This window comes from Dermochelys coriacea, chromosome 2 (genome assembly GCF_009764565.3).
Source record: "Dermochelys coriacea isolate rDerCor1 chromosome 2, rDerCor1.pri.v4, whole genome shotgun sequence".
Lineage (NCBI taxonomy): Eukaryota > Metazoa > Chordata > Testudines > Dermochelyidae > Dermochelys > Dermochelys coriacea.
Window position 1 is genome coordinate 83,881,896 of NC_050069.1, and position 126,463 is coordinate 84,008,358.

A 126,463-nucleotide genomic window follows, 5' to 3' on the forward strand; every position below is an offset into this window, starting at 1 on the left:
AATTTTCAAAAGCACCAAGTGACTTAAGAGTCTAAATCCTATTGATTTTCAGTGGGTAAGTCAGCAACTACACCAGTTAGAATTTTCAGCTGCCTAAGTCAGCTGGGCGTTTTTGAAAATGTTACATAATAGCTTGCTTGGTTTCCCTCTTTTGGAAATATGCCATGTACCTGTAATTATTATTTATTCCTCATGTTCTTATATATCTACTTTGCCTTCCATTTAGTAAGGCTTAATTAAAAAACAGGTAATATTTCCACTCAATGGAAGTGTAGGTCTTTCTGAAGAAGAGCAGATCTGGAAGCAGAACAAATCAGCTGCCCTATCTGTCCATTCTTAATGTATCCAAGAGATGGAGATAGGTAGGAAAAAGTTCTGAAACTGAGTGTACTTACAGAACAAGACAAGACTTTGGTCTCCTCATAAATTTCATTTTTCATTACAGCTCCTTATAACCAGAAAACACTGGCCACGTTGTAAATTGGGTTTCCAGTTGTAAATAGTTTATAAAGGGTTAATACATGATCCATAGCTATTTTAATAAATGCTAAATAAATTCTTATAGATTGTTATAGATTTTAAAATGTCAATAGATTGCTTATAATCCTAGCTCGTAAACATGCATAATACTTTCTATAAATGTGTTTATAAGCATCTAACACATACTGATGTCTGCAAGATTGTAACATCTTTTACCATTTATGAACCCTTTACAAACCAGTTATAAATGAAATTGTAAAGTGTGATCAAAATCATAAGGAGGCAGTAGGGCAAACATGTGGTTCAACCTGAGTAGATTGGAAGAAGGAAGACAGGAACCCTATCCAATATATTTGGATGGGTACATCCTATCCCAAGCAGAGGAAGTAACAAAATTTTCCTAAGGCAGTGTCAGTGATGTTACAGTACCTCAGGTTAAAACTATATACAAACCATTTTACTGCCAGGTAAGCTAAATGTAGGGAGGTTTACTGAATAAATTAAATAAGCAATTGTGATTACCTGTGATATTAAAGATAGATAAGGTTGTGTCAACTAAACTGGAATGTCCTGGTTTATTTTTTTCAGCAGTTTGGAGGAGTATGAAAGTAAAAGTGTGACATCTCTCTGACACTAGGGATACATTTCCCTCATACAAGAGCTAAACATGTATGTAGAAAGAAAAAGAATAGGAATATATCTATGTCATACTGGGGAATAGAGTTTTAACAAACACACAAAGCAACTAGGTGACATCTTTATCAGCCCTCATAAACCTTGATTGAACACACAGTGATAAGGCCTGTTTAAACTGTCATCCTCATGATAACATAGACAGAGTCAGCTTGGGTCTTAGCAACGACCTGGGTAAGAGAGGCCTTTCCAAAAGTGCAGGCACCCTTAGGTAATGTATAGCCTGTAAACAGTTCAAAGCTTCTGCAGCTGGTTTATTTGTGCGATTGTGGGTGGGTGGGTGGGGGTGGATGAGTGTATATGCACAATTTCTTGTGGCACCAGCTTTAAGGGCATTTTCTTCAGAGCTAATCTGTTTTTGGCGATGGTGAATAGTCTGGGATGGATGGGTGCTTTGAGCCGGGATGACCTTTAGCACTTAGATCTGCAAATACAGAGAACTTGGTATGAGTGGTTTTAAAGGATTTAAGAGAAGCTCTGGTTTTCTACCAACATCATAAATGAGGTGAGTAACACACGGCACTTAGAAGTGAATGGACTTGTGGGGCCAAAGTCTCCGTTGCAGTCAGTGGAGATATAACAATTTGCAACAGTTGAGCTTCTAGCCCGGAATATTTGGAATGATGAAATGCCTTAATAGTTGTAGTTTTCTTCAGCATTTTTTCTTGGACAGTTTTCAAACATCTTCTAGAAATGCCATGGCAAAATACGTGGCTAGTAAGTAAAATTTTAATTCTTTATCCATTCTTTTTCTTTTCTTTATTTGCTGCTTTTGACCAGTTTTGAACTTTTATCCTTTCCTCAAATGTTTTCCCTTCACTCTCATGCCCACAGTGACACCCACAGGCTGAGTTTCACAGAAGTTTCACAGGCACCTTAGAGACTAAAAAAAAATTTTTTTTTCCACCAAATGCATCCGATGAAGTGAGCTGTAGCTCACGAAAGCTTATGCTCTAATAAATTTGTTAGTCTCTAAGGTGCCACAAGTACTCCTTTTCTTTTTGCGAATACAGACTAACACGGCTGCTATTCTGAAACCTGAGAAAAGTTACTATAATGCTCTAGCTGCACTTTGCAATGAGTCACCATAAACCAGACACAAAGTGCTGGCCTACTGTCAGCCAGGATGGGAGATGAGATGGCACAAAGGGTCAGGTTTTTACCTCTGAAGATTTATTTTGACTAAGATCAGAAAGGAGTATGTGGCCTCATTCTAGTGTACAGCACACAGCAACATCTACCACACAAATGAAAACAATGTTGAGATGCTCAGTACTAAAATAGTGTACTGCTGCAGGACAAGAAGGGACTATCAGAGGAGAGCAAACTGAGAACGCTCTCACACCTACCTGTCAACATTCTGCATGGTGTTAGCCAGGGTTATGAGTAGAGCTGACTAATTATATAATTTATTAGATTTGTAGAAATGTTGAAAAGGATGCCTGTGTTCCCTTGACGGAACTAAAAAATCCATCCCAAGTGTAGCAGTAGAGTTTACGATAACCCGTCACTGATAAAGCAGGCAATTCAACTCTATTTTCAAATTCCTGGGGAAACAAGGATGAAGTGCACAGCACTCTCTGAAAGTCATCAGATTTGGCTATTTCAAACCAATTTGGGGGCGTGTATTCCGAAGCTGCTGGCTTGGCATTCATTCTCTGAGAGAGCTCACAGCTCTTTTAAATTTATACCTGTGAAACCCCAGCTTGAGCACCTCTGCTGGTCACTCCAGTGGCAGTATGATGCAAGGAATGAGGTGATCTCTCAGGTAGGTAGGTCTTTGGCCTTTTAGGGCTTTAGAAGTCAAAACCAAAACTTAAACTAGAAGTGCTCTGGCAGCAAAATCCAGTACAAAATTGCACATGGCCATCTATGGATTTTTGGTAAAGTATCCAATGTTTCTGTTAGAGCTTCCGAATTGTTCACACAAGTTCCTAATGGGTCAAAGTCACATAATGCCACACTGAACACCTGTATGTGACCAAATCCTTCAGAAGAAACTCAAAGTTTCCGACGCTCAAGACCACAGATACAATCAAACCAAAATATTTACAGCTCCCAAGACTTGAACAGCTCTAGTCTAAGCTAAAATGTGGGTCTTAGTTACTGCATGGGTCACACAAACTGAGGGTCTGAGCTGAATCTTTTCATTGACTTCAATGAGCTTTGGATCAGGCCCTGGAACTTTACAAACTGTGGAAGATTTTTAAAGGCACAGGCCTTAGGCACCTAAATCCCTTTGAAAGTCAATGGCAGTTAAGCACTTAACTGCCATTTGTGCCTTTGAAAACGTCCATCAGCCACAAATTTATAAGGACTAAATACATTTACTATCTCTTTCCCAGCCCTATGGGTGAACATCATTATTTGTTTCCTTTAATTCATTAATGAACGAAGCAGCCATCTTTGCCAACAACCCTTTACCATCATTTGTCCACAGGAATTTCTCAGTGCTTTGCCACTTTGTATAATAACTTGCTGTAGTGGAAAATAATAATCCACCAAATTACACTATTTTCTTACCTCAGTGTTTAACTCAGCTATTAAAACCTTCTCAAACTAGTTATTCCTACACAATTCTTAGAGGAGCATTCTTGTATCGTTACTAAATTCAATTTCACACTTAGCTAATTTCCCCCCTCCCCCCAATTTGCTAAAAATCTGCAAGAATAAGTGAATTTAATGTCCACCAAATGGAGAACCTATAAAAGGAAATCCTCTACTGGGCCTGATCCAATACTCCCTGAAGTCAATGGGAGTCTTTCCACTGACATTTGATTGAACCCTTTTATCCACAGAACACAACAGCACTGGCAGCAGCAAGTACAAGCTTCCCTATAAAGCTCTGTGAATACAGCTCATCCTTCCTTTGGAATGAGAGGACAGTAGTTAACTCTCTATGTCCATTCAGTTGTTGGAGACTCTGCTGAGATCAGTGCCAACTGTGGCAGTAGTTTCTGTGACAGGGAATTCTTTTATTTAGGAAGGGGCCAGAGACCACTAAGCTCATTTCATATATGCCCATTAACAGCTGCCAAGATGGTTGCAAATTTCAATAATTATTGACAATGTTTATTCTAGTTGTAGACTCTAATATGGCACTCTCACCTCCCATACACTAACAGATCTATTCTCCCTTCCCTCCGGTGATGTATTATTTTGATGAGTCTCCCCCAAGGTCTCACAGGAAATCTGTGGAAGAGCCAAGAACAGAATCCAGATCTCCTGGGTCCCAGTCCAGTGGTATTATCCCAAAACCATCCTTCCTTGGGCTTGATAAGAAATGGTGACTTTGATGGGAAAGGCTGCATATCCCAAGTTAGCTAAGGAAAAAAAATGTGACTTATGTGGCTATTCACACTTGGATTTAAACTAGTACAAATGAAAACAGAATTTGTCCTATTTTCCATAAAATGTCCTTAAGAAAAAAAAGAGGGTTAGTTTGATTTTATTTTGAATGCAGCATGTTGGCTTGAAAGAGTGCAGTAAAGACTTAAGACATGCAAAGCATATGAAATTGGGGAAAACAATTGGATCGTGTCCTCACTCATTGTGGGATAAAGTAAAAAGCGAATGTATCCTGTCCATGAACATGCAAGATACCTTTGCTGATTCTTTTATACGGAGGCATTTTAGGCAACTTTGCATTATTTCCCACACCTAGCTGCACTAATATTCTTTCTGGAAGAGGGGGGAGAGATTATTATATTCATGGAAAACTTTTACTTACACAGGACTTTCCTTGGTTTCAGAGTAGCAGCCGTGTTAGTCTGTATTCGCAAAAAGAAAAGGAGTACTTGTGGCACCTTAGAGACTAACAAATTTATTAGAGCATAAGCTTTCGTGAGCTACAGCTCACTTCAGGACTTTCCTTAGAGCTGAAAAAAGTTACCCAGTGCGCTCCCAGCCAGACTCCCTAGTGAAGTGAAAAATTCTTCCATCTGATAAGAAACTTGTCTTGGGGCAGGGTTTGCTTTTGTTCCTAACAAAGAAACCACTCTCCTTTGCAGTGGTGAGGTTTCACTCCCTGAGTTTGCTTTGATTTCGACAGCTCTACCCAGCAGAGACCCACTGTAATCCCTGATGGCCGATATTCACAGCACATAAGGAGTGCCATCAGCCCACGTTCTCCCAAATCTGATCTGTGTGCTGTCCCCATACCTTGCTGCATAAGACGACTGGATGTTCCACCTTTAGAACTTTATTAAAATAAAAACTAATTGCATAGGTAAGTTATCCCTGAATAATGTTACCAGGGGACATCTGAATTCTCCAGGTTGGAAATTTCACCAAGAATCTAATTAAGGGTCATTAGGAACCTCCATTTTCCACATAAAGTCTAGCTCACCGATTTCTGTAGGTGCCTCTGATGTATCTGAAATGAAGTTAAGTCTCCAGCTCTGTACTGCACAGCAGGATAAGCCATACCTGCCAGGGCACCCCTCAGACATTTTCTCTTTTCTGGTGTTTAAAAAAAAAAAAGTTTCCCCTTACACTTGAATGGCAAGATTTTCTCCTGCTACACCCCCATATATGCTTCATTTCTAGTCAGGGGATAAGCAATACGATAATGTGCACACTTGGGTTGGGCATCTTGTCATTACTCCAGTGAAGTCTTTGTTTTGTCTTAATTTAGTACTTAAGAAGGAGCCAATCTGTTTGATTATTAGGATTGGTGGGTAGAGCCAGACTGACTGCTCTGGAGAAGGAAGTCCCCTGGAGATATACACCGTTCTCATTGCCCTGCTAGCGGGCTTAAACCCTGACCTAGAGGAAACCCCTGTGGGGGGAAAGAGTTTGGTATCTTTGATCCATCTGCCAATCCACTGCTAACTGGGACAGTGGTTTTGTGATGTAGAAATCTGTCAGCTGGAAACTGGACTGAGTCCACCAAACTTACCAAAGCTAAATAATAATCTCCTTTTGTTAACTTCCCCACACCCAACAGCGTTTCTCCCACTGTTTATTAGATCACCTTCTGGAAGCGTGACAATCCCCTGCAAAATAAAGCTATGACGCAAACTGTTGATTAAGCTTATGGGGAGCTACAGCTCCATGTTCCATCCAGATTTTGTCATTTGGCTCATTCTGTCGGGGTCCACAGTATTTCATTTTTGTTCCTTGCAGATATATTTCTAATATATCTAAAATATCTATCTATCTATTAAAATTCATTTTCACGCCCTTTGCACTGGAGGGATGTCACTACAGAACAGGTGATAGACCTCATTCTCTCTCCCATCATTGCTAATGCTGGTACTGTTTCACCTGCACTAGAATAAGAGAAGAATTTCAGAAAGACTTAAGTGCAGATAAACCCCCTTTGCAGTATGCTCTCACCTGCACAGGGTCACTGCACACCATTCCAATAGGGACATGTAACTACACATGTTGCACCTGCACATTTGCAGCCAGTTTTCCCAGATAAGTCCTGCAATGCTTTCCCCCACCTTTCAGTGACCACTCTGCCTACTAATCACCTGCCCTCTTCAATCTCATGGCATATTGAATTCAGCTGGTCCAAGGCCACTGAGGTGATTTCAGGTCTGCCCATTATCCTCCCATCCCATTATACTAGAACACCTATCTATCATAAGTACTTATATGGCCTCACAATCTTTAATGCATCTATTCTCCTAACTTCCCTGTGAGGAAGGGAAATGTGATTTTACCCATTTTACAGGAAGGTAAGATAGGAAATATAAAATTTAAGTGACTTGCCCAAGGTCAGACAGCAAACCTATGGTTATCAGGGAATTGAACCCAGATCTCCTAAGTCCTGAGACCTTCCTTCACCTCCTGATAGCAGCTGATGCAGATTTTGGGTGATCTCCACTAGTTCCCCACCTAAGTCAAATATGCGATCAATGACATGTTAAGAGGAATAAAACTAAAATATTATGGAGGGGGTTGGGGTTTTTTGCATTAAAAGTTTTATTAAAATATACGTTTTTATATTTACAGCATACTTTTCTTTAAAATAGGATGTTTTAAATGATGGCAGCTATAATTTATCAATATTTTTATTTTAGAGGTATAATTTTTAAATTTGACTTGTGTGTTCTCCTGCATTCTATATTTAAAAACAAAAAAGAGAAACAGAGAGAACATTAATATAACATTTAAAGAGAGTCAGGAAAATAAATGCATTTATATTTACCCTTACTGCAGCTCATAATCTAAGCACTGCCAGAACAGACAGCTGCGGCAGCATAGGAGCTAGCAAACAGAGCTGTAAACGGGAATTTGAGTGGGAGCTTGCAAGGGGAGTTTGTATTGTGGTGCTTGTTTGGGGTTTGTTTTTGCTGGGGGGGTGGTCTTTTTGGTGTGGCTTATGTTTCCCAGATTAACAGGACTTAGGTGGGAAGGCTATGATGGATACGGAGGCAGCTGTGGGAGTGATTCCTGTAGTGGAAGACACAATGAGGATGACTGGATGTGGAAGCTGTGGTATGTACGTGATCCTGGAAGAGGGACCTGGTAAGAGTTTTTTCTGCATGAAGTGCCATCTGATAGAGCTGATGGAGGAAAAGATCCGAGGTTTGCAGATGCAGGAGGAAAGTCTGGTTGAGTTTAGGAAGGGGTTTGATGGAGCAAAGACATGAGGTATCTGAAGGGAAAAGCTCAGACTTACAGATGGAAGCAGCGCTGGGGAATTTTGAGGGGAGACTAGGTGACGAAAGTAGTCAGTGGAAGCATGTGACTAAAAGAACCAGGCAGAGGAAAAGACGGGCTAGTGAAGGAGAAATAGAGCTTAGGAACAGGTTTGCAGAGTTGGAAAATGAAGAAGGGGCTCAGCAGGTAGTTGCTGAAGGTGGAAGGGCAAGGAAGAAGAGAAGAGAGGCTAGTCCTATAGGAAAAGGGGAAGAGTCAAGGGAGACCACACCAAATATGAGCCCCAGGAGGATACAGGATGGGTTGAAGAGGATTATAAGGGAAAATAGGAATGGAAAGAACTTGCAGCTAGAGGGAACAGGGGAGAGACTGGAGAATAGCACCGTTACCAGGAAAAGGCAGGTCTGTGTGATCGGGGACTCTTTATTGAGAAGAATAGACAGGCCTGTAACTAGAGCTGATCCAGAGAATAGAAGGGTGTGCTGTCTTCCAGGTGCTAAGATACGGGATGTAGACCTGAGGTTGAAAAGGATCCTAAAGGGAGCGGGAAAGAATCCCCTAATTATCCTTCATGTGGGAACAAATGACAAGGCTAGATTCTCGCTGGAAAGTATTAAGGGAGACTATGCTAGGCTGGGGAAGACACTTAAGGAAATCGAGGCTCAGGTGATCTTTAGTGGGATCCTGCCTGTTCCTAGAGGAGGGCAACAAAGGTGTGACAAGATTATGACTGCCAACAGAGCTTAGGCAGTGGTGCTATAAGGAGGGCTTTGGAATATATCGCCACTGGGAGGCATTCATGGACAGAGGACAGTTCTCTCGGGATGGACTTCATCTGAGTAGGGAAGGAAATAGACTTCTAGGATGGAGGCTGGCATAACTGATAGAGAGCTTTAAACTAGGAATTTGGGGGAGATGGTTGGGAGATGTCCAGGTAAACTCCATGCCAGATTTTAGCATTGAGAGGAAAGAAGATGAAGTAAGAAAGGATACAGCCATGGGTAGGAGAATGTGTATAAGGAGCAAGGGCAGTGTGGATACTAGTCTAATAGGTTATACTGACTGTAGAATGACTGTGCCTAATAGGGTACAAAATGTGAGCGAGGCCAAACAGCAAAAATTAAAATGTTTGTACACCAATGCGAGGAGCCTAGGTAACAAAATGGAGGAATTAGAGCTACTGGTGCAGGAAGTGAAACCAGATATTATAGGGATAACAGAAACATGGTGGAATAGTAGTCATGACTGGACTACAGGTATTGAAGGGTATGTGCTGTTTAGGAAAGACAGAAATAAAGGTAAAGGTGGTGGAGTAGCATTGTATATCAATGATGAGGTAGAATGTAAAGAAATAAGAAGCTATGCAATGGATAAGACAGAGTCCGTCTGGGCAAAAATTACATTGGGGAAGATAACTAGTAGAGCCTCTCCTATGATAGTGCTTGGGGTGTGCTATAGACCTCCGGGATCTAATTTGGATATGGATAGAGCCCTTTTTAATGTTTTTAATAAAGTAAATACTAATGGAAACTGCGTGATCATGGGAGACTAACTTCCCAGATATAGACTGGAGGACCAGTTCTAGTAATAATAATAGGGCTCAGATTTTCCTAGATGCGATAGCTGATGGATTCCTTCATCAAGTAGTTGCTGAACCGGCTAGAGGGGATGCCATTTTAGATTTAATTTTGGTGAGTAGCGAGGACCTCATAAAAGAAATGGTTGTAGGGGATAATCTTGGTTCAAGTGATCATGAGCTAATTCAGTTCAAACTGAACGGAAGGATTAACAAAAATAAATCTGCAACTAGAGTTTTTGATTTCAAAAGGGCTGACTTTCAAAAATTAAGGAAATTAGTTAGGGAAGTGGATTGGACTGAAGAATTTATGGATCTAAAGGTAGAGGAGGCCTGGGATTATTTTAAATCAAAGCTGCAGAAGCTATCGGAAGCCTGTATCCCAAGAAAGGGGAAAAAATTCATAGGCAGGAGTTGTAGCTTGCTCATCCAGCTTGGTCATCTTAGAGAGGTGATTAAGAAGAAGCAGAAAGCATACAGGGAGTGGAAGATGGGAGGGATCAGCAAGGAAAGCTACCTTATTGAGGTCAGAACATGTAGGGATAAAGTGAGACAGGATAAAAGTCGAGTAGAGTTGGACCTTGCAAAGGAAATTAAAACCAATAGTAAAAGGTTCTATAGCCATATAAATAAGAAGAAAACTAAGAAAGAAGAAGTGGGGCCACTAAACACTGAGGATGGAGTGGAGGTTAAAGATAATCTAGGCATGGCCCAATATCTAAACAAATACTTTGCCTCAGTCTTTAATAAGGCTAAAGAGGATCTTAGGGATAATGGAAGGATGACAAATGGGAATGGATATGGAGGTAGATATTACCATATCTGAGTTAGAAGCGAAACTCAAACAGCTTAATGGGACTAAATCGGAGGGCCCAGATAACCTTCATCCAAGAATATTAAAGGAATTGGCACCTGAAATGGCAAGCCCATTAGCAAGAATTTTTAATGAATCTGTAAACTTGGGAGTTGTACCGAATGATTGGAGAATTGCTAATATAGTTTCTCTTTTTAAGAAAGGAAAAAAAGTGATCCGGGTAATTACAGGCCAGTTAGTTTGACATCTGTAGTATGCAAGGTCCTGGAAAAAATTTTGAAGGAGAAATTAGTTAAAGACATTGAAGTCAATGGTAAATGGGACAAAATACAACATGGTTTTACACAAGGTAGATCGTTCCAAACCAACCTGATCTCCTTCTTTGAAAAAGTAACAGATTTTTTAGATAAAGGAAACGCAGTGGATCTAATTTACCTAGATTTCAGTAAGGCATTTGATACCGTGCCACATGGGGAATTATTAGTTAAATTGGAGAAGATGGGGATCAATATGAACATCAAAAGGTGGATAAGGAATTGGTTAAAGGGGAGACTGCAACGGGTCTACTGAAAGGCGAACTGTCAGGCTGGAGGGAGGTTACCAGTGGAGTTCCTCAGGGATCAGTTTTGGGGCCAATCTTTTTATTTCTGACCTTGGCACAAAAAGTGGGAGTGCGCTAATAAAGTTTGCAGATGATACAAAGCTGGGAGGTATTGCCAATTCAGAGAAGGATCGGGATATTATACAGGAGGATCTGGATGACCTTGTAAACTAGAGTAATAGTAATAGGATGAAATTTAATAGTGAGAAGTGTAAGGTTATGCATTTAGGGATAAATAAGAATTTTAGTTATAAGTTGGGGATGCATCAATTAAAAGTAACGGAAGAGGAGAAGGACCTTGGAGTATTGGTTGATCATAGGATGACTATGAGCTGCCAATGTGATATGGCTGTGAAAAAAGCTAATGAGGTTTTGGGATGCATCAGGAGAGGCATTTCCAGTAGGGATAAGGAGGTTTTAGTACCATTATACAAGGCACTGGTGAGACCTCATCTGGAATACTGTGTGCAGTTCTGGTCTCCCATGTTTAAAAAGGATGAATTCAAACTGGAGCAGGTACAGAGAAGGTCTACTAGGATGATCCGAGGAATGGAAAACTTGTCTTATGAAAGAAGACTTAAGGAGCTTGGCTTGTTTAGCCTAACTAAAACAAGGTTGAGGGGAGATATGATCGCTCTCTATAAATAGATCAGAGGGATAAATACAGGAGAGGGAGAGGAATTATTTAAGCTCAGCACCAATGTGGACACAAGAACAAATGGGTATAAACTGGCCACCAGGAAGTTTAGACTTGAAATTAGACGAAGGTTTCTAACCATCAGAGGAGTGAAGTTTTGGAATAGCCTTCCAAGGGAAGCAGTGGGGGCAAAAGATCTATCTGGCTTTAAGATTCTACTCGATAAGTTTATGGAGGAGATGGTAAGATGGGATAGTGTGACTTTGGTAATTAATTGATCTTTAAATACTCAGGGTAAATAGGCCTAATCCCCTGAAATGGGATATTGGATGGATGGGATCTGAGTTACCCAGGAAAGAATTTTCTGTAGTATCTGGTTGGTGAATCTTGCCGATATGCTCAGGGTTTAGCTGATCGCCTTATTTGGGGTCGGGAAGGTATTTTCCTCCAGGGCAGATTGGAGAGGGCCTGGAGGTTTTTCACCTTCCTCTGTAGCATGGGGCACGGGTCACTTGAGGGAGGATTCTCTGCTCCTTGAAGTCTTTAAACCACGATTTGAGGACTTCAACAGCTCAGACATAGGTGAGGTTTTTCGTAGGAGTGAGTGGGTGAGATTCTGTGGCCTGCGTTGTGCAGGAGGTCGGACTAGATGATCAGAATGGTCCCTTCTGACCTTAGGCACCTTGAAAAGAAAAAAACAGAACAAAGAATATCAGTATAAATTACACATTCAGGGTCTAAGCCAAAACCCACTGATGTTAGTGAAAACACTCCCATCTACTTCTATGGGAGATAGACCTGGCTCTTGGTCACTATGCAGCCTATCCTCCCGCAAACAAAACTCGAACTATCAAATTAGTCTGAGCTACCATTTCTCTCCCCCTATCTCCAAGAGAACCTATATAAACCCCAGAGGGACCACAGCCAACAGGAGGTCTGTGGTGGGGAGAACATGATATGGCAGATCTCTTGCCCCTAGCCTGAAAAATGTCCATCTCAGGATCTTGGAGAAGAAATGGGAAGAGAGAAAATAGTTAATACATCTTGAAAAAACAGAAAAAATTCACTATCAGACATCCAAAGAGTTACGCAAAAATGTTACAAACAATTAGCTTCCCTCCATCCACATGGGCCAGTGCTCATTACAGTAGACCCTTAGTATAAAGAGAAGAAAGAGCAGCATCCTCTTCCCTATCTGCCATGCCACCTGGCTGGAGCATGAGAGCCTAGCTTCTCAGAACACATCAGTGATTGATTTTATTACAGCTGGACTGAACCAAGAGAAATATGGAACAAGTACTTCAGTTTCCTGTGCAATGGATTGGGCAAATTCCATGGGGGAATACTTTTCATTAGTTCTGTAGAGTGGATACTTCCAACCAGTGCAAGGCCGTGCTAGCAACACTTAGCCAAGCCCTTTGTGTTTGGAATAGCACATTGTCTAAATAGGAAAATGGATCAGAGATGTTTTTATTTTAGTTGTCACATCACAGAGAGGTGAGAGAAAGGGAAGAGTGATGGTTTTATTGTGCCAAGGAGCCAGCACACAGTTTAGCATGCACATTAAGAAATGCACTCAGTATAATTGCTATTTATTTTATACAGCTTTCATACAGACTATCACAAAACACCTTACAATCATTGGCAGTGTAAGGATTATGAAAGCTTAGTAGAGAGACTATTACAGGGAAAGCAGTTTCAAATGTACTTCCATACAAAGAGCCAGCACACTACACTGTGAAAGGGGTAGAGGCCAAATCCCACCACCCTTAACCATGCAAACAATGCTTGCTCACACAAATAGTCCCACTGAACTAAATGGGATTACTCTAAGAACTACTCACGTAAGTCACGTTTGCAAGACTGGGGCCAGCATTCACTTCTATACAATGCAACCCTTTCATAGTAAAATTCCTCAGGTTATCACCAAGAGAATGTCGTTATAAGAGGAGGTACAGTGGGAAGTGGGAACTGCAGCCAGCCTATGGAAAGCCAGTCATTCCTACCTGATCCTCTTCACGTCCCTCTGGGAGCAGCTGTAGCAAAATTCAGGGGGATCTAGGTTTAGCCCTCCCTCAGGGGGCAGCATTAACTTCTCTTCTACATACCACTGCCATTGAGATGGAGGGGGCGATGACAATCGTCATATTCTCAGGGGACTAAAAGTAAAATGAGTTCATAGTGGAGAGAAATCTCACTATATGCAATTCAGGAATTTCACATTTCACTATATGCAGTTTTAGAGTGAACTAATATGTAGAAAGAGGGTCCTACTCGCCTATACCAAGACACCTGGTCAGTCACACTCTGAGGCAGCTGGAAGCCGAAGATGCAAGGAAATGACTGAGAGGGAAGGAGTGAAAGGATCTGCTACCCACAGTGAACAGGTTGACAGAAGGAGGCAGAAATTGAGGAGTCTGGAGAAGGAGTTTAGAAGAACTGAAATGGGAGGATAGAGAGAAGGCGAGGAAGAGAAAAGAAAATGGTGTAGTTCCCAGAGTTCTGAAGATCAGGAGGCCCTCTCTCAACTCACTGCACACAAAGAAGAATCTCAAGTAGATGCCTGTGCCAAACTGAAAACCTCTCACAATTAAACAGACTCAAGCACCTTTTTTGAAATGACTTTGGTGTAAATTTTGGGAAATTCTCCTGGTAGCCTTGTCATCTGGTCTACTTGACTTCTTTCCATGGGTTAGAGTGGTGCAAATGATAAGAGCATTCACTTGAAACAGCTGTCTCCAGGTGCCTTGCACACCCAAAAAGACAGAGAATTTGGACATTCCTTCCACTGACTAGGCTGATATGGTTCAAAGCATGTTTAACCATTAGTGGTGTCACTATAGAATTAGAGGGGTAGAGGGAAATATTAATCAAGTCTAAGCCTCTATGAAGTTTTGGGATACTTTAGAACATACAGGACACAAATGCAGGAGAAGCAGAAATCAAATGTTCCCTTCTCCTATCTACTGGACAGTTTTGTTTGAATCTTATCTGCTCCAACTTCTTGCTTCTGAAAAAAAATGTGCTAGACTAAATGAATATTTTAAGCTACAACTAAAGGTAAACACTCCATTGGAACTTTGCCCTAATCAATAGTAACAATGTGCATGTCACATGGGAGTCAGAGGATAGACTATGGCTGCTTACTAGTCAGCAAATAAGTTAATTATACTTGCTCCTGCTTGGAGAACGGGACAAGTGAAGGTCCAGTCCACCCATATTAATGCTATCATCATTACCTTCATACTTTGATGGCTTTGTGATTATGACACAAAGATCTAAGGTTCTTGTCACAGTGGAGTAATGTTACTGACCCCTGGTGGAAGAAACACATTAGTACAGTCCAAATGTGTGCAATTTCCACCTAGAAAATAGGTTCAGGTTTTAATTCAAGTTCACGGTTATCTCTTGCAGAATATTCGGCTTTTATTAAAAAAGGAAATCCTCCAAAACAGGCAATTTCTGCACACAATGCTGTGATGTCCAAGGAGATGTTACATCCTCATAAGTGAATTTTCCCAGTCTTGGACAGATTAGCACAAATTAAATGTCACACTAATCTGTGCATGAAAGAAGCAGCAAATTAAGTTTAAATGAATTCACATCACTAAGAAGTAGTTGCATTAAGTATGCAGTGGTAGAACAGTGAAAATTTTTGTAGCAATTCTGAACTGTTACTTTCTCAGTTGGCATTGCTCTTGATTTTTAAAGTACCATAAAACAATTTCAGAGTGGTAGCCATGTTAGTTTGTATCAGCAAAAAGAATGAGGAGTACTTGTGGCATCTTAGAGACTAAAATTTATTTGAGCATAAGCTTTGTGGGCTAAAACTCACTTCATTGGATGAATGTAGTGGAAAATACAGCAGGAAGGTAGATATAGATATAGACACACACACACACACACACACACACACACACACACACACACACACCATGAAAAAATGGGTGTTGCCATACACACTATAATGAGAGTGATCAATTAAGGTGAGCTATTATCAGCAGGAGAAAAAAAACTTTTGTAGTGATAATCAGGATGGCCCATTTCCAACAGTTGACAAGAAGGTGAGAGTAATGGGGGAGGGGGGAGGAAATAAGCACGGGGAAATAGTTTTACTTTGTGTAATGACCCATCCACCCCCAGTCTTTATTCAAGCCTAAGTTAATGGTATCAAGTTTGCAAATTAATTCCAATTCAGCAGTCTCTTGCTGGAGTCTGTTTTTGAAGTTTTTTTGTTGTAATATTGCGACTTTTAGGTCTGTAATTGAGTGACCAGGGAGATTGAAGTGTTCTCCGACTGGTTTTTGAATGTTATAATTCTTGACGTCTGATTTGTGTCCATTTATTCTTTTACATAGTGACTGTCCAGTTTGGCCAATGTACATGGTAGAGGGACATTGCTGGCACATGGCAGATATCACACTGGTAGATGTGCAGGTGAACGAGCCTCTGATGATGTGGCTGGTGTGATTAGGTCCTATGATGGTGTCCCCTGAATAGATATGTGGACACAGTTGGCAATGGGCTTTGTTGCAAGGATGGGTTCCTGGTTAGTGTTTTTGTTGTGTGGTTGCTGGTGAGTACTTGCTTCAGGTTGGGGGGCTGTCTGTAAACAAGGACTGACCTGTCTCCCAAGATCTGTGAGAGTGATGGGTCGTCCTTCAGGATAGGTTGTAGATCCTTGATGATGCATTGGAGAGGTTTTAGTTGGGGTGAAGGTGATGGCTAGTGGCGTTCTGTTACTTTTTTTTGTTGGGCCTGTCCTGTAGAAGGTGACTTCTGGGTACTCTTCTGGCTCTGTCAATCGGTTTCTTCACTTCAGCAGATGGGTATTGTACTTGTAAGAACATTTCAGTAAACGACAGTGGTTTCAGAACTTAAAAAAAAACCTGCTTTTCTAAAAATTAAGAACAAATTTAGGATTAAAGACAGATTTTTTTCAAAGCCACTTGGAACCTTTGGACACATACTGCATTTAAATCCCCTGCAGAGCTTTGAAAATCTCATCCAAAATCTTTTAACATTAGCAAAACTACAAAGATGCTTTATTCTTAGAACAAACAATCCCTAAGTCTAAGCTACCTCATTGGCTTGAACAGAGTGTGATGACAAGATTTGTTTCCCCCACCTTCCCCAATGTATTCTTCAGAATCTGTTGAATCTTTTTAGAACGCAAGGAGCACTGACAAAAGGAAGTTCTTTCTGTTTTGCTCTTCTAATCCTGGAGACCTTTCATTCTTGCTTATAAGGAAGATCTTTAAGTTTATGCCCAGATATGACTGTGAACTGAGTGACTGACTGATCTTTTTCTTTAAAAGATTTTTAAAAACCCTTCATTCCCAACAGATAACAGAATATGTACTCCATCTTCAATTCTAATACAAAAATTTAAGTGACCTCACTTGCTTTTATATCAGTTATATCAACAGTTTAGTAAATCTGACTGTCACATACTCCGTGACGCTCCTGAGGTCACTGTGCAAATTTTAGGTATATATTGCTTTTTAATATCTGCTGGCAGAAAAAACCTTCTAGAATGTGTTATCAACAGTGTTGTACACAACATGGAGGGTGAATTGTTGTGACAAATCCCAAAGGGACCTAGTCTCTTTGCGGATAGAGCACTTTCCAGATTGATCTCACAGGACACCAGACTAGCCTTTTGCAAGGTTTCATTGGTCATTTTCACCTCAGCAGCTGAGAAACTCTTGACCATGTTGGCTACAAGGACAACTGACCAGATTGTCACAGGTGGTCAGCTAATACGAAGGTGGAAAGGAATGCACAAAGCTTTTCCCTGATTTCCAGTCTTTTAAGGTTTTGAGTGGACGGGTGTGTATTGTCGCAACTTTAACTGCCATTAAACTGGTTTTTGGTTGCCAACTACCTACGGGGTTTGTTTCGTTTGTTTTCTTAGGTGGTTTAGGTGTACCTCCGTGAACAGCTTCCCAGAGGCAGGAAGAACGGGAGCTATACTTGCCTGTGAATCAGAGGGAGAAACTGTGCTGCTGATGCTGATCCTATTTCAACCTCATGAAGAACATGATGCAAGGACATGCCACTGTAAACTCTGTATAACTTTTAAACAGGGATTAAATGTTATTGAAAGTGCACCAAGATCAACCCTCCATGTTTGCCAACCTGTCCGCTGGAAGCAACTGCCGTGAAGGATTTTGTCTCATTATTTACCTCCCAAAACACCCAGTAGCCTCTCAAACTTCCAGAAATTTGATATAGACAAGAGTGTCTGCATTACATAGGCAGGTCTGTAACATGGGCATAGGTCTGAGTTGATCAGTTGGCAGAAGTATGTACATGATCACCCTTAAAAGTGCTAAAACTGTGTAAGCTCATCTATGACAAACAAATGGGAGAACATATGAAAATTCTACTGCCTCTATGTGCAGTAGTGTGGAAAGAGCTACAGAAAATGTGCATTTACACACACATTTAAAATATGAAGAACATGATCAAGCCTTTTATTTCTCATGTATATGGCATATGCTAAAGAAACTCAGGAGAAGATATACCAAACCAGATGGTTACTTATTTGAATACAAAAGGAGGACTTGTGGCACCTTAGAGACTAACAAATTTATTTGAGCATAAGCTTTCATGAGCTACAGCTCACTTCATCGGATGCATTAAGTGGAAGTGAATGCATTCACCTTAGTCTCTAAGGTGCCACAAGTACTCCTTTTCTTTTTGTGAATACAGACTAACACAGCTGCTACTCTGAAACCTGTCATTATTTGAATGTTATTCTAGTGCATTCCAAGTCAATTTCAGTCAATCCATGTTTTTCATGTTGCTGTAAATGCACTGTTCAATGGTATATTTAAACAATTCTGATTTTTTAAAACACAAAGTCTGGACACGGAGCTTTCTTCCTATTATGGAGCCATAGTGCCTAGCCTTCTTTATGATGTGAAATTCTAAAGCCCAGAAAAGATACCAAACATTTGCTTAGATTACATTCTCAAAGTATTTTAAAATTTTAACTCTTTGTTGGGGTCTAATGCCATTAAGATTTCTGATTTTCAAGAAAGCTGTAATCAAATGAGCAGAAATGAGCTGTCTCTCCCTTTCTAATAACTTCTAACAACCTCTAATAGGTGTTAGTTCAGTGTAACAAGTGTAAGTCAAAGCTTGTTTAAAAGAAGTCAGAATGAGACTCATATCATAAGTTTTATTAACAATACGGTACATTAGCATTTGTTTTGCAAAGCTTAGGTCTTGCTAAGCAGTTTTAATCAATGCAATTATGTAAAGCTATTTGCACTACAGAAATCAACTACATTCACACGCACAACTTGAATTTAATCCAGTCAACAGTCATATCAAATCTACAATTTACCAAAAATACAAAGTTGATTTTCTAATAAAAGCAAAAAATGTTGTGGTTCAGTAAAACCCATTTTCTACTACAGAATAAGTTGCACCCATAACTAAGCTTGAGACAAAGAAAATACTTTCTAGGAGCCCAGAGTAAGACTTACACTTTCATAACTATGAAATGCCATGCAGACTTGTTTATAAAAAGATTTGCGAGGTCTGAATTATTAAGCTAATTTTTGCTAGAAGTTGGTTTATAAAATGATTCTCCTTTCATACTAAAAATGTCATTATGTAGAATTTTCTATTCACCCTCTCCCCCAAAAGCTATGTCTGATTTGGAATACCATCCACAGGCCCTATCACAATTGCTCTATTGGTGTAGTTATCATAAACAAGACTTAACAAAAGCATAACAAAAGTTAAATCTGCTAACTTTCCTTTACAGAAAGACAAATAAATGGCATAAATGCAACGCGTATTCTATATATACACATTTACGCTGCATAAACCCAGTTTGTAGATTCATATCTACTTCCATTCTGTAAAGGATCTATGGCTGCTGCCAATTCAATTGTTCTATCAAGGCACTATACAACCATTAAACCTCTAATATTCTCCAAGATGCACTGAAGAACATTTATGAATGTGTTTAAGTTGTTAAAAAGCCCTCATACTTACTGCAGCTATAGCTATAAAAATGGCACACAAAACTTTATAGACAACAGTATTTACTCTGTGAACAAAACACATTCTGCACTGTAAAAGGAAAATAGTATATGGATTCCAGCAACTTAGGGAAGGGAAACATGAATGTACAGTACTATGGGGAATGATACATTCCTCCTGTACATTATTTATACAGTCAGCAATAATCCTTTATGTCACATCTAGTCAGGCACCAAAACTGATGTATCAAAACTAAATTGTAGTGTTTAAGAAAACTCCCTTTTCTAAAGGTAAATTACTGTAGAACTGACAGGAAAAAAAAAGGCAGAGTTACTAAAAGTAGCATTGTAGTGGTCTGTAAGAACTTCAGTTTGTAAGAACTTCATAACTCAAGTTATGGTCCAGGCTCTACACAATTCACCAGCAACTACTAACAGAGCAAAATGTAACTTTTGACATTTGCAATACTGTAGAGAAGCTCAGCGAGACAAATAACTCAAAGTAACTTTCTCAAACAATTTAGTGTTTACACTAGTCACAAATTGTAAGTAATACTGCTATAAATAAGTAGGAATACCTTAGTAAAACTCCATCTCTAGGTAATAGCTACACAGTATTAGTGAATATTCTTATTACAACATAAAGGCAATATCAAATCAGATTCTTTTTAAAAAGCTAGTTTCACAAATCTTTAGAACTAGATTAAAAACATTTTTAAGACTATGTTAACAAGGCACAAAATTTTTCTATATTCCAATTTGGCCAAAGTTTATAGTTAAACTAGTTTTTGAAGGAATTTTCACATTTACAAAGTAACTTGTGTTTACTACCTTTCCAATTTAATTTTTTTTGGGGGGGTACCCATTTTTTCTTAAATGGGATTTTGTCCTAATCTAGAACTACTTAACTAGTATTTTAACAAAACATGAATGTATGTAGCAGTGACTCAAATCCTGCAAAAAGTGCCAAATGCCTTGAATGTAGAGCAGGAGATATTGCATATCTTTAAGCAATGTGCCTGAAAAGTCATGGTACATTATTGGGGGGAAAAAGCTGGAAAGTTAAGTGATTAAGTTCTGACATCTTTAAGCTATTTAGCTTATTGTATAGACCCCCTCAAATTTAAAATTAAGGTCTCTTCATAGTTCCTTTACAATACTATTGTGTATAGCAGCCATCTCTAATTTAATCTTACTGATTACCATACAGAAAGCAAAGCTGTTCAAGCAAACTTTTGAGCATACTTTGCACCCAAATAATAAAATATAATGTAGATATCTTCTGGACTGTATTACAAGAATACATTGAAGTTCCTCCAACCAATTGCATTCCCAAACAACTCTTAATATTGGGGCATTGTTCTAAGAATAAAAAAAGTGATATGTGCAATTCTCAAACACGTATATTAAATCCAATTGTCTATTTACTGATTCTTTTTTCTTTTATCAAGTACTTGTTCCCTGTTTCAGTAAAATCTGTACAGTGATTCACTCACAGACATACACTGACCCATCCTCATCTTTCCCTACTTGCCATGATCCCCACCTATCTTCTGAGCCTATGATTGTTTTAAAACAGGGAAAAAAATATAAGGTATCCAATAGAAGTATGCAAGCCTTTCAGACAATATCAGGCTGCGGAGATACTGTTGCTAAGTAATGTGAATATACTGTATAAATATGGTCTGATACAGCTGGTTTCTTCAAAGCTACTTAAATCTTTAGCTTTAACATACATCACAATCTGAAGAGATAGTGTACAAGCCTAAACATCTATTTACATATGCTACAATGTTTTGGAAAATATTTCTTAAAATTAATTAAAAATCATTTTGAAAGTACTGTATCTGACTTCATAATGTCAATTGGGATAAACTCTCACCTGTAAACAGAATGCCAATACTAGCATCTTAAACAATAAGTGCTACAAAGTTAAACTGCTTAATTACTTATTTTAAAAAAGCAGTTGTCTAATTAAACTATTTGGCTTGACTTTGTGATAATATCCAGTTAAATTTTTGACATGGAATCATGCATGCAACACTGCTCAACCAAGTTGAATTCAAAAAAAGAAATATATAATGAGAGGTCTGTATGCGTTGATGGGGACAAACCAGGGACCATGGTGTGGAAAGGACAGCTCCTGGAGCAGCACCTTTATTCACTTTATTTATATACATAGCCATAGATTTTATATATTTATGTCTTACAGCAGCTATAGTTTTATAGCTGAGGAACTGTTGAAAAATATAAAGCAAACTGTGAACTGAACTCCTCTATCACCTACACACCTGACATCTGATTGAACTCCTCTATCACCTGACATCTGTGCTCTCCACAGATGAAGTATGCTCAGCATTTTACCCCAGTTTTCTATTCTGGATGCCTTGATTTAGTCCTTTAGGAAAATACTTAATGCCCAGTTAAATTCGGTTCAAGTATTAGTTGCATCATCAGATGGTAACATAGCATCAAATTAATTCAGACAACCTGAAAAGATCAGGCACAAAAGACATGATAGAGGGTGAAATCCTGGTCTCAATGAAATGAGAACACCCACTACTGTAGTAGAGACAAGATTTAATTCAGACTATTTAAACAGCTGAAAATTGCATGAAAAAAATAGGATCTTACCACTGGCTTGTTCCAATGCTGAATGCTAACAAAACCCTAGCACAATTTACTTAAATATTATAAAAATATCGACTGCTATGCAGTAAGTAGTGCACTGAGCTACCATAATGGGGTTTTGAGTTAGAACTGCATTTACCAAAAAATAGTGCAGAAGTGGTGATCAACTGTTAATCAAGTACTTTGTACTGTGCCTTTATGGAGAGGCCTTTCTGAATAATTTAAGTATGAAACAGTGCTCAAAATGAGTCTGCCCTGGGTTAAAGAAAACCATGTCACAGACCTGAAACAAGAGAATGAAATTCATAGCAAGGGGTTCAGTGTTGCTCTGTATTAGACAGAACCAGTTCTTTTGGAGAAGGGCCAACAGGGGGACAAGAAGCCGAAGGGTCCTGCTGTGCAACACCAACCACAGAAGCCAGGTGACCCTTATGTCAAGCAAGAAAAAATCTGCAATGTACATGGCATGGGCTACCAAACCATTTCCCCAAAAACGTTGGAAAAATCATACCAGAATTATTCTGATTACACAAGAACACAGAACGTAAGAATTCTCTCAGACTGAAATTCAGACACCTCAGCTAACCAGGCTGCAACTCCAAACGTATATAAAATTTCTAGAGCTAAAGTAATTAACCCAGTTGTGGGACTGCTAAACTGAGGACAAGATTTACTGACAACCAAAGATTTTATTTAGAAGCTACTGGGATCTGCCTATTTTACAATAGGGACTCAAAGCACCAGGCAAAGCAGAAAGCTATGTAAATGACCAAACACAGAGTGAGATACATGGTATATATATGACTGCTGGAACATCAGAACAAAGAATTCTGGATTGGATTGTTCAAAACAGAGTTAAAAAGAGCAAAAAGCATCTCTACCTGTTGGATCAGAAATTTTGGGGCATGGATTGTCTTGTCAGCTAATGCACTATGTATTGATTTTCTAAGAAACCACTGTAGAATTTCCTTCTACCATAATAGGTGCTCTAGCTGCATGATCATCACTTAAAAAGCGTTGGTAAATTCTTCGGAGATTTTGGCTGAAGTGTGCCAAAGATCAACACAAGCTTATCACATGCTTCAGAAGACCATGCATTGTGTAAGCACGCGATTTTCCAAGTGAAGAATGCAGACTATGAATCACTTCATTCTCACCTTGATCTTCCCCAGACCAATTCCCACTTTCATGTCCCTGCCATGCGTAACAGAAGTTAAATGAAGAAGACCGGTGTTAGCTGCAAGTAAGACACCTAACTGAATCCACTCTGTATTTCACAAACCTTGAAAAATCAGGGCTAAAAGACAACAAGCACCGATTTCATATTCTATTCAATCAGTAATTCAGGTAACTGCTGAATTGCTTTTATATGCCATCATTTGACTGTAAGAGCTTCAAATTTAACAGCTTTCCTGAAATCCTGACTACAGTCCCACCACCAAAGCCTGAAGAACATTTGGATTGTGCTCTTACTCATACTTTGGAGCTGCTGGTAGTAGTCAAAGAGCCAAAAGTGCAATACAAATCCTTGCTAACTCCGACAACCAGTTCCAAGTAGCCTATCCATGTGTCAGGAAACCCCCAGACTTATCACCACTCTCTTGCTTAATATTAGCTATTAAATGCTCACTGCTGGGATTTGAAATTAATACCTCATTGAGATGAATGGGCAATATATAGTTTACCCCCTTTGCTGTTGCTATTGTTTCCCTATAATTATTCTGTAAGACTGGCTTAATGAAAGACCACACTGATTTATGTAAGAAATGCACAGTCCGCAACCGAAAAGATGATTTAAAGAACAGCTGATTTCTACAGAATCCAAAGGAAAAATATACCACCCAGTTTCCTTAGATCATGAGACCCATAATTTCCCTACTCTCTGGTTATACACTTGTTCCCCAAAGATTTTAATCAACTACACTCTTTAGGTGTGAAACTGATTACTGATCTACACTTTATTTTTCAAATACCTTGTAAAGAAAAACAATCAATACTCTCCACTCACAATGCTATATATTCGTTTTTTTGTTGACGGGATTAAGAAGTTCCTTATTTAGTTTAATTTGATCCTGTCAGACTGAAGTACAGGTTTGGGGGCATAACATTCCTAAAGCAAACTTGTGTTTCTTTCCACTGACATTCTCCTCTAAACCCACACTGAGCATATAGGGCACATTACAGTCAAAGTTATCCACGTGGTTATACTTTGATGTCATCTTATAGGAACGGTATGGTCCTGAATACTACTTGGATATATTGTGCTGATTTTGCATTACTGTACCTTTCAAGACAATAGTACTATGAGGCATAACTTTCTCTGTCATTTGACAATTGAGCATACGCTGAAAAGGTGTCAAACTTGAGCTAAAAAAAATAAATATTTGAAAGCAACTGGCAGTACAAAATCTATATTACTTGATGACTGATATTAAAGTCCATACATACATATAAAAACTTTAAAGATACCAAAACATAAAATCAACATTGTCCCTTTACACTTGGTGCTTTAATGAGGGGGGGGGACTGCTTTATTAAGTTAGCCTTATCTTAGCTGTCTCTTGATAGTACAACTAAAAGTTGACTGTTCAAATACTGTTTTCTTTTCTGGTGTGTTTAGTCTTTAAGCAATTACAACGTAGCACATATGTATTGCAGTATTAGAAATGTTTTCATTAGAACCTTAAAACTGCCTTTCAAACTTAGAGAGATTTGATGACCAAAATGTACTGACAATTTAATAAGCTAACAGAAGACACTTGGTTTTATTGTTTAATACAAAAGGATTCTTCGTTCTATAGCCTTGCGGCATATAGGGCATTCACTCATTCGGTCTCCACAAAGCTGACATGTTCCGTGGCCACAGAGAAAGATCATATTCTTCAGACGATCCAAACAAACAGGGCACATGGTCTGCAAAAGATTTTGACAAGTTAGGTAGGGGAGAGCAATAGTGAGAAAAAAGTATCCAGTATGTATTCTATTAATTGTAGAATATTTAATATATGCACTGTTGAGTGAACAGAGATCATTGCGATAGAAAAACCAGGCCACAAAATGACAACAGATTCAATAACCTGCCTTTTGACATTAAATACAAAATAGAAAATTCACTATTTCATTTAATCCTCAGTTTAAAATATTGGTTTCATGAAGGGGTAACGAGTTTTTTCAACTCCTTCTCCACAAAATGAGAAAACCAACCCCACAGTAGCTTTCTACACAAATCTGATGGCATCATTTAAATTCACAGCAGAGTAAATAAGCAATTTTCAGCTGCATCCCCTTTGGTTTCCTTTATACAATGTTAAGGAAACAGGGAAATCTACCCAAGCACAGACATTTATGTATGTAATTCAATGAACAAATTATTTACCACCCATGCCTCAAATTTCTACCTCCTCATTTACTTACCCCCCCCCCCCACACACACACCCCAAGCACCTCTTGGGCCCAGAAATGGTATGAATATGGTTTGCTTAAAAAAAAAAAAAGTTAACAGTCCCAACATACATGCTAAACACCATAGATGTGAATTGTCTTTCAATTTTCTTCTTGGAAGTAATTTGCTCCCTGATTTGGAATCTTAAGTAACTCAATATTTTCAGAACCTTTACCAACAACATTTAGATACCAGCTTTTTGAAGAAAAGGATCTGGTGTACTCCAATGTATGCTTTAATTCTGTATTTTCAATGTTACTTGTAAAAGGAATAATCATTACTTGCATAGGACAATATCCTGCATGTGTTCTGTTCTTTAGAAATCCAGATAACATCTGAGAAAATTTAATGTTTCAGTGGAGGGCTGCTCAACTTATCTGAGCTTTTTACCCCTAACTCAGATCCACACAGCAACCCTTTAAAACCAGTTTTTACTACTGAACATGAAGTGAGACCAATACCCAAAAGGATCTCTTACAACTGTTCACCATGGAAGTTTGTCCCTTAGAGAACCATCCTTGACTGTGCCTGCAGTGTCCTCCACCTATATCATATGCAAAAATTCAACTACAAGGCACATGTTTGTTCCTTCACCATAATCACATTAAAGTTTCATTTATAAATGGTTTATAAAGGGGTAATATATAAATAGATTTTTAATAAATAATCGATTGTTACAGATTGTTAGATCAACAGGTTGTTTATAACCACAACTTGTACCTACGGAGAAGTTTCTACTCATGTTCTTAAACTGACATCTACAGTGTGCTTATAACCACCCAAGACACATACTAATGTCTGTAACATGCTTATAAATGAACAGATATTGTAAACCCTTTATAAACCATCTATAATTGGACCCTTATTAACTGTGGCCCACATTTCAAATACAAATTTATTTCACCATCACCTTGCACTTGTGCACTGTTTTTTCTGATCTACTCTTTAAATCACTGCAGGATTACCAAAGTAGTGTTACACCAAGGAAAGGTGTACATATCCACAGTAATGTCCACACAGTGAAATGTAAAATTTTAGGCACGCCTTCTATGCAATCAACTAAATGCAGGGACAAACATTGTTTAGTATACTCCTGGTTATCATGGCTCTTGACTTTGACATGTTTACACAGAGTTTAAAAATCAGAATTTGGCCAATTATCTCTTATTTCAATCCATGTGAAATCACCATACCTAAGGAACTGCCAGAAGGTATCTTCTGGGTAAAGCCTCACTGAAGTAAGAGACCTGTGGCATAACCAGGACTGGCCTGGGTCAGTGGAGTCAGACTCGCTGGGCTAAAAATTACAGTGTAGGGCTCAGACTGGAACCCAGGCTCTGAAATCCTCTGGTAGGTCTCAGTGCCCAGGTTCCAGCCCAAACCCAAACACCTAACTGCAGTTTTTTAGCCCTGCAGCCCCAGCCTAATAAGCAATGAGACCTGAGCTCTGAGATTCATGCCAGAGGTTTTTTATTGCAGTGTAGACACACCCACTGCCAGATAAGACTGTGAACTTTTTCAATGAATTTGCAAATATAAAAAATTATACATTCTCAACAAGCATATATTTCAAATGTTGTCAGGACTAATATGCATCACCATATCTATTCATGATTTTCAATAATTCAAAATGTATGTAATTTTCTTCCACTAAAGCACTGCTAGGGACTGATTGTAAATCTGTCCATCCACCCTCTTCTTCACCCAAACCAAATCCTCACCTGGTACAACTAAGTATCATCCTTATAATTCATAGTACTGTAAAGTCTGAAGTATGGGGAACTTCTTCATTAATTACTTATTAGCTTTCCTGTGGTGAATGTACATAATTTAATAGTCCTAAAGTATCCCTTTTAGAAGGGATACAGGGTGTAAACCCTAAATCTCATCTTGCAAGATCAGAATTCAAGTCCTCCTCACTGTATGTTCTTTACCCCTATAGTTTGCTTTGGGGTCTGACTATATATCTATCTTACAATTAGAATACAAAATCTGTTTCTCTCCAATATATTACAGAGTAATTTGAAAATATATATGCACATTACAGGACTCTATAAAAGTGTATTCAGCCTAAGCAATGGGGGTAAAAATGTTTTTTTTAATTTTGTTTACTCATTTCATTGCAGCACAATTTAGAAGAAATTCCCTGGTGGTATCTCAAATGAGAAAATAGGTCTTTCTTCAATTGTATGGCAGCACGAGCAGATCGTCCAGATTCTTCCTGCTTATCATAAAAACGGTGAATATTTGTTTGTAGAGACCAGTTTCATTTTTCAGTGTCATACATGGTTTAGTTTATTTACCTTTACAGGGCAGCAGCTTTAAGTAACTTTGCACAGAACGATCAACCTACCTGCCTGCTCTCCAACTATACTCTAGTTACATGACTATCGGTGACTTACACCCTGCTTTGTAACAAGAAGAACAGCAAACAAATGGTAGATATTTTGACTATACTTTTAATTTGGCCTCATGCTCTGGCACCAAAATTCGATGTCTATCACCTCAACCCTATATGAATAAATTAGCTGGAGATCTTTTGAGGGGAAACAAATGAAAATTCTGTGCCTGGAGAAAGTATTTGATTTCTTTTTATATATTATGTATTCTTGCTTCTGAAATACCACCATAAAGGCACCCAGTCAGTTCTAATCAGGTGTAATCCAGAGACAGAGTTAAGATAGTGTGGAAAGGTCTTAGCAATAACATGAGATTGTCACTCGGGTATGATATTACAAATAAGTCAATTTTAGCAGAATATTTTAGTTTTTGTCTGATATGGGTGTCATATTAGAACCTATAACAATCTTTTATTACTGATGACAGTATGTTTCCAGGCACAAGATACAGGTGCACAGTGACATTACAAAAAACTTTAATTTTAAATAAAAAGAAATGACATACGTATGGTGAAGGAACATATATAAGGTATTTATTACAGACAGATGAGGGTGATTACGTATGAAATGTGGTGGCGGGAACTGCAATCACAGTCAAAGATGGTTCACATTCAGGGAATCCCTGAAGAATGATGTGGTCATCATGTGTGGACTTTGCTGACATCAGGCCTCGCTTCTGCTTGGCACCAGAAATTGTTTTAAAAGGTTGCTGCACTAATGTATTAGATTATCACTGAAGACATGAGTTGAAACGTAGGTATACCTGCTGAAAAGAACAAATAAGAAGTTTTAAGAACACACAAATACTGAATGTCACATTAGGAGTGCAGCTTTAAAGCAGAAAATGAAAAAAATGTTTAAAATGGAACTCTGGGTATAACTTCAGGCACATATTTAAGGTACAATTGAAGAATCTTTTTTTATGAAAAATAGCAATTAACTAGAATCTGCCACTCATTAGCCCCTCTCACAACAGTATACAGAAAAGTAACCTAGAAGACAAATTAAAAGATTCCAAACAAGACAGGTTCAGCCAGTTCCCTAAGAAACAAATCACAATTTCAGACAAGCTAGATTTCTAGCAGAATCGTTTCAACAAAGTAACTACTTGACATGGCAGTCAATTAAGATGTGGTCAAAAACAAGCAGCCATCTACATCCTGCTGAGGAGCAGAGAGAATAGTTAAGTGACCATATTTTAAAATCAGCCTAAAAATAAGAGTACTGGACAGTAAATGTACTTCAAAAATCCAGGCAAAAGAGAATATTAAAAAATTAAGAAAACTTTATTTTTGTTAAACGCTGTTTTTGATGACCAGAAAAGTAGAAAATCAACCCAACAAAATAAGACACTGTTCTACTCTCACTGATAAATGCATCTGAACTTCCTGTTGATGTAAAATCTTTTCTTAAGATGTGTGAAAAGAAACAGAGGATGGTAGGGACTAATGTGTGTCTTGGGATACTGCTTCTGAATACAATATCTGAAGTAAAAAACAGATATAATCACTGGAGGGGAAATGTTTTTAAAAAATTGAACAGTTGTGCTCACACCAGTACACATATATATTCATTGCTGGAATCAACTCACATTAATTTAAACAAAGCATTTAAACAAAGCATTTAGATTTCTGCAGAAATATTTTTATAACCTTAAGCTCTGTAGAAGAGTTTTCACGGTTTTTTTTTTTTTTAAACACTTCTGATTAAACAGATTGTTTGAATTTAAACTTCACATTTGTAACTTGGAACACTTTACTGCTCAAGAACCAGAAAGTAAAAACAAACTAAATGTATTCTTACTGTTCAAAATGAATGAAATTAAAAAGAAAAATAATCAAAAGCAGATTTTTGAAAACATTTTCAGAATTAATAGCCTCAAATATTATTGATGAGAAAGAAGTAGTTTTTTAGTCTACCTGTCCTTATACAGACAGAGATTAGGTTGGAAACTGCTTTGAGTTGCACAAAGATTTTCAATAATGAGGGTTTCAGCCAGTTGACAGGGTGAGGGTAACAATTATTGATAGGTTTGCCTCTGAGGTTAACTGCGGTGGGGTGGTGTCCCACCCCCATGCCAGATTGGGCTTCAACAGGCCAGAGCGGCTGCGCAAGGCGGCAGCCCATCAGGGAGGGCCTGTTAGAGAGCTAATCAGGACCAGTATTACAGCCAGCCAATCAGGGCTAGGCTAGGCCCTATATAAAGGCTGCCCAGGAAGGGAGCAGGCAGTCTCTCCCATGCCTTCAGAGGGTGAAGGTCTGTCTCCTGTATGAGGAGACTAGCACCAGGGACAGCGCAGTGCTGGGCAAGCAGGGAACTCCCGCCCAGTACCTGAGAAAAAGGGCCTAGTCAGTGCAAAGGGAGAGAGACGGACAAAGGGAGAGAAAGAGGGGAGGCAGGAAGGAAGGCTGCCACCAAAGGGTCCCCCCCCTTCCCCCTTGCACTTCCACCTGGCTGTTAGGAGTCGCCATCACAGACTGCACTGGACCCCTGCCAAAAGGGGTTAGACTTCGGGGTGTGGTTGGCCATTGTGGCTGGGTCAAAGAGAAGGACTACTGATAACATCAAACCCCCAGAAGGGGGTGAGACTGGAGCAGTGGGCACTGCCAGAGGGCAGCGTCCTGAAGAGGACGCCGCGAGCTGGGAGCAACGCGGGTCAAGATGCCAATCTAGGGCGAGAGACAGACAGGACACCACCAGCAGAGGGCGCGCTGCATGAATTGAGCTAATTCCCAGAGTGAACGGCAGGAGGTGCTGTGGTGGTGAGTCCCAACCCCGTCACATTAACATCTGACAGTACATCAGGTCTCAAATTTTCAAAGGCATTTACAGATGTGGCCCAGAACTAGGTGATTCAAAATCTTCTCTCTGAACTTTCAGGTGGGGCTGTCTGGATTGGTTCAGATACCAGCCATCTTTGAAGCATTATACACTACTCTAAATCCACAAGAGATAAAAAGTCAATTTAAATGTGAATTAAGTTCTCATCAGTCTCCTCTATTCACCAAAACATTTCAACTGCGACAAATGTAGGACAGTACATCTTTAAAGGTAAATCTCCACTGCTGCTGAGCATGCTTCCCAGCAAAGGTATATAGACATACAAAAATTGCAGTGTAGCTGAAGGCGGGCAATGGTTCAGGACAGATAATGTTGCATGATCCCAACAGATACGAAGAAAAACAATTTTTGGGAGGGACTTTAAAGGGAGAGAAGGGGGAAAAATTTAATAATTCACCACACAAAATATTTGTCCTCCATGTTAATAAATATTTAATCTATTCTGTACAAAGTATTAACTCCTGGATTTAAGAGATTTTTGGCTTTTGCATATTACAGAAGACGTAAAGAGGATAGTTGTTGCTTGCCTGAATCATTTCACATTAAGTAATTTAAAAAACAAGATCAGGGTTGTAGGTCACTATTTTAGCTTGATCAAACACTTGCAAAGACATCCATATTTAATTTATCTTTTGAAAGGCTAAATCTATCCAAGATTTTTATAATTTTCCTCCTTTTCCAAGCACAGAATTTAAAAAGCCTTATATTTGATATTTTAAAATCTTTATAATAAAAGATTTATAATTACTGCATCTCAAAATTATGTATGCAATGTTTCATATTGTAGCCATATATAAATATAATTCTCATTTGAGTGTGCTAATGCATTGGGACTGCACATCCCCCCTAACTGCCAACTTGCGTTCAAAAGTGGTTTGTTACTGAATAGGCAGGCTCAACTCCTGCATCAGCTCAGTGCATACAGTTTTGTGAAGAAAAATGCCCATATTTAATGATGTTTGTGAAAAAAATATCTTCACTGTACATCGTTATGAGGTCAAAAGATAGTTAATATTCCTTGCCTCCCTTCATTCCTATATTTATTGTTTGGGTCACGTATGCCCGTTCAGTTACACTAAAATAGGTGGGTCAAGAAATGAAATGTCATTAAAACACTGTATGCATAAAAAAGTCAGATAAGTCACAAAAAAAAATCTTTTAGCCACACTAGAGCTCATCTTTACTTCACAGAACAAAAATGGCTTTGATTAATTCATCAAAAAATAAGAACTGAAGAGTTTAAACAGATTTAAACCCTGCGTTGTATACGAGAGACTGAGGATTTTCTGGACCAAACTCAGGATAGCCTTCTAGGGGCACAAAGCTCTAAAGATATAGAGCAGGTTGCACAGAGGAGCCAAGAGGCCAGTGAAGAAGCTTGGCAACATGTGACCTCCAGAAGAGGTAAGCGGAATGTCCGGGTTCCAGTAACACAGACACAGGTAACTAACCGCTTTCATGTTCTCTCCACAGGTACCATTGCGGAGAGTGGACCAGATGATATGTCTGGGGGGAGAAAGCAGAAGGAGACCCCGCTGGTTGGGAGGCATGAGATGCGATGTCCTGAGGTTGGGGGTTCCACGACCACCACTCCCAAGAGGAGAAGGCGGGTGGTGGTGGTCGGGGACTCTCTCCTCCGGGGGACTGAGTCATCTATCTGCCGCCCTGACCGGGAAAACCGAGAAATCTGCTGCTTGCCAGGGGCTAAGATTCGTGATGTGACGGAGAGACTGCCGAGACTCATCAAGCCCTCGGATCGCTACCCCTTCCTGCTTCTCCACGTGGGCACCAATGATACTGCCAAGAATGACCTTGAGCGGATCACTGCGGACTACGTGGCTCTGGGAAGAAGGATAAAGGAGTTGGAGGCGCAAGTGGTGTTCTCGTCCATCCTCCCCGTGGAAGGAAAAGGCCTGGGTAGGGACCGTCGAATCGTGGAGGTCAACGAATGGCTACGCAGGTGGTGTCGGAGAGAAGGCTTTGGATTCTTTGACCATGGGATGGTGTTCCATGAAGGAGGAGTGCTGGGCAGAGACGGGCTCCATCTTACGAAGAGAGGTAAGAACATCTTTGCCAGCAGGCTGGCTAACCTAGTGAGGAGGGCTTTAAACTAGGTTCACCGGGGGAAGGAGACCAAAGCCCTGAGGTAAGTGGGAAAGCGGGATACCGGGAGGAAGCACAGGCAGGAATGTCTGTGAGGGGAGGGCTCCTGCCTCATACTGGGAATGAGGGGCGATCAACAGGTTATCTCAAGTGCTTATATACAAATGCACAAAGCCTTGGAAACAAGCAGGGAGAACTGGAGGTCCTGGTGATGTCAAGGAATTATGACGTGATTGGAATAACAGAGACTTGGTGGGATAACTCACATGACTGGAGTACAGTCATGGATGGTTATAAACTGTTCAGGAAGGACAGGCAGGGCAGAAAAGGTGGGGGAGTAGCACTGTATGTAAGGGAGCAGTATGACTGTTCAGAGCTCCGGTACGAAACTGTGGAAAAACCTGAGTGTCTCTGGATTAAGTTTAGAAGTGTGTGCAACAAGAGTGATGTCATGGTGGGAGTCTGCTATAGACCACCGGACCAGGGGGATGAGGTGGATGAGGCTTTCTTCCGGCAACTCACGGAAGCTACTAGATCGCATGCCCTGATTCTCATGGGTGACTTTAATTTTCCTGATATCTGCTGGGAGAGCAATACAGCGGTGCATAGACAATCCAGGAAGTTTTTGGAAAGCGTAGGGGACAATTTCCTGGTGCAAGTGCTAGGGGAGCCAACTAGGGGGAGCGCTTTTCTTGACCTGCTGCTCACAAACCGGGTAGAATTAGTGGGGGAAGCAAAAGTGGATGGGAATCTGGGAGGCAGTGACCATGAGTTGGTTGAGTTCAGGATCCTGACGCAGGGAAGAAAGGTAAGCAGCAGGATACGGACCCTGGACTTCAGGAAAGCAGACTTTGACTCCCTCAGGGAACAGATGGCCAGGATCCCCTGGGGGACTAACATGAAAGGGAAGGGAGTCCAGGAGAGCTGGCTGTATTTCAAGGAATCCCTGTTGAGGTTACAGGGACAAACCATCCCGATGAGTCGAAAGAATAGTAAATATGGCAGGCGACCAGCTTGGCTTAATGGTGAAATCCTAGCGGATCTTAAACATAAAAAAGAAGCTTACAAGAAGTGGAAGCTTGGACATATGACCAGGGAAGAGTATAAAAATATTGCTCGGGCATGTAGGAAAGATATCAGGAGGGCCAAATCGCACCTGGAGCTGCAGCTAGCAAGAGATGTCAAGAGTAACAAGAAGGGTTTCTTCAGGTATGTTGGCAACAAGAAGAAAGCCAAGGAAAGTGTGGGCCCCTTACTGAATGAGGGCGGCAAGCTAGTGACAGAGGATGTGGAAAAAGCTAATGTACTCAATGCTTTTTTTGCCTCTGTTTTCACTAACAAGGTCAGCTCCCAGACTGCTGTGCTGGGCAACACAAAATGGGGAAGAGATGGCCAGCCCTCTGTAGAGATAGAGGTGGTTAGGGACTATTTAGAAAAGCTGGACGTGCACAAGTCCATGGGGCCGGACGAATTGCATCCGAGAGTGCTGAAGGAATTGGCGGCTGTGATTGCAGAGCCCTTGGCCATTATCTTTGAAAACTCGTGGCGAACGGGGGAAGTCCCGGATGACTGGAAAAAGGCTAATGTAGTGCCCATCTTTAAAAAAGGGAAGAAGGAGGATCCTGGGAACTACAGGCCGGTCAGCCTCACCTCAGTCCCTGGAAAAATCATGGAGCAGGTCCTCAAAGAATCAATCCTGAAGCACTTAGAGGAGAGGAAAGTGATCAGGAACAGTCAGCATGGATTCACCAAGGGAAGGTCATGCCTGACTAATCTAATCGCCTTTTATGATGAGATTACTGGTTCTGTGGATGAAGGGAAAGCAGTGGATGTATTGTTTCTTGACTTTAGCAAAGCTTTTGACACGGTCTCCCACAGCATTCTTGTCAGCAAGTTAAGGAAGTATGGGCTGGATGAATGCACTATAAGGTGGGTAGAAAGCTGGCTAGATTGTCGGGCTCAACGGGTAGTGATCAATGGCTCCATGTCTAGTTGGCAGCCGGTGTCAAGTGGAGTGCCCCAGGGGTCGGTCCTGGGGCCCGTTTTGTTCAATATCTTCATAAATGATCTGGAGGATGGTGTGGATTGCACTCTCAGCAAATTTGCGGATGATACTAAACTGGGAGGAGTGGTAGATACGCTGGAGGGGAGGGATAGGATACAGAAGGACCTAGACAAATTGGAGGATTGGGCCAAAAGAAATCTAATGAGGTTCAATAAGGATAAGTGCAGGGTCCTGCACTTAGGATGGAAGAATCCAATGCACCGCTACAGACTAGGGACCGAATGGCTCGGCAGCAGTTCTGCGGAAAAGGACCTAGGGGTGACAGTGGACGAGAAGCTGGATATGAGTCAGCAGTGTGCCCTTGTTGCCAAGAAGGCCAATGGCATTTTGGGATGTATAAGTAGGGGCATAGCGAGCAGATCGAGGGACGTGATCGTTCCCCTCTATTCGACACTGGTGAGGCCTCATCTGGAGTACTGTGTCCAGTTTTGGGCCCCACACTACAGGAAGGATGTGGATAAATTGGAAAGAGTACAACGAAGGGCAACGAAAATGATTAGGGGTCTAGAGCACATGACTTATGAGGAGAGGCTGAGGGAGCTGGGATTGTTTAGTCTGCAGAAGAGAAGAATGAGGGGGGATTTGATAGCTGCTTTCAACTACCTGAAAGGGGGTTTCAAAGAGGATGGCTCTAGACTGTTCTCAATGGTAGCAGATGACAGAACGAGGAGTAATGGTCTCAAGTTGCAATGGGGGAGGTTTAGATTGGATATTAGGAAAAACTTTTTCACTAAGAGGGTGGTGAAACACTGGAATGCGTTACCTAGGGAGGTGGTAGAATCTCCTTCCTTAGAGGTTTTTAAGGTCAGGCTTGACAAAGCCCTGGCTGGGATGATTTAACTGGGACTTGGTCCTGCTTTGAGCAGGGGGTTGGACTAGATGACCTTCTGGGGTCCCTTCCAACCCTGATATTCTATGATTCTATGATTCTATGATTTCCCTTATTTTGTTTTGGTGTTCAATATAAAGGAACATGTGGCACTTTTACCTGTTCCTTTATGTCTTGTAACTGCTGCTGCAGCTTCTGTACATCTGCATTGACATTGGTGTTGTCCTTGTCTTTCTGTAAAACTGGAATGTTTCCACTTGCTATAACGCAGAGGAGAGTAATATTAAAAGCCTAGAACACGTTATGCTGCACTTGCAACAAAGAATAATTACTTTTGTCTGCTAATTACAAAAATACTATTTCCATTTATCTGAATTATTGAAGCATCATTTCTAGCAAATATATTTTGATAATCAAATTATATTTATTATGACTCACTAGAATTCCATTCTTGAACTAAAAGAATTTACTGGGAAGCTTTAATTACATCAGTTTTTGACAAATATTTCCCTCACTACGGCAGTTAAAATGCTAGCAACTACCTGGAGACCTGTCTACACAAATGCCTTCATGGTTGCTACCCACCAGTGATGCTCCACTGGTGAAAATTCTTTGGCAAAAAATCCCAGGGTAGACACTTCAAGTTATCCACATTGCTGCATTGTTTGGTAATTCCAGACTGGGACTGAATCAATACTGCTAAAAATATCATGCAAATATTTGTCCAAATTGTTGAACAAACTTGGTTTGGCTATGTTTCCACTTAGTTCATGTTCACTTTGTGAATGTTCAGGAAACAAGTTTACTGACAGAAACAGCAAGTTTAAAGGGGAAAGTTTCAAAAGGCAATTTTGAATTTTTTGACTTGAATCACATTGGAAATGTGATTGAGTTATGCTCATCCCGTCAGGGATCAAATATATCATGTAGCTATTCCAATTTAAATTAACCAACAGCTCAAATTTCAAGTATACAATGAACCACACACAGACACACAATACAAAAAAAATCCATGTAACTTGAAATAACTCAGAATAATTTAATAAATTCAAGAAAATTATAAACTGTTTAAGAACTAGTCAAACAGAAAAAGGCAGAACTCACTGAATTATTCTGACATCACAAATTATTTGTTTTATTCTAGACAAAATGTTCTATTTACCAATTCTACTGGGACTCCTCTGATTAGTCAAAGAGGCCAAGAAGTCAAGCTAACATTTGTTATTTGTATGGGGCCATGTGCATATGTTTATTTGTGTATTTCAATTATATTAACTGGCAATTCTTAGACTTTGCTCCATGTGTCACATAGCTATATGGCCATGAAGTTCTGGAAGTTAACTAGAAGGGTTCAAATCATCACTGACATATATACACACTTATGATGTTTCAGCTTCTGGTATCATGCTTCTTGGATATTGAAACAGCCCTTTTCAGACATGGTCTATGCTACACCACCATCTACCACATTCCCATATAGCGAGTGACAAACAGTAGGTGGAACGCTGACACAAAACTACTTTCTTTAAAACTTTCCTTCAAACGGACGATGTGAGGGATATATGGTCAATCCCCCTTTTTTTTTTCCCAATGAAAGGAGAATGGAAGTATTAGAGAAAAAAGAAAAACACTCACAAATGTCATCAGTGGTATCTTCTGTACCTTTCCCTCCGCAACACATAATGAAAGGCACTCTCCGCTCAACCACGGCCCGGCACTGCACACACTTCTTCATCAGGCTTGCACAGTCTGGGAAAAGCAGAGAATTTACTCTCAGGAGCCTGCTAGTCTCTTTATTCTTGTTTCTGCGCTTCTATCCATGAGTTTAATCAGTTCATTTCATTCTATCCACAAATATACTACATAAAATGACAGTGTATTTACAACACCAATGGCTGTGTTTGCAAAAAATAATGTAAAAATAAGCACAAAGCCTATTCAAAAGTTAGTTAGAACGCAAAGAATCTATAAACAATACACTGCATGTGACCTACAAAAATCAATATTGTCTTTTTATTTTAGTGCATTTTGAAATTATAGATTTTTTTTCTGCAAGCAAACTTACTCTTTTTCAAGGGCAAGAAATCCACAATTTGGAATAAATACCACCTCATCTTTAATTACCTCTATTTTACAATGGTACTGCAGAATTTAAATATAAGATCATGTGCATTTCTGAGATCTTTGATAACCATGGTGAAAATTAAGGACAGACTGGCAGTTTTTAATTCAGTTGTTTTAGTGACTTTATTAACAGTACTGGAATATTTTTTCTATTTTCCACTTACACTTTCTTTGGTATAGCTTTTTAAAAAAGGTTATGAATGGGAAAACACTACTTTCTCCCTCTATCTAAAAATATCCCTTGATTCACTTACATCCAATGGGCAAATGGGCATCAGTAATTACTACACAAAAGATCAAACCCTTTGAAAGGTAAATCTATATCTTTTGCTTGCATTACAGGAGAAAGGTTGGAATTCTATAAGAGAATGATGTCACATGATTGCAGCAACACTGTATTGGGACCCAATGTAAGAGTTGTAAACAGTTCTCAGTGGGTGCTGGGGCACACATTAACCCTCTCACTCAGCAGATTTACTTTCCTTCCTCAAATGTGACAGGAAATAATCTGGAAAAACTTTTCCATGTTTAGAACCTTCACCACCTAATACAAAGCAGACATTGGCAACATGCACTTCAATGATCACACCTTTCACCATTGTAATCTATCTTCTTGCTATCCATCTCCTGAGGAATTAACCGAAAAGCTCTCTTCCCCCACCCATGCTCTCTCCACTGCACACAATGCAAAGAGTCTGGAGCTGGATGGCTGTGAAGGTAGTGAATATGTCAGACCTGAGTCACATCAAAGCAGTAGAGATAATGCCAGATTTCCTTAGCAAGATCAATTAAGCCACTGTTTATGGGGAGGACTACGTTCCCTCTCTTATGTAACTCCATAATGTCAACAAATCATTATTCTACAGACAACTGACCATCAGCAAAGCCTCAGCAAGATGTCCCAAAAATTCTTGAAAGTTCTGGTGACAAAATGATCACTACATCTTCATCTAATTAAACAAAGGGGGGACAGTTTCTGGAGGCTCCTTAAGTGCTTTCTTTTTCCGCATCTGTTTCTGTACTATACACATCACATCACATCAGAGTGATCTGTGTGGCAGTAGATTCTTTGCAAACATGCTCCATTGTAAATCTTGGGGAAAAAAAAGACAGCTCTTGCTGGAATCTTTGTATGTGGTGTTAATGGAACGTTTAGTCCTAAATGTCTTTTAAAAAAATTGTTTGGTTGCTTTACCAATTAAAGTTTAATTATATTTACACCACTAGATGCCCTCACAAAACTGTCACAAAGGAATCACGTGTTCTAAAGATCTCAAAAAAAATGAATGCTAATTTATTTACAGAAATGTACAACAGGACTCTGAGACTACCACAACTTAGTCAGAATAAAGTAATGCAGGTAGGTGAAATAAATTTGCTCTCTCAATTTTCTAGTTAAACAGCTACAGTTCTGTTATTTGTCCTCCAAATAATTAAACTTTATTACAGGCAGGTGGTTTTATTGCATTCCAAGTAACATCAAAGCTCTGATTACCAGACCAAAGTCAATTTACTTGACTAGCCTGCAATTAAGTCAACATTTTAAAAGAATTTTTAGTGACTATTTTTAACAGACATCTTTTGTTGCATGATCATTATTTTGAAAAGTATTACCTGCCAAGGCTACTTACTCTCACAAGCACACATGTGACCACAAGGCTGGAAGAGTACTGCTGCTTTCTTGTCTGAACACACCACGCATTCTTCAATCTGCAGAGAAGAACAGTAAGGAATAACATGGGAAAGATTCCTTTCCTTTTTGTATCTATTCAATTTATATCTATTTGCTTACTTCCACCTCTTAGCAGGGCAAAGGGAATTTAACAAGCTCTGCTTAGTACCATGTTAGCTACAACAAAACTATTTAGGAAGAAAAACCAGAGCTGATTCGCCACCTAAAAGTGGGTTTTAAATGGGAGATTACCATATCTGTATCCAGAAGTCCTAGCTAGCAATATTTACGCTCTTTGCATTACTGGTTATCTAGGAATTATAAATCATACCAGCTAGGAGAATAAGGCCACCAGGCTGGTACACACATGTATTCTTCTTGGCTGTATGGTGCTCAATTAGTTTAGAAGGACTTTCTGCTGTAATCCAACCAAGTGGTATAGCACAGGATTTCTCAACTTTTCTCAAGGGTAGACCACATCTTAGAGAAATGGTCACACAGACCACCCATCTACTGATTCATGAATGCCTGGACCACCACTCCTCCCATTCATACAACATTCTTGTGACAACTTGAGCAACTACTTATGCAGAAAAGTAAAGCAATTGGTGTACTTTTTGCTTTCGTAACACAAGTTAGCAACTGGAAACAAAAAGCCAGCACCATCTCTCTGCTGACCAGTTTGGGAAACTGGTTCAGTTGAATTAAAGTATAATCTAAACTATGAAAAATGTCTATTTAATAAAAAATGACTTGCTCCATCAGAGAAGAGAGCCAGTCCTGATTTCAGAGTGGAGCCAGAAGGTAGGATCTGGGCTACGATGGTCACCAGCTAATCACTGACATCCTTTGATCAACTCCCAGCGTGACAAGTGGTGGGGCTGTCTGGCTGATGGGGGAAGGGCACCCACAGAGACAACAGGAGGTGGAAGCAAGCTTTTCTGAACCACTCTCCACCATTTTAAAGCCCCTCCTCTCCTCCCTTCCCCCCCCCTTCAGGCTTACTAGTGGCATATGTTATCGATTTGACACTCTGTATGAGGTAGCTTGCTATATGTCATATGTGGGGGGAGGGGGTTATAGTTACAGCTATCGGGGGCACACCTGGGCTTTGAAGCAACTGCATGGTTTGCACTGTGCAGGTACCTCTGGATTTTGAAGTGACTGCACAAGCACATAATATAACTGTTTTGTCTTCAATTCACAGGACTACACATCCAGTGGCTGATCCTGGTACCATGGGCTACATTTCTCTCAACAGAGAGAAAATTATGGGGTGGTGGGGGGATTTGGTTGGTGCTCCCAGCACCACAAAAGTCATGCACCTTTAATGTAAATATAGTGTAAGCCACACTCTGCTGGAGAAGGAGGTTCGATTTACATGGAGACCAAGGCATTTGTATGAGGCCTGATAGATACCTCAGGCAGTGGTCTCCATGGAGTTGGGGCCATGGTACAAGACATTCTTGGTAGGCCTGGATGTGTCAGGATGCTCTGAATTTGAGCACTGAAAAGGTGGAAGACTGCTGACTAGTTTGGGTGGTGGCGGCTCCCCCCTTAAGATTACTACCTTTCGGAATTCTTATAATAAAGTTGCTGCCACTTCCCTAAGACAGATAATTCTTGTCTCTGTCCTCATTAACCTTTTGTCATTTGCCATGTGCAACAAGAAGCGATATCAGATAAATTCTGCACTCTGCTCTAACCACTGACAAACTAGACATGCGAGAGAAACCATGGCAGCTGAGACAGTGTAGTTTGTTAGTACAGTCAGTCTCTTCTTGTCACAAAAAATCACAACTGCAGGAAGAATACAAGGGGAATATTAAAAATTGTGTTAAGTACCTTTGTTCTGGACTGGACTTGCTCTTTACAGATGAGGCATTTCTTGACCCGTGGTGAGCAGAGGGAACAAGTAGCAATATGTCCACATGGGCCAAATAACGTATCTCTCTTCATATCTGAACACACCATACATTCTTCTAAAGTTTCTGAGTCATTGCTGATCATAGAAGGACTTCGAGAGCCAACCTGTCCACTAAAAAAAACCACCTCACAGTCAGGCTTAAGTCAGCATTACAAACTTGTGCATATTCTGAAAACACTTTTGTAAATCATACTGTACATCAAGCCCCGAGTCATTTGCTTATGTGTATTATTCATTCTAGTTTGTGCAAAGATTGTGTCACCCTTTCTGTTAACTTGTATGTAAAGCTGCTGAGGCATTTGGGTGTCAGTGTCATCAGTATGGAGATTACAGTTCTAATTTTACATGAGGTACAAGCAACGCAATTTTCTGGCTGACAGGAGCATAGCTACATGCTTGGATAAATCAATCTGCAAAAAAAAGTTGATAACAGTGGGTTGGAGTCACCATCTAGAGAGTGGATGAGGAGAGAACACTTCTACTCCCATCTTTATGTCAATATTTATGTAGGCCTGGGGGCCCAATCAACAGCATCCGGGGTGGGGTGGCCAAAGCCTGATCCCCACTGCCCCGGGCAGGCAGGCCAAAGTCGAAGCCCAAGGGCTTCAGCCCCAGCAGGGAGCCTGGAACCTAAGCCCTGATGCCCTAAGGCTTTGGCCCCGGGTGGTGGGTCTTGGGCCCCAGCAAATCTAAGCCAGCCCTGGCAACTCCCTTAAAATGGGGTTGCGACCAATGTTCCCTCTAATTTTTTACGTCTATGTGCGGAATGAATTTTGTTATGTGAACCCATATGGAGATATGTGAGACATCACCTTCATATTGGTGCACATAACAAAATTCATGTGGTGGGGTGGGGCCAAGGGATTCGGAGTGTGGGAAGGGGCTCAAGGCTGGGGCAGAGGGTTGGAGTCAGGTAAGGGCTCTGGCTGGGAGTGCAGACTCTGGGGAGGGGCTGAGGATGAGGGGTTCTGGAGGTGGTTCAGGGCTGGGCAGAGGGTTGAGTGCAGGGGATGAGGACTCTGGCTAGGGGTGAAGGCTCTGGAGTGGGGTCGGGGATGAGGTGTTTGGGGTGCAGGCTGCTCATGGGCTATGGTGGGGAGAGAGAGGACTCCCCCCAGCCCTCTCTCGGTGCAGTAGCTCGGGCCGGGGGACAGGTGCCTCTCCCTGGCTGCGGCAGTTCTGGTAAGGGTGGGCTGGCTGAGGGAAGGGCTCCTCTCCCTTGCAGCTCCAGCAGACCTGGGCCGGGCTGAGGGAGGGACGCCTTTCCCCCAGCCATTGCAAGTCTGGGACAGCTCGGCACTGGGGCTGGCCCGACGGAAGAGCACCTCTCTCCCAGCCACAGCAAATCCGGAGCAGCTTGGTGCTGGGGTCAGGCTGAGGGAGAGGCCCCTCTCCCCCAGCCTGGGCAACTCGGCGCTGGGGTCAGCAGGGAGGGGCAACTCTCCCCAAGCAGCAGCACCTCGGCACTATGGCCGAAGCGGCAGGGCGCCTCTCCTACAGCAGCAGCAGCTGGGGCTGGTGGAGAGGGGTGCCTGAACCCCTGCGCTGGGCTTAATAGGCAGCTGCGCGGCTGAAAGGGAACGTAGGTTGCAACCCACTTTGGGGTCCTGTCCCACAGTTTGAGAACAGCTGAACTAGGACTTTTTTTTTTTCTATGCTGCTGCACACCCAGCAGAGGGAGCACATGTTAAACAAAACTTTACTTCCAGAGGGCTAACTACACCAATAAAGGTGCCTGTGCACAAACAAAATAGCCAAATGACTCACGTTTCATGCAGACAGGAAAGCTGAGAAGTAAATACCTGCCAAACCGGGCAGACAATTGATAAGAAATTTCCTTTTCATTTTATTTAGAAATTTAAAAAATCACAATACGGAGATAAAAAATGTAAAAGTTAACAGGGATGGCTATATGGATCTGAGAATTAATGAAAGGAGCCTTTGACCTCTAAATCACTAATGTGAATCTAACCTGGACAAGCAGGAACTGGAAACTTACTATTTAATGGGTGGCTGATGGCATACATAAAATATTGAAGAGAGTCTACTTCCTAGAAAATAGCCTACTTCATAATTCCATGCCCCACTATTTTTAAGTATCATATTTGATACAGAGAAAGAACACTGAAAGGGCATGGATATAGAATTACTCTATAAGATGAGGAGGGACATGCTGCGCATACCTCAAGCAGAATAGGGAAGCTTGCTCTGTACAGCTGCTCATTTTGTACTTAATTCGTTGACCTCAGTTTCAACTAATTATTTTGTATATAACATTCAAGACATATGCAGCAGAATATAACTTACTTTTATCTTGATTCTCAGTAGTCTATTATGATTAATACTTGAAAAAGAGACTTTTTGTTTTATTTACTCTACTTCAATTGATCTATCCCAAGGAAATGAAGACCTGTAAAAGAGGATGCTCAGAAATTCCATATTGTGTTTATATACAAACCTGACTTTTTCTTTGTGACATTTAGCCAATGCTTTGCAGAGGCTAGGATCAGGGCAGAGGTCAAGAGGAGACTGACCCTTCTTATTACGAATACTGAGGTCAGCTCCGTTTGCTGCCAGAAAGCAGGCAATAGATGCTGCACTCTTCTTCTCTGCTCCCTGGGTACCAAGTCCCATTATTAACTGAAAGAAAGTAAATAGACAACTTACTTGAGATTCTCTATTTAAATACTTGAGAATATAGTCTTACTACTCAAGGAAAACAGACCATTTAACATGTGCACATATATAAGAATATAGTTTCTAAATAGTAGTTTGATTAGATCTGAGCATGCATTTTTAGCTTATCTGCAGTTCTAAGATGAAAATCATTGTACAATTACCCAATTTTCAACCAGATAAGTTCCCTGCATAGACTAATTCATTAAAGGCAATGACATCCAAGTATTCAAAACACAATATAATCTCTGTGCACCTGTATTCTGAGGTCACAGAACCAGTGCTCTCCAAATTTAACCCTAACTCTCTGTCACAAATCTTAATGGTAGCATATAATTCATGTCAGTTTTCTTTATACTAGTTTTTCTAATTATCCTGCTTTGACCAAACAGTTAAGGGAAAGAATGTAAGGCCTTATCTAATGTGAGTGTGGATCCATTACGCCATCTTAAGCAAACTTCAGCCTTTCGATAATAAAGATCTTCTATAGATTTAAAATCTGCAGAGTAGGAACTAGAACAACACACAAACTTAACATTGAAAATATGTCTATCCTGGAAGATTATGGACAGGTGGAGAACTAGAAGGATGACATCACAAGTACCAAGGAAGAAAAACAGAAGAAATGAAAGAGGAAGTGATTTCCCTTTCTACTGTGACACTTATTTTGAATTGAATAAAACATCAGTAAATTGGGAACTGAGTAAAACATGAAGGTAGCTATTCTAACTAATACAATAACAGAACAATATTATATTATAAAACAGTCAGCTATGGAACACTTATTTTTAGTAAAATAAACTTTTCACATTAACAACCTCCACTATGTGCAATGGGAAAAGAAATAGGTGAATGTGCTCCATGAACATCAAAAGGGTGTTGGTGTTTTGTTTTGTTTTTTTTTTTAAAAGAACTTGCTAGCCACAGCATCATGTGGGGAAAATAAACCAAGACCCTTTACCTCAAAGTAGGCTTACAGCATCCAGTGTAACTGTAGTCTTGCTTCTGCAATAGCTTATTCAGTTGTAATATTTCATATCTTGATCACCATTTTACCAACACTGAAGTCACAATGAAGTCTCAAAGGACTGACAGCTTTAAAATTTTAATTTAACCTCAGTGCTACAGTGTAGCAAGAAATCATCCTTTCATTCTAAATATTCCAAAGATCTTTTAAATCTTAGATTCACTGTGTAGTATGGGCTATAGAAGTCTGATGGCCCACATTCAAAAAAAAAAAAAAAAAAAAGCAGCTATTGGATGATTTTAACAATGGAGTTACTAAAAAACAGATTTCTCAGAAAAAAATCAAGAAATGCAGATCTACTTTATGCAACTTAATGTTGTCTGTTAGCATTTAGTGGTCATTGTCCTAATGTGAGAGAGGATGTAATGTTGTTGCAAACACTACTACTTAAAAGGCCAAATTCTGGGATTACAATTAATCTTCTTTCAAAGGTTTTAATCCAAGTTCAGTATTCATATTACTATCCTACTTAAAGATATAATGCAAATTCTTCATGAGATGGCCTTAAAACTCCTTAAAAATACAATACAATAAAATTTGCATATATTTTACATGCGTGCACGTAACAGACTTGAATGGGAGCAATATACGCTCATGAGGGTAGACTGTGAACCTAAAAAAGCTTGTTACTGAAACAATTTACAGTTAAATCTGGTTTTTAACAGTAGAGGAAATAAGAAAATAGCCTTCTGCTGTACCTAAACTATTTGATATTGTAACGTACATTATTGTATATTAGCCTTATTTAGGCAATAACAGAGGGGAATTGAGATAGTTTCCTTAGATTTGATACGATACATTTCTGCAGGATTAACAATATCAAACAATATTTTGAGAATGATTCAAGATAGTTTCCAGGCATGCATTAGCTAGACTTTTCAAATGGGTACTACTCTCATCATATGAAGTGGACAATTCGAGCAAGATTACAAAATCCTTGCATGTAAGCACCAGTCTCCTCTACATCCTGCATGCTTCCCAAATATTTCCTTTAGTTATGCAAAAGTTCTTGTGACAAAGGATACATGTAAATATAAGTGGGAAAAGCCCAGATCCGTGACTGACCTCAGTGGGAGCTGCTGCTGGTTGTTCACCACTTATTTAGGTGTTTAAATATGTATTTATGAGCTTAACTTTCAACCAAGATTTAAAAAAAAAAAACCAAAACCTTAAATTCTGTTCTGACAATATATTACTTCCAAGTGACATACACAACTCAAAGAAATTGGAAGACTATGGAATACAATAGTTTGGCAACCCAACCTCTCTCAAGAATGACTTAACCAGGAAATCTTGAGATGAGGAGAAGACTGGTAGCCAAGAAAGAAAGAAAGGGAAAAAAAAGCTTCAATTTCATGCAGGTGCTGACAGTGAAAAGATGGTCACTGAAAAACCAATTCAATGCAGTGCTGAATCTGAGAAAGAACATTCATGTGTGTCATGCTTACTGTATGCTTACTTCAGATGTAACTTCTCAAACACAAAGCATTTTTAGTAACTTGTCACAAAGTTCATTTCAGACCACAGAACTGAAACTGACCTTTTATTGTTCTTTTATCCCACTTATTTAAGAAGAGTTCTGTGTAATACTACTCCAACTTTTCCTTACATATGCCAATCACTTAGGAAGAACAGTAAATATTTATTAAAAAATAATATTTCAAATCCTTCTATAAAACATTCAGGCAAGTATACTTCAACTGAGTTAAGAATGTGTATTTTTTTCCTAATAGCCCTATTCATAACTTTTTGATGTTGACAGGTATGCCTGCTTGATGCATCCAATTTTACTTCATTTTATTACTTGTACAGTGGTTACTATTAACAAGTTATTAAGTATCACACAGATGATTTTCGGAGTTAACACTTATATCCCTATCTTATTTATATAGGTTGGTACATTAGTAAATGTTGACTTTTTAATGATGTACAGTGAATTTACAGATTTGAATAGCTGCCTTTTTTCCTATAAAACTTTTGTTTAAATGAAACTGTCTCTGAAATATGTGCAATTACAGTAAAAAATGGCTACATAAAATTGGCACTTTGTTACTCAGCAAATCTGACCCTTTGGTATATTTTGAATCAAATATTTTAGCGACAGAAAACAGTTTTTACTTCTGTTTACATCTGTTAGCCCAGCAGAGTTAACACAGACATGAATGTGATATATGAATTCTATTCCTGGTTTCTGTAGCAACAAATTGCAAGGTAAAATTCAATCTTACACCAACAAAACCCTATTCATAGATTCATAGATACTAAGGTCAGAAGGGACCATTCTGATCATCTAGTCTGACCTCCTGCACAGTGCAGGCCACAGAATCTCACCCACCCACTCCTATGAAAAACCTCACCCATGTCCGAGCTATTGAAGTCCCCAAATCATGGTCTAAAGACTTCAAGGAGCAGAGAAGCCTCCCTCAAGTCAACCATGCCCCATGCTACAGAGGAAGGCGAAAAACCTCCAGGGCCTCTCCAATCTGCCCTGGAGGAAAATTCCTTCCCGACCCCAAATATGGCGATCAGCTAAACCCTGAGCATATCGGCAAGATTCACCAGCCACATACTACAGAAAATTCTTTCCTGGGTAACTCAGATCCCATCCATCTAATATCCCATCTCAGGGGATTTGGCCTATTTACCCTGAATATTTAAAAATCAATTACTTACCAAAATCCCATTATCCCATCATACCATCTCCTCCATAAACTTATCAAGTAGAATCTTAAAACCAGATAGATCTTTTGCCCCCACTGCTTCCCTTGGAAGGCTATTCCAAAACTTCACTCCTCTGATGGTTAAAAACCTTCGTCTGATTTCAAGTCTAAACTTGAAATGCTGAAGTTTCAGGGTTCAAGTGCTGATGGGGATGGATGAGCGGGGTGCTGGCCTGTGTAACCTTCACTCAAAAGAGTTTAGGCCAGCAGCCACCATTCGATCATCTTGTCTGGCTTATTTTAGCAGGGTTTACAGGAGTAATTGAGGGGGGAAATTCTGCTTTAATCAATCAAGAGAAGGAGGTTGCAATTGGTGTATGTTTGGTCCCACAGATTCTTTATTAGTAGAGGTGAAGCTGCATGATCAAGAAAGAATTCCGCCCGACTTTCAGATCCCAGGTGAGTTAGCAGAACTGGCTATGGTGAAAAAAGCCGACTATTTTTAATTTTAAATTAGCAAGTTTGAGCTAGAGTCACTGAGAAAAAACATTGTTCTACTATACTGTCTAGAATGCTTTTCAAAGCAAAACTAAATTGTAACGTTATGATTTAAAACAAGAGTCAAAAATTTTGACTGAGGCACCCTATAATTACACTATGGCATGTTTACACATCACTCAGTGATTTATTAAGCAGTAACTTTACAAATATGTGTAGAAATATTTTATGCATCAAGTGCAATAAAAGCAAAAAATCCTGAAATGTAATGTACACACAATGACAAATATACACACACAATAGCAAACCAATGGTAACAAAATGATCATTTTAAAATATAATTTGTTTTTAAAATCACTAAAGCACTTAACATTCAAAAAGGACTAGTCTATAAATTTTTTCTAAAATGAGGCAATATATCAGTCAAGAGCATGTGACTTTTTAAAAGATGTGTCTAAGAAATAATTTAAAAAAAATTCATCCCTAGACAGAAGCATTGTGTGTCATTTTTTTAAGCAGGAAGAAGTGTAAGTCTCTCAATTAGAAGTTTCATTTAAATAACCTCCTTTGCCTTAATTATAACAGCACTAGTAGGCATAGTGATTATTCTTTGTACTAAGTTATGTCAGTTCAGTCTAAGGGCTTGTCTACACTGGCACTTTACAGCACTGCAACTTTCTCGCTCAGGGGTATGAAAAAACACCCCCGAGCGTTGCAAGTTTCAGCGCTCTAAAGTGCCAGTGTAGACAACGCTCCCAGCGCTGGTACCTATTCCCCTTGTGGAGATAGCTTTTTTAGAGCGCTGTGCGAGCTCTCTCCCAGCACTATGCTGCGACTACACACGGCAATGCTTTAACATTGCCAGTGAAGACGTGCCTTTAGAAAGATCTCTCCTATTTCTCCATTTGCAACTGCAATTTTATCACAATAAGGTAGCTGCGTTATTTATCTCTCTCCCCTTCTCCCCAACATCCATGACCATCCTTAGTTTTTTGGGCATTAACAATTTAACTTTGATCCTTGTTTTTCATAGTTGACACCAGCCTCATCAGAATGGACTTCTGAAATGAATTTGACAGGACACAAATATAACTTACTAGGTAACGTGATTAAGCTACAGCTAAACGCAATTAACCTGCATAAGTTCTCAAAGTTTTAGAGCTAAAACACAAAACATAATACATGAAAGCTACAAACAAAGCCATGCAAAATGTTAAATCAAAGCATATTTTATTCTTAATCTTGTACTGTATTACTGCTTATTTGTTTCTATTAAAAATAATTTCTTCCAAATTCCTGGCACTCATACAAGTTCACTACCAAAAACAGGTCTTTGATAATATTTTTGGGCACACACCTTTTTCTTTAAAACAGATGAGTTAATGAGTAAGCATAAAAAAATGCATATGTAACAATTTGATTTCAATATGGCCCCGTAATTTGGTGAAGAATGTCTCTAAATAAATCTGTGCTGACAACAAGCAGTTCAACAGTACAGAATCTTCAGACTAGACTACAGAAATATGGGAAAGAAAGAAAGTAATAAATAAACGAATTTTATTTACTGTGTTCTTTGATGGCTCCCAAGCAGTATCTACCTTGCCCACATCTTGCATGTCTTGGAGCTGGCGAAGCTGTGACAAAGTATGATGCCTCAGGGCTTCATGTAGGGGAGTATCCCCATCTTTATCCTGAATATCCAGTTTAGCACCTGCACGGACTAAGAGCTGAAAGAGAAAGAATCTTATTTAGATAACACAAGGAAAACTACCAATATTATTTTAAGGAAAAAAATGCAATGGAAAAATCAGTTCTTTTAACTACCCTAAAAGGCCTGAAAATGATAAAGAAATTCTGATTATTTACCTTACAGCAATTGATCAAGTCATGTTGTCCCTATGTGTATTTCACTTGAGGTGCAAACACACTCCATGCACCTGAGTACGGAAGACTTTACATTAGTAGTGTCTGATGGTCTGTGCTGGTGCCCTCTACCTCTGAACTGAGGGCACAAGGGCAGCAAGGACCAACCGCCTCTCTAGTTCCTTCTCTACGACAAATCACTTTAGGAAAGAATCTGAAGTGGAGGGAAAGGAGGGTGGGTAATGGACGGATTACACATCTCAAACTCCAGTTACCATAAGATAAGTAACCAGAATTTCTCTATGTCATGGGCCCCAGGGTATACTCCACGTGAGGTGACTCTCAAGCAGTATTCATTGAAGAGGATGACACAGGACCCCTGCTGTATCACAACTGCAAGACTACTGTGACAAAGGATGTGTCTGCTGACGAAGCTTGTATCAGGGCACAACGTCTAGTAAAGGTACAAGAGAGGCCCATATTGCCACACTACAGATGCCCAGAAGGGGAACACCCAAAAGAGAATCTACTGAGGTAGCCTGGGCTCTCACTGTCAGTTTATAGCAAAAGCAAGCTGCAATCTGAAATCCACTTAGAATGTCTTTGTGAGGAGATTGCTTCCCATTTAATCTGTTTAATAAAGGAGATAAAAAGCTTCAGAGATTTCCTGAAGGGTTTGTCCTCTATATGAGGAGCATCCAAAGAATGAGACTTCCTGTCTTCTCCAGTTGCATGAAGTTTTGGGCAGAAACCAGGTAGGCTATGATCTGATTTAATGGAATTTAGAGTCTTTCTAATGAATACAGGGTGCAGCCTGAAAAAGTCTTCTCCTTACAGAAAACTGTGTAGAGTGGGTCTGCCATAAGGGCACCCAAGATCACTTACTCTTCTAGTGGACTGCAGTCACAAAGGCCATCTTTATAGACAGATGAAGAAAGGAGCAAGAGGCTAAAGATTCCAGTGGAAGATTCATGAGCACTGACAATATGAGATCAAGATCGTAAGTCAGCATAAGTTTCAGTACCCAAGGAGAGGTTCTGGCAAGGCCTTCTACTAGAGGATGGAAAACATTAAATCACTCCCAAGTGCATTCGCAGCAAGCTGTGAGACAGACCCCAGTCATTTTAAAGAGGAGATAGCACAGAATGATAGGAATCTGTGAGCCCTTTGGAAATATCAGATGATGTGGGGACCAGATAAAATTTTATTCCATTTTGCAGCATAACACTTTCTTGTAGAGACTTTCTGCTATTATTGATGATGGACTGTACACCTCTGAACATGACCTCTCTAAGCTTGCTGTTCATCCAAATACTGGGCTTTTAGATTGAGGCATGCTAGGATTGGGATGGGAGCTATTTCTTTTGTCCTGAGTCAGAAGGTCCAGACACAAATGGATTCATATGCACAGATATGAAGCTATCTGAAAGGATGCCGGTGAAACAAAACTGCCTCAGCAAACAGGGTGCCACTTGGCCCATCAATGATTTACCCTGCTTGATTTTTCTCAGAAATCAAAGCAAGAGAGAAATGGGTGAGGAAATCATACATGAGCAGCTCTGAACACTGCACTAGGAAAAATGTTCCCCCTGGAGTTATGCCCCAGAACTGCTCACAACCAGTAGGCTGGGTATTTCTTGTTCTCTTGGGACACAAAGAGGTCCCATGATGGGAATCCCCACCGACAGACAATGCTCTGTACAACTGAGTCATGAAGTTTACGCTTGTGGTCTCTGTGGAAGTGCCAACTGAGGCTGTCCACAAAAGTGTGTATTATTTATGATAGGTGCACTGCCAAAAATGGTGATCTGGAGTCAGCTGCCCCTATTCCAGAGCTTGATCACTTCTATGCAAAGAGGAGTGGACCTTGCTTCTCCCTGTATGTTATATAATATACTGTAGTCATACTGTCCAACATGATCTGAATGTATAGGGCATGGATGAAGGGCAGGAACCTTTTGCAGGCTTTGTGTAGTGCTTGCAATTTGAGGAGACTGATGTGAAGCTTAGATTCTTACTGGGACCAAGCGTCTTGAGCCACAGTTTGTCCAGATGCATTCTCAATTCAGTAGGGAGGCATCCATAATTAGCTTCTTTGTGGTTGGAATGGGGTACAAAGGGAACCGCTATCCATACAGTTTCTCTGTCTTCCTACCAGGTGAAGGATGTCAGAACACTGGGAAATTGAGCAGACACAGCTTGGGCAACAGAGTCTCAGAGAGTAAACTGTCCATAAGCATGCCTGAAAACACCAAAAGATGGAGCCCTGAAAATTATTCTCCCATTTTTGAAAGGAAAAGGCAATGCCCTAGTGTGCCAATTGCCACAGCATCACTTTGCTTTCCATTCCAAACAAACTGTTCATGCTGGTTCTTCTTGAGCATGTTAAGTCTGGTATAAGGAATCTACACCACCTACAGCAAGCTGCGTTTATGCCCGGCCAATCATCCACAGAACAGATTTTTACCATTAGACAAACTGTTGAAAAAGCCTAAGAATTTTGGCCCAGGAAAGAGAAGGTATGCATATAGCCTTTATTGACTGAAAAGCTGCCTGACTGACTGTTGATCATTGCTCCCTTGGGCTCTGCCTGCAAGCTGCTGGTGCGCCTAGCTAGCTCCTCAACCTTCTCATAGAGATGTACCATGAAAGTGAGATCTGTGTTCACTGAGATGTCCAACTGGTTTGAGTACAACAACAACATCCATCAAGGGTGCATGGCTGTACCGATCTGTTCAACACAGTTATTGACCAAATGAGGGTCACTAGCTGCATATCAGAGTTGATATTGCATGACTTCTGCATAACAGACCTGGAATACACAGATGATTCAGCTATATTTACATCTCCACAAACTAATCTCTTCAATGCCCTGAATATATTTATAGAAGACGCAAGTAGGCTTGGTCTACTTGGAAGACGACTGAACTGACAAAAGTGGCTGATGGACTTCTTGTCCATTGATTATTATGGGTAGGGGTAGAAGTTGATTTCATTGAGTATCTTAGCTCTGTTATCACCAAGGGAGGTTGCCTTGCTGACATGAAATATCAAATCAGCAAGCCTGTGGATGTTATGCAGACTCTTTGGAAGCCTCCATGGCGTCAATGCCACATATCAACGTCACATATCAACTCAGACTAAGATCGCATCTATCAAGCAGCAGTGGCTTCTGTCCTTTTATAAAGCTCTGAAATCCAGGCCACCACAAACACAAAAATGTGCCAGCTAGATGCTTTCAACATGAAACAGCAATGGCGCATGGTGATTTCATTATGTTACACAAAACGATGTCAGGTGTTGGACCAACCACCCTCCAGCGTCTTCCCAAGTGACTCAAAGCTGGCTCAGGTGGCTTGGCCAGAGTCTATATCCGTGCCAGCTTGATATGTTTGATCCAACAAAAGCTGGATGGACAAGACCTCACAGGCTACCTCATACACACTGGAGTGATGTCATGGCTTCCAACCTCATCCACATTATAGTTTTAATATAGAGCAGGCTACAACATTGGCAGGAGACCAGGCTCTCTGGACACGGATGATCCAAAGCATTCTACGCTCCATGAGTGGGAAAATTAATGAATGGTATCATATAGTTACAGGAGGCCAAATGGCCTAAGAGGGGAAGGCAGCATCAGCATCACTGTCATCTGAGAGCTGAGTCGAAGCTGGATGATGAGGTCCCTCACAGCTTGGAATCTGTCCTGGTCTAACTATGCTCTGGCTGTAATCAAATCCAAAGTTGCTTCAATAGTCTATAGTTTGTGTAGCAACTAAAAGGGACTTTTCTTGTTTTACCTGGAGCCCTGAGGATTGAAAGAGGCTGAGAAATGATAGGGTTGTTGATCATATATCTCAGCATGATCAACTTGTAACCAGCCAATCATCAAGGTAGGGAAATACTGGCAATGCAGGTAAGCTGTCACCACCGATAGCACCTTCTTGAAAACTCTAGGGCCTGTCAAAAACGGAAAGGAAGAACTCTGCACTGGTAATGGTCTAGGCCCATTGTAAATCTCCTGTGTGCTGGGTGAATGTCTATCTGAAAATAGGAGTCCTTCAATCAAGAGCTGCAATCCAGTCACCTTTGCTCTGAGCGGGGATTATAGAGATGATCATTCTGAACCTTGAACAGCAAATGAACATACACACTTCAGTCTCTAGAATGCGGTCTCCGATCCTTTTGGGGATGAGGAAATACCTTGAATAAAAAACCTTCCCCCTATGCTGAGGAGGCACTGGAGCTCTAGAGTTCCTAGCTGAAACAGGGAGTCTACCTCCTGTCTGAGCATCCTCTCTTGAGACGAGTTCATGAAGAGGGATGAGAGGAAGGGGGTTTTTATGGTAGGAATAGACAGAAATTCTACTGTATAGCTGATGACAATGATTTCTAGGACTTGTCACCAGGGAGAAACAGGCCAGACAGTCACTGAATTGAGTGTGGATGCTGGGTGATATGGGAACTTTGTTTGTAGCTCTTGAGGGTCCCATCAACAGGGTTCCGTGGCTGAAGACTGGGGAGAGAACAATGGAAGGATCTTCTCTCAGCTGCACTGCCCACTCTGGCACTTACTGGGAGGCTTGTAAGGTTTTGGTGGTAAAAAGGCAGAGGACCAGGGTACTGTTTAAATGGTGGTGATTTGGAGTATTTTCTCTGCAGTGCTGTCACGTGTATACCCAAGGAGCAAAGGGTTGCATGAGAATCCTTAAGGACATGCAGTGACTTATCCGTTTTGTCACTGAGCAGACCGTCACTCTTTAAGAGAAATGCTCTGCCATAGCTTGAATTTCCTTGGAAAACCCCAAGGACTGGACCCATGAAGTCTGAAGTAGTGTCCACTGCAACTACTGAACCTGTAAGAGTGAGAGGGTGCCCAAGATACTCTGGAACCTTTTTCAGGGCTAATCTTGCACTACAATACGGCCAGTGTAGCCAATGTCTTTGTTTCAAGCTCACCAGAGAAGTGCAAGTTCTCAGAATTCCACAGGGGGAGCCAATGGTACCGGATGCCTAGTAATGCCTCAAATGGCCAACAGTACTGGAGAATGACAGCCCAATGATGTGGGTACATCCCTAGTGATTACCAGTTCTGAGTGTATTGGTGAATCCAGGTCAGAATACACAGCCATGTCATCGAAGATATGATATCCTGATGATGGGGAGTGGTAGGGAAGGTAGAGCCACTGTGCAATCACTAACCAAGACCACCCAAGCAGGCCATGCAGCACTTGAAGGCGAGATCTAGGGCATGCTAAGTATTCCAAATGGTGGAGCTATTTTTATAGAAAAAGAAATCAGAGCAGGAATGCTAGTAAAGCTACAGACAATGAAGAGGTTCCTTCTCGTACCGTGGGCAATACCAAGGAACTGGACAGGTGATTGATCAGTGCCACCCATTATGATCTCAATTCAGAGGACAGGGAAGCAGGGGGCACAGGCATGAGCCAATGGATAATGCTGATGAAAAAATCTCCCAGGCTCAGGCTATATCTATGCTACAAACTACAGATGTGATTCACAGATCGCGTACACATGCTAGCTTGATGGGAACTAATGCGAGAATGTGTATGTGAACTGGGAATCACACCTCTAGTTTGTAGTGTAGATGTAGCCTCACACACATGGAGTGCACGTGTGCCTCGAGTGGAATATGCATAAGGACAATCACTTGGAGGACTTTATTTTACTGTAATTTAAATAGAGTATTCACATTTCATTCTGTATTTTCCAGGCTTTGTACTCCAATTCCAATTAGGATTTTAGTTATATTCAATTGCTCTCTGTTTTATTTCAGCACAAACTTAATTTCAGATTGTATTTTGATGGGGAGCTGGGATAAAAACCATGCCAGAAGAACCACACCATGCTTTTTAAGACTTGAGAGATATCCTACAAGTAAACAGTGCAATACTACAGAAGCAATATATCAGAAATAAAGGAAGGCTAACAAGGTGAATCTCTAAACGGTTTCCATAAAATTGTTCAGAATTATTACCTTTTTACATGATATGTATCTTTACACCATATGAAAGTTATGATGGCCTCAAAATCAACAGAGCAATTAAACATGTGCATACATCTATCCTTATTCAACAAAGCACTTAAGCACCTGCTTAAAGTTAAGAATATGCTTAAACCCCATTGAAGGCAGTGAGATTTAAGTATCTTCTTTAAGTTAAAGAGATGCTTAAGTGTTTTGCTGAACAGAAATGGACTGCTGAATCAGCCCCCTCTATGACTAAGGAGTACAATTATATCCCACACTGAGGCTTGAAAAGCCCACTTGCAACTAGCAAGTGGAAAGTTTCCTTAGTGAGCATGTAGCCTAAAGCCATCACTCTACACAGAACGTAAGGTTTCATTTAAGTTTTTTTCTTTATAACAGTTTTCTAGTGAAGTCATAAGCATACATGTGATACTTATCAGTCTAACACACATTTCCAAAGTAAATCCAAATAGAGTCAAACTCTAAGAAAAGAAATGATAAAAATAACAAAGATATCCCATATCATTAGCAACTTATACTGGCATTGTACATTATAAAACAACCAACTGCTGAAGAACTGAAAAATTCACCATTATATCTCCTGACAATACTTACAAATTCTTTACTCTTAAAGAAATTAAGTTGCTAGCCAATATGCTTGTCAAGATAACTGTCAAACATGAGTTGATGCAGCACTACTTTCCCTAGTCCACAGATGGATCGCAATAGCAGTGTGAAAAACAAGCTGGTCAGTTTCATTGCTGCTATTCAAAAAAAAACTGTTAGCAGTTAAAATGTCAAAATATTAACTTCAGACTTCTAAGAATTGACAAAAACCATGAGTAGCAGCAGAGGCAAAAAGATCCCAGAAAGCAAGGATATGAGGAGGAGCAAGAGGAACAGCCCTGCCCTCCAGCAGCCACGATACTCTTTGAGAGGAGTATGGTAGCAGACAATCCCCCACCACAACACGCAAGAGCCAAAAGGGTCTAGAGTAGGGGTGGCCAACCTGTGGCTCCAGAGCCACATGCGGCTCTTCAGAAGTTAATATGTGGCTCCTTGTATAGGCATCAACTCCAGGGCTGGAGCTACAGGCACCAACTTTCCCATGTGCTAGGGGGTGCTCACTGCTCAACTCCTGGCTCTGCTGCAGGCCCTGTCCCCATTCCACCCCTTCCCGCACACTCCCCTGAGCCTGCCGTGCCCTCACTCCTCCCCCTCTGAGCCTTTGCATGCCACGAAACAGTTGATTGGGAGGGGGAGGCACTGATCTACGGGGCTGCCAGTGGGCAGGAGGTGCTGGGATCAGAGGTGGAGGAACTGATGGGGGGTTGACGACATATTACTGTGGCTCTTTGGCAATGTACATTGGTAAATTCTGGCTCCTTCTCAGGCTCAGATTGGTCACCCCTGGTCTAAAGGAAACAAGACACCAGACAAATAAAGCTCCTTTCTCCCTTCCAGACCCCGGAGCAATTTGGGACTTAAATTTCTTCAGGGCCTAATAGCCAGAAAATGATATACAAGACTGCCCTTCCTATCCCCAAAGCAAGGTCCAGGGACAGCAGCCAGGTAAAAAGCCCTAGCACCCCTTTACTCAGCAAATGGTGTTAGACAGGCTTCTCAATGGGTTACCTCTGGATCTCACAAGTGGGCCCCATTCCTCCTTTTCTTGTATTCCTTCCTAGTAGCCAGTGACCGGTATGTTTTTCTCAAGCTATTGTTCCCACATGAGGGGGACAACCTGCAAGTTCCACTTGCAGAAGTTTCTTTTTAGTAACTGTTGTGTTCTGCTCTCCTTCCTTGAAGGACGGGTAGAAGTAAGCCCTCTATGACACCAAACATGCTGAAAACTGCATGGATCTCAGGGCAACCATGGAAACCCAAATCTCTGCACAACAGCCTGAGCTACCCTTTCCCATGACAACAGGGCTCTTAAAAGAACCATACTACCCTTAACTTCTACTTCATAGATGCATAAGGCTACAACTTTGGAAGGAACCCAATAGGAATTAATAATTTTGATTCATGGGAGCCAATATATTCTTTGCATGGCTGTGTAAGTTATTTTAGGATTTTTAGTTAATCCAGCTTTGAGGTGAGGATGCTCTGCTAGGGTTCCATTTCAACATTCTTGGACATAAGCACTCCAATCTGATACACCACATACTACTAGTTCTTCAACATGCCTATTCTCCTGCTCATCTTTTAGATTAGCATTGTGCCCACAAAGTATCATGCCAGCTCTAAAAGGGCACAGAGGCTCACCAAATATAAATTTAGAATAGCCTGAAGAATGCAAGTGACATTGATTCTATGAAAAATATTCTTCTCGTGGCAAGAACTTCCAGATATAGGGCCATATCATATGCTTCACTGCAATGGGATCACATCTGTCAACACTTATGGGTAAGAAAAACCATTTTCTAATCATGATAAATACAAGTACAAGCAAGACAGACAATATTTACCACTCATCACAAGATATTTTTAAGAAAAAAAAAGAAAAAAGAAAGCTAGTTAGGTAGGTTAGGTTATACGAATAATGGAGAAGCTCACATGCATCAAGTGTTCTCTGCATTGCCTGTGTCCATCTTACTGATGTACTATGGATTTTTAGGGTCCAAAAAATGGTGTCCAGATATCACATTTATATAGGTTATCTACTCAATCATCAGTTTGGTCCAGCAGATGATCTGCCTAACTAAAATTTCCACTGCAGTTTCAACAAAAAAGTATTCTTCCTACCTGTCCTAAATTAGTATTGCATTTCTCCCTGGAAGTGACAGCATTTCAGTAAAGTGTGAAAAGTACTATATAAAATTGAAGTAAATACCCTATATGCTAAATATCAACGTTTTAACTGGATTGTAATAACAACGGAAGCTCTGCATCATTCACCCTTGGGAATGATGAAGTTTTCCTAAACGGGTGCCATCAACTCAACTTTCATTTCAACAAGCAGTTTTGGGCACACATGATTTAAAAGGTAATCTTCCAAATATGACCTGAGTCTGAATAGACGCAGTATTGTTTTATTAAATCAGAACAGTTGGAAATAGCTCCAGCGCCTCTGTTGCTGCTCATGGCTTTGCCCAGGTGCAGAGTGAAAACTGCACCTATTCAGAAGACTAAACAGCTGTGAAATTGACAAGAATCAGGTCACAGCCTTGGGGAGAAGTGGCAATACAGGTATTTTTCATCCTGGTCAGCTTTCTAGCCTAGTAGGTGTTGGGTAAATTTTCATAATCCTGGTTATTGCTACCCTATTTTGGTAATCATGAATATTACTGTTTACTGCCAAGTCCTGATTTTCAAATTAGGCCTCTGGTTATAATTGTGTTTGCACTGCATTATCAGAAAAAAGCATTTACAAATGGCAAGCACAAAATGGTAGATATCTACAACACACACAAAATTGTGCCCCAAAAGGATGTTCAATATGAAAAAAAGTAAAACTTTAACTTATTTCTTTGGCTATTAGGAGACAAACTTTTATCATGAGTGTTAACCTGAATAATTTCACTATCCATCTATTGGCTCCGTGAAGTCTGAACAAGTTGTGTCAATAAGTATTCCAGTCTTTTTTGTTTTAGTTTTATCTAGCAAAGAAATGCTATTTGTGAAAAATCACAGATTGGAAATCTGACATCTGTAGTAGTTTCTCCTTCTCAGCCTTCATCTCTCTCATTCTCCCTTTCCCTCCCCAATTCTTGCCACATTGTGGGTTTGTATCCTCCGCAAACTGCAGACTACGAGTTCCTGCAGAGGACATAACCACAAAACTTAAGGTCTCAAAGTGACATTCCACTTAGCAGAGGCTACTGTTTAAGAGGTCAGAGACACAAACTTAACACCTTATATATAAAGCTAATGTTAAACATACTTAGTTACTTTTAATTTTAAATGGCTTTACAAAAATCATTTGCAATGTATATACTAGTAGTGCCAAGAGACCACAGTATGGACTGGACTCCCACTGTGAAAGGTATTATATAAAAACACATAAGCCCTGCCCTGAGGGGGCTAGCATCTAAGACAACCAGAGACATATGAAGATATGGGGAGGAGGAAGGATGTGACAAATGAGATGGTAGTGGCCTGATGGATTTGAAGCAGGTAGTGTGTGTTTAAGGAACAGAATGGAAGAAAACACTGAGGCTGTTGTGGAAGAGGGATGAAGAGACCTCTTTGAACAGTAAGATTATCCAATTAACTCAAAGGGTAGCAAACAGCATGATAGAGAAAACGTGCGTGTTCATTAATATAAAATTATTTAATTAATAAGTTGGCAGTAATAATCTGTGAACTAGCTCAAGAAGAGTGTTTCGGGGGGGGGGAAGTGAAGGGGTTGTCAGCGTACATACATGGAACATGAAAGTAAAAATGGTTATGGAAGAAGTAAACAAATGGCATCTCTAGCAGAGCAGGAGTGGAGGGAACACAACCACCACCAAGGGTGAATACGTACACTGAGGAAAAATTACATAAGGCCCTGAAGGCCATCATAGTAAGCTTGAACTTGATGCAGTGAAAAAGGGGAGTCACTGGGATTTTGAAAGAGAAGGCGGTGAAAAAAAAACCTGTTAGAAGGTATTTTTAGCAACTGCATTTTGAGTGAACTGGAGAAAGATGATGCAAATGTCAGAGAAGCCAAAGAAATGGCAGTTACCATAATGAAGGTGGGAGATAAAGACACGGATGAAAGAGTTTCAGCTGTGTGGACAGAAAGAAGAGTCTGGATCTGTTACGCTAGTTATGTAAAGAAATTAATGCTTTTCTGCATCCAAGCATGCGCTTCTAAACCTTAAGTGGTAGACAAATATATGATTGATAGTAAATGTATCTTTCAACCTTGCTGCCTCATAAAACATGTTTCTTGATTGGTTGATACTAGAAATTATTTCTTGTATAGAAAGCCCAATGAAAGTAAGATACAATTAAAGCATCTGTCACCATAAAAGCATAAGTAGATGGGGTATTTCCTTTGTCACTAAGTATGCCCAGAAGGTTTAAATAAAGTTGATCTAACTTCAGGAAACATCTTAATTAATCTTAAAGGCTAAAACAAGTGGTTATATTAGTATAAATAAGGTTCTTGAATCCCACCTTCTGTTAATGACTAAAGTCACATTGAACAGAATAAAGCTAACCCACGTGGTAAATTACAGGTATCTTACCCTAACTATTTGTGTGTGCTGTCGTTCAACGGCAAGGTGCAATGCAGTCTGCTGGTTTACATTCTGGATATCCAGGTTAGCATTGCCCTGAAAAAAAGATGTTAAGAATGTCAGATTTCAACAGTAAATCTAGAAGTAAGGTAGCTAATTAGAGCAAATAATAAGATTCTGAATGTGATACCTCCTTGATTTGGGAGATTAGAAAAAATTACCAGGGTCAAATTTTCTAGTGCACTAAGCTCCCATCTAGGCACTGATATGAAGTAGCTAGCTTTCAGAGGTGTTTAGCACCCAACAGTAACTCCAGATGCCTAAATGGGAGATGCCCTTTTTTGAAAAATACGGTCTCAATTTTAAGAGAGCTTTTGAACTTTTGGAAATTTGTCCCTACATATTTAATTTATGGGTTTAAGTTAAGGAATGTAAAACCATTCTCTAAATTTGAAAACCAAGAACCTCATAATTATAAGTAGAATTAAGGGGAGAAGGTTGAAGGTTTCGATTAATAGCTTTTAAACTTTAACTGAAAAAAACTATAATTAGTGAATCCTTAAATTATAAATAAATGATTCATCCTCAATCACCTCATTTAATAGGCTCAACATTTTTAACCCTACAATTGTACATTCAGGGTGCTGTTGAACTGCCTGCTGGATTGTCCAATTGGACTGTGAAAGAGGGAAGAGAAAACATTGATGATCATTGTTAAATTAATTATAATGATTTTTTAAATTACTCACTGCACAATTTCCAAGTTGTTGACTCTAAAGGGTTAAATTTGTTCAGAAAAGTACTGGAGCAATTTCATGTTTCTGCACCTCTTACAACTAAGCCAATATAATAATGATCCAAAGGGCAAACTTGGCACATAGCGAAGGGAATGCAGCCCAATGCTATCTCAGCTGCTTTGGCAAGGCATCTGCTTCAATAAGGTTAATCAGACATGTGACATATTTCAATCCTCCTGAGAGGAAAGCCTTACCTGATGCACCAAGAGTTCAGCCACTTCCACGTGATTATTGAGTGCTGCCAAATGTAAGGCAGTATAGCCGTCATCCTTCTTCTCATCCACAATCCATGGCCGTGGTAGCTTGGACAGCAATACACGCATTGCACTGAAATAATTATAGAAGGGTGTTACAGGAACATGGGCAGAAACATCTGTTGAATAATAACTGGACTACAATACAGAATCACAAATATATTATTCGTATATCAGAACTATGAACAAGTCACTAAGTTCAATTAGCAAATTTTAGAAGCGTATAAAAAAAAGAATACTGAAGAGCTTTAAACATAAAAATCCCAAATTAAGCTGCTTGACTTAAAAGGCAAACCCCTATAGCAAGAAAATGTATTGTGTAAAACATCTGAAATGGAGCCAGCTTAATTTTTCTTCTGAAAGATCTAAGAGCAATTGCAATTACATGAAGCTAAAATACTTACTATTTTCTTTTATAGACATACATAAACCTTCCCCTTTCCAAAAATTTAATGTAATTCTATTTGAAAATATCAATATCTTCTTTCATTTAATTACAAATAAGTGAGTTTCACTGCATTATGCCACTTTAAAATTTCAGATTTTAAGACCTGACTAGGCTCATTATGACTCAGAAGGGAACGATGACAGCCTCTCACTGAGAAAGATCCTAAGTACTGAGGTAAAATGGGGAATAATCCAGACAAATAAACAACTGAAATTGTAGGCTGAGTATTAATGCAATATACGTATCGTCATAATAATCAGGATCAGCGGTCGAACTACCTCAATATGCTATCTTCCACTAGCCAGTACTAAATGTGTGAGAAGGTTGTGAAGAAGCTCGTGATAGTTTAATGAGGTTTTGATAACATTTTCAAGTTGTGAGAATATAGCAGTTGCCTTTTTAAAGTAGTTTCTATTTGACACTATTTGTGACTAGACTCCAGGCAATTCTTCAAAGTAAACCCCACCTGTATCATACATGAATACCATTACTGGATTGACTAGCTTTTGAAACATACTAGATATGTACTTTTGAAACTATACACAGATATCACATTGAACTCAGAAGGCTCATACTTGAAGCTGACATTTTTTACTGTGATTATTCTAACCCTAATAATAGGATTTTAAACTAACATAACTGTGTTAATTATAGTAATGTTATTCCATAACAAGTGTTTTTAGAGCCAATGTATCTAGAAGTGATGACACTGAAACTGAAGCTGCATTGCTGGGGGGAGGGAACAATTCACCAGTATAGAATATCATTTGTTCTCTCTATCAAATTTCTGTCCCATGTCAACCTCTTATAGAATCATAGAATTGTAAGACTGGAAGGGACCTTGAGATCATCTAGTCCAGTCCCCTGCACTCATGGCAGGACTAAGTATTGTCTATCTAGGCCATCCCTGACAGGTCTAACCTGCCCTTAAAAATCTCCAATGATGGAGATTCCACAACATCCAGAGGCAATTTATTCCAGTGCTTAACCACCCTGACAGTTAGGAAGTTTTTCCTAATGTCCAACCTAAACTGCCCTTGCTGCAATTTAAGCCCATTGCTTCTTTTCCTACCCTCAGAGGTTAAGGAGAATAATTTTTCTTCCTCCTCCTTGCAACCACCTTTTATGTACTTGAAAACTGTTATCGTATCCTTGTTATTATGGTTAGAACAGACATTCATGCTGCTCACATACCACCCGGTCTGCTCCACTCCACCAGATTGACATTGCATATCTTTCCCCTCTTAACACGCAGGATTCAGTAGTAGCACAACGTGATGCAGCCAAATGTCAACACTTTTCGCTGACTCGTTCTTTAAAATAAAGGTAGTGAGTAAAACTAATCTTGATTTTAATTTTTTATTTTTAAAGTTAGCTGTGTTGGGCTCCACCTAAAAAGAAACCCCACCCCTCTTTTTAGGAATAAACATCAATCTCTACTGATGTTTGCTTACTGTGTCCTCGCCAGATAGATTGGATTAGCAGAAGACCCAAGATCTGAGTTTGGGAGCTGGATGGGATGCACACTTACTTCTCCCTCCCTCTAGCGTGGGCTAGCCAAAGAGGTGTTTGTGTGGGAGAATCACTCCTGCCCCCAAAATAGGGTGGGGAGACTATTCTAGAAGGCCAAGTAGAATTAGGGAAGCTCTGCTGCCTGGGAATTCAGAGCCAGAAGCAATGAAGCCAAATAAGTTAATGAGCTCCCTCACTCTTCTCCCTGTATGGCTACGTAGCCTGCAGCATTAGCCTCAATTCTGCTTCCACTTCTCTCTTTACCCAGGCCCAGGGAATTCATCATCCTCTACCTGAAGCAAGAAATTGGGGAGGAAGGACCACTTGGATTCCTTATAGTGACAAATCAGAAACCTACAGAACAGATTAACTGTCGGTAGAATGGAGTATGTCAGTAGAACAGGCAAAACTTGCCACACTGGACTCACTTTGAGCTCCAAAGCAGCATTGTCCCTATTATTCACTTTACTGATTTAGTTCTAGGGTGCAGTAGGAATAAATTGCCCCATATCCTCTCGCTGTCTTGTCTTCGGGAATGGTATCTGGAGAACTGCCCCTGTAGACACCAAAGATCATCTAACAGCTATGGCTTCTAGAAGAAGCAGTAACTGCTAGAATCTTGTGTTCAGGCAGTCTCTGCTGACGTTGCCCCATTCCCTCCCACCTGTTGAGACTGTATGCATCTCGTATGCTGCATGCAAAGCAGACATTGGTTGCCACACTCTGAAATTCAAATAGCTTTCTTAACCATGCAAAATGGAGATCTAGGCTCTTCTAGATATTTCATATAATGGATCCTTCCACAATGAACCTCCTGGAATTTTGTATTTAAACAAACAGCACTCCTGTAAGGAATTCTAGCTGAGAGGCACAGTGGAAAGCAATGCTCAGACGCTTAACCACATCACATACTCATGGATTTACCTCAGGCAAAAAACAACAACAAACATAAGTTTCTTGATGAAACTGGAAAAATATCGGTACCAATGATACCAAACAATCTTTTTTTGGCTTGGTCGGGGCTCACTGTGGGGACCCCTGGCTCTCTTCTTAGAAGCCTTGCGAGGTGGCTCATGGTTGTCTTCCTAGACCGGGGCATGTCTTCACCGGCAACGTTAAAGCACTGCCATGGCTTGTGTAGTCGCAGCATAGCGCTGGAAGAGAGCCAACACACCTACAGTGGAGCATCCACAGGGACACTACTCAAAGAAGAATGTACGTTTCCTGTAGCATTTAACTACGTGTTTAAAGTCCATTTAAGTGGAGATGTCCATAGACATGAGAAATTTTAGTTGTCAACATTACACTTAAGACTAATAGATTACATTTTTCAGTCTGTCAATTTATGAGATATCAATTGTTGTGGGAACACTGGATTTGAGGGATGTGCCATTTTATTTATTCATACATAGAAATAGTGCCATTTTAAAAGAATACAAAATTAAAATAGGAACGTAGTGAGATACTCAACCATCTATTGTGGGAGGTTAAACCTGGCTAGGTTAAACCTGGATTTCATGTCAAAGATACACGCAATCCAGTGTTGTTGTAGCCGTGTTAGTCCCAGGATATTAGAGAAACTAGAAGAAGTAAGACAAGGTGGGTGGGACCTGAAGAAGAGCCCTATGTAAGCTCAAAAGCTTGCCTCTCTCACCAATAGAAGTTGGTCCAATACAAGATATTACCTCACCCATCTTGTATTTTGAAGATATGCGCAGTCAGCTAAAAAAATAAGCAAAAAGCAAAAATAAATTGATGAGCTACCTCTCCTGCTAAACACATACTAAGAGAAACCCAAGTAATTGCTATGTTAACCTGGTCCAGATACTGGTACTACTTACTAGCTCATGCTGAGCATTCTTTACAGTTTGGATGAACAATGGGCCCCACAAATACAATTTTAAAGAATTCTTATTTTTCCTCAATGTTCAGCTACACTCTAGTTCTAATTTTAACTGTTACACTATTTAACTACCAAAATAGAGTCACTGACAAAAAATGGGGGTTTTGACAAAATCGAGTTTTTCCACAAAAGTTAAAAATAAATGGCTCCACAGATTTTCATTTTTTTGATGAAAAAAGTTAAGGTTTTTTTTTTTTTTTAACTAGGAAGAAAACATTCTCGATCAGTTCTACTAAGAGCCGTATCTGATTTCCTGAGCCTTGGCAAACAAATACCCCGGAAGTAGATTTTTAATATGGGAATGTTAGTGTTCAACATTCAAGTCACAAGCTCATTTTCACAAATAGGAAGCAATGAAGGACTTCCTATCTCCCTGTGGCTCAATCATTTTTAGGGATTAGAAAAATGAAGGACTGCTGCAAACAGATCCAGATAAGCGATCACAGTTGGAGCACCAAATACAAATAGCTTGATCAGGCAAGAAGTCATTTTTTATTTAAGCTCCATACCTCACAAACCACCCAAGCACCACCTTTTCAGCTGCCAACTATGAACTCAGGCTGTTTGTATCCCTTCCCCTCCACTTGTCAGTCAGCTCAACACATCAACTCTTTACACAAGTGGCCAATAAGGAATGTCGCAGGGATTTTTTTTTTCCTCCATGACATTGAAATCCATCCATTTCAGAGTCCTCAGAACACTTGTTTTTTCAATTAGAGTTAACCACCACATTCATTTCAAGGGCAATGAAAAGAGTTTTCTTAGACTACTTCTAGAAAATGAGTTGTACATGAAGAATTCAACTTCAAGCAGGGAATTATACTTATAAGCACAATTCTGTATGAGAAAGCCTGGCTGAGGTGCAGGCAGGAGCAAATATTGGGACACAGCAGTGGACAAACATACATATAAATCTTTCCTTCACATTATATTTGACAGTAGTTTCACAATTATTTAGTTTAAGAAAAAACTAAGTCAGTTAAAATTTTTAAATAATCTTTAAGTGAATTAGGAAAAAATCCAATTATGCAATATTGTGGGTGAGGACTGAAGAATTCCAAAATCAGGAAATTCCAAGTTATAGTTCTCACAACTATAACTTGGTGAGAATAGTGCACTCAGCCCACAAATGAAATCAACTGTCACTTCACAAGACTCTGGCTACTGAGTAATGAGTAGCTCTGACTGGCTCAGAAGGGATTCTATTCCAGCCCTTTTTGTCCATTGGAATGGCAAATGTAAGGTGTGTGATCTGAGAGATTGAAGGGTGGTTGGATAAAAGCAGAAAAAAATTGAGGGGTACATTCTTAAACTTCAACAGGGGCACTGAGGAACCCTCAATACACCACTTTGGGAAAAGTAGGTGAAAACTTTGGAACAAAGTTATTATGCCTACAAGAAGTGAACGAACAATACATAAATGTTTTACATTTATTTTATTCATATAAAAAAGATTTTTAAATACACCATGCTGTGCATTAGCTGTTAAGTAACAATCTTACTGTTTCAGAGTAGCAGCCGTGTTAGTCTGTATTCGCAAAAAGAAAAGGAGTACTTGTGGCACCTTAGAGACTAACAAATTTATTAGAGCATAAGCTTTGAAGTGAGCTGTAGCTCACGAAAGCTTATGCTCTAATAAATTTGTCAATCTTACTGTTGTTACTCCTGTCACGCCTCCTTCAGCCCATCCCTACTGTTTTGTTGCCCCAAACCTCCAAAGTATCATATCTGAAGTTAGACTAAGCTCCTTGGTAACTATGTCTTACTATCTTGTGAACTGCCGAACACACTTGTGTGCTGTGAAATATATACTGAATAGGTTTCTATTGTGTAATGAAAATTATAGTATTCAAGGTTTATGATTAATAGCAGGCGAGATACTTCTACTTTGCTGCTCTTAGTGAACAACTTGCAAGTGCAGTTGTATCTCTAGATGGATTCCATCCCTGCAAGGACAGGTTGGAGGTTAACATCTCAGGATTTCTTTCAGCCAGCACTAAGCAGTTGGGTGAGAGGATGGAGTTAAGAAGGATGTATGACAAAACCCCTTGAATCTTGCAAATATTTCAGCCAAAATGGCAAATTCTATCGGATTTCCAGTGGTTCTATTACCTTTCCTAATCACAATTTAATGTAGCTCTCCTTGTCCCATAAGACCTGCTCTGGTTTCATAATGCAACTGTCTTTTCTTTATCATCATACTACTTTAGCTTGTCGGACTTTATACAGCTCCTACCAAAATTCTAACCAATAGCTGGTCACCATTCAGAACAGTATTAACTTGGACAGCCATGTGTTATACTGGAAGGCAACGTAATTTGATGAATAAGTCTTACTTTACTTTTACGCAACAGTTGTTTCAGCATTCAATTTTCAAAGTAGTAATGAAAACAGCCAACTTTTATTACTGCATTTACCAGGAACATTATCCTTACATATATAAAACCTTGTTTTCATCTCTCACGCTTGCAAAACATGCAAAGTATTCCCCTAAATACTGTTTTATAGAGTAATAAATCTAGTAATAACCATAAACAAAATTGCTTGTGAAGTATTTTATACAGCCTTCAGTATTTTCAACCTGTGTAAGTTATACTGCTCATGTAAAATTTTTTGAAGATTCTAGATAAGATTTTTCAATGCCTTAAGATACTAAATTCATACCATCCTCAACTAAAATTGCATTTAAAGATTACAGCACTAACGTACATTAAGAACATAAGACCTGCCATACTAGATCAGACCACGGCCCATCTTGGGCAGTATCCTGTCTTTGACAGCAGCCAGGATCAGAGCTTCAAGTGGAGTGTAGAGAACAGGGCAACTATGGAGTGATCCACACTATCTTCCACTCCAAACTTCTGTTAATGAGAGGTTTAGGGTCACCCCAACCATGGGGTTGCATTCCTGACCATCTTGACTAATAACCACTGATGGACCTATCCTCCATGAACGTATGCAGTGTGGTTGTAGCTATGTCGGTCCCAGGATATGAGACAGACAAAATGGGTGAGGTAATATCTTTTATTGGACCAACTTCTGTTGGTAAGAGAGACATGCTTTCGAGCTACAAAGAGTTCCATGTGATTAGTTGAGCCTTGTGTGAAAAAAGTACTTCCTCTTGTTTGTATTCAACTTGCTGTCTGTTAATTTAATTGGGTGACTCATGTTTTTTTATTTTCTCTTTCATACTTCTCTATTCACTTTTTCCACACCATTTGTGATTTTATAGACCTATATCATATTACTCCCTCCCCAGTTGTTTCTTTTTTAAACTGAACAGCCCTATTCTTTTTAGTCTGTCCTCGTATGGAAACCATTATATACTCTAATTATCTTTATCACTCTTCTCTTAACCTTTTCCAGGTCCACTATATCTTTTTTGAGAAGGGGCAACCTAATACTTCCTAACATACTGTTAGCCTTTTTTACCCCTTCTGCACACTGAGTGGAAATTTTCAGAGAACTATCCAGAGTGACTCTAAGATCCCTTACTTGAGTGGTAATAGCTAATTTAAAACCCATAACTATATATGTATATGTGGTATTATTTTTTCCAATGTGCATTACTTTGCACCTATCAAGGTTGCATTTTACCTGCCATTTTCTTGCCCAGTCATACAACACAGTTATGCTTTAGTGTTGGGCAGCAGGGACCCTATTTATAATTAAGGTTGAGTTGAAGTTTCCATTGTAAGCCTCCTTTTTCAGTTGGCTCAACTTTCTAAAATCCTTTCTAGCCTGAAATTTTCCAGACTTGATTACAATATGGTTATTTTAAATGAAATCTTTAGCAAAATTAGATCAGCCATTTTTGAGTAACAAAAACATGAAGAAAACCAATCATGATTTTCTCACATGTTCCAAACACAGACAGCTCAATTGAACAACTCAAAATTGGTCAAAGCTAGAAACCTCAAACGTGGCCTGTTTTACAGTCCATGCTGAGAAAGAGCGAGCCACTTAGTATTTTTCAATTTTCTGGTGTATAAAATATTCATTTGTACAAATTTTTCTTAAAAGTCTTTTTGATCTCCTTCCTCTGAAGGATCAGCGATGGCCACAGATGGAGATGAAGAAATTTGGCAGTGCCATTAGAACAGTTTCACCATCCTCTGCAGTGTGTGGGTATGTGTCACTTGCCAAGATTATCTGGGTATATCCGACAATCATTTCTCTGCCATTATTGGGGCCGTGGTGATCTCTCCTTTTATTTGCCTGTGGCACATAATAGTCTAGTCTCCTGTGGGCTGTAAAACATTGGTCTAATTTTAGTTGCTGGGTTGAGTATGCAGGTGTTGCGCAATGCTAGTGGCCTTCAATATACAAGAGGGTAGACTAGATGATTTGGTGGTCCCTTCTGGACTTAAACTCTATGATTTAGGCCACGTCTACAACTTACAAGCTTACAGGGGCACAGCTGTATCGGTACAGCTGTGTTATTGTAAGAACGCTCATGTACTGTGTAGCCAAGTTATGCCAACAGGAAAGAGAGCTTTTCCATCGACATAATACAACCAGTTCAACAAGCAGCGGTAGTTATGTCAGCGGGAGAGCGTCTCCTGCCGACACAGCACACAAGCACTTATGCTGACAAAACTTACATTGCTCAGGAGGGTGTTTTTTCCACACCCGAGCAGCTGAAGTTTTGACAACTTAAGTGCTAGCGTAGACATGGCTTTAGTCATTTTTCCAATTTAACCTATTGCTATCTACTATAACTGGTTAATATTTTATGAATTTTGGATTAAAATTCAAATATCCAATTCCCAAAAAGGAATGTTTACAGAAATTTCATTTCTTTTTTAATCAACTATACAGAGCGAGCCAAAGTTTTCAGAATTTCCAAGTTTTGGTGAGAAAGATTGTGATTTGGAGGGAGTGAGAAAACTACAGTTAACTTTTTGTAAGGGCAAGAACCTCATGAGAATTAAACCTACTCCGCACCTGTTTAGCATGGCTCTAACAATTTCAACATATTGCATCTTCTACAATATCAATCAACAGATAAATATTGCTTAAACATAGTTTTTAGCTAAGACTTTTTGGTAGTGTTTATCAACTGTATATGAGCAGTAATGAATTTATTATTCACACCCTCTGAGGTAAGGAAGCATCTCCACTTTATAGATGGAGAACTAAGGCAGAGATATTAAGTGTTTTACCCAGTGTCGCACAGGAAGTCTGTGACAGGGTATGCATACCCCACATTGAGCCGGAAGGGATTCACCCCACACTATGGTGGAGGAAGTCCCACCCCTCAGACTATACAGGCATGCTCCAAATGCTATGCTAGTATAAAAGGGGGCAGCCCGGCTCAGTCTGGTCTGACAGTCAGAGAGGAAGGACCTTCAATTGAAGCTCCAGCTGAGGAGCCATCACAGCCCTTGCCTGCAGGAGCCAGAGATCTGAAGATCCAGACTGGAGATCTGTGGCCATTGGAGTCCCAGCCATTGGAGGCCCGAGGCGCCAGAAGACTCCACTGCCCCATGGACTGTAGCTTCAGTAAGAGCAGTAGGAAGTGATCCAGGAAGGTTGAGCGAGGAAGGGTATCTCGTACTGGTGCAAGATCAGCATGTTTCGGTGGGATTCCCTTCCGAACCATTCCGCCACTCTTGGGGCCCTGGGTCGGGGCCCACTGGAGTTGGGTGGTCCCAGACTACCACCCTGCTGGTGACAATCCCCCAGGTATTAGCCACTAGGCCACACTGCCCCGTATCTGAAGGCTGCCATGATTCTGGCCACTAGGCCACGCTGCCCTATTCCCGAGGGCTGCTGCTTAGACCCTAATCATAGAATATCAGGGTTGGAAGGGACCTCAGGAGGTCATCTAGTCCAACCCCCTGCTCAAAGCAGGACCAATCCCCAATTAAATCATTCCAGCCAGGGCTTTGTCAAGACTGACCTTAAAAACCTCTAAGAAAGCAGATTCCACCACCTCCCTAGGTAATGCATTCCAGTTTTTCACCACCCTCCTAGTGAACAAGTTTTTCCTAATATCCAGCCTAAACCTCCCCCACTGTAACTTGAGACCATTACTCCTTGTTCTGTCATCTGCTACCACCGAGAACAGTCTAGATCCATCCTCTTTGGAACCCCCTTTCAGATAGTTGAAAGCAGCTATCGAATCCCCCCTCATTCTTCTCTTCCTCAGACTAAACAATCCCAGTTCCCTCAGCCTCTCCTCATAGGTCATGTGTTCCAGTCCCCTAATCATTTTTGTTACCCTCCGCTGGACTCTTTCCAATTTTTCCACATCCTCCATGTAGTGTGGGGCCCAAAACTGGACACAGTACTCCAGATGAGGCCTCACCAATGTCCAATAGAGGGGAACAATCATGTTCCTTGATCTTCTGGCAATGCCCCTACTTATACATCCCAAAATGCCATTGGCCTTCTTGGCAACAAGGGCATACTGTTGACTCATATCCAGCTTCTCGTCCACTGTAACCCCTAGGTCCTTTTCTGCAGAACTGCTGCCTAGCCATTCAGTCCCTAGTCTGTAGCGGTGCATGGGATTCTTCCGTCCCAAGTGCAGGACTCTGCACTTGTCCTTGTTGAACCTCATCAGATTTCTTTTGGCCCAATCTTCTAATTTGTCTAAGACCCTCTGTATCCTATCCCTACCCTCCAGCATATCTACCTCTCCTCCCAGTTTAGTATCATCTGCAAACTTGCTGAGGGTACAATCCACACCATCCTCCAGATCATTTATGAAGATATTGAACAAAACCGGCCCCAGGAGCGACCGTTGGGGCACTCCACTTGATACTGGCTGCCAACTAGACATGGAGCCATTGATCACTACCCGTTGAGCCCGATGATCTAGCCAACTTTCTATCCACTTTATAGTCCATTCATCCAGCCCTACTTCAACTTGCTGACAAGAATACTGTGGGAGACCGTGTCAAAAGCTTTGCTAAAGTCAAGGAACAACACGTCCACTGCTTTCCCCTCCTCCACAGAGCCAGTTATCTCGTCATAGAAGGCAATTTAGATTAGTCAGGCATGACTTGCCCTTGGTGAATCCATGCTGACTGTTCCTGATCACTTTCCTCTCCTCTAAGTGCTTCAGAATTGATTCCTTGAGGACCTGCTCCTTGATTTTTCCAGGGACTGAGGTGAGGCTGACTGGCCTGTAGTTCCCAGGATCCTCCTCCTTCCCTTTTTTAAAGATGGGCACTACATTAGCCTTTTTCCAGTTGTCCAGGACTTCCCCCGATCACCTTGAATCTCATTGTGGCAAGACCCAAGGTAGTCTGGTAGGCTGTAACTGCAGTATTAGCACACACCCTGCCCACCCCGACAAGGGACAGGGCATGCATACACCACCACAAAATCCGACTGACACTGGAAGAGATCCCAAATCTCCTGATTCAAAGTCACATACTTTACCAAAGGCATCCTTCCTCTCTGGTTAAGGTTCAAAATAAGATGGAGAGTAGGGGAATATTCTCTTTCACCAATGACAAAACCTCCCAATAATTTATTTACATTTTGAGGTCTATCATAAGGAAAAGGACTAAAGACTTGTATGAATGAAAGATTAGGTCTCCAGTCATTTTACACTCCATATTAAACTTGCCAGAATGATGAGTCACAGAAATGTTCCTAATTAAAATGTTAATAACTTTTCAAGTTTGACTAATCAAGTAATCTTTGGTATCATGCACTGGATCTCGGAGAACTGAAAACTAAAATCTAGGTTCTCTTTTTTTTAATGTGTGTGAAAGTTCTTAAAAAAAATAACTTAGGATACACTTGTTTAGGGTATTATCTTTCAAGAACCCTTTGTACAATTTTGTTCAAATTTGGTAGAAATACATATTCGCCCTAGGCCTAATCTATTAATTTGGAGGCCACTGTGACATGTGGATTTTGAAAGAGGTGAGGGGAAAGACACTGGGTTTATAATGAAAAGCTCAGATGAAGCCTCAGCTACAGAATAGGATGTTGCTGCAAAATGTGATTAATTCCAGTTACATTCCCAGGAGCAAAGAAAGGGGAGGGCCTCAGAAAATATTGGTCTCTTCCAGTCAATCTTTTGCATCTCAACCCTTCTATCTTGAAAATACTGTAACTCAATTTATTAAAAGCAACACTTAGGTATATCAGGATGAGGTAATGATGGAGTGGTTTCTTATATTTATGGGGCTAGGTTTAATCCTAAACATTGAACTGTTTGGTTATATTTGGCATTTACTCTTTTCTCCCTGTTGGTAAAAGTATTTATGCTGCACTTGAGTGCATATAATGGTTTCCCAAAGAACCATAAAGCATATTCTTCCAACGGGATTTTTGTTTAGAAAGACACAGGAAGTCTTAACTGAGTTATTTTGGTTTTACTTACTACTGTCTGTGGTACTTAAATGAAGATGGTCAGCGGTTTTTCCTAACTATTCTCTTCTGGAGCAAATAACTGTCTGTTCCATATTAAAATTCAAAAATTAGTTTTCAGATTCTGAAAGTACAGCGACTGTATTTGTTAGAAGACAGTTTATATGAATGGAAATAAAATCTACAAAATAATATTTTTTAAATTTCTTCACCAAGAAACATTTAAAGTTTTTCCAAAATACAGGCACTCTGCTTGTTAGTAGTTTTTTAAAAAGCAAATTTATGCAGATTAGTATTATAAACACATTATTAATAAATAAATGATCATTATGTAAAGCACAAATATTTTCCATTTGCCAAACCATTTCTGATTTTTCTCAGAACAGGCAAAGAGCACAACACTTATCTGTCAAACAAAATGTAAGGTTTCTAGAAAAAAAAAAAACTTAGAACTAGTTATATAATTAAACTACAAGGCCATTTAGGCCTGAGGCTAAAAAGCCTATTATTATTCACAGTACTTTTGACTGATCAAGAAATCAGGTTACACAATCTGTTGTGGCAGCAGAGGGATATTTATTGTTTCATATCTTCCTAAAGACCCTATCTTGCTACTACCAGAGCTTTTTCTTTTTGCTCCGCAGCGTTTCTAAGTATAGTGACAGCCACATCAGGGTTTACTAGTCTCAGTGCAAGCTCAGTGAAAATCTGGGAAATATAAGTGGAAACATGAGAGATGGCTTTATTTGGCAGTGCTAAAAAAATATCAGGACAAATGGCTAAACTGTTGGGACAGCAGGATGAATAATCAATGAGCAGAGAGCAAGATAGAGGCTCTCTCAGATTCTGGATCGACAATCGACAGCTGAGAGATTATTTTTTGCAATGGTTGACTAAATATGGTCAGGGAAGAGAGAGGCACAAGAGAGCCTGTTTGCCTGGGAGTGCATGTTTCAAATGCTTAGCTGCCTATAAAGCTGTAACAGTTTTGCTCATGCCCGCTGAGTGGGAAATACAGTTAGTTTCTTCTAGAGTGTGCATGTGGGAGCCCTGACCTCACAAACAGACTTGACCTCTGGAGATGGAAAGTAGCTTCAACACAGATCTGCCTACAGTTAAGCCTGGAAACTTAACCTCAAGCAAGAACACATGCAGTGCAATATCTAAGGAGCTGGAAGAAATCTCTCTTTTTTTGGTCACTCCAACTTTTTCTCTGATTATTTTTATCTGCCAATAGGCTGAGTTCACCATCCCAGGGCTTCCTAGCATCTTTCCTTGGACACTTAATTCTTAGCCCAGCAGCCACAAGGTATTCATTTCTACGCAACATCATCCATATTTTATCAATCCAAGAAAGGCAGCAGCACCAAGTAAGCTTCACTGTTCACACTACTTTGCTTTGAAGTTTTATCTATTTAAGGTGGTAAGGTACTGTATTCACTGACACTTCCCCCCCTACTCCCCCTCGCATATAATGAAGAGCTGAATCAGATGGAACACTCAGGATGAGATGGCTGCTGCTGATGTATCTCTCTAGGTCATTACCTCTCTTCCAGCTGTATGATACTAAGCTTACAGGTAACAGAACACCAGGAGGCCTGTGCTATTCTGCACATTTAAAGGATACCTATGACTTTCTGCATGTTTAACTATTATTTACTAGATTGTTTTTATTGTTATACTCGTACCTCTATGCTGGGCAAAAGCTTAATTTCAGTGTTAAAGTATCAAGCATTTGTAGTGTAAAGAGCAGGCTTAACAAAAACTCTAGTCCAAATTTCACAGCAGATATTTGACAGATCTTTTATCAGATATGCTCTGGTAGGGTACTGCCATGCAATGATTTCTAAAAATCAAAATGACTTAATTTTAGTGAAAAGCATCACCTTACCTTACAAATCACAACTAACTCAAACATTTTAAAACTGCATTTAAAAAAGTCAATAGTACAGTAATTCACTGCTTAGCTCCAAAATATATGTTAGATTTTTAGTGATCTACCTTAGATGTACAAAGAAAATAACCCATTTTAAACCTAGAATGTGCATGCTGTAATTCTAATGCTGCATTGCTGTTTCTCCTTGTAGTGCTGTGCTAGCTACTGCCACACTCTGATTTGCTCTCCATCAGCTGCACTAGCTTTTTGTCATGGGCTGCAGAAATTTTTACTTCCACTGCTCTCCCATTTTCTCAGGATTATTAAATTTACTAATTTTTAAGCTTATTTCAAATTAGCGTTTAATACTGGAAAGACAAAGGCTACTCTTACTATAACTGACACCAACTCTTTTTTTTTTTTTTTTTTTTTTTTTTAAACAACACCACCTACTAACTATAAATTAGGTAGTCAATCTACTTCTGGCAACTCTTTAAAGGTCACACCCTGCCAGCACACTGAATGTTTACTGGTCATTAAAAGCTGATCATGCACCTCTGAACCACATAACAGAATATGATGAAAGGGGATGAAATTCAATTTAAAGAGATGAACATTTATCATTTATGTAAACTGGTATTGATATTGCAAGCCTGAAAAAGATTCTGCGACTGAAGTAGGTGAGCGACTACACAAACTCAAAAAAACTATTCTAGAAGTGCTGAATAAGCACTGGCTATCACATATGACCTATGTCCCACTAAAAGCCCAAATCCTGCCACAATAGTTTTTTTAAAAATTCAATGTCATCATCTTTTCAATTAGCAGGATCATCAGCATTGTGGGATTGTTTTTTTGTTTTGTTTTGTTTTTTTGTTTTAAGTCTGGATCTGCAGTAGAAAGAGATACTAGACCTGGGGGTAAGGATTTTTTGAGTGGGGGGGAAGGGAGGGAAGGTTATTTCCTTCCATCATATTAGATGAGTTTATACTTCCCTTCAGGATACTAAATGCAATCTGTATACCAGCATGGAAATCTGGCAGAAGACTCAAAGAAAACTGAAGTTCTTATGGTGGACTACAATTATCCATTCCAGGAAAGAACTTTGCAAAGCCACCCATCAATGACAGCTCTACCTTCAAAGTTGGCCAGCCAGAATGAACACCAAGAGACAACAAAAATCTGGATAACTGCTTCAAATGTCCATGTTATCACGGAACATGGAACTGTAATACACTTTAAGTCACTTTGCAGGTAAATTGCATTGTAAAGTTCAGTCTTAGTAAAAAAGTTAGCTTATAACAAGTTTATTATAAGATTGTTCTTTTAAAGAAATAACATGCATTCTGCATCTTCTAACAAGGAAAGGAACGAAAAAGCAAAATACTTTCAGATTCATTTGACAGATAGCTGAGCAACTATATGTATTCCTGCCCAGAGTACATACTTCTTTATGTACCCATATGAACATACAATGCTATGGAATGTAAAGAAGTATGTATTTTTGGCAGGCACTGAACAACCAGTAAGAGGAAACTAAACTGCAACTGGAAGAAACAGGTTTCCTATTGTTTGAATGACTTTCATGTGGCAAATTAACTTGGTATGGGTCAGATGACGCTTGCTACTGCCAAAGTAAAATCACTTATTGCTTATGAATCATGAAACATTATCCTAAGACGCTTATTTAGAGGATGGGTAGATAAAGTTCTGTTATTGGTTGTAGATAAGTTATTAACAAAACTTCTGGGTTTTTGTTTATAAATTCAAAATACAAGTTTGGAAATGCAAACAGTCACACCAGAACACTTTGGATAAAATATGTAATCTGTCTGCAAAACTGATTGTCAATCCTATTCAGAATAATCTTTTGCACCCTAACTTTATTCAACTAAAATAGACTTTTTTTTTAAAAGATTATCTAAAGAAATGAGTCATGTGATTTTAAAATAAAATCTTAAATCTGTAGACCATGCTCTGATTCCAAAATTAAGTTTACCTAATAATCCATAGACACTTAGCCTAGTAGTAATTAACTCTGTTGTAAAAAAACTGCTTGGCAGTTAGTCTTTGATTTAGCAAACAGAAGAGAAAAATGTTTTCAAAATAATTTTAAATTACCATATACAAATTCTAATATTTTAGACACACAAGTCTGGTGTTTCTCCAAATCAACCCTTATTAAACTCACTGAGAGCTTGGATGGAATAAACTGCAGCGTCAGGTTCATGCATGTAAAGTGACAATGCAGAGATTTCTAGGCCACAGCTGCCAGTCAGCGGATTAAGACTAATGATAGATTCCAAAACAAAAACACAGGAATGACAGAACACAGGATTCCTACATTTTTCTGAAAAATGTAGTCTAATTTTAACAAAATTGGTTAAGCAATTCTGAATCACATATGAAATTATCCAATTTATACAGCAGCTCTTTCAACTCTTCACCTAAAATTTCAGTTTTATGAAATTATGAAACCCCTGATTTGGTAAGATGTAATTGTAAAAACTATATGGAAAATAAGAAAAAGGTGAAGCTGTCAACAGAAGCATGCCATTTATTTATTTCTAAAATTAATGTTAACTAAAAAACAGGAACATATTTAGGCTCTCACTAAAATCACTCAACACAAAGAAATTTTTAAGTAACGAATGACTTGTGCCGCACCTACTCATCTATGTATAGATATTACAAGAGACTCTGAACTGTAATCCTTGCATATTATATATGCTTGTCGTAACAGGCACAATTGGCCCAGATTAAAGAATAAAGATTCTGAATCCACTCAGTTTTTTATTTTAATATTTTAAAATTCTGGGATCATTTTTTGTGTCAGGAAAGGAAAATCTCAAATGTAAGAGACCCAATGGATAATTATGACTTCAAAAATATTAATTTATTGGATATGTGTGCCATTTTTCAAATGAAATGTTTTTTAATCACTACAAAATACCAAAAATTAATAGGTACCACCAGATACTTTTTACAGACAAGTATTTACCTGGAACTGTAGAATTACACTTATATAAAAAGGAATCAAAGTAATATAACTGTAGTCATAAGGTAATTTTTAAATAAATTGGTCTGAAAGTTATTTTCCACATGATCAAATACCTTGGAATGCAGCCTGTATAGAACTCCAACCTCCAAATTACAAGCCGTTTTATAACGGAAAAAAGCTAAACTATCATCAACTCTACTGGGTTTCGTAATGCTATTTAGCTTCTAGGCTCGTTACTGACAGATCTACAGACAGAGAGCCCAATTCACTATTGGAATAAGTGGACACAACTTCATTTACCTCTCTGAAGCTTTCCTTATTATGACAGCAATTGATATGTAGGTTTCAATCTACATATCTGACTATCTTTACTAAAGATCAAACTTATTGTGACAGGCTCTTTATAGTGAGCCACTGATGCTGAATCCTCTCTTGCTATGCCATAATAAGACAGCAATTCTACTATGAAACAAAAGGACAGTTCTCAGAGAGATATAAAAGTTAAAATTATATATTGACATTGCTTCTTGCTAGCTCATGTTAACATATCTCTAAGAATATACTCAGTCACTCTAAAATGTCACATCCATCACTTAGGTCAGCTGTTCAATTTTAACTGAGCACATGCTGAACTCTGGGCATCTGCTGACACTGTTGTAACTCAAATATTTCAACTGTGTGACTGACAGGGATAACAGATGCTGACATTATCAAATGCTACACTGCTGTTTTCCATGGCCATTTTTTTGCCCCGATATGGCCAGTACATGAAACTGTATTGCCATCCAAAAGCACACTTGAGCAGCTGGATCTGTAAAACAGCTCCTGTATAACCGGTAAAAATAGAAGCCACTTTTATAGCTGTCTTTAATGCTTAAGTTCAAATGACACACCTGCTATGTTTCTATTAGGATAGATGGTGTAAAAAATATATTTACATAAATTTCATCACTAGATTTCACAACAAACAGATGAAGACTATACTTGACAGGAGCATTATTAGTGCATGGTTTGAACTAATGTCTCCCTGGCAAAGCTTAAAAAACCCACAGGTCTTCAAATGCAATATTGTCTGTTTAGTGTACCTATTGCAGTTTACCAGCACAAATTACCTTTAAGAAAATGCATGAAATAGAAGCACGTTTAACTCTACTTATAAAAGATATGTAGTGTGTTAAGGAACCTTTCTCCTAAAAGGGCTTTAGATAAAGAAAATTCCAGATTGATAACATCAGGTGTTTGTACAGAAAGAGAAAGGAAGTGTAAACAAAAAAAATTCCTGTCTACTATAGTGGTATATATGGGAATACCTAAAGTGAATGCTAAGCAGAAATGTACCAAAATGAATTAAAAGCACTTGACATTTATAAAAGAGAGACTACAATACTCCTCTTTCCACAACCTAATCTGTTACTTGTGCTAATCAACTATTGTACTAAATCAGCAGCAAGATATGGGGGGGAGGGGGAAGAGAAAGTCGAGACAGGAAGAGTGTTGCTTTCTCTAGTGCAATTTAATTTAATGAGTAAAAGGAATAAATGTAAGTGGCCCTATACATAAATCCAAACACTACTCCAGAATTAAACAATCAAAAGAAAAAAAGTTTAACACTGCAACTGTACTTTGACATGAGGCTAATCTATAGTTACAAATTGTGCCTACAAAGGTGCTAGAAGAGAGAACAGATTGGTACATTGTATAAGGCATTCTGGGGTAAATGTTTCCTTCCTGCCTTCCCTCCAAAAATGACTTAAGTTAAATCTTCAATTACTTTAAAAATCAAAAGCGAAGTGTCCATAAGTATAACATTTATAGCTGAAAAATGTATGTACTTTTAAAATTGTACGTGTACAGTTAAAAAAATCCAGCTGTATTGTTATAAAAAGTTACAGCCTTTCTGCACTCCAATGCTTTGCTAAAGCTGGTAAAATGGAACCAAATCACCTCTTCAATGGATTTGGTCCCCTTCAACCAGCTGTAGCTATGCATTGATCACGACAGGACATCAACTATTTTCAATAATGGACTTAACACTTGTATAATGGCAACTTTGAACATGCTTCAACTATTCTGGACAGATTAAATGCACACTGTCAACAGAAAGAAACAAATGTGAAAGTATGGTATTCAGTTATACTTCAGGATGTCCCAAAGGCTGTATTTCTAGATAAACATTTACTTGTGGAATTACTTGTGTTTCGCTTTCTGTTCTTATTTAGTAAAAAAAAAATGGTACCAATGGTAATTTCTATAAGAAAAAGAATTAGGCATTCATATAAATTGATTGTTCAGTCATGTATTTATTCCTGGTTTTTCTTAAGGTTTCTCCCTCCTGCTTTAAAAACACATACAAAGGGAGGGGGGAGAGAGGGAAATGTACTCTACCATCATATTTATTCCGCTTCACAGATATTCTTTTTCTAACAATATTGTACTAGAGAGGAAATTCCTCAAGGCAGCAACTGTATTTGCATTTTGTACATGTTGAGAATATTATTTACAATTAACAGCTAATAAATTTGTCACAGACCTTGATGCTACACTCTAATTCGCTACCTAATCGCAGGTCTAACCCTGAGAGATTATATTCTCTCCCCACTCACATTTGGAAAAGTCTTCTGTGAAAAGCATTTTTGGAACTTATTTCTATACTTTAATACCTTCTTTAAGTGAATGTCTTATGTTCAGCTTCCCAAATTGGATCACATGCACTTACTGAATTAAGTGCAAATACCAAGTCAAGATAATTTTCATCCTTTTAGAAAAATTACTAAAATATTAGCACTTCCCCCACACCCAACCCATTGCCCTGGCAACTTAGTCATCCAAATACGTCTGAGAATAACACCCCCCCGAAGTAGTCCTGTAATTCTTACTAACGCTAAACATACTTTTGACAAATCCCATTTCTCTATTCTATCACCACCAACCAGTTCAGTACCTCACCCATATATAACACTGATTCACCCAATACAAATACCAAAACAGATAAAAGCAAAAGGATTTCCAACACCATTTTAAAGACATGTATAATCTCCCAAATTGTAATTACTAGTTTATAAACAAATTAGTCTCTGCAGCAAAACATATGCCATACGATACTAAAGAAAAGTATTTGAAAAGTGCATCTAACTGAGACATTCAGCTTCTGTTCCCACTTAAAGCTAAGCTATACTAAAATTATAACTTTGAATTATTCCTTTGATGAACTGGTAATATGGATGCCCAACAAAGGATGGTAATCTGTACAGCCATTACTTAATAAGTCCTTTTGTGCAAAAAGACTATTCAATTTAAGATGTTAATTCCACTATTCTTTAAGTTTTATTCCCAAAACAGAATGCAGAATCAAGACGGTTGCGGCTATGGGGACAAGTGCACTCACTCACTCTTCACAGCTACATTCTTTAGCTCAAAATATTTGAAGCAACAGAAGATTTCTGGACAAGTTAAATATAACCATGGTTATGGTAATTGGCAAAATATATGATTGACCCATAATATATACTCAAGTCCTATTTTTGTTTCTATTTGATTCTTGTAAAAGCTGGTTAATGTAAGAAATGGACACATCTCAAAATTAGGGAAATGTCTTTACAACTTTGATCAATGGGGTTCATTATCTTTAAGGGTAAAGGCTGAAGCTACTGAGTTTGTAACAATGTGGTCTATTTAGGTGGACTCAAAAATTGTAACAAGGTTCTTTCTCTGTTAAATAAAAATGAAGTTTCTACACACTTCCTCCATCTATCTTGAACATAATTGCTTCTTCTTACTCAGAAATTCCTTTACGCAAGAAGCGCATCTATGGCACGTACAAAATAAGGTCTACTGTATTGTATACATTTTACATACTACAAAAGCCAAGAAAATTCTTATTCTACACTAAATGTTCTTTCATACATGTACACACTTGGGGGTAAAATATCCTACTTGTTACAATAATTAAAACTCAAGCATTAGGATGCTGATTACTGACCGTAATCAACATATGATCATTAAGACACACTTACTGTATCCGCACAAGCACACTTTCATAGAAGGACAAATGCGGAGAAAAAAAATTCTGAATTATCTAAACCTATAAACCAGTTAACTATTTACTGCCTTATTTTAATTTAATATTTTCTACTTAATATCCAAAAATCAATTAAAACATTTAGTGATTTTTCCGATTGTTAATTAAAACAAAACATTAGAAAGAAGGCATTGGGAAATAAGCAATGACCAAGATAAAAATTGAAACGGCAATATATTAAAACCTTGCAATTCAACATAATTTAATGTGCTAAATATAATAGCGTAATAATATCAACAAAAGTTGAACCACGTTTACCTCAGTGATCTATCTCCAGTGACCAAATTTGCACGAGGTTCTGTGAGACCTAGGTTAAAGGTAAAGCATCTGGCAGTGTATTGCTCTGTTAACTTAATGGTCTGTAGAGTCGTAGCACAAACAGTTTGTTGGTTGATTGGTTTATTTTGGGAGGAGAGGGGTTATCTTTGCTTGAGTTTCAGTCACGATGCTCACTGGCACTCTTGGGGTGCTAGAATGTATGAGCCACAATGTGCATTAGTTCCAGACCCCTACTTGCAGGTGAATTCCATAAGAGAGGTGCTGAGGCCATTGTTGGAGACCAACTTTTAAAAAAGGCTGTTAAACCTTTATTCAAACAAACAACATTGCTTTACTGATACATCAACTATCACAAATCTCCGGGGGGGGGGGGGGAATAAGTCATGACAGAACTCTTCCAGAAACTTCTAAGAGTTCTTAGCTGTCTGACCCCATCTCCATACCATCCTGGAGTCTCCCCATATGAGGGAAAAACACAATAGTTGTGGTTGGGAACAATCTTGGAGTCAAATATCTATTACAAGTCTTTTAGAACAACTGCCTTCAATACTACTGACAAGGTGTTGACACACTTGAAGATTCTAGTAGAGTTTACAGTTACTCTTAACGAGGTCTTCCTGCTGTTTATTAGTAGAACTAGCAACCTCTCAAAGTGGCATGTAGGAGCGTAATAGACACCCAGCTGCTTCTGGATGCCCATTTGGCAAGTGTCTAGGAATCTCTTGCCATCATCCATCTAATCTTAATAGTAAACGTTGCTGTATAATCCAAGCACTTCTGAAGTAAATTAAATCTATCTAAATTTGGCAAGAGGTTTGGGTCCTTTTGTGATGTGGTCTTTACACTTACTCATGAGACCTTGTCACCTTGAGACTGGATTACTGCGTATTCTCCACACGAGTCTATAGCTTCAAGCTATGTGAAAATTACAGATAATCTAGTAAAACACCAAGATCTCACATGACACCACAGGAACTCATGAGGTGCCAAAATGGCACTAGCTTTAAATTTACTTCCAGTTAATGTGCTGTTTTTGACTTATAAAGTCTTAAATAAGTTATGTTCCTTCTATTTAACAGACTGCCACTCTATATGTGATACAACACAACAGTTAAGAACCAAGTATCTGAGCTAACAGTTCCCTAGTTTTAACTGGAAGGAGACTGGCAGGAGGGCAATGAAACGGACAACCAATAGTGGAAGCTTGCGACTGCTGCAGACAAAACTGCACTTGGGACTACACAAACCACTCTGGCAAGAGATGAGGGGCCATGAAAATTTCATAACAAAACGCAAACCTCATGAGATTTTCTCTTAATTTCTTCTCATATCAATGTGGAAAATACTCACCCACTCATATATTTTTGTATGAAATAAACTATTTCTTCGATACGTTAAGAGAGAAGGAAAGAAGAAAATGAGATTAAAACGAAAACCACTTAGAAGGTATTCAGTGATATGAGGGCCATACGAGCACCTCAAGTACCTACATAAATCTACCCTTTCCTCTTCAGTCACAATAGTATCCAGGTACCACCGCACGGTTCAATCAATCACTTATACCTGGAATATGTTCCCACCTCTCTATCACTGTTCTTAAGCTTGTTACTGCAGAAATGCTTCTATGAAATGTGGGTTTACACCACACTCTGAGAACTGTCAGAGTAGAGCTCATTTGGATCTACTGTGGGGTGATGACACACTGGGTTCCATCATGGAAGAGAAGGATTCCAACTCCCAAAACTCACCCCCAGCTTCAGTGGCTCAGTGTCTCAATGAGTAAGAGTGGTCTTGACCCCAAATACAGGGAATCTAATCTTTAGGTGAACAACACATGGATCACAGTCACTAGGCAGGGTCCTCAGAGCAAAAGCCATTGAATCCTGGCAAGCTGGAGACAGAAGTTGGTATTTTTGGCTACTGCTGCTATCTAGATAACAAGGAACACTGACTAATCTAGTAAAATGACACGGCTTCAGATTCTGATAGTCAGAAAGGCAAGTGCCTTCAAATGAGTGCAGCTAGTGTGTTGTCTAGTGTCTTGATTAGCTCCTTGAAGCATTTCCTATCTTAGATACTATGGTGATGAGTGCTGTAGAAACAACTTAAGTGTAATTTTTCCTATTCTTCATAACATCATTTCCACTGGATTAAAGTGTAGTTCCATTCAACACAACTAAAAATGTTACTATGTGCTTCTGTGTTTATTATGTGTGTCTGATTCCATATGGACATTGCAAATTACAAGTAAATATTTTCCTAACTGCTAGTCATGAAAATGCAAGAGTTAAAAGTCAATCGTGGTTCTCTTTTCATGTATTAGCCACAAAAATTAGTAAAGATTCTACAGGCCAAGCAATACCCACAATTACACGCGCAACTCCATTAGCTTTTCTGTTACTAAACAACTCCATTATCTTTCAGCTCAAACAAGCAATGAAATAAAAATATTAACACTTCATTTATTCATAAAATGCAGTTTTAGTTGCATGCAAATGACATCACATTTTCCATTATATTTGCACTTAATGCTAATGAAAGTGCTGGACTGAAACTCTGGAGAATGTAATTTATCCATAAATAGCTCTTCACAAGCAGTGACAGTGAAAGCTTTCCAAACAGCTTAAATCATGCAAAAAAGCCAACTACTAAATTATATACAAATGAAGATTTTAGAAAAAATGTGTAGTTACTGAACACAACAAAATATGCTTACAGGTCAACAATTAAAGAATGAACTGTTACGCATAGGTCAAAAAAGTTATAAACCTATATTACATTGTTACTTGAAAAATAGTAACTTAGGATCAAAGATTCAAGACAGGAATGTGATAATCACACAAGGGGACAGAGTTAAGGTTCCACATGGAACCACAACCATGGCATTCTCATATCAGAAAGCCTAATATTCCCTCAAAGTACTTTTTATGAAATTTCCTAGGCTAATATTTTTAAATTAATTAATTAGGCCAGGACAGCTTTTGCTTCACTCTGAGCATACCTTGAACTATTAGAAGCTCATGTGAGAACACAATTAAACCATGCAAACCACTGTGCTCCTATGGAGCCCTTGCTCACTGCACAATTTCAGAAATACCCACATTCCCAAGTATATTTATCTACCATACATGCCTGCACAACCCAACCAATAAAAATACCTCTATTTCAGTTATTCTGCATGTACAAAATGCAGTTTTCAAAGCCTCCTTACTCCCAAATCTCAAATTTTCACTGAAATACTCAATGGCTCTTCTTCATAAAGGTTCATTCCATTCAAAATTTCGACTTTCTACCTTCAGGTTAATGGTTGTACACAAAAAAAGTTTTTTAAAATGACTGGGAGAGCACCTCCTTCCCCTCACCACATAGCCAACCATCTCACTCTTCCTTCTCATACTCAATAGCTGAACCATTTTAACAGTCTCTCTCCAAAATTTCATTTTTGGATAAAAGTCTAGCTTGCAACATTTCAGCGTAATAAATCTACTATAAAAGTTACAGAAATACCAGAATGTTTTTTCTTATTTTTCCTCCTTTAATCAAACATCATGAACTAAACACTAAAGATAACAAGACTTTACCTGGGATTCCCTCTTAGTGCAGCATGATGGAGAGCATTAAATCCATTGTTGTTTGTAATAGTAACATCTGCCCCAGCTTCTAACAGTACAGCCAGGATGTCATCACGCTTTTTACTTATCGCATCATGGAGCGGAGTATCACCTTCAGAATCCTAAAAATAGAAATAATTTTCTTCAGCTTCCATATTTACCTATTTAAAAAGGAAATTTATGGGAAAAGGTCTCACATGTCACTATAGGAACTAATGAGATGCAAATACAAAGTAACTTAATACCATTTTCCAGCACTTACAATTGTAACTTCAGTCCAGGCTGCACACTTATACTGCTTTTTGGTCAAAATAGTTTTTGTGAAGTTTAATCACAGAACGAGAACAGTCTGAAGGAGAAGTTAATATATATGCATTTATTTATCAATTGTATTACCATAGCATCTAGGACCAGGACACCACATTACTAGACACTACACAAATATAAAACAACAAAATACAGAAGAGACTGTCACTACCCCAGTGAGCTTACAATCTAAATGTAAGACAGAAAGGGAAGTAGAAGAAACAATGAGACAATATTAATCAGCATGATAGGTAATTGTCTCAGTACACCAGTGGCCCACTTCACAAGTTTTATGTAGGTATCATGGCAGAATACAGTTTTAGGGAGGAATTTGGAGAAGGTAGCTTTGCAGATGTTTACGGGGAGCTCTTGCCCCAATAGCAAGGGCACCACATGAGAAAGCATGGAGGTGCTTTTTTGAAAAATTAACAAGGGGGTGATTGAGGCTGGAATTATTGGCCTAGCAGAGGCAAGAGCTGACATCTCAATAGTGAATGAGAGATGATAGGTAGGAAGAGAATAGGACATCAAGGGCCTCGAAAATGAAGACATGTTGTTTATGTACGATACAATAGAGAGGAGGGAGCCAGTGGAGGGATGCAAAGATAGGCAACATCTCAAAGCAACACATTAGGAGTAAGACATTTGCAGCGGCATTCTGAGTAGATATGATTGGGGCAAGAATGCAACATCAACACCAGGGAAAAGAACGCTGCAATGATTGAGACATGAGTTTATCAGAGTCAGCTCAAAAAGTTTTTACTGTGTGGATGGGTAGGAAAGGCTGTATCTGAGAGCTGTTATGCAGAAAAAAAAAAAAATCAAGATTTACACATAGCCTGAATGTGAGGATCTAGAGAAAGGTCTGAATCAAAGAGGACTCCCATATTACAGGCCTGAGCGATAGGATGGTTGTGTTGACCACATTGAGTGAAAGAAAGAAGTAGGGAGAAGGGAAATTAAGAGCTCTGTTATACTCATGTTGAGCTTTAGCTGTCTGCTGAATATCCATGAGGAGATATCTGGACAGGCTCAGATCTGGAGTAGAGGTAGATCTGTGTAATCTGCACACAACGAAGAGCTATGCACATTTTTCTAGTATGCAGGCAATTTGTAGTTCAGTATCACGTATGAAAGTCATTAACTGCCATGTTTTCTGCATGAATTTGCTATAAAAATTGTCATGCATCACAAAAAAATTAGACATTAAAGCAATTCTTTAAGTTCAAGATTTATAAAAATTCAAATGTCTACTAGCATAAATTTCAAATATATACATAAATTTAGTCACGTTTGAGACACAATTGTCATACAAAAACTCAAGCTAAAACCTCCTCTAATAAAAATAGTATGAACAAAGCAGACCAATGAAAGATGTGCACCCCTCAGGATAGTTAAACTTGTACAAGGTTGTCTTTTTAATGAAGCAAAAGGGCAGATTTCATGGGGCAACATTAAATTTTGTAAATAATTTATGGCTAGCACCAACCAGACAATACATGGTTTAGAGGGGCCAGAAATTTTTCAGCACACACCTGACCAAAGAATTTATATTCACTTTTTAGCTTGCCGGGGTTTTAGTTTTGAAAAGTCCAAATTAAAGAAAAAATACACCATTACTCCAAAAGCGAAACAACTTGTGCATAATTTGTTCAAAAACCCAACAATTGAAATTAAAAATAAGTGTTCTATAATGTCTACAGTAGGAAAATGTGTTTAGTTGAGTTCACTGTGCTGCTGCATAGACACATTCTCAGGATTCATGCTTCTGGGTGAAATCCTGGCCCTACTGAAGTCATCAGGAGTTTTGCAATTGACTTCAGTGGGGCCAGGATTTCATCACTAGTGCTTATCAATTAGCAGCACACCTCAGCATAGTGTAAGAAGGATTCCTTAGAACTTTTACTGTGGGAATAGCAGACACCAAAATTGAAATATCTGCCAAATTTGGTAGACATCCTACACTGGCCCACCAAAATGTAATGATATAGTTTACCCATTCCAACTCATCAGATTTCTTGAGCTTATTGTGTGTAGACTAAATTGTTTTCCTTTGTGCAGTGGCTTGAGAGTTAAAGAACATGCGAGTTAGCTACAGCCAAGTCCCAACCCCAAATGCCTCCTGCATTTTCATCCATCTCGGTGAAATCAATTGCTTAACTGAATCTGCATTAGACTTCTCTGCAGATGTGCAGAATCTGAAAACGTATTATTGTCACAGGGATTTTCTGATTTTCATTGGCTCTGGATGGTGTCATTTCATAGATTCATTAAGTTTGTGGCCAGAAGAGATCAGTAGATATAGTCCAGCCTCCTTTATATCACAGGCCATTTGAATTTCACCGAATTGCCCCATTACTGAGCCAAATAGAACAGGCCAGTTGTTATAGCCAACGCTTATAGAAACTGGGGTCTGGATTAAAGTTAGCTACCTGAGACTCTACTTCAGTAAGATGGAAGTAATACTTATAAATAATACCTCAGCCCTTGTAAGATGGAAGTAGGCGGCCAGGAGGAAATAAACTGAGAAAATAGCAATTGCTGCATTATCTGCTTTAATAAAGTTCTCACCTCTTCTTTCCCAGGTGCACAAATAGGAAAAACAGGTGGAGTTTGAAGCACAAGGATATCTAGATGGCAACAGTAAGAGTGTGTTGTATCATTCATATTTGCCTAAGGCTTTACAACCTTTTCTTTCAGATATTGACCTCAGCACATTTATCCATCCTTTTTCATCTTTAGCTTTACATATGCAATGCACTGTGAATGCAGCTATGTTGAAACTTCAGCTCAGACAGAATGTAGCTGCCTACTTATTTAGAAGTGGGGTTTTATTTGTTTATTTTTGAGGCAGTATTTCTCCCTTTTGCAGCACTGTTTCCACTAGTTTCCAATCAGTTTACAGAGGCAGTTTTTTCTCCTTGTGTAATAGCATAGCAGCAGAGACTCTCAATAACATACATCATGTTTGAATAGAAGTCTGGTGGCAGACATACTGTCTGATGGGTTCAACTCTGGACGCTGTTTTCTCTCTTTTTCTGACAGTCTACATTTGATGGCCTTCAGGTCATGCTGCAAAGCCTCTCTTACCAGATTACATATGTGGGGAAAGATAAGGGGTGCTGACTGGATGGAGAGAGTTAATCTGCATGTTAAACAAACATATATTTGTACATTGACCCAATCTATAGAGGCTTAAAATATTATACACATGCCTAGAGCAAGAGAGGTGCATTTTAAATCTCAATATGAAATACAGAGAACAATTAAATGCAACAGCCTTAAAAGGAAGATTTATACATCTACATGCAGCATGAATATACCATACTTGCATAAATCTTACAGTTTGAAGACAAAAAATGAAAGTCAAAATTTGTTTTACCTGGAGACTAGGATGACAGCCAAAGTCCAGTAAAGTCTTCACAACTTGTAAATGACCTTTGTTAACAGCAATATGAAGTGGAGTCTGTCTGCGTTTGTTGCGAGCATTCAAATCTGCACTGCCTCTGTGCAAAACCTCTATCACAGCACCTTCATCTCCGAAAGCTGCATGGTGAACAGCCCTGTCTCCATCTTTGTCCTAAAGTGTAAACATTGATTTAAAACAAATTCCTTTTGTACTACACAATTATAAAAGGCTTTACTTTAAAATTACCAATTAAGGGATCTTTACTGCATTTCCACCATTAGAGAAAAAACAGTCCATATTTTAAATTAAATTACCTCCGCTTCCACATCCACATTCTGTTTCAGAAGTAATTTCAAAATGTCAACATGTCCATTCTGACTGGCTGCTTGCATAGCTGTGTGTCCAGCACACTGCCCATTCACCTGAAAGTATATTAAGAATGAGAAGTTAGCTTACAGTGTACATCAATACATACACACGAACATCAGATATTTACTACCAGTAATATCAGCAAATATCCATGTTATAAAAACTGTTTATTGTGAAACTTTCATTTCACCTGCACTCTGCCTAAATCATCTCCATCAGGGCTAACATACCAAACATCAGAGCAGCTTTCAAATAATGGAAAAAGAAAAGTCAAGACCATATTTGAGGACAGTACAATCTATTAGGCCTTTTCCATCTCTACATTTCTTATTCATTAGCAAGAATGAAGAAATAACATCATTCTGATTTTTACTTATGCCAAAGTTTAATATTAAATTGCTAACTTGAAGATTTTAGTCAGGCTGCTGCAAAGGTGGACTTTTGAAGAGAATCAGGTTTCTTGGAAGGGAATCAGTTGTATTCTGCTGAATTTATTTTTCCCCTAATTTATGGTAGGGGACTTATAGCCATTCAAGTACACTCCTTTTTATAGTTTGTACAAATCTGAATTAATTTAAAATTCAAATTAATATTTAAGGCCAGTGATGTCCAACCTCTGGACCTCAAAGGCAAATGTATTAAAAAGAAAATATGTATTTGATTGGGAACTGAAACACATTCTAAACCAAGCTGAGCCTTATGATTCTTAAGTGTTTTGACTATAGGGAGGAGGAAGAAGCTTCTTCACTGTGCTGCAAGAACATCAGGAAGAACAAGCTAGCAGCTCAACTGGCTCAGCAGTCTAGGGAAGTGCCTGATGAGGATGGTTCTCCCTACCCCACGAAGCCACCCAGGAAATAAGAGAAGTTAAGGACAGCCACCATTTATGACTACTCAATTCTCTACTTCAGCCGTACTTAAGAGTAGCTTGAAGGCTGCTCTAATTCATGCCAGGTGGCATATGGCACAAAAAAATATGTTCACTGTGAATGGCTGCTACATAGTGGTTTCTAGCCCCTTCCCTACCTCCAGAGGCTGTGGAACAGAGGGACAGGAACCAGCTATGCCAGCTCTCTGCACACGGGGGATTCATCCATGCAAGGGGAATCCCTAGCAGAGGATTTGGGATTTCTTGCATTTCCTGTGCGGTAGAAATCACACAAAAAAGACACTCACATCCACATCCGGTCTCTTCAGCAAATCTTCCACTTTAGCTACATCTCCATTAGCAGCAGCTTTAACAAGTTCTTCATTGAGGTCCCCAGATTCTTGTGTTTCGAACAGTTTCTTCAAAAGTTGAGACAATCTCTCTACAGATATCAAAGTGTGTAAGATCACAACTCCAAAAGAGAACAACAAATTTGGCTGTTTTTCCTATCTGAAGAGACTTACACAAGTAGCCATTCTATTTATCACTTAGTACAGCACCTCAGCACTACAAAGCTCTAACTCACTGACATCAGTTTCTCATCAGTTCAGAAACTTCAAATTTACTCAAAGATGATCAGTTTCACTCTACAGTTAGAATTCCTGCCTGAGTGGTTTTGAAAATACGAAGAGATGGGACTAGGACTTAGAAGAAAAATGTTAATGATTTACAGGCCGGTGTACTGGATTTCTGCTTTTTTAGAGGAAGTTAATTAAAAATAAAGACTTTCCTCCAGGACTTTACACACAAAGCAACATGCCAGCCGTACAGTTCATCTTACAGCTACTGCAGTCCTAATGGACAGGCCCAACAAAGAAAATAACAGAACACTACTAGCCATCACCTTCAGCCCCCAACTAAAACCTCTCCAGCACACCATCAAAGATCTACAACCTATCCTGAAAAATGATCCCTCACTCTTACAGATCTTGGGAGACAGACCAGTCCTCGCTTACAGACAGCCCACCCAACCTGAAGCAAATACTCACCAGCAACCACACACCACACAACAAAAACACTAACCCAGGAACCTATCCTTTCAACAAAGCCTGATGCCAACTCTGTCCACATATTTATTCAAGTGACACCATCATAGGACCTAATCACATTAGCCATACCATCAGGGGGTCGTTCACCTTCACATCTACCAATGTGATATATGCCATCATGTGCCAGCAATGCCCCTCTGCCATATACATTGGCCAAACCGGACAGTCTCTACACAAAAGAATAAATGGACACAAATCTGATATCAGGAATCATAACATTCAAAAACCAGTAGGAGAACACTTCAACCTCTCTGGCCACTCAGTAAAAGACTTAAGGGTGGCAATTTTGCAACAGAAAAGCTTCAAAAACAGACTCCAACGAGAAACTGCTGAGCTTGAATTAATATGCAAACAAGATACCAGTAACTTGGGTTTGAATAGAGAGTGGGAGTGGCTGGGTCATTACACATATTGAATCTATTTCCCATGTTAAGTATCCTTACACCTTCTTGCCAACTATCTAAATGGGCCATCTTGATTTTCACTACAAAAGTTTTTTTTGTCCTGCTGATACTAGCTCGTCTTAATTAATTAGCCTCATACAAACTGTATGGCAACTTCCACCTTCTCTGTATATACGTATCTCCGCTTACTATATGTTCCATTCTATGCATCCGATAAAGTGGGCTGTTGCCCCCAAAAGCTTATGCTCTAATACATTTGTTAGTCTCCAAGGTGCCACAAGTACTCCTGCTCTTTTTGCATCCCTACTGTATCTCTCACAGGAAATTCATATGTATTAGGGGAACTGAACTTAGCATGCAACAATAGGAGACAATGGGAGAAAGTATGACAACTACCCAGAATGTTTTTGTGGCATCAAAGCCAAATATGATGAGGAGAGGAGACTCAAGGCATGCCCAAAGCAGAAAGAACAGGTTTATTAATAAAGAAGTTTCTCAGAAGTCCATCTCGAAATAAAGAACAGTATGGAGAAGATAGATTGGGTATTTCTATTCCTTCTGCCTCATAAAGAAGGTTAAAATTTTGTCACTTATTTTTAGTAAAAGTAATGGACAGATCATGGACAATAAACAAAAATTCACAGAAGCCTGTGACCTGGATGTGACTTTTACTTAAAAAGGGGGGGAGGCACCCTTAACTGTGGGGGAAGGGGGACCAACAGCTCCAGAACCCCCACTGTCCCATGGCACCAGGCTGAAGATGAAGCAGAAAATGTCATGGAGATCTCTGAAAGTCACGGAATCCATTTTACATCTTTACCTCACTTCCACCTATCATCTCTTGATTGTAAGCTTTTGGAGCAGACACTATTATATATTTTTGCAATGCTTAGCACAATAGGACTCCAATCCTGACTTAGGGCCTTTAGGCACTATTTCTTTGTATTCTGATAAAGAGTGCTTTAGATTTTTAGCTAATAGAGGTGAAGATTACTTTTTTGAGAAGTAGATTATCCTACATCTGCCTACTACAGGGTTTCTTGTACTTTCCTCTAAAGCAAGATACTGGACTAGATGGACAACATGTACAATCCAGCATGGAAATTCTTTTGCAATAGGAGTATTCCCCAGCCCTCAGTAGGAACTACTTTCCTGGAGATTATTATTCTTGCTTCATATAGGCGCCATACCAATATTTATCATCAATTTTTTAAGTTTACACAATTTTATTTATCAAAACCAAACATTCCTAAATGGTACACAAACTTACCACCAGATGCATTGCTTATAGCCGATCCTGCTGATGCCACCTTTGAGACAGCTGCTGGATTGTATGTCCAAGAGGTCCCACAAACCTCTACCTTTAAGTCACTGTCTGAATAAATCTGCTGGACCCGGCCAACTTTACCTAAAGTCTATATTAAGGAAAAGAAAGAAACCAAGTAAAGATATTTAGATGTTAACATATTACAGCATATGGCAGTTTTATAAAGTAAAAGGGTTTCTGAAACCCCACTTTAACATCAGTAACATCTTCACCTTAATTCTAACAGGGTGAGTTATAGGCTAGACAGATTGTTAAACTGAGTCTACGCCGCCAAGTGGGGCTTTCCACAGAATTATACTAGCTCAATTTACCTAATTCAACTGAAAAAAAGTACTTTTTCCCCCTAGTCTAGACAAGGCCTAAATGTCACCCCCAACTCCAATAATTTGAAGGTTCAACCATTTCCAAGTGTAATTAAAAATACCATAGCAACATATAGGGCCAGCCTACAACATTTTGGCACCTGAGGCAGGGAGCTCAAATGATGCCCCTATGCCCCCCTCATTTGGGCCAAAACTTTGAAAGGTCTCAATTCTGCCTTCTTCCTGTTCTACTCCTCTCATTATACTGCTCTGCTACCTACCCCAATAAAGCAGAACTAACGACTTAAAATGCCTTGTTCAAAAATTTTAAGTAACACTTAACTTTCAAACAGCAAATGTAACTTTTCTTGTCTACATAGTAAACACTGGCATTTTTATCTGTTTGAATAATCAAAGTGGTCCTTTCCATGCCTTCTTGGTTGCAAATATTTGAACTGCTTCCTGAAGGTCCACAGTCTGGGCCAGCTCATGCTCTATTGAGATGGCTGCAAGGCCGACCAGCCTCTCCTGTGTCATTGTGGAGCGTTGATGTGTTTTTATTAACTTCAGCTTAAAGAAGCTGCGTTCTCCACTGGTAACTGTTACAGGAAGTGTTAGAAGTATGCGCAGAGCAACAAAAGCATTTGGAAAGAGGGTGGTCATCTTATTTGTGCACATATTTTCCAGAAGAGCCTTTGGAGTTGATCCTGCTGAAATGTATCTTGAAAGGGCTTTCAGTTCATCCCCTAAATCACTCACATCAATATTGCGCATGTCATCATGTGTCAACACTGTCTAGTGCCCTGCTTTGCTGGTGTAGGTCTTCTTCAGGTATAGTGAGAAGTTTGGGAATATCATACAACATCCCAAATATACTGCTGTGTTCCTTGAGCTGCATGAAACGTTCTTGAACTGGTGGTATTGCACAATCTAGCACCTGGTTAAAGAATTCAACTTACCTCATCTGTCCGATAAGATTGTAGGAATGACTTTGCTTTGTCCAGTTGTTCCATTGTTCCAGATATATCAAGGTCAACACCTCGGAGTCTCTTGCTTACAACATTTATTTCAAACAGTATGTCATGCCACAACACTAAGCCACACAGAAATTTGAAGTTACGTATGTTTCTGCTGATTCCATTTCCCTCTGCCACTGTTCTCCCACGAACAGTTCCTGTCATAGCATTAGCCTCCATAATGGCAACTATGGCATCATCTATCTTCCCAATTTGGTGTTTGATAGGCTTTATCACCTCCACTCGACTTTCCCATTGTGTGGCACTAGGTGGTTTCAATGTCAGAGAGGATGTTCCCAGATGTTGCTTCAAAATTTGCCATCAATGAGTTGAGGCAGAAAGAAATACATAGATGATTTGAATTACATTAAAAAATTCAGCAGCCTCTCTAGAAGCTGATGCTGCATCACTGACCACCAACTTCAATGAATGAGAACTACATGGGACAAAAAAAAAAAAACTTGCGGGTTTAACTCTCAGATCCATTTCTGCACTCCTCTGTTCTTTCCTCTCATGCTGGCACCATCATCATAGCCCTGACCTCTCATGTCAGCTATCACAATTCCCATATCTTCCAGCTTTTTAAGAAGCACATTTGTCATACCAGCTCCTATAGTATCATCAATTCAATAAATTCTAGAAAACGCTCCCAGACAGTCACCATTGCAGGGACATTTTCACTAGGTTCTGTTGTTGTTACAAAACACACCATTAAAGTCCTTGTTCCGTATGGCTGATGTCAGGTGTGCAGTTCAGAACAACAGAGTAATATCTTGCTGACTTCAGATCTGCCACAATCTTCCGTTTGACTTGTTGCCAGTAACTGTATGATCTCATTTTGAATTGTTTTTCCAAGGTAGTGGTGTGTGTACATTTCTTGGGGTGACTCTTCTTAGATGCTCCTGGAGTACAGCATCAAACCTCAGCCATCAGCTCCACAATTTTAAGGATGTTTGGCACATACAGCTGATCTAAAGTCCCACGCAGTGCTAGGTTTGGAGTAGCAAGAATGCTCACAATGGCAATGAGCCTTTTCAGAACATTTTGCTAGTAAAGAGATTCTGATGCAATCTTCTCTTGATTCTGATCATCTACGGTGGCCTTTAACCTTAGTCTCATCTCAAGTTCTTTCCACCTATGGAATGCTCTCTGGTGATTTGCTGCTTTCTCATGGCATGCCAGATTTCTAGCCAGATTTTTCCAGTCCTTTGTTCCTGTAGAACCCAATGTAGCTGGAACATTAGACTGGAAGAGTTTACAACAAAAACAATATGCAGCATGCTGGGTTTTTGAGTACATAAGCCATGGCCTCTCCACTTTGTCACCAATGGGAATTTCACGCCAGTAATGTGTTGCATGGAAACTTCTATTTCTATAGTCTTTGGGGAACACAAAGTCCCTCAGGCTACTGTTCAAGTGGGTCCACAGTCCTGGATCATCTAGACTTAAGGAATTAAACTCAGCAGCAGCTGTTTCTTGCGCCTCCACCACACTCTTCTCTGATCTACACTTTTCTTCAGGAATGTGCATGGTTACATCCATTTGAGATGGAAATATGGATCCTGCAATAACTGCCAGGTGACCTGCACTCTGACTAACTGGAAGATCAGGCATCTCCTCATTCTCATCCTCACTGGCGCCGGAAGGCTCACCGTGAACATTGTGTTTATGCATCTCAGGAGAGCTCCTTCCTGCTTAGATAGAAAAGCTTCCTTTACTTTCTTTCTTTTTCTGAATGCTGCCCCAGAGGGGCGTTTTTTTCTTTCACTCATGACTGCTGTTCTGTGCCAGCTATAGGGGCTCTCAACATGCAGTTAGTTAAAAGGGACAAATAAGCAGGCTGGTAACAGGACCTGAGCAAGGGAAGATATCAGCCTCTTAAGGTCCTAACTGGCTCCTACTACTTCAGTTGACTGCCTTTTCTCCTCAAGTGGGTTTAGGGAAGCAGCAAGAAACAGGAAGCTCCCTGAGAAGCTGGTGTTAATCAGTCCAGGCTCCTGGGGGTACAGAAGTACAGAGGAGGAGGAGCCTCTTATCTCTCCCTGCAGCTCCTACTGCTTTCTGTTATTCCCTCTCACCTTTTCTCCTGCCTGCCTGTTATGTCTCTTGTGCCCTCCTTCCTCCAGCACAGCACTCCACCATCTTTCTGCATCTACAGCAGAGAGACTACATATGCACCAGCAGCAGACAAGATTTTCTACACTCTGGGTCCTAGTGGCACACCCCCCCCACCCCAGTCTGGCACCTGAGGCGGCCGCCTCAGTTCACCTCATGGTAAGGCCAGCCGTGCCAACATACCATTGTGCGTACACACATACTTACAGGAAGCATTGCTTCAGCCCATTCTCCATGACCTCTCTGAAGAAGCTTGATTCGTTCTAAATCATAACAAACTTGAACGAGGTCACCCACTTGAAACTGTGAGGTACCTCCTTCTGCACCTTGAGCAGCATCTCCACTTCGGACAACATTGGCTTTGGTGAGAACAGCTGGATTAAATGTCCACCTTGAAAATAATATATTTCAAATTAATGATCTTTTCTTTTTTAATATAAAAAGTGGGGGCTATATTTTAAAAGGTTACTTGTTGCCTTAAATTGTGCTTTTGTGCCCAGAAATTTTTGTGATTGAACGCTATAGCTTAGGTGCTTTTAATCCTTTTCCCCATAAATTTCCACTTAGTTTACCAGCTGGTGGTTGCAAGAATAATCTTCTGAGAGGTGCACCTGAAGCAGTCAGAACATTCCCATGGTTGGTTCTTGCAGCCTAAGGGTAAAAGCTGCCAGCCATAAAATGGCAGCTGTGTCGTGACTGGGTTTTGGTTTGTTTGTTTGGGGAGAGGGGTGTGTGGACTTATTACTTAAGGCAGGGATCAGTGGCCTGAGAGTCTGGCATTCCTCTCAAAATACAGGATAAATGATAAGGATGGATTGCTCTGGCAAGAAATGATAGGGAAAGGAGTGGGCTTGGAATCTAAATACAGGGTTTTCTTCTTTCCTCAGAGACAGGGTTGGACAGATAGGAATATGCTATTTCAAGTAGATGTATGGCCAGACATTTGGTTAAACTATTTTGATTTGTACCATGCAATGTATTGGTTTGTGTGCACTTAGTTCCTGTTATGCTAGTTTATATTCACTTAAAAAACAGCACATGACCAAGACAAACATGTGCGTCCAGAGCTATTTTTCTGCAGCTGGTCCATGTGTCTAGTACCACAGCCCCAGTAAACCAAAAGCAGATTTTGTAATCAAACTGTTGCTTAAAAGGTAACTATGGTAGGAAATGCATTTTTTCTCAGTCAAGTGCCTAACACTTCTAAGCACTATACAATTCTCTTTCCATTCACTTTTGTTTTAGAAATATGGAGGTTTCTTATTTTGGAGAAATACAAAGATTATAAATATATACGTTTGTGTAAGAAACCTCTATATTTCAATGAACAAGTTTCAGGTTGGCTTTTAATATCACCACACAAAGTATATTGTTTAAGAAATCATGAGACTGGAGATTTACACCATTTCTCCCTACAACTAAATGGTGTGCTGAAAGACGGCTGCCTAAAAGTTAAGAAAACTTATTAAAAACAAAACCCAAATAACTAGCTATAACTAATGTAACTACACAAACATTCAGGTTGAGAAAAGTAAGTGATCACTTTCAGCTACACATGATTTTCCTTATGCTTTTTACTACATTAGCAAACTGGGAAGGCAATGCATGCTCACATATCAGAAAAGCAATATCCTCTAGAGCTTAGGCATTCATGATCAGAACCACTTACGCCTCACTCTCCTTTGTAAGAGGAGCATCTTCAGAAAGCAAGAACCTGTTCAAACCCAAGAGGTGATAAAATTTGCAGCTTGGATTAACAATTTGGAAGAGAAACAAGGATAGGAAGTACAAAGTACCACACTGAGTAGATGGGCTCTGCTGTGAAATCTCATAACGATAAATTTAAGCATCTCAGAGTATATTTATTCTGCAAAGCTATTTATCTTTACTGTTTTGTTCCAAATATAAAATTGAGTAAGTATACTTTTATAGTATAGATCTGTCGAAATTACTGGGAGTTTTAATTTGTTCTCCAGTGGTCACATTTGGGAATACATATTATATATGAAACAAGGGATTGTCTGCCTTCATGCCGGACATAACTATCACATTAGTATCTACCGTATGGTAGTACACTAGTTCTCAAAAAATGCTCCCTAAGGACACAGCCAAAAGAAATAAACGCTACTGAGAGCTATATGCAATCATGGTTTCATGGTTAGTGCATGGAGCTGTGAAATATTCATATTGTGAAATTTTTGGAAGTAACCATTTTAATTACTTAAGAGAATTAATAACTTTAATAAATACCATTAACTGACAGACAACATACGTTAAAATAAAACTCAAAAGGACATTTTAGAAAAAAAGACCTCATATCATAAACACCACAAATATTTAACTGAAGGCAGGTTAAAGGTGAGAAAATTGCAAATAATCTCTTTCCCATCAAACCCTCTCTCACATGCTATAAAGATTATCATCATTGGGATGTGGCAGATGGGAACCCCTTATTACACAAGCCAGGAAGAAGACAGAAACTCTTATTTGGATGATGGGATGTCATGAGAACCAAAGAAGGGTAAAAAAAAATTTTCATGCCCTGCAACTTGTGAACTTAAAGGAAGTCTGTCATAGGAAAGGTTTGAGAATATGTAACAAACCTGTTGCCACTTGGATACTGTACTACTATGTCATGATCTTCATCAATGCCACAAACTGTGCCAGTGGTGGTTAAGGTCTCAAACATGCCATCGGTCCATCCTCCATGACCATGCTGCAAAGACTGTACAATTTCTAAATCAAGGTCAATGTTTACCAGATCACCAATCTGCAACCCACCAGGATTCCTGTTACCATTTTGCTCACCTGAAATTGAATGAAAAACAAGAACACGAAATATCCAAATCAACATCGGTAAGTGCAATAAAGGTAACTTCAAGAAGATATCTAACACCTGCCAAGTGCCCAGTTTTAAAGATCTGCTGCTTGGCACATTCCCTTCCCTCTTAAGTCAAGCTTTACATATGTAAGGGACTGCGGAAAACTTTGTTACGGCCTAGCCAGGGAACATCCGCTTTCTCAAGCTGAGAGGTTAGAGACATATCTGTGGGACATAGATAGCTGCTTCGTTATTGTGGAATAGAGTTAGTTTTTGAAGGACACAGCTGCTTTGTTATTGTAGGAGATAGTTCTTGAAGGACACAGCTCCTTTGCATGGCCCTTTGCCAGGTAGTAGAAAGCCCCTTTAAGAAGCACCTAACTTTATATTCATGAGCTGTTTTTGTGTAATGTTTATTAATGCTGACTGTCTGCCCCTCCATCGGACTCTGTCCCAGGCAAAGCTCCAGTGTGCTGGGTTCCCCGCCTCCGTGACTGCAATGCTTGGAGTCCCCGTTGCGGGTGGGTCACTAACCTTCAATAAAGCCAATAACTCACAGCTGTGTGTAAGCCTTGTTTTTCTCAGAGTACTCCTGCCAGGCTTGTGGTGCTTCAAGCACCTTGGCCCAAAACAACGTATGTTGTCTACTACATATACACTAAGGAACTTCTGCACCAAACCTCACTAGACCTTATTTTTTAACTCACCTACACCTCAAAAACCAAACTACTCAAAAACAAAACTGCAACTACTTTTGTAATAAAGTACAAACATATACCACCACACAGCTTAGATACAAGAGTGGTGAGTTCAATGTATAGAATATGTATAGAACCTATACAGAATAGCTCACAACCTATGTAACAAAATAAGCCAGTACGACTAATTATAGATATTTAGTTAGAAATTTGAATGCTGATGACCATGTTTACAATCAAATCTGCAATATTGCATTAAAATGATGTTTAAACCATTCTACAAAACTGTGCAGTTATCTTTCGCTATTAAGAGAAAAATGTAAAGGCTGAGCACATGTAAGCCAGAAACATTAACTAGACAGCCAACTTTAACAACTTACCAGCTACATATTTGGTATACTGTTTGACATCAAACATATCTACAGACAGTTGAAACATATAGGTTAAGATACCAGTTATCATTGCAGCATTTAACCATGGTAATGCACAGAAATGCTACCATTCAAATCTCAATTATTGATGCATCCCGCTAAGGAACATTGATTAACTTTGGTTCAGTTCTCAAACTTAAATACTGACTTGGGACACTGAAATGTTTCTATTTACTTAAAACTGTCTATTTCTTTCCTTCTCCAACTCACCTAGCACAGGACAATGGTCCCTGTAGAAAGAGCCTCCTTTGGCATCCTGAACACATTTCAGGTCAGACTAAAGAAAGATATTTAGACAATTTTAGTTTTAACAGAGTGAACTTGCAGGTTGACATATCAGTGAAATCAGAATAGAAATACACTGAAATATTAGAGGTTGAAAAGCTCATGCATACAAAAATAAATGCATTACGCCAATTCTGAACACAAAGACAATTTCAAATATTTTCCAAAATTGTAACCCATCTATTTCTACTACCTATTCCTTTAAGATAGGCCTGGGCATTGATAGGATTTGATAAATGTTACCAGTATTATTAAATGCTTTAAATTTAAGGCTCAAATTAATGCTTTTAGGATCTGATAAACTACAATGACCAAGAGACACCATATTCATAATTGCTATTAGAATTGCACAGAGATGCTTTAAACTGTTTCACATTACCTTTCACTAAAAAAAAAAAAAAATAAATCAATCAATACAAGCAGAGGAAGAACACAAAATTAACAATAGAATTCAGGAATGCCTGAATACCATACTAGACATGATAGCCTTGCCTGTGCAGCATCAGCTTGGGTAAGGATTTGTCAGTGTTACCATTATAAAGCCTATATATTTTTTGTTTAAGATGTTTATGACCTTCATTTTAACTTATTATGGAGTCAAACCTGACTTCTAACTTCTGGGCTCCGGAGAATATCAGAAAAAGCAGAATAAAAGGGTATTTTGGTTGCTTTCAAAATTCTGTGTTTAACTAAAATCAGATTTATTTTTCTTTAAAAAGTTCTACCGGCTATTTCTCCGAAAGGGCCTCTTCCATAATATGAAAAAAATTAAATGTGAAGAACAGCTTCTGTATAAACCCAATTAAAAGTTCTCATAATTTCCCCTTCATTTAACTTCTGCATATCCCCTAATCCAAATTGCTGCCATCTGGTGTTACTCTTTATGGAACACAATTCCCATCAGGCAAAGGTCATTCTATGTTTATGGGGATGGGAAGAGAAAACTGACTGGGCAATGTAGTTCAGACTATAGTAATGGGGGAGAGAGAACAAAAGAACAGGTGGTGGAAGATATATAAGCTAAACGTGCTTTCATAAAGGCCGTATCTCTTTCTCCCACTTCCCCAGGCCTCTTGCAATAAGACTATCCTCTAGCAAGAGAGATGAACTGAAATCCATTCATGCCTCTCCTGATCCTTAAGTTAGTGACAAATATAATGCTTACGTCCCTTTAAACACACAATACCACCTCCTAGCCACTACTATCTCTAGGCGCTAGAAACAGTATGATTTGAATCCTTCTCTCGAATAAATTCTCAGCTTCTTAAAGCTATATGCCACTATTTAATAATGATACTATATATACACATGCACGAGAACAATGCCAGTATAAGCATATATTCATTTTTAAAACTGCACCAAATTGTGTACTCCTACAGCTCCTCTGATACCAGTATAAATGAAGTATATGGTCAGTACAGAATATCTGTACTACAGAGTCCATAAAAAGATTTGATATCAAGATTTCATGCAATTTACTAGGATTTTATATGGTAAATACATACATAAAGTAGTCTGTTTCATACACTTGTGTTCACTGCACACTATAGTGCATAACTTGGTCAGTATCTTAGAGAATCTGGTATTGTACTTGCAGAAGCATAGCCAGCTTTCCAATATGTATGGCTTATTCTTGGATAGATAAAAACCTTTAATATATATGTATTCTAAGTAAGCAAAATTTCAGATTGAGAGAATTGCTGTAATCTGATACAATGTTCTGTCAACATAACAAGGAATATACAAGTCAAAACCAACAGAACGATCATCTTCCCTCTTCTTTACATTATGCTTAACCAAAGCTTTTCAAAATTCCACTCCTCCTTTTGCTCAAGGATTTTTCCTGATTACCATGATAATAAAAATATTGATACTTCTTGCACCAAAGGACAGTCAGTAGATTTTTTTTTTCTTGAAGTAGTAACTAACAATTTTCTACCACTGATTTAAAGGGCAGCCTACTAAAACTAATTCTATTTTTAACTTAATCCTGAAGGACACACACATAACTTGAATGAAGCAGTAACGATGGTCAACCCACCAGTTCCCCACTATAGTTGTTCATGCCATGGAATCATGTCAAAAATTAGTACTGACACTAAACTTTAGAAAGATGGCTATTTAAAAACAAGAAATGAGGCTGATCACTCCATGTCAAAAATGACAGCAGAAACAAGCGTCAAAGATAACTGTCAAAAATAATTAGAATCAATAAGTGTCTGCTGTATCAGGAAAGACTGAAAATATTGGGACTGTTTAGAGAAAAGATGGAGGCACACCAAGTAATGAATGATATGGAGAAGGTGTATCAGACACTCCAAGCTACCCTCTTCGCTCTCTACAAGAACAAGGAGCTTTTCAATGAAACTGAAAGACAGCAAATTTAAAATAGATAAAAGAAAATTTACCAGAATGCATAATTAATATATAGAATTCATTGCCACTTGATGTTGAAGCCAAGAGTTTAGCAGATTTCAAAAAAAGGATTTATATGGCAAAAGAGGCTAAGAACATTAGATAGGATTAAAAAGCCTTAAACTTCAGACAGTATGCCAACAGCAACTGTTAAGATGAAAACACTGCTATGAAAAATTTCCATAATTGTCCACTGCATGGTTTCTTGCAACTCCCTCTTGAAGCATCAGGCTTGATCAGTGCCAGGGACAAGTTACTGGAGTGGACAGGCCACTGGTCTGATCCATGAAGCAGTTTCCTCTACTGTAGTGTACTACCCTAATTCTGTGCATGAAATTCTTCAACAATGTCCTAGATGTAATGACAGATTTCTCTTATTCAAAAAATTAACTGTCAATAAGCTTTGTTTTTGTTTCCTTTAGCAGTCGATCACTTCCCTAGGCACCATCAGGTAACTGCCCTAATTATCCCAAAATTAACATATAAATATGGTGTAGCTGGTAGGTGTGAATACACAAAGGTGGTTGTGATGGCAGCACGAAACCTATTTCTTGGTATCTTAAGTGATCACATCCACTTTCTGGTCACAAAATAACTAAAACTTGTAACGTAGACAGTGCCCGTTTGCTGCAGACAATATTGAAGCCTCAGTTCTGTTTCCATCCATAGGTATGTCTGATAAACAAAATCACTTTGAAACAAATAGTAAGTTACTGAAGAAACTGATTTACAGCAAGTTTTAAATGTAGTGTCAAAAATAAACTGTCAATATGGAAAATTAAAGCACATTTGATATAAAAATGCCAATGCACAGGTTTTTCTAATCTAAGCTTTTTAAAAATGGGTTACTATTCTTTATTAAATGGCTGATCAAACATCTCTGGTTTGTACAAGATAGTATCTATCAAAGAGGCTTCCACGTACTAAACCACCGTATTTATGGTTGGGCTATTAAGAGCGCCAATATCTATTTAGCAGATATTCTACGAATATTGATAATTCCTCCAATTATAAATATTCCCCTTTGAGAATATGAACCTGTTCAGTCAATTAAGAGGTATAATCAGATTAAAATCAGATGGAGAAGTAACAAAATGCTATATTTTGATTTTGTCCTAAATTAAACTAGACTTTATCCTGTAAGTGCTGATATGGTACAAAATTTACTATTTACAAAAGCTGCTTTGTCATCCTGTTAAATGTAATTCTTGTTGCAGGAATATTTTAGAAGAACATTCTAATGTAAGTTAATATGTCTCCTCTCTGCAATATATAACCAAGAAAAAAAAATTAACAGAAATGATGCAATGATAATGATCATAAATATGTCTCAGCAGTTGATAATCAAGGAAAAACTTTGTTGGCCCACATTAAGGTAAGAGCATATGAAAAGGAAACAAAGATATCAACGGAAGTCTCATGACCAAACCTGACCCACTTTTTGTGGTCTTGTTATACTCTAAAAGTTGTAAAATCAAAATGAGAAACTTCATGCTGAAGTCTGAAACACAATAACTCCAAAGTAGGAAAAAAAACACTCAAACTATCTGAAAATGTTTTGAGATTTCTTCACAGTGAAAATTAAATGACAACTGAAAGACTTGCAGTGTTCTAGTCTAGACACTTGGCATTCCAGAGATTTTCAAAAAACAAGTTCTGAGGCATTAAAGAAAAAGTTAGGGACTTTTAAGGAAGTTTATAAATAAATATTTTTATTTTTTACCCATTCTAATTGAAGTAAAACACTAATGCTAGGAGGAAAATTGCATTCGCAAACGTAAATATCTGTTATATTCAGGCAGAAGCTAGCTCTAAAGTTTAAACGATCTGCACAAATGTTTAATAAAGTCTCAGATCAGACGTCCTTCCTAATGCATATTCATGATCCATCCAGCTGTATTCACAATAAACTGATTAACAGCATACAAACAGACAGAAGGATATCACAAAAGGAGAATAAAAGCACAGCATAAGCTATTCTTATTACCCTCTCCCCCCTCCAAGTATTTTACCCTTTGTGTTGCTTTACTCCTTACCATGCCCTCAAAGCCAACTCTGTAAAGATTTTTAGCGCCATTGTCCCATAAAACATATGCTGCACTGTGTGGGCTTGATGCACTCCAGTCCTGGATTTCAGTTACCTATTGAATTTAAAAATAGAAAAATGGGTTACAAGAGTTTAGCAACATATTTTGAACTTTGAACTTCCTCTACCACTTTTACCTATAGTTAAAAGCATGATAGAACAGGATTTACTGAAGCTTTTTATTTTTATTTTTTTTTTTTTAAAAAACAGAACTCCAGGTCCCCCAACTCCATTTTATTATTTCTACCAATGTTCATACACCTTAATTAATGCTATCCCTAGGAAATAAACATCCAGATTGCCACTTCCATAAGTAACATATTTTTCAAGTAAATTGGTTTAAAAATGGTAGAGAAGTACAAAATGAAATTTACTGGTTTACAATGCTTTTACAAGTCCTTACTAGAAAAAAAAAAAAAAAAACTCCCTGAAAATACCAAAAATGGCAACAATTTATTCTCAGCACGTTTTTGTTTTAAGCTACTTTGGTCACATCAGGCTGGTGGCCTGCAAGTAGCAGTCTGTATTATTATGACCCAATTTTAATTCTAATCCCAGTTTTTAAATACCAGGACAGAAAGGGAGTGAAGATGAAAAGACTGGGTCTCTATTTTTTCTTTGCATTTCTGAAATACTGATGCCATGTAACAAATGCAACCCTGAAAAGGCATCCATAACACACAAGCATCTTTTTGAATGTATTGTCTTCATTGTCTTTCTCCCAACACTTATCCAAAAGCCCCTCTGACTATTTGCTGTCTCTGTCTTTTCTTAGACCCCATCCTGAAAATATTTGTTCCTGTGCTTTACTTTAAGCATAAAAATAGTCCCACTAGTTAAAGTTAAGTGAACAAGTGTTTGCAGGAGAAGGACCTAAAGTGTCTGAGCTCTTCAGAGCAGTAATGCCACTTTTCATTTGTAACATGCCATAGTCATATATGGTGCTATGTAATTAAGTCACTCATCTCCAGATGTTACCATGGCTACAACACCCATGATTACTACCACTGGGGAAAAAAAAAAGAAAAGAAATATTTCTATTTTTCAGGTTTCATGGGGAAAATGAGGAAAATGATTATTCAGTATTTAATTACATTCCTATTTATTGCTTGTAAGTTCCTCTGTGTAGATCTTTCATATATCAATGACAGATTTATTTTAAATTGTTTTAATAAATAGGAAAATGCAATGAGAAAAAACAAAAATTGTCAGGGAGATCTAGTCTCAAGGTGCAGTATCTGAAACTCCTTTTAACTTACGTTTTAAAAATTGGATTTCAAGTTTCTTGTTTCCCTTTAGTAATCACCGGATCCCCAAAAAGCTAATTCCAGATTGTATATAGATTTTTCATAATACAAGAATACACAGTTACTATGCTTGCACAGCAAAATATTTTATTTAAATTATGTTTAGACAGCAAAATAAATTTGATTCAATGCGTCAGTTCACTAAAACAATAAAAGTTATTCTCATTTCCTATAATCTCTCTTATGCATGTTAAAGAAATTATACTATGCCTTACTTCCTGTTTAAAATCCACATTTATATCAAGTTCTTCTGGGCATATAATTAATTCTCCTGCATGTTTTCTAGTTTGTGTTTCCTAGAGCCATGATTTGTCAATTAACAAAACGGCATCTGATTTTATATTTAGTTCTAACATGCTGAAAAGGTCTTTATTCCAAGACATCAGGCTAGCACATAAAACTATTTCATAAAAAGTCAGTAATGTAGTACCTCCAACTAAAGAACTTCCAGAATTGTCTAAACACCAAAAAAGCCAAAATCCAATAAAACTGGAAGATCCCCCAAAACAACAAAGTAGAAACCTATTAAGTAAGCACTTAAATTTTAAAATAACTTGCTGAGCCAGTGATATACGGAACAACTTGGTTTGTCTGATAGCAATGAAGAGAAAGCAAAATTTCCTGTTGTAAAGGCTGATTGAATGGGTATGTCTGAGAATGTTAGTTTTTACATGAACTCCTGAATGATCCTAAAGCTCACCCAGAATCTTTATTTTTATAAACATTCCAAAATCAAGGAATTCAGGTAATCTGCAAGTCTCATATTTTCAATTTTGATCATTTAAGCTCAACACTACATTCTATAAGAGTGGTTCTCAAACTTCTGTACCGGTGACCCCTTCACACAACAAGCCTCTGAGTGAGACATCCCCCCCCCCCCTTATAAATTAAAACACTTTTAAAAAATATTTAAACACTATTATAAATGCTGAAGGTGAAGTGGGGTTTGGAATGGAGGCTGTAGCTCACAACCCCCCACGTAATAACCTCATAACCCTCTCAGTGATCACGACTCCCAGTTTGAGAACGCCTGTCCTATAATAACTTACAGCAGTATAAGTGGTACCCCTTTAAAACAAACGCTTCAATGGTAAACAAGATTAAGTTTCAGAAGTTTACAGCAACGTAATCTAAACAGCCGTTACCCATAAGTAATATGTGATGTATTTTCTTATTTAAGCTATTTTCATTTTTACCTTCCCCCTACGTCCATTGCCACCATCTTGATCTTCCCATTGCCAATCAACTCCTCGTACCACCCTGGCACCTGCAAAGATTCCTCTTGCTGTAATTTTCTTTGATTTACGACGAGACTCTAACAGCACCCTAAAGTTAAAAATCAAATGACAAGTTAATAAAAGCAACTCACAAGAGGTCCTGAAATGGAGCATTTAACTAACACTTATCACTGAACATTAAAAAAGATCCTACAAAATGAAAAGAACTAGGAAATGCAGGGTTGAGTGAGTAAGTTCATCTTTATGAGAAAACTCAGCACATTGTATTGAAAATTCAGCATTCTGAAAAGTCACATGGTGAAAAGCTCTTCTTTCCATGTCTACATTTTACTTTTTTGCCATTAATATTTTAAGTAATATTAAGATTATTGGTTTTGTATCTCCAGGGTTCCTAGTAGCATCATATTGCCAAAACAATAAAATGTATTAACACCTACATATGGGTATTATCAGAATTGTTAAGGTCAGTAAAAGCAGCATGCAAACTCATTTATAAACAATGTATTTTTTCCCCCATCAGGGCCAGCTTTAAGCAAATTTCAACATCTACGTAAATCTATATTTTCCCCAATTCTGTATCCTCATTATTCTGGTAGTTATTGTGACACTCTGGCACCCCCCCCATATTCATCATTGTCATACAATAATGGTATGTTTTGTACAAAGTATGCGTTTTGAGGTATCATTCTGAAAGTTTTGATCTGTTGAATGTTAATATCCTGTTGGATTGTATGTGCTATCGTATGAAGTTATGAAGTTTTGCTACGTGTCTGTTACTGAAAGATGTTGTGAAGTTTGAAGCACCCACAACAAGCCTTTCAGGTACCGCAATGAAGAAGCTAGACAGTGCTAATAGCATATCAACAAAGACAATGGCCATGGAAAAGGCTTGCCCTCACCAGGGGATGCTTCAGACATCCTATGGATAATGGCTGCCATGACTCATCAAGCATGCATGGGCATGTGACCAGACCACATGATTACTGAACTCCATTTTGATACATGTATTTTTCCAAAAACTGGGCTGAGAACAAAAAGGGTTACCGCCATATGGAAAAAACTATAAAAGAAGGAAATGACATCACCAAGAGGCCTCACTCCCTCTACAACTCAACACATGGAAACACGTACTTTGATTTGTTTGCTGTCACTTACAATCACTCAAAAGCTATATTTCTGTAGTTAATAAATTTTATATATATATTTTTTTACATAAAACAGTGTGGTGTGAGTGAAGTGTTTGGGGAAAAATCTCAGCTCAGTTAACAAAAGGCTTTGTGCTTATTCCTCTCCACACCGATGGAAGGGGCAGACTGGGTAATAACTCTCATACACTGGTCACGTTTTTGACCAGGGCAGGACAATATAGCTCTGGCATCCTAGGTTGGGGATATTTTGGCTGAAGCCTCTCTATTGTTAGTTCATGCCTTCATGAACACAGCTGGGTGTGGCCCCTGCCTGTGGATGATGGTGTGATTGCAAGCTTGGAGGGCTTTGCACCTTGTCACAACGTCAGTGTGTGAGGAGGGAACCCAGACTTGTAAAACAGAGGGCTCAGTTGTACTCCAGTTCCAGATGGCACCCCTGGTGGCAGGACCCATCACAGTTATAGTTTGGTATCAGGCTATTTATTATTCCCCCTTGCTTTCATATTGGAGGTCATTTGACAATTTTTTTTTCTTCCTATTGCACATTTTGGAAACTTTCACTCAATATTTCAACTTGTCTTCCATCACTCTTATTTGTTTGTAGTGCAAAATTGTTCTCAAAATCTTGACTCCAGCCCACCCTCAATTTTCTGCAGAATGCAAGTTACATGTCCCCAATGGATCTGCCTGAACAGGGTACTTCCTTGACCGCAAGTGGAGGTAGGAACAGACCTGAAAAGGTAAAATTAAAATCTTCTCTGAAGAGTCACCATTCTGAATTCCCATACTCCCCGACTCTGTTCCCTAAAAGTCACGATGGCATGAAGCCTGAGATTTTTTGGTAGACAAAGCATATCTTTAATCTAAGTAGAACCTTAGATTTCTCCTCTCCACCCCCACTGCCCCGCAACCATTTTAGGAAGAGAATAAAATTCTTCTGCTGAATTTATCACAGTCAGCAGATGAGGAGCCACAGAAGGAATAAGCTGCTATTGCAAACTATGCAAACAGCAGATCAAAAGTATTTAGTGATTTCTTCTACTTTTTCTGTCCAGCGAATGAATGAGAGCGACGGACTCCATAAAGAGATGTTTTGTTTGGAACAGGATTTTAGCCTTCTGTCAAAAAACTTTTAAAATGTCTACAAAACTGAGAGATTTATCAATAGTAGATTTGACATCAGCATGCAGTTCATCATACTATTCTGGACTCATGAATTAAATTGGCTGAGCTCTCAGCTTACCTTCACCCAAGAATAATGAAATATCTCTGAACACTTACCTCTTTCGAACCTTCCCTCAAATTCCATGGCAAAAAAAAGTTACATATTTTCAGTTCATTTTTCACAGCTAAAGTGGCTCCATCAGCAACAGGTTTCTTGAAGCTAACACATCTTTTCTGTGTATATGAGCGGCATCATCAAGGCAAAAGTCAAACTGGGCTACAAGAAGAAGCTAAGGGGATGAGCACTAGGAGGGCATAAGTATATGGTGAGCCTATGGATTGCTATCACTGCTTAACTCTGAAAACAAGACGAAAAGGGCATGTGCTGGAACAGACTAACTCAGAAACATTTTGGCTACATCAAATACCTCTTTTTAAAAGGGACTGGAAAGTTCATCTATCAAGCAATATAAAAACAACAAGGAATACTTGTGGCACCTTAGAGACTAACAAATTTATCTGGGCATAAGATTCGTGGGCTAATAAATAAATAATAAATTTGTTAGTCTCTAATGTGTCACAGATACTCTTCATTGTTTTTGCTGATACAGACTAACACAGCTACCACTCTGAAGTATTATAAAGAAGAAAGACCATTCTGCCTATCAATGCAATGGGATTTTAAACAGAAGCAGATTTGAAAAAAAAAAATTGTATAGAAATCAATATCTCTTCACATCATTTTCTGTGTTCTATTAAATATTATTAAAGACCTATGTTTGAAAAAGACATCTTCCCCTCCCTGATCCAACTTATCCTTTATGCCTCATCTTCCAGCAAAGTCATAATTCTGTTTCTAATTCATCTATCCTGTTGACATTATGTATTTTGGTGCTTATATACTACAGTGGTGCAAACATCAAAAATGCACAGATAGGTGAATTGTTAATAGAGCAATTACTTTCGGCGTTTAAGTTGTCATGGTTAGGCTTCAAAGATAAGTGAACAGAAAAGTACACTGTGGACTCTAGTGGACGGTTTGAAAGCTCAAATTTCATGTCTCTCCAAATGTATACCTGCTATGTAAGAGCTCAGGTATAAAAACACTATATTTAATGCACATTTTTTCAGAAAACATATGAAAAACAGTCTCAGTCTTTCACAGAAAGAATGACGACTTTTCATGGACATTACTTGTATATGAAACTTTTTCTTTCACGAAGAAATACACTGTTCTGCCTTCTTTCCTTATCACAACCAGAAGTACAGCTAGTGAATTAGGACTCTGACACAGTAATAATACAGAATGCTGTAAGGAAAAAAAAGAAATACTGAGTTTGAGACACCATAATACTCAGCACCTACATAATGATTTTAATTGTAATTCTCAAAGCATTTAACAAAGGGAAAGTACCATATTCTCATTTTACAGAAAGAAAGCATTACAGAGAGGTCAAGTGACTTGTCTAAGGCTGCAAAATAAATCAGTGGCAGCATCAGGAACAGAATCTGTGGCTTGAGCAAATATGTTATATAGCTTAACTTATAGTAACCAAATGAGCAGTTAGACAAAGTATTTATCTACAATAAATTACTTCCTGTATTTAAACCCAGGGAAAAAAAAAAACACATTTTACCTTTCACTTCCTGGTGTGGTTATTCTATAAAAACGATGCCTCAAGTGATGTTTGTCCCCATGATAACAGACTGTGCATAAGTCATAATTAGTGCATTCAGCACATTTCCATCTGATGCCAATGATTGGTTGCTGTCGACAAGTATCACACATAGTCCCATCATGCTTGATACCTATGAAAACAAGAATGTAACACCAGTATGATTTTTAAAAGTACTATTTAGATCTTTATTGCCATTAAAAATTAAATTAAATGTATCATCAAAGAATACTTGAGCAAGCAGGTTCAGTAGGGGCACCCATATTAGCCCATGCCAATCAATGAATTATGGAAGAGGTTTGGGGACTATCCTTTATCTTTCTGGTTGCTAGTCCATGGCTGAAAGGTCCTTCCCTTCTTAACAATTAAATATATATTACTGACCACGTTTATTTTTCTTCCCAGCTATACACTCAATACAGATATTTTAAGAGGAAAGATAATGAAGTTTCCCTTAACTTCTAGAGATTAAATTGTCAGAAATCCCCATCAAAAATACTAATCTCTTGGGAAGTTTTAACTGTCAGGTTAATTCTCTACTAATGGCTCAATAAGTAGAGAACTACTGTGCAGTGACACAGTTTATGTTAAGGATCTAACAGTTGATGCTTTAGTCTAATTTATATTTAACAGCCGTAGGACAATGAAGGACCTTAAATTCTGTCCATCTATATTTTTAACTACAGTTTGAAAAATATACTTGCCTGTGACCAGCAGGAAGCTCTCATGGACAACTGCCATTATTCAAAAGAATCTATGCTTTGATTTTTAAAAAATTAAGTTTCTAGCTCTTTTGGTTATTAAGGTAACTTGCAAACCTGAACCACATGTAAACTGCTGGAGCATTGTTTCCTAAGTCTGCCAAAAGAGAGCTCCAAAGCCTCTCCATATGCTCAGAGCTTTTCCAAGCTATAGCAGAGTAAGAACCAAGCAGGCCTAAAAGTTTTCACTGCTGCTTCAGAACCCTGTGAACAGCAGTGAAATGGAGAAGAATCAAGTCAGCTTCACTCTACTGCTGTTTAGGAAAGTTATGAGCACCAGAAGCAATAAGCAGTGGTGCTATTCAGTGGTCAGGACAATGCAAAAATGGATGCTAGGCAAGGGTTATAGTAGCAGAGAATCTGCCCCAGTTACCCAGCCTTAAGACAACTAGGCATCTCTGACATTAGAGACGAAACAGACAAAAAAAATAAAAGGTTTCTTCTCTTGTCCAGAAGGAATAGTGGTTTGGGAGTGAGGGCTTCAAATTTATCAGCCATCTACTAGCTAGATGCTGATTTGAAAGATGGAACCTTCGTGCAAAGTGGCCACAGTGGTAGGAACCAGTTCTCCTTTTACCAACAGCTTGAGGGAAAGGGACCGTGAAGGGGAGGAAGAGAACTGCCTTCCCACCTGGCCATTGCTTAAGACAAATATCCTCTCACCCCATCTTTTGTCAATCTTTGCCTATAAAGATATATGGCAAACATCTAAGCTTGTGTGTGAAGATTCCCCCAGTCCAAGAACAGTGGAAAACAGTCATAAGGCTGCCTTCCGAGGACCCCCTTGTACGCCCAGATATAGTAGGCATGTCATTTTTACCACACTAAATGGTAAAAATGACTTAAAGGCACCAAACTCCTTATTTCCTACTTTGAGGTCTTAATGGACTGATGCGGCCAATTGGACAAGTGAATAAAAATGAATCCTTTTTGCTTGTAGAGTCTTCAAAATCTCTAACCACTTCCTATTCTGCCTCTTATGTTATCCCAGGGCTGACCTCCAAGGGACTTAAAGGAAAATAACTTATTTTTTTCCTTCCTCATTCTTTAAATTCCTTGATTGATCTAAAATCATCCTCTTCCTTTTTACAGCCCTGACTCAGTAACCCCCTCCACATTCAAGATTGCATCTTGTTTAGTGCAATACAGAAAGTTAAAATAATGATCACCAAGAGGCTCCAATTTATACTCCTTGAGAAAATGGGAAAGGGAAAGTGGGGGAATGCAGAGGGATTTGTCATTTTTAATTAAAGTTGGGCTACAATTGACTATTCTAAAAAAGTAATATGCACCCCACCTTCACATTATGCAAGATACTGATCAGCCATACCAAGGAGAAAGGATACAGGCAGGGAGGTAAAGAGACACAGGACTTTTTAAAAAAAAAATAATCAAGGTGATTCTGCAGCAAATGGGGGAATTAGCTTTAAAAAAAACCATTGTTTTAGTAAATAAACAAGTATGGAATTACATTATCATCAGCATTCATCTGGTCAAAATTAATACAGAAGAAATATAACCAAAACACATGGTGTTATGATGAATCTCAAATATCTTGGCAATCCACAATTTCTCTCTTTGGTTGAATCAAGCTGTCTGTTGCTACATCAGCATAAACATTTTATTGTTCACTTAAATGAAAATAAAGTTTCAACAACTGAAATTATAAAATATTTAAGGCAGGACTTAACTATTAAGACAGGTGTAAATAAATGTGGAATGTGACTCTTCAAGTTAGATTTTTTAATGAAGAGTCTGACATTTTAATCCAATAAATTATTTGTACTAACCATGTGCATATTCACAATAGAGAAGCAGAAACTCACTTTATAACTTTGACAGATCACAGATTAGTCAGTGATATTTTTTGATAAATCTTGCATTATATTAGCACTAAAAAAATTCTGAAAATGGTTTTGAGACTTTTGTAGCTGAGATTTATGTATGTTTCCTGTTCCTTTTTTGTTTAACACAAACATATTTGCGGAAGAAAACTGCAATAAATAGCAAACCTGTAAAAACTAAACAAGTATACAATATCATAGTGAAATATCACCATGATCGGAAATACAGCTAACACAAAAATGCTTCCTATGAGACAAAGTCAAGGTGCAGATTTGTTCTTTGCCATTTGAACACCGAATGGTTACAATCAGACATTATACCAGCACACAAGACCCACTGGTTCGCCATGATGGCATAAAGTCTATCCATACGGATGTCATGATTGGGGCCTCCATCTCTATTTATCCATAAAACAAAGAAGAAAAGGAATATTTGTGGCACCTTAGAGACTAACAAAGTTGTTAGAGCATAAGCTTTCATGAGTTGCAGCTGTAGTTATTTGAAAACCAACTGAATTTTTATTTTACGAAGAGTATTTTAACAGTATATCTCAAAGAATTACAAGACAAGCAATTTCATTTCAAGGTTCCTATGCATTAATCAAGACGAATTTCAATATTTTAAGATGAATAAAAATATAATTCCCATGATTTTTGGTTATCTGTCTAGATGCTGCAATGCACTTATTTCAGTGGTATATTATCCTGTAGTAAAGTTGGAGCGTAAAATCGGTTAATTTTATTATATATTATAACATCAGAATTACTTGTATATCTCCAGAAACATATAAAACGTATTTTGGGCTTGCTTTACTGCAGAATTAACTTGAACCCTGTCTATAAACGAAAACCCTTAACTCAAGTATGGCAGTGCTCTTAACCTTAGTTGGCTGGCCTGTCAGGGGGTACAGGTTAAAGCTCAAGTTAGCACAATTCAACAGGTACTAACACAACCACTTTGTGTAGTTCAACTTATTTCAAAGTGTGGTGCTGTCACTGGAAGTAGGCTAATCTGCGAGGAGTTAACTCAAATTATCTACACTTGATTGAATTCTGCAGTGAAGACACAACCTTAGACACACTGTCAACTCAAATTTTCTTAAAATTTAAAAAATATCCAGTTTCTGATACAGCCCCATTCAAACAATATGTCCCACTTGGGTTTTTTTCCCCCCTTCTTTTCCATCCCTTCCCACTACCCTCCCCCCACCCCACACTTTTTTCTTTTTCTCTCTCTTTTTTTTTCCTCTCTAAAGGAAGGTTTTTCTGTTCCTTTGCTGATGTTTATAGTGGTCTTTTCAGTAAGGAACAGTGGGCAGACCCAAAACCAACATCACACATGTTTGGGTGCACACTTCCCTTTGTGGATTCCTTCTCACTTGTCACTCTAACAGTACTGAGGTGCTGATTCCCAAATTCTAATATCCCCCCACAATTTCTTGCTATTGTTTGTATTACAATAGTACTTAAACGCCACAATTGAGATCAAGGCCCCCTTATGCTAGACAACAGACAATCACACAGTGAGAGAGAGTTTCATCTACATAAGACAAGAAGCCATAGAGGTGACATGACTTACCCAAGCAAGGTCACACAGCAGGACAGTGACAAAACACATTAGAACCTAAAGGTCCAGAGTCCTAATGCTGTGTCCTATCTATTAGACTATACTACCTCCCCGCTGCTTCCCCTTCTTTCCATATTCCTATTGCTTCCACAAAACGAACTGTGACATGAAGAAGAGATTTACCACACAACCCCAACTCCTGCTACCCCCTGGCTCCATACAGGTGTTCTATGAAGAGGAGACACCCATTAGCCTAAAACTCAGAAACAACTCCTCCCCTAAATCGTCTTTTATGGCAAACACCCTCACGTGGATCTGACATATGAAGCAAATATATGAGCTTCTCCCAAACAAGTGCAGGAGAATGCTGTCATCAGGCTAATACATGAGACAGAAATGAATACTATCTACAAGTTAAGTCAAAAACACAAAAACTGAAAAATAGCAAAAAGAAAGTAGTGAAAACCTCCATAGTCACTTGCAACTACAGTAGCTAAGAACTTTCAGATACATTTCAAGTTGACAATACTCCTTTGAAGTCTATACATTGGATCAAGAACAGCGGGCATTTAAGGTACAACCCTGCAGACACATGCAAATGCTTAATTTTAAGCAGGAGCAGGCCCACTGGTTTCTGCAGGATCATTCATGTGAATGAAGTTAACAAGCATAAACATTTGCAAAATCAGGATCCAAGACTGAAACATACACACTCTCTTTCCTTATTGTTTCTGTAACAATTCATAAAAGATTTTCAGCTTACATTTCTAAACCATATCCCTCCTGAATACTCTGTCCAATCCTACCATGGCAAAAGGGTATGTAGAGAAGAACAGGTTTCAGAGTAGCAGCCGTGTTAGTCTGTATTCGCAAAAAGAAAAGGAGTACTTGTGGCACCTTAGAGACTAACAAATTTATTAGAGCATAAGCTTTCCTGAGCTACAGCTCGCTTCATCGGATGCATTAGAGAAGAACAGTGCCACATTTAGAATCATGGGTATCCATCTCAAGTATTCTGTATCTTATGAAGTCTGCTAAAGAAATTAACAAACATCATAAGCTTTCTACATCATTTTTTTCGTATCTATAATTTGGACCAATGGCCTTATCCTCCTTCCATTCATTTTCTCTTCTCAAGGCAAAATGCAAATATGAGACATGAAATGAAAACACTAGGAATTCCAATAAATCTGACCTATTATCCTTCCTCTGAACCCATCCTGTCAGGTAAGCTTATGGCCACATTTTATTTAAAAAAGAAGGGGAAAAAAAAGAAAAAGAAAAGAAGATCCCATTAGGATATTTCTTTTTCTGAAAGTTTAAATGAAAACAGGGGGTTTGCCTGAACATTCCCTGCAGTATTTACACCACCAAAATTGCTGCATAGTGTCGGTGCAGGAGAATATGAGAGTTAAACCAACAGCTCTAGACTCATTGTCCAAGTTGAGTGAATTCAAAGTATAAACGGATAAGAAAATTTCAAATACTTAATTATTTTAACTGAGTGTTAACATTCTTTAGCTGTTTCCATAGTAGAAATAAAGGGTAATGCAAGTAAGATATGTTTTAAATTAGCTGATGCGTTTAGCTCTAACAAAGAGTTGCTGCCACACATCTTGCTGCCCTCCATACAAAGTGACTGAACCAGTTTGAGAGAGATTTTTAGAATAAAAAGTAAAGATGAAAGAACTCTTGGGTCCCCACCGTCTCCCTCCAACCCCACCCATTCCTGCAGAACTGTTCCCTATTGTACATTTACTAACGCTTTATCTCAGGTTTCAGAGTAGCAGCCGTGTTAGTCTGTATTCGCAAAAAGAAAAGGAGGACTTGTGGCACCTTAGAGACTAACAAATTTATTAGAGCATAAGCTTTCGTGAGCTACAGCTCACTTCATCGGATGCATCCGAAAGCTTATGCTCTAATAAATTTGTTAGTCTCTAAGGTGCCACAAGTACTCCTTTTCTTTTAACGCTTTATCTAATCACGATTTAAAAGTCCACAATAGAGACGTCCAGGCTACTTCCCCTACAGCGCTAGCCAGCCTACAACACCCCCGGGCTGAAGTTCATCCCATCAGTTCCAGCGGGAGGATTTCCGACCCTGAAGAGGAAAGGAGAAAGAAGCCACTGATCCAGTCCACAGCACCCCCGCTCTCACCGAGGCCCCCCAGCCCCTCCTGCCCAAACGGGACGAGAAAGAAGGGAGCGCCCTGCCCTGCCCTGCCCCGCTCCGCGGCCGGCCGCCCTTACCGGTGGGCGCGCTGTCCAGGATGCGCAGGTCGTAGGCCCCGGAGCAGCGGTAATTGGCCGCGGTGCCGTTGTCCCAAACCACCACCACCTCCTCGGGGCTCTCGAAGCTGCGCACGGTGCCCACGTGGCCCTCGCCGCCGTCCTGCTTCCCCCACTTCCAGTCCGGGCCCCGCACCACCCGGGCCCCGACCCCCTCCACCATCACGCGGTTGTTCCGGGCGCTGCTCATGCCGGGGCCGCCCCTCGCGCACGGGCCCGGGGGAAGGAGGCGGGGGCCCGGCGGGAGGCCCGGCCACGGGGAGCGTCTCCGCGGGGGCTGCACTGGGGGAAGGGAGCGGGGCCTCTCCGCTTGGCCGGCAGGTCGCGCTGCACGGCGGCGGGGGCAGGATGCGGTTCGGCGCAGGCGCAGTCGCTCCCGGCTCGTGCCGCTCGCCAGCCGTCTACACGTCCCGGAGGCAGGAGCGAGCCTGACGCTGCCTCATCCACTACATCCGGGCACCTCGGCGACCGGGAGCCGGGGGGCGGGGAGATAGCGAGACCACCATCGCCGCCTCATCCTCCGGCCAGGAACACACACGGCGCATGCGCGGCCGCCTGGCCTGCCCCTCGCGGCGCATGCGCACCTGAGGCCCCTGTGCATGAAAGGAGAACGGTGCCACGCAGGAGCAGGACGCTCATCAGCGCCACCTAGGGAGAGGAGTCGAGCGTTGCACACGGCATTGCGGGCGCATGGACCGCCCTGGCTTCAGTCTATTGGCAGGATGGGCACCACCCTAACCTCTTTGATGCAGTGTCATGCACATCCACTGCTCTCTGTGGAGCTTTACATCTGCTGCGGGTAGTAAAAGGCTTCGTTCCCAAAGCGGGGCCTCTAGCCAGTGCACATACGTAATAAAATAGTGGTGTCTTGCACCCCCCCTGCAGCTGCATATTTTTAAGCTTCCCCCCATTTTCTTAGAAGAGGATTGACATGGTTTTGGGACCATGGCAGCCGGCTTCACCCAGCCAGCATCTGCCTGTACAGCTATACTGATTTCAGCCGGGACAGCATGGAGCTGCTGCTGGGCAGTTATGAGCATTGGAGGGAGGAGCAGGGGAAGAGGATAGGGCACAGTCAAGAGGAAAGCATATACTGTCCGTGCAAAATGACAGGTTTCATAGTAGCAGCCGTGTTAGTCTGTATTCGCAAAAAGAAAGTCTCTAAGGTGCCACAAGTACTCCTTTTCTTTTTGTCCCTGCAAGTAAATGTCACAGTAAATGTGGGACGATAGGGAAACCATGGGGGGCGGAGGGAAGAATAGTGAGCTATGGGAAGGATCATTGTTTTCAAGGGATGATTTTTCAAATCAGCCAACTGTCTGGGGCAATTTGATTCTCACCTTCTAAAAATAAAATAACCTAAAATTCCTCAACATGCCCACCAACCTGTCCACTGACTTGGGGGGGAGGGTTGTCTAATGGCAGCAGGACCCTGCTTATTAGGAGGACTGTTCCTGGCAAAAATGTTCACATGTTGTCAACTATGCTTTGGGAGAGAGAGAGAGAAAGCAGAGTGAAACCGGGAAAAAGAAATAAGGGGAGAGATCAGAGGCAAATGGAGGAGAGGGAAAGAAGGTGAAAGAGAACAGAGAGGGAGCTTGGGAAAAAATAAGATGAAAGAACTGCAAAGACAGAGAGAGAAGGAGAAATAATAGCTTTGAGAGAGAGGCAGAGAAAAGGAGAAGACATCTGTGCAAGATGTAAGGAATGCTGTGGATAGAGAGACTCAAGTGTAGATACTTTTTTCAGAGTAGCAGCCGTGTTAGTCTGTATTCACAAAAAGAAAAGGAGTACTTGTGTCACCTACTACAGGACAGGCCCAACAAAGAAAATAACAGAACGCCACTAGCCATCACCTTCAGCCCCCAACTAAAACCTCTCCAACGCATCATCAAGGATCTACAACCGATCCTGAAGGACGACCCATCACTCTCACAGATCTTGGGAGACAGGCCAGTCATTGCTTACAGACAGCCCCCCAATCTGAAGCAAATACTCACCAGCAACCACACACCACACAACAGAACCACTAACCCAGGAACCTATCCTTGCAACAAAGCCCGTTGCCACATATCTATTCAGGGGATACCATCATAGGGCCTAATCACATCAGCCACACTATCAGAGGCTCGTTCACCTGCGCATCTACCAATGTGATATATGCCATCATGTGCCAGCAATGCCCCTCTGCCATGTACATTGGTCAAACTGGACAGTCTCTACGTAAAAGAATGAATGGACACAAATCAGACGTCAAGAATTATAACATTCAAAAAGCAGTTGGAGAACACTTCAATCTCTCTGGTCACTCAATTACAGACCTAAGAGTGGCTATACTTCAACAAAAAAGCTTCAAAAACAGACTCCAAGGAGAGACTGCTGAATTGGAATTAATTTGCAAACTGGATACAATTAACTTAGGCTTGAATAGAGACTGGGAATGGATGAGTCATTACACAAAGTAAAACTATTCCCCCATGGTATTTCTCCCCTCACCCCACCCCCCACTGTTCCTCAGATATTCTTGTTAACTGCTGGAAATAGCCTATCTTGCTTGTCACCATGAAAGGTTTTCCTCCTTCCCCCCACCCCTCCCCCGCTGGTGATGGCTTATCTTAAGTGATCACTCTCCTTACAAAAAGAAAAGGAGTACTTGTGGCACCTTAGAGACTAACAAATTTATTAGAGCATAAGCTTTCGTGAGCTACAGCTCACTTCATCGGATGAGTAGCAGCCGTGTTAGTCTGTATTCGCAAAAAGAAAAGGAGTACTTGTGGCACCTTAGAGACTAACAAATTTATTAGAGCATAAGCTTTCGTGAGCTACAGCTCACTTCATCGGATGCATTTGGTGGAATGCATCCGATGAAGTGAGCTGTAGCTCACGAAAGCTTATGCTCTAATAAATTTGTTAGTCTCTAAGGTGCCACAAGTACTCCTTTTCTTTTTACTTTCCTTACAGTGTGTATGATAAACCCATTGTTTCATGTTCTCTGTGTGTGTATATAAATCTCCCCTCTGTTTTTTCCACCAAATGCATCCGATGAAGTGAGCTGTAGCTCACGAAAGCTTATGCTCTAATAAATTTGTTAGTCTCTAAAGTGTAGATACTGTACTTCAGAAATGGGGACATGAGAACAACAGATTTAATTGGATAAAGTTGACAAACTCCATTAAGGAAATGTAGACGGCTATGAGGACCCACTCTCCTTTACTATCACAGCTCGCAAATATAGGAATTGCCTTTTGTGTAGCTATTTGTATCACAATATTGGGATTAGGAATACAAAACATATTGCTTCCCACTTGCAAGGGTTTCTTCCAGACCTTTAATGGCTTTGAACTCACATTTGCCCTCCATGCTATGAAACTCATGTTCAAAACAAGATTAAAATAGAGAAAAGATGAAGATTATGAGATCATCACTGTGAGAAGATAATTTTTTTCACAGCTGCTTGATTACAGACTCAGGAAATGTCCTTTTTTTTCCTTTTTACTCACATTTTATGACAAGTCTAATAGGCAATGAAGAGCATGACAATCCACTAAATAAAAAGTTCACTAGGTTTTTTGGCATAGGACCCTGTGCAGGGGATACCAAATAGAAGGAATACTTCACCACAGCCTTAATGTTGAACACTTATCATAATTTCCATGCATATTTAGGGCCAAATCTCTAAAGGCAATGGAACCCTGCCGTTCCATTATGCAGTTAAAGTAGACTGAGGTGTGGTCTGACAGGATTCTATGTGTTCCATGCTCACTTTGGAGTACTAGTCTGCAGCAGTGCAGAAGGTGGAGTTCTGTGTGTGTTGGAGGAGTGGCAGGACAGAGAAAGCAATGGAGCTAGTGCCTTTGTAAACCCCAAGGTAGGTGGGGATGCAGCAGGCACTATAGCCCAAAAGCTATCATACTAGCTATGCTAATAGTTCAGACACTGAGGGGAAAAGGAGTATGTACCCTCACCCAATTCTGGCCCACCATGAAGTTCCACAAAGTTCCACTGCACAAAACCCAGACTTTGCGCAAAGATCTAGAATATGGCTCTTAATAAATCTACACACACACATATTTCACTCTAAAGATTATTCTTGGGTTTCCTTTAATTCCACACATGCCATGTTGATGTTTATCCATCTTAAATAATGTTTTCCCCTTCAGTTCTAATAAGAAATCAAATTGTGATTGACAGAAGATATAACTAAAAGAAGACTGACTGATGTTATCTCATTGTTCTTGTCTGTCCTTACAAGGATTTGCTATGCTGAGTATTAAGCATCCTAGGCAGGATTAAGTGATTAGGCAGAAGAGAAAAATAACTGCTAAAAGATAGCTGTGCTTGCCTCATAACTAAGCTATTATTTCCCTTTCTGTACTTCCTTTACATGCCAGCGGTAGAAGAGCTTATGAAAGCATTTCCTGACTTTTCTTGCATACAGCTTTCTCACAGTATAGCACAGTAGGGACACAAAACTTCTAAACAACTATAGCATTGATCCCATTAGTCACTGTTTCCTCCACCATACTAAGATTCCAAAGTATTTGCTCATAAGGAATATCTTCTTTAATATGAAAATGTATCCTCTGTGAATCCATTCCCTACCACAGAGTTTGATTTCCACTTCTTCAGTGGAAGTCTCAAAAGATTATCACGTATCATGCCAGGAAGGTGTGTCATTCTTAAACTGCTGGGATGTCTTTATGCTGAGAGTGAATTTTGCTTGTACCAAGCTTATTACGTTAGTATGTGGCATTTTGCAGCCATTCAACCAGAACGGTACACAAATTCATAAGAGTTGTGAATGGTAAATTACCAGGACATTTTCTCTTTCCAACTGTGGGTCTCTGATGTACTGAGGATCCATTGATGGCCCTAGGATCATAATTTTCTCATCTGATTCATTCTACTTTTTAGATATTGATTATCAGCAAGCATACAGCTGGTGTTCCTTGCTGAGGATGATCTAAAACACATACTTATTACTCTTTGGCTAAAATTGTTGAGGAGGTCTTCCTTGTGCCTGAATGAGAGGAGTTCAGTGCTTTTAAATACACAGTGTCCCTTCCAAATCTTGGTCCTGAAAAGACGAGTACTCATGGTAACAAAAGAACTGATGTGGTGGGATGTTTTGTTTTTAATACAATTCTTGGATTAACAAGATTAAGCTGCAAAAAGTATGGACAAATTCTGGTTTCAAGGAATGAGCTATCCATAGCACATAATTAGATATGACAGGTGTAGAGGCTGTGTGAGGAAAGACCCCTGGGAGGTAACGAGTATGATGATGTCTCAAGGATCCTTAGGACAAGAGAACACACCTAGATAGAGACCAGTCATAGGGAAGTGGCTTACAGGGTGCCCCCTTGTGGCCTCAGGGTGATGCTACCAGCAGCCCCGACCTCTACTTCCCTCTTCCAGAGGCCCCAGTAACTCCACACAAGCTTTCTAAACATAAATAACCCATTGATAGGTTAATTACAAGAGTCCCATAACCATAGTCCACAATTTCCCAGCAAAATCCAAACACTACATTCAAGGTCCAACAGTCTATAAAAAGCAAATACAGCTCTGCCATTTCTCACCATGTCTCAGCTCTCTGATACAGTTCCAGTATCTCACCCCACCGAGACTCTCAGATACAGTGCTGCATCTCTCACCACATCTCACCCCAGCCCCTCTAGCTGGGGTGCATCTCTGCCCTGCTTCATTCTCAGGGTTGGTTCTAGCTCTTGCCAGGAAACATTAGCAGGCTCACCCCGATCTCATCATTATCCCCTAGCCTTCAGCCCCTTGAGATCTCCAGCTTCATCTCGCTGGCTGAGAGAGCTAGCAGACATCTCCCTCTTCTGCTCTCAGCCTTCTGCCCTCTCTGGCCATGGCTCTCTGGCCTTGGGAAATTTGTAAGTGACCCCTTGACTGCCTTCTGCTTTCACCAGCCTAATTTGGCTCCATTCCGGAGCTCTCTCCACTCCCTTCTTCAGCTCTCAGCCCAGCTCTGTTTCTGAACTCTGACCCTCTCTCTAGACTCTAAGTTCTGGACTTTCCTTTGCCTTAAGGCTCGCTCTCATTTGTAAGT

The 126,463-nt window shown here is 39.4% G+C and overlaps 1 protein-coding gene across 5 annotated transcripts; it reads right to left on the reverse strand.

The window, feature by feature from the left end:
• Positions 1-18,593: 18,593 nt before the first annotated feature.
• MIB1 (MIB E3 ubiquitin protein ligase 1) lies at positions 18,594-120,942 on the reverse strand. 5 transcript variants are annotated; one of them, XR_006278888.1, is made up of 22 exons: positions 120,349-120,942; positions 113,889-114,060; positions 109,898-110,027; positions 107,345-107,449; positions 102,819-102,885; positions 101,262-101,466; positions 98,866-99,049; positions 95,169-95,313; positions 92,694-92,827; positions 91,463-91,570; positions 91,122-91,319; positions 87,404-87,555; positions 62,329-62,461; positions 61,347-61,433; positions 49,880-50,041; positions 43,912-44,093; positions 41,372-41,564; positions 39,486-39,564; positions 37,366-37,479; positions 35,890-35,990; positions 28,452-28,654; positions 24,792-24,963 (listed from the first exon to the last, which is right to left on the reverse strand). XR_006278888.1 is itself a non-coding variant. In XM_038389536.2 (21 exons), exons 1-21 carry the CDS (start codon positions 120,575-120,577, stop codon positions 24,823-24,825), a joined length of 3,021 nt encoding a protein of 1,006 aa, XP_038245464.1. In that variant the 5' UTR covers positions 120,578-120,942; the 3' UTR covers positions 18,594-24,822. The 5 variants fall into 5 exon arrangements, 3 of the variants coding, with proteins under 3 accessions (XP_038245464.1, XP_038245463.1, XP_043363932.1); XR_006278887.1 differs by having other exon boundaries at positions 28,452-28,657; XM_038389536.2 differs by lacking the exon at positions 28,452-28,654 and having other exon boundaries at positions 18,594-24,963.
• Between the last annotated feature and the right edge of the window lie 5,521 nt (positions 120,943-126,463).

What these genes read in the sequence shown, in the direction of transcription:
- MIB1 (XM_038389535.2), bottom strand. Translation starts at nt 120,577, where the DNA reads ATGAGCAGCGCCCGGAACAACCGCGTGATGGTGGAGGGGGTCGGGGCC. An exon ending in ACCACACCAGGAAGTGAAAG is followed by an intron (nt 110,028 to 113,888) that starts GTAAAATGTGTT and finishes TTTTAACTTTAG; the next exon opens with GGTGCTGTTAGAGTCTCGTC. An exon ending in AGCACACACAAATAGTTAGG is followed by an intron (nt 50,042 to 61,346) that starts GTAAGATACCTG and finishes TTTCTCTTTCAG; the next exon opens with CTCTTAGTCCGTGCAGGTGC.